We start from the raw sequence: 144,179 nt of genomic DNA on the forward strand, positions 1-144,179 counted from the left end.
GGAGAGGAGGTAGTCCCAGTCAGGATGGCCAGAAGCAGAAAAGAGAAGACTCTTGTCATTCCATTTCCACTTGGCTATTTGGGAGAGCCTGAGAGCTACAGGCTGAATAGGGCCTGCTGCAATCCACAGCAGCTAATCTTGAGACTAAAGTACTGCCATGGGTGTCATTAGGAAAGAATGCAGAGGTGGCAGAAGAAGGGGGAACCTCTGAGCTGGGGAGGGCATTTCTCCTCAACTCCAGGCAGACAGGCCCTGCAAAGTAAAACCAGACCTCCATGGAGTCTGTGCTGTAGACAGACTCAGAGGGAGGGGCTCTGTTTCTGCCACAGAAGTGCAGCCTCATCAAGGAACAGGAATCCCTAAACCAGAAACTCACTCTGGGCTTCCTCAGATCCCCCAGAGAAAGGCCACGCCCCTGGAGACGGTTGTCATGGCAGCAGCTGCCAGGGGCTGACTGCCTTCCCCCTGGCTTGCATGGCTGCCCTGCTTGCCTTCTGATACCTTCAAATCCTGCTACCTGAAAAGGCCTGTACTGTCCACTTTTTGTGAGCAGCTTTCACCAAGGGAATACCCCTACATATTCTGAAAAACTCTGGAAGGTGAGATGTGGGGAAAAGTCCCTCCTGAATTATATAGGCTAGCCAAGGAATCTAGTAACAATAGCTGGGATTCCACAGACATGCATTCCAGGGCCAATCTTTTTCCTGGCTTGCTAGATGAATTTAGAAACATATTTAATCTTTTTCTGTCTCTATTTTCTCATATATAAATGAGGTCAAAAGCCAATTTATTAAATTGTATCCTTATAGCATTTACAAATTTATATTTCTAAATTTTTAGTCTAGTCTGAATTCAGAGATGTGCAAGAATGATGATTTGGATTTGGTGCCAAGTGGTGTGACACTGGTTACTACTAAAGTAACAAATATACAATGCAAAGTATATAAAAGAAGTGACAGTGCTTGTGAATGAATGCAGCAACCCATTCTTTTTTTTTAACTGTTTATTTATTTTGAGAGAGAGAGAGCTTGTGAGAGTGCCAGGGAGGGGCAGAGATAGAGGGAGAGAGAATCCCAAACAGACTCCCCACTGTCAGCACAGAGCCTGACACGTGCTCAAACTCGTGGGGCTTGAACTCGTGGGGCTCGAACTCAGGAACCATGAGATCATAACTTGAGTTGAATTCAAGAGTTGACACTTAACCTACTGAGCCACCCAGGCATCCCTGTAGCAACCCATTCTGTGCCTTGTGGTGGTCGTGGCAGCTTGGTGGTCTTGGCAGACCCTATAACCTGAAATAGTCACCAAGTCAGAGGAGCACAGACCTGTGGGTGCACTACTTTTTAAACTCCCAGTCTAGTCAGCTCTCAGAACGAATTTTGGACTAACCTACAAAGCAACATTATCTGCTACACAGTGAGCCACTTCACCAAGGCCTAATGTCCAGGCTGTAAGCGTTAACATTCTTTCTATGATCACACTGGGAATTCCTCTCTTCTGTGTTTGCTCTTCAGAGAAGGAGTTTTCAATGCAGTCAGCTTAAGGGCTTTTTTGTGTGTGTGAGCAAGATTGATTAAGATCTACTTCATTGGGAGGAGAATATTTCCACCTATGCTCCATTTGGCTGAAGAAGAGTTCTAGAATGTTTATTCAAAGAGTGCATGGAATAAATTGAGGAACTTGTAGCAAAAGTGGAGGCATGAGAATGAATGGAAGAAAGGATCAAAAGTGTTCAAAGTGAAAAGATCATGTACATACCATGATAAGTAATGAAATCAGACATAGACTACAAACTAAGCAATGGATCTATAGTGCTCTGAAAGAATCCCTTTTTCTCTAGGTTGAGATAAACTATCTCGTTCTCTCCAGAAGCAATGGTGCCGTGAAGACTTTGCTGTCATAGGGCTGGCTTCTCATGGCTCTCCTGAAACATCCCAAGGAACAATTGTTTTACACGATGTACTTTCTTTTATATTATCTATTTCTACTCCTTTCTTTTCAGGAATTACTCATTCTAGGAGAATGGCACAGCAAGTGCACAGAGTGGGTAAGTATAAAGCATGTTTGGGTCACACTAATTAGGGGTCTCTTTTGGCTGAAGCAGAGGAAAAATGGTTGACAAAGCCGAGAATCTGTGACTCAGGTTGTCTTAAATGTCAAGATAGAGAATCTAAGATTATTCAATGGATTGTGGGGTTACCATACAGTGTTTGAAGAGAACAGCAAGGTAAAATCAGGAAATAAAGTAGATTAATTTGGTCATTTGCTTCTCCTTTGAATTTTTCTCTAGTAACTCCAATCTGCACTGGACATTATTCTCTCCAAATTCCTATGGACTGACTAATAATCCCTACCTCACAGACTGCTGAGAGAGCATGTGTGGAATAGCCCACTCCCCTATGCAAGCAACCATCCCCATGTGGGCCACATAGCAGGCTAAGTAATGATAAGGTTCCCAAATGTCTCTAAAGGACAAGGACCATTTCCTTGTGGTTTGCCTTTGTGTCTCCCCCAACCTATCCAGCTTCAATCCAAAATACTCTAGTGGATATACAAGAAATCATGACTACCTTTCATTGCATGCCCAAGATGTAAGGTTCTATCATCCCCAATATAGGTAAATGCAAAACCAGTGTTGGTCATTCAGCTTGTAACTTCTGTTAGAACTGTAAGCAGGAACTATTTCATGATTATGTACGGTTGAGGTTTAGGGGTCCCTTTAGCAGAATGCAGTTGTATAGGTAAAGTGAAAAACTCAGAATGAGTGGAGGTAATGCAGAGGTGAATTCACCTTGAAACTAATGAAGCTTACATTTCATGGTCCCTGGATTTGTATGGGCACCATATTAGGCCTCTGGGAAGGGTAATAGTTGGCAAAGTTCTAAGATGATCCCCTCAATGACCTTCACACTTTCCTGATTCCCTCCTTTTGATTATAGATGGAACCTGTGAATATAAGATAACCTATGATTATGTTGCATTACATGGCAAAAGAGATTTTTCTGATGCAGAGTCTCAAATCATTGAGTCAATCAAAGGACAATCACTAAGTGGGCCCAACCTAATTGGATGGAGTCCTTAAAGAGATAGCTCTTCCTTGTGTCAGAGAGATTTGAAGCATGAAAGGAAAGAGATTCAACAGGACTGAGATTTTCCACTTTTGGCTTTGAAGATAGAGGAGCCATGTGGCAAGGAATGTGGATGATCTCTAAGCTGAGAATGGTTCCAGCTACTGGCTAGGAGCAAAGTATGATCTCAGTCCTACAACCACAAGGAACTGAATTCTGCCACAGTCATGTAGGCTTGAAAAAGGGTTCTAAGCTCCAGATGAGAATGCAGGCTGTCTGACACCTTAAGAGATCCTGAGCAGAGAACCATCATAACACATCTGGACTTCTGGCTTACCAAACTGTGATCCAAATAAATGGGTGTTAATTTAAATAGCTAAGTTTCATATCTTGTTATATGGCAATAGAAAAGTAATATAAAGGCCATGCTATGTCTCTTATATTTTTGTAAAGTTCATTAAAGCAAGAATATTGACTGCAATTTAAGACTACTGTCTTCTGCCACTCCTACTTCCTATCATATTTTTGGTGGTGAGATGGATGTGGGCATGTTTTGGATCAAGCTAACAGGAAGTTGATTTGGGATCATTTTTAGTTTGGGTTTAATTAGATAATTTATTCATGTGTTTATCAGTGCCTTCTGTGTATAATTAAGTAATTACTAGAAAGTCTTCATAAGGTGGTGAGTAGAAGCTCTAGGATTCAAACTAGGGTTGTGTGAGTCTAAGGCTAATGAGCCTAATGCTGCATTCTTAATAACTTTCATATGCTTTGCTTAACACCAGCAACTTGACAGCATTTGACATTATTTCCTACTTCATTCCCTGATCCCAAGGTATTTTTTTTCATCTGGACTTCCATTGCTGTCCTATATGTACAGTATGAGTTATCAAAAATGGATTCTTGCCTTTGCTACACAAACCATGCTTGTGGCTTTGCCCGATCACATCTACACAGGTTCATATTAATTTCTTGGTGATTTGGCATGAAATATTGACATTGACTAAGATACCATTGTAGAGGCCAAGGGCAAGATGCCCAAAATGTGGCACTTTGGCATATGATTACTTTATGTATGTATGTATGTGTTTCCTTAAAAAAATAAACTCTATTCCCAACATAAAGCTCAAACTCAAGACCCTGAGATCAAGAGTCACGTACTGTACCAACTGAGCCAGCCAGGAGCCCCTGGAATATTATTATTTTTAAAAGTTACTTTATTTGTAAGAAGGACACTCAGACCCTCCTCTATCCTGACAAAAGGAAATAAATCTCCCATGTGAAAAGCACCCTCCCTGTATCCTGTCTTATCACCAGAGACAGGGAATTCAGGGCTGAGAAAACTGTATTAACAATCCTTGTTACTTTCTATTAATTTACTACCCCAGCCTGAATTCTGTTTAGAATGCATTACTAACTGGGGCACCTGGGTGGCTCAGTTGGTTAGGTGTCAACTTGGGCTCAGGCCATCATCTCACAGTTTGTAAGTGCGAGCCCCACGTTGGGCTCTGTGCAGACAGCTCAGAGCCTGGAGCCTGCTTCAGATTCTGTGTCTCCCCTCTCTCTACCCCACCCATGCTCATGCTCTGTCTCTCAATAATAAATAAACGTTAAAAAATTAAAAAAAAGAATTCATTACTAATTGAAGCTCCCAAAGTTAAGTTTTCTTTGTCCTGTCAATTCCTCACAGATTTATTTAGTCTCTGTCTAAAAAGTATAAAAACTAGCTGCTTTGGTCATTTCTTTAGGTCTCAATTTCATTACAGGGCCTCTGTGTGCACATAATAAAGGTTTTTTTTTTTTCCCTATTAATCTGTCTCATGTAAATCTAATTCTTAGTCCAGCTGGATAATCTTGAAGGGTACGGGAAGAAAAATAATTTTCCCTTTATCCTTCTAGATTCTTGGCTGAGACCAGCCACCCACTGTAATAAAAGATTAACAGGAGAAAAACTAGTTTAATAACATATTTATCTCCTATATATGTGGGAGAAACCCAGGAAAACTGAGTAACTCCCCAAAATGGCCCAAGTCACCACTTTAAATACCAACTTTAGCTAAAAACAAAAAATGTTGGGAGTGGGAGAGTCAGTTAAGGGAGGTTACTAGGCAAAGCTTAGTAAACAAGGGTAAGGTTGTTATGTAGATTTAGGTCTTTGCCTTTCCCATTGATAGGAGTTTCTAGAGATTTTTTCTTTAGTAATCTCTACATCCTACATGGGACTTGAACTCAGGACCCCAAGATCAAAACTCATGCTCCACTGACTGAGCCAGCCAGGCAAAGCAAGAATTTCTAGAGATTTAGTCACCCTTTTTTTCTTGGTACACAGAGAGAGACACCCTTACAAATGAATATTTCCCTTTATAAATGTAAATGCCTCTTTCAAAAGGATAACTTCTACTTAGTTTTCAGAGCTTTTCCTGTGGATGCTGGTGGGTTTTTGTTTTTGTTTTTGTTTTTTAAAGAAAACCTAAAATAATCCTTGTGCCAAATATGCCAAAGAGACACATTTGGGGGTGGCAAATTCTACTCCCCTTCAGGACACTGACATGACACTGTGACTGTAATCATTAAGAATATTTAAGATAAGAGGCACCTGAGTGGCTCAGTGGGTTAAGCACCTGACTCTTGATGGGCTCAGGTCATGATCCCATGGTTCGTGGGTTTAAGCCCCAAGTTGGGATCTGCACTGGCAGTGTGGATCCTGCTTGGGATTCTCTGTCTCCCTCTCTCTCTGCCCCTCTCCTGCTCACTCTCTATCTGTCTCTCTCAAAATAAATAAATAGACATAGAAAAAAAAGAATATTAAAAAAAATTTTAATGTTAATTTTTGAGAGAGAGAGAGTCAAAGTGTGAGCAGGGGAGGGGCAGAGAGAAAGAGAGAGAAAGAGAGACAGAATACGAAGCAGGCTCCAGACTCTGAGCTGTCAGCATAGAACCAGATGTGGGGCTTGAACCCAAGGACTGCTAGATCATGACCTGAGCTGAAGTCAGGTGCTTAACCAACTGAGACACCCAGGCACCCCAAAAGAATATTTAAGATAAGAATTTGCACAAGAAAATTTAAAATAAAATCTTAAACCCACATAAGGAAGAAACTTGATAGAGTTTGACAGCTGTTTACTCAAATTGGACAACACTAAAAATTTGCCCATCACCAATAATGAGTAGTAAAGCTGAAAGTTTTATCAATAATCATAATAAATTGATTAACTATGCAAAGGAAAGATTGAATTATCTTAACATTTTCTCTAGGAAAAAATGATATTACAAAGCTGTCATGTGAAGAGAGGACCCAAGAGTTTGTAGCCAAAAAATTGTCGGGGAAAAAATTAGAGGTGTGCCAGGCAGTTAATTAATAAAAATGTTATTTGGGATGAGAGAAAAACTCTCTAAAGGCCTGATAAACAAGGGAAGTCATTCTAGATTTCTTTCTAAGTCACCATGACTGTATATAAACTTTGTTCAAACCAAAATCCTGGTTTATGGCCCACCACACATGCCATACATACATTGTACACCTGCTTTGTGAATGAGTAGCCTAAAGAAAAACCATCTTGACCTTGAGATATGGATAATTGCTCTTACTGCCTGCATTCCTTTACAGTAAAACTCCCGATTCCTGCCTATATGCTAACCTATAGTATTTTGAGCTTTTACAAGGTGTGAAAATTATATAGCCCTGTAAAGACTATTCATTCTCCAGAACACTTTTCTTTCCTGTGAAGTGTTCTCCAGAACACTTTCTTTTCCAGTGAAAGATTTCTTTCCCAGGCAGCTATCCTAACTTGGGCTCAAATAAAACTCTTTTGTACTTTCAGAGATTCTAAAAGGTTTGTTCATGTTGTGTCAAGATTTCTACGGAAATGGGGATGTTTCACATATGTCAGTTGTCCAAATTTTGTAATATTTTTCTCATTATATATAAATATTAGCTTTGGTACCTAAGTGCCTGCATCATGTACACACATACCTTTTTAATGCTTCTTTTTTTAAATTCTATTAGTCTGGTTTTTTAAAGTGTATTTATTTTGATGGGGAGAGAGATTGAGTGGAGAAGGGGCAGAGAGAGAGACAGAGGGGAGAGAGAGAGAGAGAGAGAGAGAGAGAGAGAGAGAGAGAGAGAGAGAGAATCCCAAGCAGGCTCTGCACAGGTAGTGTGGAGCCCCACATGTGGCTTGAACTCACAAACTGTGAAATCAAGACCTGTGGCAAAATCAATAGTCGGACGATTAACCGACTGAGCCACCCAGGTGCCCCAAATTCTAGTTAGTTGACATACAGTGCAATATCGATTTCAGAAGTAGAATTCAGCGATTCTTCACTTACATACAATACCCAGAGCTCATCAGAAGTGTCCTCCTTAATATCCATCACCCCTCTAGCCCATCTCCCACGCACCTCCCTCTATCAATCCTTAGTTTGTTCTCTATTGTTAAGAGTATCTTTTTTTTAAGTTTACTGATTTATTTTGAGAGAGAGCATAAGCAGGGAAGGGGCAGAGAGAGACGGAGAGAGAGAGAATCCTTGCTTTTCTTCCTGGATTTCTATGAAGACCTCTCACATGAAGCATTTATGCAACTAACATAATTTATCAAAGTTTGAGTAGATGAAGGGTCATATGTTATAGCAGTATAAACAATCAAAAAATGATTACTAAACACTCCTGCATTTAGAAGTTCTTGGCTGCATTACTATTTGGGAGTTCTCTGCAAACCATTCTCCTGTCATAGATCCACTCTTGCTTCTTTCTCCCTTCTCCCATTTCCTTTTTTTCCTTCTTTGTCCCACCCCAAATTCATGTTTGTTTCTTATGAAGGGCAGTTTAGCTACATATGTGTTATCTTCCAGTCCTTTCCATCAGAACTTCTCCTTCTTCCCTGCAATTGCCATATCGGAGTATTCTCCTTAAAAGAGACTGTCTTTTTTTGAACAGAAACCTTGGTGTCAACTAAGGAAAGAATCATTTTATCACCCCACTCCTCATGCAAAAACATAATCTTTGTTAGTTGCACAAGACATGAAGTAGGGTTTGTTATACCCATTTTTACACACGAGTAAACTGAGGCTTCTGAAGCCCACAGCTAGCACTGAAAGGGTTAGGATTGAAACCCAGTTTTTCTCAGTCTGAGTCTAGTCTTCTTCCCACTACCCAGTACACTACAATTAGAGAACAAGTATGTCCAGGATGAGGGTTGCAGAAATTGCTCTCAGGTGAAGGGTTCCCTAACTGGGGGAGAAGGGTATACTGCAGGCTACAAGCCTCTCACTGAGGCCAACTCCAGGGCCAGTAGAGCAGTGCCCACTATCTGCAGAAAAATCACAGGCACCCAGATTCACTAGGCCACTGGATTCCTGAGCTAGTCTAGGTGCCAGTTGAGACACAACCTGCACACTTACGTTTTTTTAAACAAATTTTCCTTGTAGGTCTTATAGCAGCTGAAAGAAGTGAATACTGTTACTATGTACAATTTACAGATAAGCAAATTGAATATCAGAGAACTTAAGTGACTTGACTGAGGTCACACAGTTACTAAATGGCAGAAGCAAAAATGTAGACTCTCGGACATCATACACTGTCAATGCCCTTCAGCCAAACACCACCAGGACATGCCTGCGGTTGATTCAAGCTGGGATTATTGTTCATTGCAACAAAGAGAGACACCTCAACATCCCCACTTTCCACCTTGTGTTGGCCTTCCTGGCAACAAGCAATAAGCTCAACTTGTTCAACCCCAGGTGTGCTCTTTGTGGTCTTTGGCTGGAGGGCATTGACAGAAATGGAGGTTCACTGAGATTCAGTTAAAACACTCACTTCCTTGGACCCAGCTCTTCCACTTAGTAATAGTGACCATAGATAGCTTAGACTTCTTGTGTCTACTTGTTTGAGATACCAATCTGCCCATATCTGGGAAGTAAAATCATGCTGAGCTGAGCTCTGATATTTCATTGAATTTCTTCAGCTTTGGGTTTATTTTGTTTTTGTTTTTTTTTTAAAAAATGTTTATTTATTTTGAGAGAGAGAGATAGAGAGCGAGCAGGGAGAGAGGCAGAGAGAGAGGGAAACAGAGAATCCAAGCCGGCTCCACAACTGTCAGCACAGAGCCCGTCGAAGGGCTCGAACCTACGAACCACAAGATGATGATCTGAGCATGAAACCAAGAGTCAAAATCTTAACCGACTCAGCCACCCAGGAGCCCCTTGTTAAGAGTCTTTTGTTGTTTGTTTCTTTCTTCTCTCTACCCACACCCCCATTTCCCCTATGTTCATCCATTTTTGTTGTTGTTGTTGTTGTTAAATTCCACATATGAGTGAAATAATATGGTATTTGTCTTCCTCTGATTGACTTAATATGCTTAGCAAATGCTTCTTTTCTTGGGGTGCCTGGGTGCCTCAATCAGTTCAGTGTCTGAGTCTTGATTTCATTTCTTGTCATGATCTCAGGTTTTGTGAGTTTGAGCCCTGCATTGCACTCCTCACAGTGTGGAGCCTGATTGAGATTCTCTCTCTCCCTCTCTCTCTCTCTGCCTGCCACTGTTTGGGCTGTCTCTCTCTCTCAAAATAAATAAATGAACTTTAAAAAATGCTTCTTTTTTTAAAGACAGTCCCCAAAGTTTAAGTTTTAGGCCCTGCAACCTAGCTCTTATCTCTGGAGTGGTAAGTAGTATGAAAATTTTGTTTGCAGTTGGAAAGCGTTAATAAGAATATGAACGTGGTATGGAAGTGGGAAATAGATCAACTGTAGAAGTTGAATTAATAATAATTTTGAAGACCAGAACATTGTGACCAGTTTTTTTTAATGTTTATTTTTCAGGGAGAGGCAGAGCGTGAGCGTGGAGGGACAGAGAGAGAAGGAGACACAGAAGCTGAAGCAGGCTCCAGGTCCTGAGCTTTCACCACAGAACCTGACCCGGGGCTCATACTCACCAGCCATGAGATCATGACCTGAGCCAAAGTCGGATGCTTATCTGACTGAGCCACCAGGCATCCCAATGTGACCAGCTTTCAAAATCTGAAATTCCAAGTTGTCCTTAGTACTATGAGATTATATGACCTCAGAGACTGACTTTGTGGAAAACCATCCTACCCCCCTCACAAGGGTAGCCCCCAGCTGCTGTGTACATTTCAAACTTTCAAAAAAGTGGCTGCCTAAAGGATCTATATTTGTGTTGTTACTGAGCAGAAAAAAAAGGTGGCTGGATTATTTGTTTACCCACACACACTTGAATCTACCTCCTGCTTCCCAAATGGCAACAAACAGCTCTTTTCTCTTGTCTAATGAAAAACTGGATGTAGGTGGATATTAGTATTAGTAATAATAACCGTATGGAACAGAACTGACAAATATTTTTTTAAAAAAAACTCATAAAAATCTCTCTCATTTGGGGCCTCATATCCTTAACCCCATTTCAGTGCCTGGACAGGATTGCAAAGGGTATGGTAGAGATCTGGGTCTTGAGGGAGAGGGGAGGTGGGCAGTCTAGGGAGCAGGAGAGAAAAAAAAGGAGACACGGGTTGATCCTCCCTGATAATCTGAGAAAGGCAAGTAGAAATTCCAGGAAGATGACACACTTTTCATGTTTCTGGGAAAGACTGAAAAGACTAACAGAGTCAAGTTGGCTGGGGGGAGGAGACGGGGTAGGGAGGGACAACCTAATTCCTGCTGCTGTGTTGTAGGAAGGGTTATCTGTGCTCACTGATAACGCGGGGTTCACTGGTTAAAACGCAGGCGTGAATTTAAGTCACTGTACTCTGAGTCCTCTTTCCTGCCCCAGCACCATCTCCCTATTACCTTGCAGGCAGGCGGGTGAGCTTCTGGACCCCAAACATTAGAGGAGGAGACTACTGCCTGCCCCGGATCTCAGGAAGTTTGAAAGAGCAGAGGGTATCTGGAGGCTAAGGGTATCCGAAGGCGAGGGCGAACACCAAAGCGAGTCTAGGACTGCACTGCCTATACCCTTTTCCTGCCCTTGATCGGGTCCGTTTGGGAGCAAAACTTGTGGGCTAGGGTGAGGGATCTGGGGAGGAGACGGGCGGTCAGATTTGGGTATCAGCTCCCTATTGCATTGAAAACAGGCTGGTCACCGGCCCAGGTAAAGAGGAAGAAGAAAATGCCCAGGTTCCCTGCAAGACAGTGTGAATGTGGGAGCCACCTGCCAATCACTGGAAGAGAAAAGAGGGTAAGAGGACTCCCAGCAGGTCTTGTAAAGCACTTCTCACACCACAGGGCCACCCTCCATTCATTTAGATTCAGAAAATGGTGGGCAATGGGGAATGCTGGGGAGGTGGGCGGGAACCTGCCTTGGTGCCAGCTTCCTATTGCGGGGGATGTGGGCGGGTCGAGCGAAAAATGGAGAAAGCGAGGTAAGCACCCTGGATACCAGCAGATGGGCACGAGCTTGGCTGATACCGGTAGCCCCCAGTGGTGGGGCAGGCGGACAATCCTTTCTGGGATTTCATTCTCTATACTCCCACCTTAAGGTGTACACTCCCACACGTGCGCATGTATGTGTACGACCGGGTGACTGTGTGTGTGTGTGTGTGTGTGTGTGTGTGTGTGTGCGCGCGCGCGCGCGCGCATGGACGCGCGTGCGGCATTTAGACTTGACAGAGCTCTCTCGAAAGAAGTACAATGGATTCTTTTTTTCCATTCCTATCCTGGTCTTTTTTTCACAAGAAATTTCCTGACATGATAACACCCGAAGATTAGCAATAAATCTGTATGGCAGAATTCTGGACTTTTATGTTAATTTTTGCTTTTTTCTTGTGTCTTTTGTTTTTCCAAAGAGTGTATCTATTACCTGGGTACCATATACTACTATAAGGTTCAAAATGAAAATGTATGCAATTTTGAACGATGTATTAAATCAGCTAAGAGAGTAATCACACTAATCCATAGATATGCCCTCAGTATATTTTTGTGACACAATAGGCATTTTAACAAGTTTCACAGGTGACTGTTGGACTCTAAATTTTGAGAGTCATTGCTGTGTTTGTCAAGTTAAGCTAAGCTTATGCTGGGGTAAAAACCCCCCAAGCCTCTGTGGCTTAATGGGCAAATGCTTATTCCTAGCACACAATAAATGCCCAACATATATTGGTGAAGGTCATGAGTGAGAGGGCTCTGCTTCCCATAGTCTGTCAGAGACTCCAGGTGACAAAGTCTCCACCACCTGGAACATTGCTGGTCACTGGCAAGTGAAGTGTCATGGAGATCTCTCACTCACTCTTCTAAAGTGATAATCTAGAAGTAATAGAAATCACTGCTGTGCAGAGCTGACTGGCCCAAACTAGTCGTGCGGCCTTACCCAACAGCAAGAGGCTGGGGGTGCTATGGGAACAGGAAGTATGATTTTCTCTGTTCCCAAAGGGAATGTAAACTATAAAATGAAAAAAAGAAACAAAAGAAAATATTCATAAGAATTCACGGGGGAATGCTTTTCTAAAGCACTGAAACAAAAAATTACAAATTGTAAAGAAAAATTGACCTGTGTAATATATGAAAATTTTCTTTGAAGCAGAGCAATAATGAATGTGCCTTTGGCTTTTGGTTTTCACTATGATGTCATTTTGGGAGATCTTCACATTTCCAGACCATTCTTCAAGGTCGTGGAAGCCTGATGGATGCTAGTTGGGCTAGATTCCAGTTGGGGTAAGTTTCCAGGGGCTCACTGTGCCAGTTTGACAAGACAGGGAGAATGCAACTCTCTGGCTCTCAGAGGGGTGGCATTCAGGCAGAATGTGGAAGGGTTCACCCAAGTCACACTCCTCTGCAGGGTGCATCTGATTTTGGTTTCTCTGCTCCAGGCTGCAGCAGGCACCAGACCCTCTGAGGCTGATGGCCAGATTGTCCTGGACATACTTACCTGGGGGGCAAAAACTGTCCCCATTGCAAGTCAGAACACTTTGCCTTTCCTTCCTTTTCCCTTTTTCTTTTGGGGAACTTTTTTTAGGGGAAGAGATAAAGTCCCAAGGATTCATAACTGGAAACATTGGTTGGGATAGTCTTTGAGTAGGCAGATTTCTGACCTGGGTCTGACCAGGTAACTTGGGGCTGAAGCAGAAGGAGCTGGCCCTCAGAGTCCAGTGAAGTAGCCCCCACAAATGGAGTTAGGCATTAGACAAAACCTCACCCACCCCTCTTGTACCTGCCTTATGTAGACTCCCCAAAGGGCCTCAGATGTGCCCCAACCTGTTTTGGTAGTCTTGTGGTGACTTTTGCTATGTGTGCCTGGTGTAGTGATTCTGATGTCTGTGTCATCCTAGGCCCATAGGCAGAGGTGAGCCCAAGTAAAGGGAACTTGCAAAGGCATGAGGTTGAATGACGTAGGAGAAAACGGGTTTCACCTGTGTGAACATCCGCATGACTTGAGGGGCCAGGGCCATCAAGTTGTAAATTGGTGTGAAGAAGCTTTTGAAGGCATTAACGGTAGATGGTCAGCAACATCCAGAGCCTGGTTCTCTGGGGTTCTCACCACTTTCCTGCTCACACAGAAGGCTGGTATCCCCATTACATGTACAAGAAGTGACTTGCCTAGCCAACTCCAGAGCAGAAAGCATTGAGGGTCTCAGACCCTGGATAGAACCCTTTGCTAACCAGGATACTCAGGCTTTTAGGTGACAGTGCTTGAAAGTGGGAGCTTCTCTGGTGACTTAGTATAGAATGAATCAGCTTCTGGTTCCTTGCAAAAATTCAGTCTCTAATCAGAGAAGGTATGTGGATGACTGTGAGAAAAAGTCATTAGGCCTGTGGTAGCCATGGAGTCACACAGCTATTTCCTCAAAAGAACATTTGGATCTTGCCTGATGTTTATGCTAAAACTACACTTTCCTTAGACTGCTCCCACACTATAACTGAGCACAGTTGTACAGCTAGAGCCGGGCCATTTCTGCTCATTGGAGGACCTTTTGTAATGTTTTGTTTGTACTCCCTGTTGGCCTGGTGCAGACTTTCTCATTATTGTACTGCAGTCTGGGATTCTCCCTGCCTAATCCTCCCTCCGAACCTCTCCTTTCACAGGTGTAACACGTGCATCACAGTCTGAAGTCCCTCCCCATCTTCTGCTTCTTCCCCTTTTATCTTTCATAGGTGTTTCCCTAATAAATCTCTTGTATGTCTACTCTTGTCTTAGCATTTGCTTCTAGGAGGGTCTGAACTGGTAACAGGGTCAGGGTACTTTCACAGATGAGATCTCAAGTTTCATATTTCTCAATAGTTGTACTATTTTTCCAAGAGGCAGGCTAGTATAATAAAGAGCTTAACTGACCGTGTTCAAGTCCTAGATCTACCACTTTTAGCTCTCTATTCTTGGCTTCTGTACCCCTTTTCTTAAAAGAGGATAATCACATTACTTCCTCTTAGGGTTGTTGTGAGGTTTATGTGAATTATTATACAGACCACTTAGTTTCTCACACATATTAAATAGCATCAGCTGTTTTACCATCTTTGATAGATGAAGTCAGAATAGGGGAAGGATAAAAAAAAAAAAAAGAAGAGGGGAAGGATATTACCAGGTCCTGTAGCTATTGAGGAGTTTGGTGCTGGAACTCTCAATCTAAAGTTCTGGAGCTCTTAAGTATGTATGCTTTATTGATTTTTAACCTAGAAGTTAAAATTCAGGTTCAGGAAAACACATGAAACAGTTCCATGGCATGACGATTGTGTCTCCTACCTTCAACTCCATTGGATGGAGAATGGTATGATATCATCCCTTTTCCTATAGTGTATTCATTAGACAACTTATTCTGGAATATAGAAAAGGCACTGAAGTGCATACCTGTGTCTCCCCTTATTATGTTTACAAATGCTCTTTATGGTAGAGAGTGTCAAAGGCATGTTTTTCAAGGAAGGAAAAGGCAAGGTAGGAAGGGACCTAACATTTGCTTGAGTGCCCACTAAGGGCCAGATGCAGTGTTTGGTGTTTTGGTTTGATTCTCTTAAAACACTGTAAGAACACTGTAAGGCAGGTATTTCCTTACATGAAGAAGAAACAACTCAGAGAGTGTGAGTGTATTTTCCAAGGCCCTAAATATAGTATGTTGTGGAGCCAGTATTTTGACCTAGGTTCATAACACTCCAAAACCCATACTCCTACCTTTTACATTTTTTTGAACTTTAGATGGTGACCTTCCAGGACTGGAGATCTGGTTGGTTTAAATTTCCATGAGGGCTGTTAAACTGGAAGTTTCCTCTTTTGCATGAAGATGAAAATAGAAATTAAATTCCAAAGCCAGGTTTTCAAAGAAAATGACCAAGCAACTCTAAAACTTATGAGGGTTAAAAGGGTTAAGAGAGAGGAGATACAGAGAAGGAATTTTTGTGAGGAGGATTTCTTTGGAGTGGGCTTCCAAGGGGGAAGAGTTGGGGTGCTTCTCCTTCATCCTAAGGCTTCAACTGGACCCCATGAAGCTTGACAGGTTCTCCTAGAGTTTGGAAGCATAGTGAAATGGGATCTGAATCCACCATGAGAAATCTTATGGGCTAGAGAATGTGGCTGTGACGATGGTGTGAGCAAAGGAGAGATAACTGTATTGGGATATCTACACTCCCATTGTGTTGGGGGCAAAAGATATATGGGAGTTTTTTCATGTACCAAAAGTGGGCTGTGCAGGAGAACAATCTGGTATTGAGGGGCCTGATGAAGAGAACTGTTTGGGGTTGCTATGGATTCCATCAGAGAAACTGTGGAATGGACAGCTGAGAAACTGTGGAATGGACAGCTGAAAAACTGAGAGATTAAGAGGAAACAGCAATAGAATGTTTTGCTTCTGACACAAGAGTTGAAGTGGGAGAACCTCAGATGAGAATCTGCTTTTAAATGTCGGCTAGATCTAGAAAGCATGAAGCCAACTTACTACACAACCATAAAGAGCATTCTGTTTACTCCCTCCCTTCAACCCCAGACAGTCCTCAAGTCAAAATTATCAAGCTAAGGAGGATGGAGAAAGAAAAGAAACCCAGCACATCACTTACTCCCAAAGTGAGAAGTCCACCTGAATTTGGTGCTAGCTGAGGGAGGAGAGGTTTAACTCTAAATTGAGTTCAGAGGGTTCTTTATTATTAGGAACTGGGGGTTCTGGTCACTGAAATGAGGGTTGATTTAGGATTTTTTTTTAAAAAGCCATTATCTTTATTTTTTATTTACAACTTTTTTATTACAATAAAATGAAATATATTGTGTATAAAATATACATTTAACCATTTTTTTTATTTTTAATTATTTTTTTTATTTTTTAATTTGCATCCAAGTTAATTAGCAGGTAGTGCAATGATTTCAAAAGTAGATTCTAGTGATTCATCCCCAATGTATAAAACCCAGTGCTTATCCTCAAAAGTGTTCTCCTTAATGCCCCTCACCCATTTAGCCCATCCCCCACTCCCACTCCTCCAACAGTTTGTTCTCCATTTTTAAGAGTCTCTGTTTTGTCCCCCTCCCTGTTTTTATATTATTTTTGCTTCCCTCCCCTATGTTCATCTCTTCTGTACCTTAAATTCCACATATGAAGGATTTAAAGTGACTGTAGGGCTCTTTGGGGTGAGCAACAAAGCCACAGGGCCTGGGCAAAGCTTAATTAATTAATTTATTTATTTATTTTTGGTATTCTTTATTTTATTTTATTTTATTTATTTTTAATATGAAATTTATTGCCAATTTGGTTTCCATATAACACCCAGTGCTCATCCCAACAGGTGCCCTCCTCAATGCCCATCACCCACTTTCCCCTCTCTCCAACCCCCCATCAACTCTGAGTTTATTCTCAGTTTTTAAGAGTCTCTTATGGTTTGCCTCCCTCCCTCTCTAACTTTTTTTTCCCTTCCCCTCCCCCATGGTCTTCTGTTAAGTTTCTCAGGATCCACATAAGAGTGAAAACATATGGTATCTGTCTTTCTCTCTCTGACTTATTTCACTTAGCATAACACTCTCCAGTTCCATCCACGTTGCTACAAAAGGCCATATTTCATTCTTTCTCATTGCCAAGTAGTATTCCATTGTATATATAAACCATAATTTCTTTATCCATTCATCAGATGATGTACATTTAGGCTCCTTCCATAGTTTGGCTGTTGTTGAAAGTGCTGCTGTAAACATTGGGGTACAAGTACCCCTATGCATCAGCACTCCTGTATCACTTGGGTAAATTCCTAGCAGTGCTATTGCTGGGTCATAGGGTAGATCTATTTTTAATTTTTTGAGGAACTTCCACACTGTTTTCCAGAGAGGCTGCAGGAAAAAACCTCTCTGACCTCAGCCACAGCAATTTCTTACTTGATACATCTCCAAAGGCAAGGGAATTAAAAGCAAAAATGAACTATTGGAACCTCATCAAGATAAAAAGCTTCTGCACTGCAAAGGAAACAATCAACAAAACTAAAAGGCAACTGACGGAATAGGAAAAGATATTTGCAAATGACAAATCGGACAAAGGGCTAGTATCCAAAATCTATAAAGAACTCACCAAACTGCACACCCATAAAACAAATAATCCAGTGAAGAAATGGGCAAAAGACATGAATAGACACTTCACTAAAGAATACATCCAGATGGCCAACAGGCCCATGAAAAGATGCTCAATGTCACTCCTCATCAGGGAAATACAAATCAAAACCACACTGAGATACCACCTCACGCCAGTCAGAGTGGCTAAAATGAACAAATCAGGAGACTATAGATGTTGGCGAGGATGTGGAGAAACGGGAACCCTCTTGCACTGTTGGTGGGAATTCAAACTGGTGCAGCCACTCTGGAAAACAGTGTGGAGGTTCCTCAAAACTTAATTTTAAAGGAATAGTATTAGACAAAAATAAACTTGCATTTTGCAACTGTTGTTCTTGCTCAGTAGATTGACTGCCTCTGCTTGGTATGATGTTTGTGATGTGCCATGCTGTATTTTTGCATTAATTTTGCTACACCAGCTTTCTTTTGCTTAGTATTTACCTGATACATATTTTTCCATCCTTTTATTTTGGACTTTTCTGGATAATTTTAAGAGCACCTTTGAGAAAAAGCATGAAACTGAATTCTGTGCCTTGAAAAAAATCCAATCTGAGGTTTTCTTTTACTATGAGTTTAATCTATGTACATTCATCATTATTGACATGGATATATTTCTTCCTTTCTATTTTGTTTTTTATCATGTGTTTTCTTTGCATCCTTCCCTTCCTCTCCTTTCTTGCCTTCTGTTGGACGAAGGGAATTTTCTTTGGAAATTTGGAGTTTACACATTCTATTTTTATTTAATTTTTTAAATTTGATAAACACATTCTATTTTTAATCTTTTAGTGCTTATATTAAGATTTTTTCTAAATTGTTTATCAAACTGTATTTTTAAACAAAATATAGACTATCTCTAACTTCTCTTCCTTACACACTTTTCTATTTTGAAATTAAAAAAATGCACAATTTCTGATAACTAGAATTTCTGTACACAAGCTGTTAACCATTATTACAGTTCACAGTTCACAATGCGTGTTTAAATATATCATCTCATTTGATTCTAGAAAAAGCTCAGCTAAGTGTTACTTCCATAATGAATTAATGAATGAGGCAAAAAAGAGAAAATTGAGCAAAGAGCTCTTCAATTCTTCATGGTAATCTTTAAAGTACCTTAAAATTCTGGGGACCTCAGGTTGAGAACCACAGATATTAGGAATATAGTCTTCACCCTTTCCTTTTGGGAAGGGAGAGAGGAGAGAATTATTTTTGAACATTTATTCTGTGCCAGAAACTTGTCTTAGGCAAAACAAGCCTCTATTTAATGGTTACTTTCTTTACTTTCTAGTTGTTTTATGGGTGTCATGAGAGTTATTTCACAACATGCTTCTGTACCAATCCATATACATTCTCCATGATGGAAAACAGGCTTATTTATGTTGATGATACTGATGAAAATAATAAATAGCAATTATAGTTACTATTTATTATGGAACCACAACATTAGCAAGGCACTTAATCTCATGGGGTAAATAAACTCTCAGATCCACTCTTCAGTTTTAGAAGGGAAGCCATTTAGTCATCAAGATGGCTAGATGAAACTACATCACCTGTGTAGTTTCAGAATAGAGACATTTCCTAAATCAGCAGAGATTCTGGTAATAGTTTGCATATACTTATTATAATTGCCCTCTTTTTCGTCAATAGGATGGCCTAGTTTAGGTCCTAATAAAGTACTTTAGGTCTCTCCTGAACATTCCTAATGTGATATCTTTAAAAAAATAAAGCAATTAACAAGATTAAATCAGATAAAGTAAAAAGAAACCACATATGAACTGTAAATTACTGACTTATCAGTCACTGGGATATTAAATATGTATTGTGTTCTTAAATTTTTCTCTTTTCCCATTTCCTACAGAGATCCAGGAGAAGGAGATTTGTGGCACAGCTGTAAGTAGAATCTGCTTGAAGCTGGTGGCTTTTGTCTTGAAAAGGATTATATTACTTGATGACATCAAGTCAGATGTCCTTGGATGGGAACGGAGGACATTTGAAGGCAGTGAGAGCTCAGGGTTTGTGGGTCCTTCCAGCAGTGGAGACATGAGTATTTCTCTTTATCAGCACCTAAGGAAGACTATGGTGGGCTCAGGAAAGCTCAGCACCTAATCTTGCCAAAGATTCCCCTATCCAGAGGGTTGGATAGAAGCAGCAGGAACAAGGGATCTGAAGAAATTGTGCCAATTCAGTAAATGAACATCTGATCCCTAACCAGTGTGGACAAACATGATGATGGGGAATCTCAAGTTTGGTGCTAGATGAGACCATAGGATATTTGTACATCTCATGAAGATAGGGAATCCTTAATAACTGAATTGGATATCCCACTGACATGCTACAGTTAAACATCAGGGTCTTATTTATGTTCACTTAAAGGCAATTTTGAAATGTGATATTCCCAATATGTTTTAAGTGTGTGAGCTAAGATCCATCTGTTTGCTATGCCTCCTATTCAAAGTTTCAATAACAAAGGAAGCAATCTCTTACAGTGTTTTGTGAATGTATGAACTGTTATACAAATTGTCCTCTGAATGTGTAAGAGTCCTTGAGAACTCTTCTAGTTAGCCAGGCTCTAGGTCCCTCAAAGGACATAATTGTAAGACCATGTGGCAAAGTATGAACTATAGTTGTTTCAGGTACGAGTGTGCTAGAAATCTTAGTTGTCCCCGTATTTCCCCCCTGCTCTGTGTCCCCCAGGCTTACCAATATGCATTACATCAAAAGTCTTCCTTGCCCTTTGGTTTCCAGTTTGGTTAAAGGGTAATACCCAGAAGAGTGAATTCAGGTATTGTTTTTTGTGCCATCCTGGATTCTTTGAGGTCTCTATGAGCTAACTGCATCCTGAAGATCACAGCTGCTGTCAGGTGGCTCTTTCCACACAGCTGTCTTACCATCCAGTAACCACTCCCACCCCATTCCTCCCCTCCCCCTGTTCCTCTCCCACCCCTCCTCTACACCCCCACCTTCCACTCCCTCCCCTCCTACTCTACTCTTTGCCTACAACACCATATTGGAGGCTGAATTCTGTCACCTCTAAATTCATATTGTGAATTCTTAACCCCCCAGCACCTCAGAATGGGACTGCATTTGGAGATGGAATCTTTATAGAGGTAGTTAAATTAAAACGGGGTCATTAGGCCTCTCCAGAAGAGATTAGGACATAGGTACAGAGGAAATCACAGGAAGGTACCCTTCTACAAGCCCAGGAGAGGCCTCAGAAGAAACCAACCTTGATCTTAGACTTCTGGACTCCAAAACTATAAGAAAATAAATTTGTGTTGTTTAAGCCATCTAGTTTGTGGTACTTTGATGTGGCAGCCCTGGCAAACTAACATGCACCACGAGTTTACTCCTTTGCTGACAACTTGGGAAAAAATTCTCTATTAAACTTCTCAAATCATTTGAGTCCCATTTATTTCCTGCTGGGACCCTGACTGATCCAGTTGGATTACACAGGATTTACTTCCAGATTTGTTCTTACTGTATTTTCTAAAATTTCTGCAGTAACCACGGAATACATTTTTTTCTCTAAAGTAAAAAATACTGTCGGGGTACTTGGGTGGCTGGTTAAGCATCCAACTCTTGATTTCAGCTCAGGTCATGATCTCCTGGTTTGTGAGTTTAAGCCCAGCATGGCACTCTGCACTGATGCTGTGGACCCTGCTTGGGATTTTGTCTCCCTCTCTCTCTGCCCCTCCCCTGCTCGTGCTCTCTCTCAAAATAAATAAACACTTGAAGGAAAACATAAACACTAATTCATGAAACAAAACCTGGTTTGGGAAATCTCCATATACACTAGATTTATTTTTGAGAGAGACAGTGTGAGTGGGGGAGGGAGAGAGAAAGAGGGAGACACAGAATCTGAAGCAGGTTCCAGGCTGTCAGCAGAGCCCGACACCGGGCTTGAACCCAAGAGCCCTGAGATCATGACCTGAGCTGAAGTCACACTCTCAGCTGAAGTTGGACGCTCAACCGACTGAGCCACCCAGGGGACCCTAGAATAAATTTATAATCACAGGCATCCAACATCAATCCTCCTTGGTAAATCCCCTATTCTATAGATTCCCACTGTTATGTCTAAGGGATTATAAAAACAGGGACTATAACCCCAATGCTGGAACTAGGGAAAGCTGCCATCCTTGGTCCAAAATCTACAAGTATTTCTGATCATATATGAAGGTGGCTGCCCATGTTTCCTTTTGTGGGAAAGAAAAGCTCTGCATTAAGGTAAGGGACTGTTATAGTACCCACTAAATATCCTGTTATACCAGCCCAACTCATAGGGACAAGCAGCATCAGGAACAAAACTGGCTCTTACAAGCAGCACTGAAAGCAATCACACTCTGAGAAGCCACACTGAGGGAAGGGGAGGGGAACTGGCATGACAGCATATTCCTGGCTGCCACACCCAAGAAAAAGGAATTCTTTCACCAGGAGTCAGAACTCTCCTTTGATATCATCTAGAGCTTTCCTGGGCTCGCTGACTTGTTGTTCTCAGTAATATTAAAGGCACACTGCAAGGGGCACCTGGGTGGCTCAGTCGGTTAAGCGTCCGACTTCAGTTCAGGTCACGATCTCGCGGTATGTGAGTTCGAGCCCCGCGTCGGGCTCTGGGCTGATGGCTCAGAGCCTGGAGCCTGCTTCCGATTCTGTGTCTCCCTCTCTCTGCCCCTCCCCCGTTCATGCTCTGTCTCTCTCTGTCCCAAACATAAATAAACGTTAAAAAAATTAAAAAAAAAAAGGCACACTGCAAAATACTTGCTTTGAAATTTAGAAACAAATTTTATTTAAGATCTGAAATACAATTCCTAAAATATCAACTTCTCCAGAAAACCGTGGCTACACAATAATGCATTGCCTCTATCATGTTAGAACGTGCATTAGACTCAAATACAAAAACCATGAAACAAACCACCATCCTTCAACAATTTGAGCAGAGAGAGAATGCCTAAGGAACAACATAGATGGACTTGCAGAGGATGGGCTGTTTTACTTCAAGCACCATTAAAAAAAAAAAAAAAGAGCACAAATGCATGGGTTTTCGGGTATATACATTAAGTTGAACCTTTGGCACTAGGAATCAGGGCATTTTGTCATGGAGCATTAACGCATATTAGAAAATTGTGTAGTGTCAAAGGGATAGAACCACCAGCATTCAAGCAATGTTGTCAACTAGGCAATAAAATATTCTATTGAATGTTTCTTCTTTGTCTAATTACTGCGTACACTGGTAGCAACTTTGAAATGAGAAAAGGAGCTTGCACTCCTTTCATTTTCTGTTTAAAACAAAACAGAAAACAAAATTGAAACATAAGCCCTGTTATACATTAACAATTTTAAAGAACATCAATTATACAAGAAAAAGACTAAGAACAAAAAGAGTGTTTACAGATACCAGACGTAACAGTGAGTGGTCACTAGACCCTCACAGGGCTTTGCGGTGGTACTCAGCCGAAGCCACTTTGTAATCACTGGCAGTAAACAGAGACGCAGCATTCTTTGCCAGATATTTTAGAAAATCATGCAAATAGCCCAACAATAATGCAAGGCTCTTCTCATCAAGGGGCGTATACGCCAACATTGCTCCGATTCTTACAAATAATCTCAGTAGATGTGGGGCTCCATAAACCTGGGACATTGGCGCATCAGGGTGAGCCAAGAGGATTTCGGCATACTGGGGCCTCTCAAATTTGTAGAGCAGCTGAGTGCCCAACATCACATTGAAATATTCTTTTATTCCTGCCACAACTTCATTAACTGCATATTCCTTATTATCAACATTTCCCTGCGACTTCTTACAATTTGCGTACTCCTCCAGAATAGCATCTACATTTTTCTTAGCAGGGAGTTGAAACAGCTGCTTCTGCCTGGTAACTAAGTCCCAGTCCTCAACAAGCCATGGTTTTAATTCTTCAGGAATCTTCACTTTAACTTCCATTCTATTCTTAAATGCCTCCTCACTTTCGACAGTGGGGTCTGCCCGGGCCCTTTTCTTCCGAGGTGGCTGAGGTGCTTCGCTGGTACTGCCACCATCTCCATTTCCAGGAGTCTTCTGTTTGTTCTTTCTTGTCTTCCTCACTGATCCTGAAGGGGGGTTCTCTGCAGAGCGACCCCCCCATCTGCCTGGGAGAGCTGGTTCCACATTCTTCTGCTGTGAACCAGCAGTCTTCTTTCCTGAAGAGGCCCCTCTCATCTTACTTCTCTGCATATTGCTTCTACTTGGTTTTTTGAAGTTGTCTTCTTCTGCAGATTGTTGTCCACGAGTTTGAGAACCCTGCTTTCTGGAACTCATTCAACCCTGTTTTTATTCCAACCACTGTAATACATAAAGCATTTTGCTTGTTTGTTTTCTATAGTGACCTTTAACACACTGTGCTTAGTACAACACAAGTTATTCTCTTGGAATTTGGATCTCAAATCCTAATTCGGGATCATGTATAAGTGACTTACTACCTCCACCCTCTTTTTCTGATCTTCACTACTAACCACTACTCTTACCCATCCAATCACTCATCAGACTTGCCCAAAAGTTAGTTTTTTGGTGCCACCGAAAAGACAGGATTATAATTTTAAACAAATGATGAATTAAAATGGAAAACTACACAAGGCAGTGGAGGTCAAATTCAACACTCTGAACAGGAAAAAGGACAAGATGAACTTTAGTTGACTAAAGGCAAAATGAGTAACAGTAAAGGTTTCTGTAGGAGTCCAGGTAGGCCTGAACTAGAGTGATGACAGAGTCCAGACAAACTGAATACAAAACTTGGTAAATGAAGGAGAGGGAGGAGTCAAAGGTAGCTGTGTAATTTTAAGCCTGGGTAATTAATGGATTAATAAAAACATTGATTTTAATGATGAGTTTAGAAACAGCCATAAAATAATAGGAAATAAGTAATCCATCCATTGAATTAGCTATCATACATTATTGCACATCTGCTTTGGGACAGCTACTATGCTAGGTGTTAAGGATTCAAGTATCTAAAGTGGCAATTAAAAAACAATGAGGTTAGTACAATGATAGTAATAGGCACATAGTATTTAGTAGTAAACAAGAAATGGTACATGACACAACTTTCAGTATTAGCTGAAATCACTTGGAGGAAGTGATATATCAGTGAGGGAGAAGTCAGTGATGACTCCCAGGTTTTGATAATGAATGATTAGGTCATTAGCATTATCACATGAAATTGCATCTAGAGGAGGAAATGGATTAGAGAGGAAAGAAGTTCAGTACTGGATCTATTAAGTGTGAGGTGTACAGTTATATATTTAACTTTAAAACGCAGCTAAAGGTCAGAGCCAGAAATGGAGATCTGAGAGTAATCATATAGCTGTTACTCGAAGCTATGAAAGCCATCAAAATCATTCATGAAGAGGAAAAAAAACTGAACCAAAGTATGGAATACTGGAAAAACCTAAAAGACTGACGTATAAGGGGTGAGCAGAGAGACCAAAAACAAAACAAAAATGGTCAGAGCAGCAACAGAAGAATTAAAAGAATGTTCTTTTGGAAGCCAAAGAAGTTGAGAGTTTCAAGAAGGAATTGGGATAAAATGCAGCAGAAAGGGCTAATAAGGTAAAGCTGAAAAAAACAGTGTTCTATGATTCTTACAGTGTGACAGATGAAGTAATTTCTTTGACTTACATAATCCTCTTCCTTCTTTCCTTTCCAAGAACTCCTAGTGTTTTCCTAGACGGAACCTCCTAGATCTCCTGGGATAGTCTGGAAGAAGGTGGGAGACACAAACTAGAAAGGAAAACAGATACCTGTCAAGATGAACTTTTGTGAAAGAATACAGAAAAAAGTAATCTTATTTTATGACTGTGGTTTACGACTGTAATATCAGAGAAAATATATGAGCTCCACTGTTAGACATACTTCTACTTCAATTAGGCCCTGCCATTTATCAGTTGTGAGGACTTAGGTAAGATATGTAAGCTCACTTGGCCTCTTTTTCTCATCTATGGAATGAAGCAAATTACCCCCTAGCCTTCACAGGTTCTTGTTAAGAACTTCTTGTATACAACGTGGCTAAACAACAGCTACAGGAATACATGTGATCATGGATACAAAGATATTCACTGCGGTGGCATTTTTAATACTGAAAAACTGGAACACCTAAATTTTCTTCTAACATAAATTACGTATGCACACTATGGAAGAACATTCAAATGAGTTAAGAGAACCATGTACCAACATGGTTCTGATGTTCAATTCTGTACTATTAGGTAAACAGGCATAATGCATAGTATGTACAATAGGATCCTTAAGAGATAAGATAGCACAGGCTGAAAAATAACTATCAGTCTCACACAGTTCTTATGAACAGTGAGTGTGATCAAATTCCTGTTTTAAACTGATACGCATAAATGCATAGGAAAGTATCTAGATGAATAAATACCAGATTAAAATCAGGGTAATCTCTGAGAAAAAATGAGGGATGAGGGTGGATCAGCCTTAAACCAGATTTCTCTGGTAACTGTGGCCTTTCACCCACAGAAAAAGCCCCTCAACCAATCCCTAGACCTCAACAATGTTGAGCAGATATCAGGGAAACCCTGAGGGGGGAAAGAAGAGGTAAGAAATGCTAGACAACCAGAGGTTTGAATCAAGGAAACCAGTTATTAGGAAGACAGACCTGGGTGCTAGAGCTTTCATTAAGCAAATGATATCCTCTAACTAAAAGGGCACAAAGCTCTGAGCAGAAAGGACAAAGGTGGCTCTCAGAGAGCATCAAAACCTGTAAATACAGTTACTGACCCTGTGGGAATCAGAAACCTTCTGGCTGAGAGGGATATACAGACACATTCTGTGAAGGATCAGAAAACAGCTAGTGTGTCATGGCATACATTGCAAGCTATCACGCTTACAAAAATATTTTTCTAAAAAAACAGTCATTGTGACCAGGACAGAAGGGACACAGTATCTGACGTTTTAAGAGAATTTAGTTAATATAGGTGAAATCCAGAAAATCCACCTCAGAACTGCTATATTGCAGAGCTTTCACAAAACAAGGGGACAGTTAAAATACCAACTAAAGAAAGCAAGATGGCCCAGTACCAGCCAGCCAGACTGTGTAAAACAGAAGTAAGGCCAGGCTGGACAGGAAGTATTTTGGAAGTCTCACTGGTACTAGCAAATCCTTACTGAGGAACTTGAAAATGATAGCTGAACCTACCATACATCCTTGGCATTAATCACATATATTCATTCATAGGAAAACTACCAAAAGGAATTCTACCTGTTTGATTAACTGGGTGAGTTGTCATTCTCCACAAATTCTTATATTACTCATATGAAGTCTCAATGAAATATCTGCCATTATACAGAAAAACACATGTACCACAAGTCAAGGTTTGTGACCAGAGTGAATAAAGCCAGGGAAACAGCCTTTCTAGGAATTGTCTCAGTACCTTTATTTTCATTTGAATATCCTACAGATCAAATTACTACTACCTGGAAGTCAGAAACCAGACATCAAAGGAAGGGAATACCTGTCCTTTAGATGTCTGCTCCTACTTGTAGTACAAGTTTGTGGATAGCTTTGCACTTTGTACCACTCTTACCAGTTTAACACTTCTCCATGATCAAGGATAGATGTGCTGTGCACACCCATTTAAAAAGTTTGCACTGTAGATTTGCCAGTTTGTCTTGAGTTTCAGGCTTTATTAACATTGTTTATTGACTTAGCATGCCTACTCTTTGCTCCCATCATGCTCCCTCATCTCCTTCATCTAAATACCACAGAAATCCTATCTCTTCCTTAAATCTCCAATTCTAGCCCGTTTCTCTCCCATCTCCAGTATGATATGAAGCTGATGCTAATTTTACTTATAGAACTACACCATTAATCCCTATTTGTCACAGGCCTTGTGTTATACTTATCTCACATATTATGGAGCAGCACTTAGGTCCCTGGTGGGTATACAACAGTGAATCAAAGCAAGTGATTCAACACATGAAGAAAATGGAGGCAAATCAGGGACAAATCATCAAATATTTTTTCACTTGTTCTCTACAGGTCAGCTCTAGGGTAGGCCAGACTTTGAGAAAACACATTTGTAGGTTTGCCCTAGGTTTCTATTTTTAATTTCTGTGTAAATATTTAAACAGATATAAGCTAATACTGGTATCAAATCCTAGATCTTCCCTTTAAAAAAGTTTGTAACTACAACTCATTTTTCCCATACAATGTTATAATACGCAAGGATCTTGAGAGCTGTGTATTTTATTAAATGGCCATACCTTAAACCACCCCCTTAAGGGAAAAGTGATTCCCCCTCAGTTTACCCTGTAGTAACTATTAAAACATTTTTGTCCTCATTTCCTATTAACATTTCCAGATGCAGATGTAGTAGGTCAAGAGGGAATAACAGGTTATCAAATTACTCCCCCATGCTATACCAATTTCCAACTTTACAAGTAGTGCGTAAAACTATCACACCCATACTCTCGTCAGCGGTGGCTAGTCTCATTTACAAAATTCATAAAATTTGATAAAATGTTTAGCTGTTCAGCTTCTTAGTGATGCTTCAACATTTAAGGTGTCTATTGGCCTTACATATATGGCTCTTGTTCCCTGCCCAGTTGATTCTTATAGTGATTTTAACATTTATAGGAGCTCTTTATCAAGAGTTGTCATTCTGGGGCAAATATTTCCCCTAGTGTGCTTTTATAGTGTCTGATGTTATGATTTTAAAGTTTTATATAATGACATGTTAGTTTTTCCTTCCACTGTTAAAACAGGTCATCTTAATGGATGTTTTATATTTTAATCCTTAATACACCCAGAATTTACTTTGTAAGTTATGAACTGAAAAGCCTGTATTTTCTCCAAATAGTTAATTTTGTGGCACTATTTTGGGGTAATATTTCTTTTACATGTGTGTAAATACCAACACACATAATGATGTTGGAATTCTCCCTTTACTTCCCTTCCCCAATCCCAGGAGTGTGCAGGACTTCAAATTTTATATACATATTCACACAAAACATACCTTTAAAACTAAATGTGTATTTTATATTTGACTTGGCAAAGTGAGACCTACTGCCCCATACCTTTTCCTACTTTAACATGGGCATCTGTCATTCTTTTTAATATCCACATTACTGTATAATCTCCGTGCCAGAATTTAACCAGTTCCTTATTAATGAACATTTAGGGTGTTTCTGATACTTCATTATTACAGAAATGCTATAATAGATGTAAGTAAGTGGACAGATATATTAGAGAATTAGGGACTTCAGGATTATTCTCAGAAGTGGAACTGTTCTGACGAGATAGAGGCAAATTCAACTTGTAAAGAACTGCTTGAATTTGTACTCCCAGCAAAAACCTTAAAGTTCATTCATCTACACCTTCAGCAACACTGGATAAACATCTTTTGGAAAAAAACTTTGTTCTGCTTATCCAGTATACAGTAATATTTTATTTTAATATGTGGGATATTGAGCATCTTTAATACATTCATGTGATGTTTTTCTTATGTGAATGTTTGCTTTCTTTATTGATTTCTAATAATTAAATCCTAAGTTTTCTTGGGTATGTTGGAAATATTTTTTCCAAAGTCATTTTCCTTCTAAGTGGGTCTCTGTGTGCATGTGTGTGTGTATACACACACAAATATGTCAACCTTTTCCTTTGTGAACGTTGGCATTTATGTTATGTCTAGGTAAAATGCTTCCAAATCAATATTCTAAAAACGATTTCCTATATTTCTTGGTATTTTTATAGTTTCTTCCAAATATATAACTTTTCTTAATATTAATTATTAAAGAGGCCATCCTTTCCCCGCTGATTTAAAATGCTATTATAGAACATTCTAAATTTTTAGATGAACATGGGTCTCTTAAGGTACTCTCTTCCCAATGATTTTTGATTATTCAATTTTTAAAGGTTATCATTGTTTCTAGGTCACCTGGTCTGTCATAGAGACCTCTGTTTTCACATCAGTATCACATTGGTTTAATTATCATAAAGATATAAATGTTACCCTAGAATAACACTTGTAAATGGTTTCCAGTTATGTTTGATTATTGGAAGTATTATTTGAAGTAGCAAAAACACTGGAATCAACCTAGAGGACTATCACTAGTAATTTAGAAAGATAAAATGTGCTTTACCCATGAGATGGATTAACATGCTAGTTAAAAGAATGCCACTGTGAAAGGAATTAAATAGAACTCTAAGAATGGACATGAAGACAGCCAAGACAATTAGCTAAATAAAGATAGTAAGTTGCAAAACGATACCTAGAGCATACCAAGTCTATGTAAAAGAAAACACAGAACAGTATTTTATATATGGATATCCATATGTTTTTAAACAGATACATAATTTAGAGATCTAGAAGGACTGGTAATAGTGGTTAACTCTGGAGAAAGTTAAGAGAATCAGGGGTGGTGAAGAAATGGAAACTCGAACCTACTCTGTAACATTTAAACTTTTTCATTTTAAGGATAATATATTCACATGTCAATTACATGACTAAAAATTTATATTAAAATATAGATTTAAAATTCATAATCATATTCTGATCTATTTTTATCCTTGGATCTCACACATAGCTGAACTTTTCAGTGAATTATCACTGTGTATCATACATTTTGTAGGCACACCATTCAGACTGGTTTCCTTCCCCCCACTTCTAGGTTCTACCCATCCTTGGAGGCATAGGTCAAGGTTCTTTTCCTCTTTGAGGCTTTCATTTCAGGATACTCTGGACCTTGCCTTCTCTGAGCTCCTATTGGCCTAAGAGCCCACCTCCCTTCCTTTTGCCCTTAATCATTCTCCAAAAGGCCTTCTGTATAGGTGTTTTTTCTGTGGGTGTGCATACCCATCTACTGCATCTTTTCCACCAGGGCAGCACCCTCCTATGCAGCCTCGATTTCAGAAGGGAAAAAAAATAAGGAAAATATAGTGACTCCATGGGAAAATGAAGCTTTCAAGTGACTGGAAAAACCTTCCTTCATCTTCTCATGCAAGTAATGGGCCATTTAGGAATGCAGACTCCAAAGGCTAACATTTTTGGTATGGGTGTGTCACAAATGAGTGTAAACATCTATGGTTTGTTGAAATAAACCTTTAAAAGCACATATACCATTACAGTTAATTTATATCCATTCTCTTCTGGATCTTGGAACACTTCCTTTATGTTTAACATTATTGTTTGAGTCTGAGACAAAGGAGGAATGACAGAAAAGCAGTTAGCAGACTGAATATGTTTATGACTTCCTAGTTAAAATTACAGCTCCTGGAAATTCCCTTATAAATAAATAAGATCAATATACTCAATATCTTTCTAGATTGTTAGGATAAGCCAGAAGTCATAATTTCAGATTTCAGTTCTAGTGTTAACTGCTGCTTCTGGAAAATCAGGAAAGAAACCAACAGTATTAATTTTGTTTTATATTTCCAAAAAGAATTATTCACTGCTTTTAGAAGTGTAAGAGTGTATGTGTGTGTAAACCAGGATGTACCAGAAGGACTAACAAAGCCATAATTATTATTAAAGCAAACACTTGTATGTGCCAAGCACTGTCCTGGTACTTTACATGTAATCCCTTCAAAAATCCTATGACATAGGAATAATTATCTTTATGTTACACATGAAGAAATTTAGGGACAAAGTGAGTTAAGTATCTTGCCCAGGATCACACAGTAAGTGGCAGAGACAAAATTCAAATTAAAGCAGTTAGTCTTTACCCTTAACCACTAAATTATGCTGTACATGGGAGGAAACAAAATTAAAATAATAATAATAATAATAATAATAATAATAATATTGTAGTATTTCTTATCAAAGAATGTAACATTATACAGCCTTCTGTTGTTTAGGCACTTACTATACTGGAAGCACTACTGGACTTAGCCTCATCCTTCCCTTCTTAGAATTTAGAGTGTTTTTGCAAAAAAGTGCTTATTAATCTTAAAAATATTCCTGGGCAGTGAGGAAGGTTATGTGGAACTATCTTGTTTGAGAATTGAGGCCAAGAGAAGAGAGGCACTCACCCAGATTCTGTAATCAGGGATGATTCTGCAACCAGGATCAGATCTTCTGATCCTTATTATACAGCAAACTTAGCTTTTCTGATGATGGCCTGGAAGGTCAAAGAAAGGGACAGAAAAGGACATAAAATAAAAAGATATGAGAACCTTTTTTTCTTTATCAACCAGTGCATTTTATCACACACTAAGGATACCATAGCTGATAAATAATGTGCAAATGTTTCTTTTTCCCTTCTTGTAGTTGTATTTTCAAATTTACTTTACTGTACATTTATCCTGATTTTCAGTAAAGTAACTGTCTTTTTTATACTTTTTATTAAGGATAATTTCAAATAAATAAAAATGTAGAAGGAAGAGTATTATAAACCTACAACAATCACCCAGCTTCAACAATTACCAACTGAAGGCCATCTTGTTTCATCTATAACCCCACCCACTGCTCCCCCCCCACTCCGATTTTTTTAAGCAAACCGAATAGCTGATTTTCTGTATTTTATTATGGAAAATGTCAAACATATACCAAGGAAGACAATAATATGAGGAACCCCATATGCCCTATCACTTAACTCAAACAATTAACTTAGGGCCAATTTTGTTTCATCTATACACCCCTCCCCAATTCCCCCTACCGCTGAGATTCTGAAGCAAATACCAGTCATCTACGTATTTGAAGTCATTCCCAGACATTTTATTAATTAATCCGCAAATATTTTCCTATATATCTCTACAAGATAGACAATTTGAAAACAACCATTACTGCCATTATAACGTCTAAAAATAGGCATCAATTCCTTTAAAAAAAACCCATCAAACCTGTCTTCACATTTTCCCGATGCATCTTAAACCGTTTTTTTTTTTTTTTTAACAGTTGGTATGTTCAAATCAGGATCCAAACAAGGCCTACTCATCGCATGTGGTTCATCTCCTGATCGCTCTCGTTCTCCATCTCCCCTCACCGCCCCCCCCCGCCTTTTAAACTTTTAAATATGGAAAATTCCAATCCCCGCTATTTTGAGCTAATTCTCAAATAGTAAATTATTTCAGCGGTAAAAATTGATATGTCTTTTTTATAACTCGAATTTCTCCTAGGGAAGAAGTTAATGGGCAGGAAAAGCAATATAATGAACGAATTTACATAATTTATATTGTTTCTCATTCTGTTACGCGGTTTTTCACTCCACAATAATAGCGAATATTTTTCTGAGCCAGCATTGGTATTGTCTTATACGCAGTAACACACAGTACAAGCCTCTGAGGTAAACGTCTCTGAGGTAGATACTATTATTATCACCATTTTACAAACATGGAAACCAAGACACGGAAAGAACAGGAGCCAGCCCAAGCAGGGCGTTGGCGAGTAGGAATTTGAATGAGGCTCTGCTCAGTTGTAAAGCAATATGATAATCTTGTCTATATACGCGGCAATAAAAAGAAATCATCAACCCTTTCACCCCACCCCCACCCCGAAACCTGAAACGAGAATCCAGTTCTTTCCAGCAGCCGACGTGTGACCACTGCCGTCCCTCCAACCGCCATAGTAAAGCCAGGTTTCTCTGGCAACTGATATCCATAGGCAGACACGTCACCCTGGAGGCGGGCTTATGCTCTCCAGCCAATCACAATCGTCTTGTCTAAGTTTTAGAATGTTCCATAACCAAATGATTGGACGAGGCCTACCACGTCAGCGATGACACTTCGCCGCAGTAAAGGCGGGTGCTAGCAACCTGCTTCTTCACGGTTAAGGCTGGAAGCAAACCAATCATCTTTCTCCTTTAGTGCGCGCTCTGGCCAATGACGCTCGCCCTCTTAGGCTCTTAGCCCGCCCACCAAAAGCGCGACAGCCGTTGGGTCATAAGTCTATAGGGCAGGGTGTTCACGTGGCCTATTTTCACGACCCAGAGTTCCTCTGACCAGAGTTGTTTTTTTTTTCTTCTTTTCTTTTCTTTCTTTTTTTTTTTTTTTTTTCCTGCAGGGAGGCATTATGGGTTTTTTTTTTTTTCCACTGGGAAAGGAAGTGTCTACGTGGCCTGCGGAAACAGGATGGGCGGAAATGAGCTAAGATTCCCGCGAGTGGGGAAGCGCGAGGTCAATCCTGGGGCCACGCCCCCCAACCTCTTGGACAACTCTCGGAGTGAAAAAAAAAGCAGAGCGGGGTTTTTAATGTGTGTGAGGGGTGTGGGGGTGTGGTATTGGGGCCGTTGTGTTTGTGCCCGGGGGAGCTCCCGTAGCTCTGGGGTTAGGGTGTGCGCGCGCGCGGCAGTCCTCGTGGTGTTGGAGGTGGTGGGTGTGCTCAGGGGTGCGCCCCTAGCGTTGGGACTTAGTGTTGGGGCCGGTGTGTGTCCCAAAGCGGGGGCGCGCGCGCGTGTGTGTGTGCGCGCGCGCTCATGCACGCGCGCGCTCATGCTCGCACGTTGTGTATGGAATGTTCTCTACTTTTATATGAGTTTGAAAATTGTTCTAATGAAAAGGAAAATAAGTCAAGGCGACCATAACCAATAAGGAACCTTTACCAGAAATATTTTGGTCTCTCCTATCGATTTAATTTCAGACCCTAAAAATACACTTTCCTCCCACGTTTTTCTTTGTTGCCAAAATTCTGTTCTAAACCATAGTTCTTCAGTTAAGAGCCAAACCCTCCCAATCCCGTATTAGCAATTCCAAGGAGCAGCTTCTTTACCGTTCTCTAGTATCCCCTCCCATCCCCCACCTACAAAGTTGGGTGCAGTTCTCTTGGCACAAACACAATTTTCTGCCAGCAATATCTGTATGTAACAGCCTTCTTCAGTCTCTCACTCTCGCGCTCTATCCATCTATCTATCTATACAGACTCCGAATTTCTGTAGGGGCTGAGGCTCTCTTACCTTTTTGTCCTGATCTCCAAGCACAGTGCCCTTCAGGCAATTATGCACTCAGTTAATTTTCCAGAAAGTTCTCTGGGTGAGGTTTATACCTCTTGAGTCAGCCGCTAGATGCCACCAAATCCCAGCAAAGGATGGGCTGTTTAGTGCCTGGAATTATGGGATTTTGTTCCCCCTCTTTCTGATTTGTTGAATTCCACAATCTATAGGGATCATATATATCATTCATTGCTAGGGAAAAAATTAACTTCTGTAAATAGTCCAGCCAGGCAGAAGACTATGGCCCTAGATCTAGATGTTTTTCCTTGTTTCCCTTTTTTAAAAAGATTCCCCCTCCTGCCCTCTCTTATTTCCTCCTTGCCTTTTTTGGGGGGTCAGAATTGATGAATGACCCCAGGCCCTGATGATGAAGATAGAATTCTTTCTGTGCACCTTCTTTTCAAAACTGATCTTTTTCTCTTGACATTTTTATTAAATATGGGTGTTTGCACCCTATTTTTTGTAATGGTACTGCTACACTTTGTTAATGTCTTTGGAGTTAGAGACTAATTTTATTTTACTTTTATTTTTTAAGGTTTGTTTACATAGAAAGCATGAACAGGAGAGGGGCAGAGAGAAAGGGAGAGAGAGAATCTTGAGCTGGCTGGGTGCTGTCACCACAGAACCAACATGGGGTTTGATCTCACAAACAGTGAGATCATGACCTGAGCTGAAATCAAGAGTCGGACCCTCAACCGAGTGAGCAACCCAGGTGCCTGGAGACCTAATTTTAATTCCCTACTTCCTAGCTCTGAGACCTTGGGCAAATAATTTATGTTCTGTGACCCTCAGCTTTTTGCATGCTTTCTGTAGTTTAGATGCTGTGTCATATCCTTTACATGGATATTCTTCTCTCAGAAAATCCTTATTAGATGGGTATGAATCAATAAAGCTCAAAAAAACAAAAATTAATGTATCTATTTTTATTATTTTTTTAATGTTTATTTATTTTTGGGAGACAGAGTGCAAGCAGGGGAGGGGCAGAGAGAGAGGGAGACACAGAATCTGAAGCAGGCTCCAGGCTCTGAGCTATCAGCACAGAGGCCGTCTGGGGGCTCGAACCCACGAAGCATGGGATCATGACCTGGGACAGAGCCCATAGGGGGGCTCGAACCCACGAATCTTGGGATCATGACCTGGGCTGAAGTCAGATGCTTAACCGAGTGAGCCACCCAGGCGCCCCTAAAAATTAATATATCTTTCAATGTCAATCATACATGTGTGTGCACGCACATGCACACATGTGCACACACACACACAAAGGGGAGAGAGCAAGATTTAGAGCTGTGGTTCTTCAAGTGTGTTTTCCAGACACACCAAGTAGCATTGCATTATTACTTTGGGGAAATTGTCAGAAATTCAGATGCTCAGGCCCCACCTCAAACCTAATGAATCAGAAATCTTAGGGGTAGGGTTTGGTGATCTGTGATATAACAGAGTGTTCTGCTGATTCCTGTGTACACTGAAGTTAAAACCACTGCTTTGGAAGACTGAAATGCAATGCTTATTTTTGTACACTCCACTAGAGGGTGCTACAGAATGTAAAGCAAAACAGTAAATGATCTGTTTATTGAGACACCCTGTATATTTTTTCAAAAATGCTTGTCCTTTTTTATTGAAGTATAGTTGACATACAATATTGTATTAGTTTCAGGTGTACAACACCCTGTAAATTAGCAGTCCCATTTTAAGATTAAAAACTAATGTATAGAGGTGTTCAATTGTTTTCTCAGTGCATACAAGTGGAGGAGTCAGGATTGAAACTGCCTGCTTCTCGAGCCCAAGCCCTTGACAGTACTCTGTTGTTCAGCTATAATAGCTTGTCTTTCTGGGCCTCAAAATACATTATACCTACCTTGTTCCCTGCTTTGCCTAACATTGACTAGAGCACCAAGTAGAGGGCAGAAAAGCAAACCAAATAAATGGAAATATTTTGATGATTTCATACCCTCCCTCATCTCTTTTCTATAATAAGATATCACATAAAAGCTCATAAGTGTTTCCCTTCTTGCTTTTCTATTCCGCAAATGTTCTATCCTACACTTAATCTGTTTTAGTTTATGTCTGAACCTCTTCTATGTGTGGGGGAGGAACCAGGATAGTGAGGAATCATGGTTGTTGAAAGCCTATTGTGGGCCACACCATATAGCTCTATACACATTAATCCCAACAATAGGTCTGCTAATTAGGTGGTAATTATCATTTTATAGGTGGTGAAAGTAGTTCTAGAGACTATATTTATTTTTCTTTGCTCATATGACTTGTAAGTAGTGGAGTCTGGGTAATTCCTGGTATATCTCACAGTACCAGCCTGCTAAAGTTTTTACTGCTCAGTTTTGAATCCGGTTTAGGTACTTACTGTTTATGTAACTTTTAACAAGTTCTTTAAATTTTCTGAGCCTCAGTTTTACCATACATTAAATGGGAACAAATATTCCTGCTTCATAATGTTAGAGCTGCAGTATCTAAAGCAGTAGCCACTAGACATGCGGGTATTTAACTTTGAATTAAAGTTAAGTAAAATTAAAAATTCAGATCCTCAGTTGTACTAACCACATTTCAAGGGCTCAGTAGCTACTTATGGCTAGTATTAGTACCAAACTGAACATCAACAGATACATGATATTTCTACCATCCCAGAAAGCTGTATGTACAGTGCTGATTTAGAGTTATAAAGCATGAAAAAGAACCTAGTATAGTATATAATTCATGGCAGGTGCCAAAGTGATTCCATCTGTTCTTTCCTTTCAGTATCAGAGCTAGGTATGTTCTCCTGTTTTATTGACAGTCAGGAGAGGGGAGTAACTTACCCAATGCACTATAATGGAGGATACGTCTGGCATTGGGACCTACATCTCCTGACTTTCACTCCAATATTCTTTCTAGTAGAACCCATCCTGTTCTACTCTGTTGAGTGAGATCTCAAGGCCAAGGATGTGAATAATGTGAATTAGCTTTCGAGTCAGGGTAGTAGCAGAAAAAGTCATAGGAACTGAATGCCTTCTATGTACCAGGCAGCACTGTGCTCAGTTCTTTACATACGTTATCTTAGTGAATCTTCCGCTGAAGACCAGAGAAGCTAAGTACTCACTTAAAGTTGCCAACTAACAAATGGCAGAGCAAATATTTAGATTTATTTCTGACTCCAAAGCCCAAGTTTTTTTCTTCATTATGCCATGCTATCCTATTCAATGTAAATACCCTCCTGCCCCTTCCACTTACTAAGTAGGATAAACCTTCCATAGATTCCTGACTTAGTGGGTCCTCAGAAAATGTGAGTTACTCTTCCTCCTTCTTACATTTATAACTGAGTCATTGTCTTCACAATTTGTTTCAACTGGAAGGGAAAGATAGCTTAGGTCACTTTTTGATTGGCTTCAAGACCCAAGTCCAGACAGAGACTGTTTATGGTACCGGCCTTCAGAGAGAACACCAGGTGGCTCCAAGATCTCTGTTATTTTCAAGGCCATCATTTCCTCATAAAATGCCTTTGTGCTAATTAGGAACACGAGCCACCTGAGAGCAGACAAATTGTAGAGAAGTGTCCACTCCAGTGAAACAATGAGAAAAATATTTTTCTTTCTCACGGCTGTTGGAGCTCCACCAGGGCAGTCGAAGAATGAGTTTCCTCTAGTTGGGTACACTTGTGCAGGGACAATCTGCTCTGCCTAATAGTAACTGTATCGGTTGCCCTTGCCTTGTGACTAAGAGCCTTCCTAAGTCTGGAAGGTAGTGGTCAGTCTTTTCTGGAGAGTGGAGAGGGACACCAGTGTCCTCTCATGGCTTCTGGATAGTAGGTGAAATTGTTGCATTCTAAGGTTATTTTGGATTTTTTTTTCATTTGGTTCTGACCAGCTTATTGGATGATATTTAAAATAATGGTTAATTTAAAAGTGAAAAAAACTTAATATTTCAAGGCTAAGCAAAATAGTATTTTTAAAAATAATAATGTTTTCTGGGAATGCAAATTGGTGTGGCCACTCTGGAAAACAGTATGGATGTTCCTCAAAAAACTAAAAAATAGAAATACCCTATGACCCAGCAATTGCACTACTGGGCATTTATCCACAGGATACAGGTGTGCTGTTTCGAAAGGACACATGCACCCCCGTGTTTATAGCAGCACTATCAACAATAGCCAAAGTATGGAAAGAGCCCAAATGTCCATCGATGGATGAATGGATAAAGAAAATGTGGATGGAGTATTACTCGGCAATCAAAAAGAATGAAATCTTGCCATTTGCAACTACGTGGTTGGAACTGGAGGGTATTATGCTAAGTGAAATTAGTCAGAGAAAGACAAAAATCATATGACTTCACTCATATGAGGACTTTAAGAAACACAACAGATGAATATAAGGGAAGGGAAACAAAAATAATATAAAAACAGGGAGGGGGACAAAACAGAAGAGACTCACAAATATGGAGAACAAACTGAGGGTTATTGGAGGGATTGTGGGAGGGGGGATGGGCTAAATGGGTAAGGGGCATTGAGGAATCTACTCCTGAAATCATTGTTTCACTATATGCTAACTAATTTGGATGTAAACTTCAAAAAATAAAAAATAAAATTAAAAAAATAATAATGTTTTCTATTTATACCTGCCTCATTCCATAGGGATTTTACAAAAACAGTTCAACAAATTAGTCTACAGAAGTCTAGTTTGCTAGCCTATGACAGACAGGGCAAAGGATGGAAATAGTCATGGAAGTTTTATCCTTTTATGGTGTTTGTTCTCTTTTAGCTCCTTTCTCCTGTAATCAACCCTCCTCTGCTTCAACTGGCCCATCCATTTAGCAGAAAGAGGTTACTTCAAATGACTGAAACATAAATCTAATCAATGTGGTCTTTGGTGACCTTGGAATGCCAAACTTGCACATAATGCTTTGGTTCCCACTTCCTGAGTCAGTAGTTTAGGATGCAATATACCGAAGTTTGTGGTTTTGTGAACCACAGGATTTACTTGGAATCATGTCAAGTTATTCATGTTACACATCAACCAACAGAGGTAAGGACTGATTTTCACCAGTGTATTCTGACTCCTACAATCTGATCATCGTCTCAAAGAGGTTGCCTTGAGCCAGTTTTCCAGAGATAATTTGTTGATGCTTATAAGCTGCACCCACAGTCCACATTTTACTGGGAATGATAAAAGCTATGTCTTTCATAAACTTCAGATGTCATATTATTAAAGAGGACAAACCAGTAGTATTTAAAGTGCTGCATCTTTAAATTGTTGAAGCTTTATGAACCCCATGGGTACATGGCAGTTTGTTATACTATTCTTTCTACGTTTGTGTATTTTTAAAAGTCTTCCATAATAAAATAATTAAAAATGACCAAAAAAAGTGCTTCATTAGTCGTGAGGAAGAGAACACTCATAAAGTTTCTCTTTAGAAGAGTTCTAATTAACTTAGGGGTGGGGTGGAATGTACACCTCTTTAGTAGTTATGTACCATGTAAAAATCCAGGGAGGGGTATTTTAGATTGATAAGGCTTCTGCATTAGAAATTCTGATAAGGTCTTCTGTAAGGAGAATCTCCTCTGGCCTGCAGTTCCCCTCCACCAGACCCCTGAAGAAACCGCTGTAATGAGCCACTATTAGTGAAAGAAGTGTATTGTATCCATTGGACATTTGGGATTGGGAGGAGGGAGTTTGAAAACCACAGAAATGGGTGTCAACTAATTAATTAAAGCTATGTTAGCCAGCAGTAAGAGAATCACAGACAAAGTGAACCTGGGGACAAGAGACTGCTAGTAGTATAAAAAGGCTTCATTCCCATCCCAGGTGAGTGCTGGAGAGAGCAAAGCTATTAAGGAAGGAGGGGACCAGGAGCGCCTGGGTGGCTCAGTTGGTTGAGCATCCTACTTCAGCTCAGGTCATGATCTCACAGTTTGTGAGTTCGAGCCCCGCGTCGGGCTCTGTGCTGACAGCTCAGAGCCTAGAGCCTGCTTCAGATTCTGTGTCCCCATCTCTCTCCACCCCACCCCTGCTTGTGCTCTGTCTCTTTCAAAAATGAATAAACATAAAAAAATTTTAAAAAAGGAAGGAGGGGACCAGGGAGCATAATATGTGGCAAAGAGGCCCTCACTTGGAATGTCAAAAGATATTCTTTGAAGACTCCAGGCCCTATCTGATTTGTACTTTTTAAAACAGTTGGGAAAGCCATCTGAAGGCAAAGAGTTCACACAGACAACATATGCACACACAAACATACATGCACTCATGCCTGAGGACCTGGAACCTGTCTTCTCAGTTTGTAAAGGTAGTCTCCATAAAGTGCACATTGAAAACTATGTGGTTTGGTTCTTTTTGTTGTATTTTTACTGTGCCACGGAGCAAAGAAGGGTATTGGTACATTGCTGGAAGTGAGATATGGTTGGAGAGGTGGGGCATTGTTTAGAGTGTGGGGACGTAGGAGGACATGTTCTTTCAAGGCCTTGAAGTTTGAGGTAACACGATTAGAAACTGGGGACAGAGAAGATAGCAAGGGCAGTTATTAAAAAGGTACAAAGCTGAGATTCACCCAGCTGCTCCTAGGCCAGAGTTGTTGGTGGGACATCAGTGAGACCCAGGCGGGTGCCGCCAGCTTTCAATAGAGCTGGTCTGTGAAACTTGGCCGGGAGGACAGAGGAAGATTGATGTTTGCTCCAGAGTGGGGCTGTCAGCTGTGCTCACCACCGCACCATGGTCCCAGCTGTAAACAAAAGTCCTGGCCCTTCATGGCACTGCAGAGCCGTCCAGGCTGGCGTAAGTCTCTGAGGACAGCTAGACCATTTTCTCATCCTGGCTGACAACCAGAAGACAGAAGAAACAATAGAAGGTGGTGGTGGTGGTGAGGGGTGGAGGCAGGATTGGAAGGGGGTGAGAAGCAGTGTCTAGTGGGAAAGAGCTGTCGATTTCAAATCTTAGGTCTTTGGATGCAAGTAACAAATCTTTTAAAGAAAGCAGACCCCTTTTCTTGTCAGCTTCACAGATAATAGTGAGTTACTAAAGGAGGGCTGCAGGGACTATATAGTGCCTCATTCACTCATTCATTTATTTCATGAGAGTAATTTAATGTGCCCATCACTGGGCTAGGTATCCTGGATGATGCCAAAGTAATATAAGACAGTTCATAAATTCAAAGAGCTTGCAGGGAGTTTGGGGATATGTGTACAGCTAAGTAACAATGCTAAATAGTGTATCTTTAAGTGCTAAGTGACAAACATTGGAGTTTAGAAGCAAGAGAAGCCATATCTGGGCATGATCAGAGAAGGTGGGATTTGAGAAGGCCTTAGAAAGATAGACATGATTTGGCTAGAAGGAAAAGGTAGTTGGGATTCCAGGTTGGGACCAAAGCATTACAAAAACGAAGACTGCTTTAGCTAAAGCAGAAGGTTATTGTGTCAGAGACTTCCTTCAACTGTTCACCCCCACCAAAATCCTCACCATAGCTAACCCAGACTTCAGGTCTCACTTGACATGTTACATCTTCAGAGAAGACTTCTTTGATCTCCAGGTTAAGTACCCTTGCTTTATATTCCCCTAGCATGCACTACTTGCCCCTTTTTAAGCTAGGATTATTTTCAACTAATAACCTACTCTTGTCTCCCTAGAATTTTTTCTCCACGCTACATTCAGAATGTTCTTTGCAAAATGCAGATCTGTTACATCACTTCCTTCTTTAAAACTCTCCTACCCCAACCCCTTCATTCTCTTTTGCCTCCCTTTATGTCCTTCCTGCTTCCTTCCCTCTTCTTTTTCCTTCAGGTTATATCTTAAATGCCTCTGTCTCGGGGAAGCCTTCAGGACATCCCTTCCCCCAATTTTAACCTCAACTAGGTCAAGTCCCCCTCTTAAATATTTCCATGATACTTCCACATATTCTCCATTTTACTATTCTCTAATAACTTAGTACAAGTTTGTCTCCCCCACCAGAATATAAACCCTCTGAGGGCAGGGGCTATGTTTCTTCTTCAGTGTTGCCCATATATTTAGTACAGTGCCTGGCATATTGTGGTAGGTGCTCCACAAAAATTTGAATGAACCCAAGGGAGATGAGGCAATATTGGTAGGTGAAAGCCAGCCTGAGGAGACTGTTCTTATATCTAGGGGCAAAGGGAAAGCTTTAAAAGTGTTTGGCTCTAGAATGAGGAAATCATTAGACAACACTGACTATTGAAAAAACAAACAAAAATCTATTCAAACAAACTAAACCCAAAGAGCTCAAACATCAGCTTACCCCAAACCCTAGCCTTCCAATTATCTTGTGGACTCATATTCTCTCATACCTGTTCCTGCCACCACTTGCTCCTCCAAAAACAAAAGAAAACTTACTCATTGATTTTTCCAACCAGAGAGATTTGGCATTAGAGCCAAAAGCACTTACTTTAACACTTGTATTTGTTCATTCAGTTGGTATTTATTGCCCACGTCCACTGTTTTAAGCACTTGTGATCTTAGCTACAGATGAAGAAGATATTCTTACCTTAATGGAGTTCACAACTGAGTGCACTCTTCAGGATGATCACTCACTTGAGTGATCACTCACTTGATAGCTCCAAATTTCTAGTAAAGGATTTTGCCTTACCTGGATTCATTTAGGGACTTTTCAGGGCACCAAGAGCCTGAATCTCAGGGTTAGGTCCTCTGTAAAACTGGGGAGTCAAACTCAGAGAATGGATGCTTATGCTAACCCACACTAGACTTTTATCCTTCCATGAGGAGGCTAAATGGCACAGTGGAGAATGTCTTCAAGGGCATTCAGGGAATATCCATTCCTTAACCATATGAGTCTGGGCATAATAAGGCAAACAGGTCTCTAGGGTATATCCCTTGAATGGAGGAACTCAAGGAAGGACAGGAAAAAGAATTAGATTTTCCAATAAAAATTGAAGAGTTTTCCTGTACCCTGAGGGGAGCTGAAACAAAAGTGTGGCTCTAAGAAATCTTCCAAAAATAATCAGAAAATACTCACCCTCACCCTAGGGTAGACGTTAATGCCAGGGGATGGTTTCTTTTCATTTTAGGTTCAGTCCCCAAGTGGTTAGTAAGATAGTAAATGGGGATGTCAGAAAGGCAGTGTGCCTCTGCCTTGCTCCCAGGAAAATTAAGGGGAAGAAATTCATACTGTTTTGTAGTTGTAGTCTTTCCTAACTGGTTATCTCTTGGTTGAGGGATACCATCAAACATGGTGTCAGTGATATTTTGAAGATACATTTATTAGTTTTGACCCTCTCTCTCTCTCAAATCCTTTACCCTGAACAAGAATCCACAACCAGGATATCAGGAGAGAGAATATATATAATTAGCAGATAGACATGAATTAGATAAATGTCCATAATTCATTGCTCTACTCTGTTAGGTGGCCTTGAGTGCAGAGGGTTCATACACTTGGAATTTGAAATCCTAAGAGACAAGCAGGAAGAAACCAGTGGAGTATATTTCGTAGAAGGATAACAATGTACTGAGAAACCATATTGTATCCTTCCTTAAAGGATCAACTTGAAGCTTAAGCCTAAGGGATTCACAAATAAATTCACAAGAGAAACCTGGAGAACACCTGAGTTTGTAGAATTTGGAGCTTGGCATGACCATTTTTTTTAAGATTTTTAAGTAATCTCTATACCCAACATAACATGGGGCTCAAACTTACAACCTTAAGATCAAGAGTTGCCTGCTTCACCAACTGAACTAGCCAGGTGCCCCTTGGCATGACCACTTTATACCTGTAATTTTCTAACTGGTGCCAAGATTTTTGCTATCCTCTTTTTATGAGGACTGTGGATATCTAATATGGATATCAGCCAATGTTTAACATGGCAGAGATTGGGGACTGAATGGTCATCACAAAGACAGTTTCGTCAGCTGCAGATTACCTTTGGCCTTTAATCTTCTTCAGTCTGTCACAGCAGTCTCAGAAATGAGCCTCTGAAGTTAACATATTATGACAGCCTTTGGTCTTTCACTTTCTTTTCCATTCTTTCCCTTCATAGCTTCAACTAAGTTGAAAAAAAGGGGAATTACATCTGGGCCTGGGCTTTGCCCAATCAGGCCTCAGTATCCCATGTTGTCTAATGAGTAGACCAGACTAAATGATCTGGGAAGGCCCTTCCATCTCTGTTGTGCCAGGTTCTAGAATTCCAAGACATTGTGATCCATTGACCCAGATGCCTTATGGGAAATCCCATGAGAGATTAGTTTTCTAAAAGAGCCAATTGTTTGTTTCTCTGTGTGGGAATAGTGGTAAATACAGTCAATATAGCAAATGTGCTGCTATGACCATAGTCCCAAGCATTCTAGCCCTTCTGATGGTCAGGGCTATCTTTATAACAATGATACTCACTGCCTGAAGTAGGTAAGGATTCATGCAAATTGAGGACTGATAAGACTGTGATCAGTCAGAAAAGCATTGTCAGTAAGTGAAAGGGGAGGGAAGTTAATAAAGATTCAGGACTTCTGTGGGTTGATAACTTGAAGGGGAGCTTAGAGTCAAAAAGATGTCCAATTGCTAGATTATTTTGTCATGACTGCCTTTCATTTTGGACTATACTCAAAAACCAAGCTCTTTTTATATACTATTATCCAAATAATACAGTTGTAACACCCCTTGACCTGTTAAATGAATTACCTCTTAAAGTTTTAGATGATGTAGTTTTGTTTTTCAAATTTTCATTTTTTAATTTTTTTTTAATGTTTATTCATTTTTGAGAGACAGAGAGAGAAAGAGCATGAGTGGGGAAGGGGCAAAGAGAGAGAGGGAGACACAGAATATGAAGCAGGCTCCAGGCTCTGAGCTGTCAGCACAGAGCCCGGTGCAGGGCTCGAACTCACAGACTGTGAGATCATGACCTGAGCCGAAGTCGGATGCTCAACCGACTGAGCCACCCAGGCGCCCCTGTTTTTCAAATTTTTAAAAGGAGTAACTTATCTTCTTGCTTCCCCTATCCCTACCCCAAACAAAATATGGTGAAGTAAATATATCAGTCAAAACTAAAGTTAGTCTAACTGAAATATGTGTGTATAATTGTGTGATGGGGGAGGGACTGCCTTTTCTAGGGTTTCTTGAAGGTGACTTTGAAAATCTTTTGCCAAGTAAATAGGGCATTGAACTGAGATATGAAAAATCTGGGTTTTGGTTTTGCCACTGTTACTAACATCGTGAGACTTGGGTGAGTCACTTGGCCTCTGTGAGCCTCATTTCCTCATTTCCTCATATATGGTTATTTTACCTTAAAGGTTTACTCTGAGAATGTCATGCCACCTAACTGCTTTGAAAAGAAAAAGGCTACAAGCCTGCTTGTTACCTTGATAGTATAGTCCCTCATGATACACCCCTTGCAAAGTAAGTATAGTTGGTGAGAACTGATGTTGCAATTGGATGCTTGAAAAAAATTTTTTTGAAGAACTACAGTGCTCACTAAAAAGAAATTATCTAGCAAACACTAATTAATTTCATGCTGTAAGCTCAGTGTGGGAAATTCAATGATAAATACATGAAAATCCTTGACCTCAACTCATATATATGTATGAGGGAAACAGATAAAAAGAACCCTATATAATCTTACAAGTATAAATATAGAGCTATGTACAGAATGTTATTGGAGAACCAAAATTTGTCTGAGTGTTGGGGCAACAGGTGTTTGAGACAGCTTCACAGAAAATGTGATATCTGGTTAGAATTTTGACAAATGAGTAGGGATACCTCAGGTGGAAGAGTTCATAGGAGGGCATTTAAAAGCCCAGGGAACAACAAAGGCACAGAGCATTAAACTGGTTGAACTATTGGGTTCAGGGTTCTGTGAGTGTTTCAACATGGCCAAATACAGGGTGCATTTAGGAGACTGAGGGGACTGGTGACAGAAGAGGCTGGAGGAACTGGCAGGGTCCAGAGCAGAAAATCTCTTAGAGGTCAATTTCAGAAATGTGGAATTTTTCCATGGGGCGCCTGGATGGCTCAGTCAGTTGAGTGTCCAACTTGAACTCAGGTCATGATCTCTCAGTTCATGGGTTTGAGCCCATGCTGGGCTCTGTGCTGACAGCTCAGAGCCTGGAACCTGCTTCGTATTCTGTGTCTCCCTCTCTCCCTTCCATCCCCTGCTCATGCTCTGTCTCTCTCTCAAAAATAAATAAACATTAAAAAAATTTTAAAGTTAAAAAAAAGGAATGTGGACTTTTTCTTGAAGACAATAGGGAGCTATTGATGGATTCAGAGCAAGAAAGTGTCATAAATAGATTTGTGTTTTAGAAAGGCCAAGTTAGCAATAGTGTGGAGGATACAAAATGATACTGGAATTAAAAGTTGAACCAAGGGGTGCCTGGGGTGTCTCAGTTTGTTAAGCTTGTTAAGCTTCCGACTCTTGATTTCAGCCCAGGTCATGATCTCACTGTCTGTGGGTTCAAGCCCTGCAGTGGGCTCAGTGCTAACAGTGCAGAGTCTGCTTGGGATTCTCTCTTTCCCTCTCTTTCTGCCCCTTACCCCCTCGCTTTCTCAAAATAAATAAATAAACTTAAAAAAGAAACTACCAAAATGAGGTCAGGGAGAATAGAGAAGGGGTGGGGACAGATTTCAGAAATATTTGAAAGGTAGGGGTGCCTGGGTGGCTCAGTCTGTTAAGCGTTCGATTTCAGCTCAGGTCATGACCCCACAGTTCCTGAGTTTGAGCCCTGCATTGGGCTCTGCACTGACATCTCACAGCCTGAAGCCTGCTTTGGATTCTGTGTCTCCCTCTCTCTCTCTGCCCCTCCTCCACTTGTGCTGTCTCTCTCTCTCAAAAATAAATAAATGAACATTAAAAAAAGAAATATTTGAAAGGTAGACTCAGCAGGACTTGGTGATTGATTTGATCTGAGGGCTATGAAAGAAGGAGTTGTAAAGGATGACTCCCAGGTTTCTGGCTTAGGTCATTGGGTAGGTGGAAGTCCCACTGACCAAGATTGGGAAGATTGGTGGAGGGAGTGGGAGAGGAAGTTTGAAGGAAATTGTGAGTTGTTTGGCTATAGGCATGTTGAATTTGAGGTATTTGAGGGATGTCCAGTGGAAAGGTTCAACAGAGAATTGGAAAATAGGACTAGAGTGGTGGAGAGTCTGAACTGAAGGTAGAAATTCAAGAACCATCTGCATACAGTTTATCACAGCCATGAAAATAGTTAAGAACAGCCAAGCAATAAGTATGCAACAAAGGGAGGTAAAATCCAAAGATGAAATCCTGGAGAATAAGGAAAACCAAGAAGCAATGGCCCAGAGGAGCAAGTGAAGACACTGAAGAATGAAAGCTGAGGAAGAAGAGAATTTCAAAGAAACTGTGATAGCTCTGACAAATGTTACATGAAGTCATGAGACATTAGGACAGAAAAGTATTGACTTGATATAGCAATTAAAAAGGAAGTGTGAGGAACATGGGAAAAGCATTTTCATGAGGAAGATAAGGGGAGGAAGCAGAGGATAGGTTACAGTCTGTTAAAGAGTAAATGGTAGTCGTGAGCATGTGGAAATATCTAATAAGAAAAGACCTTTTAAGAAAGTTGGTGATGAATGAAAAGAGAACAATAGATCAATACCTGGAGGGAAATTCAGGATCAAATGAAGGGTGGTTTTGATTTTATTTTTCATTTTTTAAAAGATTTTATTATTTTTTTTAATTTTTCAATGTTTATTATTTTTAAAGGAGGGAGGGAGGGAGAGAGAGAGAGAGAGAGGGAGAAAACACAAGTGGGGGAGGGGCAGAGAGAGAGGGAGACACAGGATCCAAAGCAGTATCCAGGCTCTGAGCTGTTAGCACAGAGCCCAGTGCAGGGCTTGAACTCACGGACTGCAAGATCATGACCTGAGCTGAAGTCAATGCGCAACTGACTGAGCCACCCAGGCACCCCTTAAGATTTTATTTTTAAGTAATCTCTACACCCAATGTGGAGCTTGAATCCATAACCCTTAGATCAAAATCCTGATGCTCCACTGACCAAACCAGCCAAGTACCCCTATTTTGCATTTTGAATGAGAGAGATTTTCCCTTTCTTTCCTCTCCCTCCCCTCCTCTCCCTCCCCTTTCCTCTCATCCCTACTTTTCTCCTTCCTTCACTCTTCCTCCTTCTCTATCTCCTATTCCTTCTCCCCCTCCTCCTCCTACTCTCTCTTTCTCTCTCTCTTTTAAAAAGCTGAGATTCAGAAAGAGATTAAGCAATTTGCCACGGTTATGTAATTTGTAAGCATGTTATATACATCAGCAGGAAGAACCCAGTAAGAGTGGAAAGATTGAAAAACTAAAAAAGTCCATGTGCTAGAAATTTGATATGTGTATGATTATGTGGTCTGGTCATGTAATAGCTAATCTTTACTGAGCACTTACTATGTGCCAAGCACTGAATTAAGCCCTTTGCCAAAGTTATCCCATTTTATTCCCACAATAACCCTATGAGGTTGATACTGTTATCACCTTCTTTTAACAGATGTGAACATTGAATCACAGGTTCAATGATTTGCTCAAGGCCACATAGTTATTGTGTGCTAGATCTTTCAGAGCCTTCAAATGACCCTTTAGAAGAGGAAACTGAGGCTGAGGGAGGTGAAGTCATTTGCCTAAGAGCCCATATCTAGTGAGGATTGGACCTGTAATGCAAACCTAGGCTCTGTTTGGTACCATAACCATGCCCTTAATCACTACACTGTCATGAATGGAAGCTATTACAATAGAGTATATGTGCATATTTTTCTAGATCCAGCTCTGTAAGACAAAAATGTTCCCCTTGAATTTAGTTGATAGTACTAATTGCCCTTATTCCATAGAATTGATAGTGAGAGTATGTACTTCCTTGTAATGAACCACACAGTATAATGCAACCTGGGTATTTGTACATAGTCCCATGGTGAAAGCAGAGACTAAAAAAACAGAGCTAGTCAGGCGAGTAGCAACAGTTGAGTTCTCATGTGACTTTTTCAGGTGGCTTTTTCAGCAGCTATGCTTCATCCCTCCATGCAGAGAATACTCTGAATGAGAAAGCTCCTGGCTCAGGTGTCCTTCCTCCTTCCAGCCTCAGATTTGCTAACAAGCTGTTCTGATGCCACTAGTCCAAGTCTGTAGAATGTAAATGTTATCCTAGATGTGAAGTATAATAGAGCAAGCAGTATAGGGCTGGGGAGAACAGCCGAATTGCTATCCTTTCAGGAATGACTGGCTCTCCAGTGGGAACAGCACGTGGATCAGGGAGAAGTGTATTATTGTAATGCCAAAATCCCCATTTCTGTACTCGCTTGTCACTGCCAGAGTTTTCATTTGGTGATTGTTTTTTGAAATATAGTTTGATATTTATTAGTCTTCATATTTGGAATAGTATTAATGTTTAATCAGATCATTATCATTCTTTATTCAACAATGCAATTTACCAAGTTTTGATGTTTTCTTAACTTTGGTTCTATTATACCCAAGGACCAGCTTGGGTGTGTGTGTGTGTGTGTGTGTGCATGCACATGTGTGTGTGAATTCTATCTGATTTGATAAGTCCCCTTCTAGGTCTATTTTTCTGTGATCAATAGGTTAATGGAGAGGGAATGAATAAAAATGTGCTATATAATAAACCATGTGAGAAGGCATACTTTCATTCTATATATACCTACTGAGTATTGCTATGTATCAGGAGCTGCATGAACTAAAAAGCTGTGTAAGATGCAGTCCCTGCCATCAAAGAGCTTATTCTACATTTCTTCCATTCAACAAGTGATAATACTACCTGAGTTCCTAATCCCTTGATAGTTCCCATGCTTGGCTGATTTGTCTTTTATTAGCAGTGCAGTCTAGGAAGATCTTTAATCTCAACAGAGTGTATTTAAATTTAAGATTTTGACAGCCAGAAATAAGATAATAATAATTACAATCTTGAGAATAGTAAATTGAGAAGGGAGAGAGGCAAGTGGGGACACAGATTTCCAGGAGGTGATAGGTTCTGGACAAAGTTGGGACATTTGCATGGCTCAGTGAAAAGGGAATATAACTTCAAGAGTAAACTTAATATTTCAACTATAAGTGTCAGTTCTTTGGTGATAGGTGGGGAGAAAGGCTTATGGGAGAACCTAAAAGGAATAGATTGTATTCACTACCTTTCTTCCACATCAAAAGTTCTTTTTGATTTGACTATGAATTCTGGGAGAGCAAGAGGTCCTGCTGGTGGATTGAGGGGAAAGAGGAAGACAGAATCCTGGTTTTCCAAAGAGCAGAGCAAACTGAAGGGAAAATGGAAAATCAGAAAGCCTTAACAACAACTGCATGACATTAACTCCCTTTTCTCTGGAAAAATATATGCATAAAATATTCAACTGACATTAAAGATTAACGATGAATTAATGAAAACACGCAAAGCACTTTATTTACGTGGGAAGTTTTTTTCCCCTTTAGAAAATATGCCGTTTTGGAGTGCCTGGCTAGTTCAGTTGGTGGAGCATGTGACTCTTGATCTCAGGGTCATGAGTTCAGCCCCCACATTGGGAATGGAGCCTACTTAAAAAAAAGAAAAAAGAAAAAATGCTGTTTTTTTTTTAATTTTTTTTTAACGTTTATTTATTTTTGAGACAGAGAGAGACAGAGTATGAACAGGGGAGGGGCAGAGAGAGAGGGAGACACAGAATCTGAAATGGGCTCCAGGCTCTGAGCTGTCAGCACAGAGCCCGACGCAGGGCTCGAACTCACGGACCGTGAGATCATGACCTGAGCCAAAGTCGGACGCTTAACCGACTGAGCCACCCAGGTGTCCCAAAAATGCTGTTTTAAAACAGAAAGTAGTGTAGGTCTCAGGAGGGATGAGTACTATGAGGATAAATGGAAGTGACTTTCAAGTGAGTCTCTCTTCTGTCACCTCCTGCCAACTCACTGTGGTGAAAAGCGTCCACATTCAAGAATTTCATGATTGAATGGATTGGTAGGTGTCAGATACTTCCAGTGGGATCCAGCTTTCCCATCACCCCTCCTCCATACATGTGTGGTAAGGATGAGGAAAACGAAAGTCATTTCCACCTGATTCTGACACCATGTGTCTCCCTTCTCCACTTGGGGGCTCTGATGGGGAAAGACAGTACCTTCCACCTGGCATTGCCTCTCAGTATCTTTGTGAACTCCCTTGGGCTATTATGTTGGTTGGTACTTTGGCTTCTTTGGCTCCCAGCACCAGCTGATGCATTGAATTGAGTCCCAGTTGGGCAGGCTCTATTGCTCAGTGCTGTAGCTGTCTCTAGGGCATTGTTCTTGAGACTTCCAACAGGGCAGATTTGTGCAGTTGGCACATCTGGACAAGATCTATAACAAGTAGAGCTCTGTGCAGTAAGCTCATCTCCATAGTCCACCCCCCACTACCCCCGCCTTCGGGCTGCAGCAGCCTGACACTCCAGCCCTGCCATGGAGAGTATCAAAGAGATACTCTCTGCTCCTTTCAAAGGGGTATTGCTTGTGGCCTCTCATTGATTGGCACTACCTAGGAAGAAATGGGAAAATAGGGACTCTCTGCCCTCTTAATCTCCTCCCTTAAGCCAGTCCTTTAGTTTTGCATCCAGTTGGCACCAGAGTTATAATTAATATCATCAGTAAGATTAACTTCTGGTCCAGCTGCCCTGGTCAGCCCAAATTATCTCCTCAAAACCAAGAGACAGACGAGAGGAGTATCTCAGTGAACAGAAAAGAGCAGATGAGCTCAATAGGAAAAAGAGTGAAAGAAAGAGGTGAGCTCTTGCTTTGACTATAGGATTTGCTTTGGTCATTGGATTTATTGACTTTCAATTTGGAACACCATTTTGAGGAAGAGAGGGAGGGAGGGGATGGGAGGAATGAAACAGAGAGAGAGAGAGAGAGAGAGAGAGAGAGAGAGAGAGAGAGATTAGATGCACATAGGTACTTATTCTAGGTGCAGAGAAATGGGCAAGATATTTAAGAGATCATTGTATCACCCATCTTCCAGCTGTTAGCCCTATACTTTAATCTTCCCTTTTTCAGTTCTTTATAGTTGTGTCATTTCAAAGGATTCGGCATACCAGACCCATGCTTCCCATGTCCCATTGGTATTTCAGACCTGAAATGGGCTCTTTCACATCCTCTCTATTCTGACATTTCTGGTAGCTTCAACTGACTGCCACCCTTACTCACTGTGGAAGGAAAAGGAAAACAAGAGAAGGGTTAAGAAATAACTGCAACTTATGGGGCTTTAACTTCTACAACTACTACTCTGATGTTGGCCAAGTCAATGTTTGTCCAGGATCGGGGTCTTCTATATGCCTAGTTCCTTTCCAGGAAGCTTGAAGCCCACGTTATCCTGGACAAAGTTGAATGGCACTTTTATTTGCTCACTAAAAGAAGGTTAAGGAGCAAGTTGAAAATGAGGGATCCTGGGAAATAAAAAGACTTCAGAGAAAAAGAAACAAATGATAGCCCAGCCAACAAAAGATACTCTTAGGATATTTTCTATATTTTACTCCTTCCAGGTCCTACTACCTTGGATTTCACTTTTTTTTGAAGGTTTTCTAACATCACTAAGTTTCTTAAAGAGTAAGAATTTTTCTCTTTTTACACTCCTGAGCAGCCAAACATACCCTGCCACCATACTAGTTAGGGAATAAAACAAATATTTCTGAGACCTGGAAGTTCAGATGAATCTGGAAGGGTGGATTTTCTGAGAGTCCAAGATTCCTGACCACATTTCTGACAGTGTTGAACATCCTAGGAGATTTGAAGACCTCTCTGTTGAGTAATATAGCAATACCCTACCTCAGTGCAGCCCATGACTGTTCCCACCTTGCTGAGAGGTAGGGAACCTGTCACCCTGCCTTCTTCCCATAGTCAAGTACAAATGACTGGGTCACAAAAGTCAACATTTGTGGATGAAAAAGACTCCCTATTTGAGACTGTGGCAGGAGGGACAGAGGACAGAGCAAAGGCCAGGCTCTGGGTGGGAGGTAACAGCATGAAGAATGGTGCAGGTTAAGATAACAAATACCAGAATATAGTAGCAATGATCTGAAAATTCTCCACTGGAGAATTGGAAAACAGACAGGCTCTAGCAAGGGAAAAAGGTCATCCTGGACTCAGAAATATGGCCAAACCTTACTCTCATGAGAAATGGGATAGCATGGAGAATAACCGGATTCGAGCAGATAAGCCATCTTTCTAAGTACAGCCACCACTGGCACCATGCAGTGTAGACATGCATGGCTTTGGGATTGGCTGTTGAGGTTCCAGAAATGAACTCTCCAAGCTCCTGATGGAATCTAATGGAGGGGGAATCTCACACAGGAAGAAGCAGGAAGACAACAGCTGGACTTTCAAGCCCTTAGCCATACCCTATTCACAGTGCCTGGTGGATATCTTCTGACCGTAGGACTTTATAGACAACCCAGTAGAAGATGTTGAAGATGAGGAAAGTGAAAGGGAAGACAGCCCGGGAGATGGTGTCAATCCTCTTGGCTTGCTCCACGTAAAGTTTCTGCATGGTTTCTCCCTCCCTTAGAAGAGGGGCTGGAGGTTGGGGGGTATAAATGTCAGAACTTTCCTTTGGACCTCCATCCCTTGCCTGCAGGCAGTGGCCTAGGCCATAGCCACGGAAATAGAAGCGACATTCTTGGATGATATCTTCCTCCTGAAATTACATGGCAGAAAAGACAGAATTTGAGGTTATAGCTCTAAGGCAGAGGAATAGAGACCAGGCCACACACAAATATCTCATAGGTGATGCTATGCAGACAGGTAACTTGGTACACAGGACCACTGCATGCTTTTTATGGCCACAAAACTCATGAGATAGATGTATGCTCAGCAACTATTCATGGTACATACGGTATATTTTATGATTCCGTTTGCAGATAAACCCCAAGATGCCTTTTTAAAATGCATAACGTCATTTAGAGCCATCTAAAACCCAGCGAAGTGCCAACCCACTGTGAGAAAGATATCTCAATGCCAAGTTATCTCTGACTGGTGATCAACAGAATAAACAGAACAATAAAACCTTTAGAATGCACAGTTAAGATATTTAGACTTGGTGAACTTGACTTTAATGACTTTCAAAAGCTGCAGGATTAATTCTCCTTCTATGTAGTATCTTTTAAAAAATTGTTTATCTCCATTCAAAGCTGAAAATTCCAAAAGTTTTAAATAACCTCGTTGGTCATCCAAGTTACGGTAAAGCTGATTACTCTATTTCAGATACATGTGCTTCTCTACAACTCAGCAGATTTTGACAAAGGGGTCAGTACATCTAGGGTAACATTTATTACCCAATACATATTCCATTTATTTAGAATATATGCATTATGATGAACACATTAGCATTGGGGAAATAAATTTTATATCAGCATTAAATAATGTAGCAGCTACACAAAGTTCATTTATCCAATAGTCAGCGGATAACCTTAAGTAGCTATAATAGTTGGAAAGTGAGGTAAGGACAGAAAGAGAGATAGAGGGAAAGATAGAGATAGAGGAATAAGGAGAGGGAGAGATATAAAGAAGGAGACATAGAAATAAAAAGAGAAAGGACCAAAGCCCCTGAGCTATCAATAGAGAGAGCTTTACTCATATGAGAGCCCTACAGGCCCCTACTCACAGCCTATTTACTCTTAGCTTATATACAACCCAGACACACCTAATTTTGTCTACTTCTAAAGCACACACTGCCATTATAAATGGTGGTTCACCGTCTGGAAAATAGAGGACAGCTAAGTACACACTAGAACCTAAAAATACTTCATTCAAAGATGGTTACAATTTTTGCAAGTGTTGATGTTTACAGGAGTAAAAGCTTCAGCTATCTAGGAAATCACCTAAAGTGAAATGCCCCCTTGTGGGATGATACCAACTACCTTCTTGGTTTGCCTAGGACTTGGGGCTTCCTGAGACTCGGGACATTTAGTGCTAAAACAGAATAGTGTATATGTATACTGAATTGATATGCCATATATCTGTATATATATATATATATATATATATATATATATACATGTATATATGTGTATATTTATATATGTATATATATATACATGTATATATGTGTATATATATATGTATATATATAATGTGGATAAAGTAGGTTTTAAACACATTGTAGAGTTAGAAGGACATCATAGGGTCTTTATAATGGGACCTTTGCAGCTATGGTAACACACTGAAAAGTGGCTTCATAGGTGAGATATTGGTGTGGTGGGTCCTAGTAGCCCTTGATTATTACTTCACTAGAAGGCTGAGTCTGTCGCTGGGCATCAGGAACGGGAAAGTTCAGGCCAGATATTTACCAACAGATTCCATCTCTTTCTCTGTTTCCTTTGGGCTCATAGGACAGACCTTGGGAAGGACATTGGTCTTGTTCACTGCCGTGTACCCAGCATGGTGCCTGGTATCCAGTAGGTACCCAGTAGATATCAGTTGAATGAATGAATGGACTGATGAGACATATGCTTCAGAATATAAGACAGGGAATGGCTTTGTTCTCATGAAGCTGGCATCCTCTTAGCGTCTCAAACTGAAGAGTCTACTCAGAAGAGAGTCTTACTCAGTTACAAAGTGCTTGGCAGAAAAAATGATTATTCCTTGTCCCTCCCATGCACAATGGCCTGATGCCCTTCATCCTCTAAAAAAAAATGGCACTTTTGGCATAGGGAAGAATATAAGTCTGCCAACCAGAGAGCTTTGCCACCCAATCTCTGATTTTGCCAGTCTCTGTGAAGAGAGTTGTATATGTGTAGGCCAGAGGCAATTCACTACTGTGGCTTTGCTTTGACCCTGAGTGGCAGTAGGGCAGCCTTAGCAGTCTGCTCAAAATTACTTCCATAACCTTTCACCAAAGGCCGTGTCTCACCTCACCTGTATTTTCTAGTTCATTTTTATACTTTTTCTACATAGCATTTGTGTTGGACCCATTTTGGAAATGAAGAACCAGAGGTAAACAAAATATCTTTCAAGTAATTGAAACATGAGGGAGGAAAAAAAATTTCCTCTTTTGCTTTCCATTTCAGGGTCCCTCACACCCCTAGTTCCCCACTGCTCATTCTTATCTCCTCAGCCTCTCAGCTCCTCAGCTAGAGGATAAAAGTATTGAATATATTTGTTTGCCAAAGACTCTGAAAAAGAAAGTTGAATCCACCTGCCGTTTTCTGTTTCTATGGATTCATTTACTTCTTTTCTCCAATCATAGTAAATCATAGTAAATCTAAAGGGAATTATTTGGAAAAAAATTACCAGGCTGAAAAAAAGCTATCCCTCATGGGACAAAATATATGACCTCTAGAGTAAGCTGCCCTTGACTCTTTTTGATTTTAACATATTGTACCACTTGCAGTTGGTGACAAAGATAAGTGGTCTGAAATCCAAGGGTTGGGATCTTGGATAGGAGTATTATCTATTTAAGCCCAATTCTGAGGTGTGTTTGGGGAGGGGGGAGGGACAATGGAGACTTAAACACCACTTAGTGGCTTCCATGGCTATTGAAATAGAATATTTTTGTTGCAGGTATCTATAGGGGAGGACAGCTGGGCGCTAGAGAGTAAAGATATTCCAAAACCAAGTTGGGGAAGGAATGAACAATGTGAGAGGTAAGGTGTGGATATGGGAAAGAGTGATAGGTATTTAGTAATATGTATTGAAGTGAATGAAAAGAAGAGATTGGAGAGTGGGGGGAAGTGCTGGCAGAAGGAGAGAGACAAGCAGGGTTCTGGGACCAAGCCCCTGAGAGGACTTGGCAGTATTTTGAAATTTCTTCCATTTCTCAAGTTATTCTGCTGATAATGGCAAGGCCTCCTCTCTGTTTAGCTTGAAATACTGCCCTCTCCAATGAGCCTGCAAAGGTTGGTAGAATAGGTAACATGGTTGCTGTGTCCAGAGCCTAGTGCTAAGGCCTGCTGAGGTTATAAAAAAAGAGAGTCAGACCCTTCCCTGTGAAGCTCATAGCCTAACTGGGAAGACAAAGCAGAAATGTAGGGAAAAGAAATTAAACTATTTTAGACAGTGACATGAAAAGAGACCACCATGCAGTGGAGATGGGTGGTTGAGGAGAGATTAGAGAACATGACTAAGCCTGGAGCTGGATGAACAGCTGGCTGGCTCCTAAAATACTCCTAACTTCCTCTTGGCTAAGGGCTCCCTGAAAATCATATGGTTGCTCTCCCCTCCCCTAAGAGGCTCCTCTCAGACCAAAGACTCCTGCTTTTCTAGCTGGAACAGCACAGCCCAGAGAGAGGTTCTAGAAATAGATTAACTCTGCATAAACTTTTTCTGCCAGCTCAGTGGCCTCCAGGATTCCTGCTACAGTTCCACTGCAATGGTAATGGCTTTAGGAAACCCGAAAAGGGACATGGGCTAATGGCACAGGTTTTGATTTTCAGGTTTTATTTATATTAGTAATAAGCCCAGCCCACTTTTTGGCAGGATTCAGGAGCCTAAGTGGGGCCCAGGCCGTAGTTATAACTTTGTAATAATTGAGCACTGGTTATGACAGATTCCATTATGATGTCAGGATCAACATATATATGACCAGGAAGGGATAGGCTGTGGGCAGTTGGGGGCTGGAGAGGTGCAGGGAAGGAGGTGGGACTAGTGTCAATCTGGGGTAGCTCTACAGTAATTGCAGCAGTACTCTGTTGCTAGGACACTCACAAAGGCAATTTAGCTGGCAAAAGGACACTGGAAATGTTTGGCAGCAGGTAGGCATTGAGAAGGCATCAAGATTAAAACCCCTATAAAGATAAGATTTTGGTAGCTGAAGGCAGGTTTGACACAGATAAAGAGGGGGTAGTGACAGTTACCTTAGAAAAGGGAGCATTCTCTTTTCTTTCCCTTCTGTCAAGTCTATAAATTATTTTTCTAACACTCAGCATGCGATAGAAAAGGTTTTAAGCCTCCTGAAGGAGTCCTACTCAAGGAGATGCAGTTGTGGATCAATCCACTAGAGGGCATGTTTCTCAGTGCCTGACTAAAGTCCAGGCAAGAACTGATGAATTCTGACAAACCAATAGATGCAACAGGAGCCCTGCTTTCAGCAGAAAGGGATCTTAGCTAGGGACATCAGATCCAGGAGTTGGTTTTTAAACATATTTTTAGTGTGTACATATGGTTGGGCACTCCAGAAGCAACTGAGGTGGGAGGTGGGGTATTTGGAAGAGAGAAAATCTTAGTGCTGGAGTTGCCCCAATAGGCTACAACCAGTAGGATCAGATCATTTTCTCTCCCCTAAGAGGTCATATGTGTATATTCTCTGGCTTTAAAGCCTCCAAATTGGGCAGAAAACAAGGAGTCAGAGCTCAAGATAGACCAGAACTCTGATGATTAGGCCGACAGTATGTAGCTCAGCAAAGGCTTTTGACTTTGCACATAATTGGGCACTTGCTTCTGTGAAAGTGGCCCAGGAACCTCTGTTGTCATGACAACATACCTAGCACCCATTGTCTGGGCAATGGGGAGGGGCAAACTGCCTCTGTTGTCAGGGTCACAAGATCTCTATTTCCCCTGGGTGATCATTCTGCTGTAGAAGAAATGGGGTTAACAAACAAGAGTGAGGGAGAACAACACCTCACACCCAACAACTCTGATACACCCAACAACTCTGATGCACCCAATGAAGATCAAGGTGAAGAAATCCAACAGCCAAAAGAGGCAAGTAGTGGTTTTCAATTCCAGCTTAGCTATGGGGACCCTCTTATAATGCTTCTCTAGAAAGGCCCCAATGCCGGACTCTTGAATTCTTAACCACCAATCAATGTATGGCAACCTGGGGTACCTTCCTCCTGGGTGAGGGGAGAGCCAGGGAAAACCATTACTAATTCTTAAAGTAATCTCATATTGACTAAATTGACAAGGTTCTAATACTAGCTAACATTTTTTTTCAGTGTTTACTATGTGCCAGGCACTGTTTCATGCTCTTTTTTTTTAATTTATTTATCCCGTGATAAATTATTTCAGTAGTTTCCCAAGGAGACAATATCTCTGTGTCTCTCATTTACCTCGATAGCTTTTTTAAAAAAATTTATTTTTAAGTGATCCTTATACCCAATGTGAGGCTTGAACTCATGATCCTGATAGCAAGAGTCACATGCTCTTTTTTTTAAAAGAGAGAGAGACAGTGAGAGCAGGGGAGGGGCAGAGAGAGGGAGAGAGAATCCCAAGTAGGCTCTGCACTGTCAGCACAGAGCCCACGAACTGCGAGGTCATGACCTGAGCCAAAACCAAGAGTCAGAAGCTTAACTGATTGAGCCACCCAGGTGCCCCGAGAGTCACATGCTTTTCTGACTGAGCCAGCCAGGCACCCCTGTATGTCCATGCTCTTAATCACTCTACTAGACTGCTCTTACAGGGATTAACGTCTCATTGGACAGATAAAAAAATGGAATCAAAGAGGTTAAAATACTTAGCTTATCTGTGACCAGCCTAGGACTAGAATCCAGGGTTCCTGACTGCCTGTCTAGACCTTATAGCACTATGTTGGGTCTTGGTTTGTGGGAGGAGTAGTAAGGAGGAAGGAGTTCAAAGGAGAAAGGAAGTGGGCCCCTCTCTAGTTATATTTACCATACATTGGCGCCTCTGCCTTCTTCGAAGTCGCATGAATTCCTTATGCTGACGGGAGACAAAATTGACAGCAGCATACTCCAGCAGGGCAGCGAACACGAAGAGCAGGCACACAGCCATCCAGATGTCGTTTGCCTTCACGTAGGACACCTGCAACATCCACCAACAGAACAGTCAACCTTCTTGGAGCCCTTCCATGGTCTATCCAGTGGTTTGCCAGCCCATATCAACTGCCTGCTATTCTTCAGTTTTATCCTGAATTTCTCCTGGTTTTTAAAGAAGCTTTCCACGATATGTCCCATTGCCTGAAGGCCCTTGTGAAAGAGATCGGGCTACCCATCATCCTTTACTTCTCTGCACTCTCCACCCTCCACTTCCATCTCCCTTTCCTCCCTACACTTCTTTTCCTTTCTTTTATTCCTTTGTCACTTCTGCTTCTGTTCCTGTTTATTATTCTTTTCATTATTATCTTCTTCTGATTCTCTTCTTTCAATAAACAGCAATGAACATGAGCACTGCTTTCGTTTGCCCTCTGTTAATCTCCTAGGGATCTCACAGCTCTGATGGAAATTGGGCACGGTTTGTTATTCCCATGTGAGATGTGTGAGGACACTTGAGGCCTAAAGAGGAAAAGTCTTAGCCAAGATTACCCAGTGAGAAGTTGGCACTAGGATTTGGGGGTTCTGGGCTTTCAGTTCAGCGTCACTGCTATTCATCGAGGCTACAGTCTCAATATCAGACTAGGAATTCCTTCCTTTCCCTCCTCTACCCCCATTATTCTCTTAACCCTGTGTTTTTTTTCTTCTGCTCTTTATGAGAGGACCTGCTACACCTGTTGGGATGAGCACTGGGTGTTGTATGGAAACCAATTTGACAATAAATTATATTTAATATAAAAAATAATAATAAAAAAAGAGAGGCCCTCCTAAAGAATTGAGCTCGGTGGCCCAAGGGAATGCCACTCAACCCCCAGCTATATACACTTCTTTAATTTCAAGGTGCTGTTGGCATTTACCTATCTGGTTCTTGGTGCTCTCCTCTCACTACCTGCCTTGGAAGCCTTTAAGTACTTTTCTCTTCCATTTCCCTTGTGAAGATTGAACGCTTACCTCTCCTGGAATGGGGTTATGGCTGAGTGGGGTCAGGAGAGGTACAGAACTTAGGTTTATGAAGTCCTTTCACCTCCTCAACCAGATGGACCCCCTACATAGTTTTGAGCTGCTGAGCCCACCTCATGGGAGTCCCCAGATGGAGTAGGATACATGACAGACAACCTCTTTTACCAGCTATTTTGGGCAGTGAGGGTGCTACAGGCTCCAGGTAAGGAGCAGGTCTCACTGGATAAACCTTCTACCGTAGCGGTTCTTGTGATGCCACCCCCCCACCCCTGCCTCTTCTTCACCTGAGTCGAATTTGGCAATGTTTAGAGATATTTTTAGTTGCACAATTTGGGGAAGGGTTGCTACTGGCATCTAGTGGGTAGAGGCCAGGGATGCTGCTAAACATACTATAATGCACAGGACTCCTCCCCCGCCCCCACACATAGACATATATATACACAACAATTATAAGGACAATAGTGCTAAGGTTGAGAAAACCTGCTCTCTTTTAAGACAATTCCACCAAGGCAACCCTGATTAAGCATCCCTTGGTGTTTCCACTTTGCTGCCTATTAAGAGGGCATCCTATTTCATTCACCATCTCCCAGTCCCACTGTGTCCCCAGGGATGTCAAGTAAGTGCTATGAAAACCCATGATAAGGTAATGACAAGGGAGGTCCATGAAGGGCTTTGGACCATCAAAAGAAAGGACACCTCAAGCCACAGGAATGAAGTCTTATTAACAATAGTGTGTCAATAATACACCTTAAATATCTGTGGAATCCATCCACTCACTATCCTAGCTCATCTGAATGACTCCACACTTTCTTAAATGGTCTCCCTGCATCTATGCTTGCCACCTACAATCTGTTTTCCAGACAGCAGCTAGAGTTTTGTTTTCAAAATGTAAACCTAATTATATCATTCCTCTGTTTACAACCTTCATGGCTCTCCATTATTTTTACAATACAGTTTATGCTCCCCTTAGCATGACATTTAGCCCCTTGCCTACTTCTTCAGCCTCATCTTGTCTCTTGTAATCTGTGACTCTCCCATGATAAATTTTTTCAGTAGTTTCCCAAGGAGACAATCTCTCTGTGTTTCTCATTTACCTATTGATTTAAAAAAAAAAAACTTTGTTTTTAAGTAATCTCTATACCCAACATGGGGCTTGAACTCACAACCCTGAGATCAAGAGTCACATGCTCCACCAACTGAGCCAACCAGGTACCCCAACCTCGATAACTTTTAAATGTTCACTTTATATATGACATCCTCTGGTAAGCCTTCCATAATCATCTCAGTATGGTTTGGTTGCCCCTGCTATATGTGCCCAGGTTACCTACACATTCTTAGCATCCATCAAATATACCTGGCCATTTCCTTCAATAGATTGTGAGTTCTCTGATGGCAGAGACTGTTTCTACTATGTTCATTATTCTATCCTCAGGGCCTAGCTGAGTGCCTGGAACATAGCAATTATTTTGTAAATGAATGGATGGATGGGTGGATGGTTTAGCAGTGTATTTGTCTCTGCTGGCTTCTGTTTGCTTTCTTGGCCCTCTTCACTAAAACCTGCCCCAGAAGTAGCGGGCCATTTAGATCACAGTTTCTCAAGAAAATTGGGTCCCTCCTCCCTGCTGCAACTTTAGGTCAATTCTGTCAGTCTCTGGCAGAAACTTCCATTTAGCCCTCTGTCCTGGTCTGAGCCACCCAGAGCTATGTAGACTGAGAGCAGGCAAAGAGACTGTGATCAGTGCCTTTGGGAGCCCCCATAAAGGCAAAGAAAGTGTGGTTTCCTGGGAGTATGAGGAATGGCCATGCCAGCTGAATTCCATACAAGTGAGCTTCTGCTTCTCTCATCCTGGACACTAGAGTTGTATTGGGAGTGAAATTACTGACCTTTCCAGAAGCCCCTGACTTTATCCCACCTCCTTCCTTAGGGTTCTCCCCAAATCTAACATTGCACAAACTCAAGAGTGAACAGAAGCTCCCTGACTTAGTCCCTTACTTTGTGGGCTGGCCAATGAGTCTATTTACTTTGGGGGTGAATGCCTACATATTTTGCTTACTGGTCAATGAGACCACAAAAAGGTCATCAAAATATGATGAGAAGGCACAAAATACTGCAAACAAACAGCCCTCTAACAAAGTCCATTTTTTTTTCCAAATGAGGAAACTAAGTGATTCCTAGGAGCAGGCAGATTGTGCTTGCTCACAGGAGGGGACTAGAAAAGGAAGTTATCTTGGCAAGAATAAGGCGCTAATTGCAACCTCCCTGCAGGTCAGAGAAGAATCTCCTTGCATGGCAGCTGCAATAAACCAGGGCAGGTTTCTAAGGTCTGAACTACTTTTCTGTCTCTGGTTTTCCTACAAGTCTACTACCACAACACAGCCATCACAGCCCCACCTGGCCCTTTCGTCCTTGCCTAAACCCCGTCTGTCTCTCAGAGCCTTTTCAATATCCCTGTTCATTTAGGAAATACATTTATAGGAAATACTTTCTGACAACTTCCCCTGAAACACTTGATCCTAATCTGAACTTTGTCACCGTTTATCACTAGAGGACTTTGGTTACCTCAAAGGTTTTCCAGCAACTCAAAGATAATTGGGAGCATCACCAGCTGCTTTAGCCCCAGGTCCACCACTCCATTCTTTCCACTTAACACCTAACAATTTTAACAATAACAAACATTTATTGAGTGGTTACTAGGTGCCAAACACTGTTGTCTGTGTTAATACATTATCTTATTTATTTCTTTCAATAACCTTATGGAAGAGGTAATATTCTTATTCCTGTGTCCCAGGTAAAGAGACTGAGAGGTTAAGGAATTTACCTAAGAATACCATTGGTAAATGATGAGGGTGGAACTTAAACCCAAATCTTCCTGCCTCCAATCTCCTACCCTTAACCACTACACCATCCCCATGGCAAGTTTGTAAATTCACCATGGATGCTGAGATTACACCCTGTTTAAGTTCCCTGTAAATGTCTTCTTAGGAATAAGCACTGGGAGATGGGAGATCACAGGGCCTGGTTCCCATCAAATCAAAATGAGAGGGACTATGTTCACAGTAAGTTCCATAAGTAACTGTGTTGCTTTTGCTTCCCATATTTTTCCATGGCCTAGAACAGTGCCAATAAATATTTACTGAATGAATGAATCAGTTTGTTCCCTGATTTCTCAGAATCTTGCTGACTGTAAGGACATTGAGGTAACCTCTTAATTCCCTACATGAAGACATAAGGCAGGAAGAACCTGGGCCCAGTTTCATGAGCACAAATCTCTTTGTGTAATCAAAGCATCACCAGGCCACAAATGCTCAGAGTCCACTGACTTTAACTGCCATTTGCTACCTCAAAATGTTCTCACCCCAAAAGAATGGACGTTGTCTCTAGAGGTCTTTATAATAGTGTCCAACTTCTGACATAGTAAGAGACAGATGTTGGTTTAAAATCCTTATGTATTTTTTTTGTTTCTTATGGGACATGATGTTGAGAAGGTTTATTCTATCTCGCTGGGCTTTATTCATCTCATCTGTACTATGAGGGAGTGGGACTTTCTACTTGCTAAAGGTCTTTTGATTTTGGACATGCTAGTATTTCCAGATAAGAGTCAGAGTAAGTCAGGCACTGTCTGCTTAGTCCCTACCCAGACAACACCCACAACCTCATCTTCCACATCTTTAGCAATATCATTAGCAGTATGTTGTAGGGGAAGAGAAAACTCCGGCCACTTGCTCTTGTTCAATGGCTCTCCTCTACCTTAAATCCAAGGCAAATAGGGATCAGAAGGGAACAGAACTATGAATGGGACTATGGCAAGCAAGTTCTCTTGCATGTCTCTTCACCTTAGGCAAAGATGCCCGGGAGCCAGAGCTCTGAGTTGTCATGGTGAGCACAGTGGTGATGCCTAGGCCCACGCGAGCAGGGGTGGCATCCATGTTGATCCAGAAGGAGACCCAGGACAGGATAACGATGAGTAGGCTGGGGATGTACATCTGAATCAGATAGTAGCCCATCTGCCTTTCCAGGTGAAACTTTACCTCGATGCAGGTGAATTTCCCTGTAAGGAAAGAGGTGAGGTATCAGGCCTCAGGTTCCCAGCCTGCAGCTGAGCCTGAGAGGCAGGACTAGGGCATCCTTATCTCTATAGGTCAGCCTCTGGGAGCCTCAGCTGGGCAAATAAATGAGACTTTCAAAATAGTCCCAAGGAGCACCAGAAGTTTGTTCTAAGGAAGCTGTCAGAGCAGCCACCAAAGACTTGGCCTCTTGGTCCAAGCACTAGTTTCCAGAAGAGGGCCTTCCCTGTGACCACACAGCAAGAGGATTAAGCACAGAAGGATTCCAGAGCCAGACTGCCTTGGTTTGAATTCTGAACCTTCCACATACTGTGTGACCTCAGGCAAAGCACCCAAGCTAATTTACCTTCAGTTTCCTCGCCTATAAAACAGAGTAACAACAATATCAACTCCATCATTGTAGGAATTAAATTAGATAATGTATTTGGGGCGTTGAGCACATAGGTAGTTGGTACTATCGTCATTATTAACAAAGCAATGAGCTTAGACTCTGCTCAAATCTCAGCAGCCTTGCTTGAGCTTGCTGGTACCCCAGATGCTCTCTAGCAACAACAATTCACTGAAATAAACACTGTCTGTATCTTAAGCAAGTGGGAAGAGCTGGATAGGAAATATCTGGAAACAGTGTCCAATAGAGATCAGCTCTGGATAGCAGGCAGCAGGTGCCCAGAGAGCATCAGGCAGCAGCATTCTATCCCACCAATAAAAAGTGTATTAGTCCAAAGCACATGTACCAATGCTCTGCCTCCTCTGCCAGCCATCTTCACTTTACCCTGCTTCCCATGCCCTGAGGCTACGAAAACACTAGCTCAGAGCTTCTCCCAGCAGCCGAGGCTTAGGATAACCAAAGCAAAAAGCAGGGGATGTGTATATTGCTATTTCATTCTGGACTAGGTTTGCTCTTATCAGGCCTGATTCCTCAAGGCTAGTAACTTCATCAATGACTTATTATGGCTATGTGATGCTGTGACCTCCTATTTTTCCCTGAGTCCACCCCACCCCAGACTTTTTGCTATGACATGTCTTTGTTATGTATCCATATTTTCTTTCCTTCCTTCATTTTTTCTATCTATCTATCTATCTATCTATCCATCTATTTATCTAGTTTTGGTAATGGTAGTTTTATTTTTAATTAAAAAATTGATACTTATTTAGTATAGGAAAGAAGTGAGAAGTAGAGAAAAATAATAATATTTATAAGCTCACATTTATCAAGCCCCTACTAAGTGCCCTGATTTTATATAGTTTATCTCATTAAAATTTCATAGCAACTCTTTGGGGCAGGTAAAATTATTATTTCCAGTTTTACATATAGGGATACTGAGGCTTAAAGAGATTAAGTTATGTTTTCTTGAAGGCACCCAATAGTAAATGGTAGAATCAGAATTCCAACTCAGCTCTATCTTACTCCAAAGTTGTTGCTTTTATCTACTGTATCACATTACTTTAGAAATATTTAGTGATATTTCCTTCCAGGATTTTTAAACACATGCTTTTGGTTTGTTTCTTTTACCACAATATAATGATTCTGTGTATACAACTTTGAATCTTAGCCTTTTCCACTTGTACTTTCCATGTTGATATAAGAATCTTGCAAGCATCCTTTTAAACATCTGGATAATATTCCACCAAACAGATGCACTGTGTAATTTACTTAACCTCTGTCATGTTGGTGGATATTTAGAACAGTCCTAATTTCTTTGCTGTATAAGCAGTGACCCAGGAACCTTCTTGGGGTCTAAAGTCAATGTGGTATTTTGGAATATTTCCTTCTAATAAATTCCAAGAAGTGGGATTCCTAGATCAACATATAGGGAAAAAAATAACTTTTAAAGTTTCTCAAAGTATGCCTCTCAAAGTATGCATCAGAAGCCTCAGGATTCTTGTTCAAATGCAGATTTCTGGGGCGCCTGGGTGGCTCAGTCGGTTGAGCGACCGACTTTGGCTCAGGTTATGATCTCACAGTTTGTGAGTTCGAGCCCCACATAGGGCTTTGTGCTGACAGCTCAGAGCCTGGAACCTGCTTCTGATTCTGTGTCTCCCTCTCTCTCTGCCCCTCCCCCACTCATGCTCTGTCTCTTTGTCTCAGAAATAAACATAATTTTTTTAAATGCAGATTTCGGGGCATCACTCCAAGTGCATATAATCAGAATCTCTGATAGGCAGAGCTCAGGAATCAACATTTTAACAGGCTCCGTAGAGAAATATAATGCAGACTGAAGTTTGAAAACCACTATATACAAATTGCCAGTTTTCTCCCCAATACAAGTTCTACTGATTTCCACTCCCATGAGCATTTTCTAAATTCAATGGTTTGTTCCTATCTCCACTTCCCACACCCCTACATACACAAACACACATATCCATAAGGTGGCACCCAAAGCGTGTCAGTACACCATAGGAGGATCTACCTCCATTTTTTAAGATAAAATTTATTTATTTTGAAAGAGGCGGGGAGAGTGTGAACAGGGGAAGGGCAGAGAAGGAAAATCCCAAGTAGGCCTCTGCGCTGTCAGCACAGAGCCCAATGTGGGGCTCAAACTCATGAAACTGTGAGATCATGACCTGAGCTGAAATCAAGAGCTTGATGCTCAACTGACTGAGCCACCAAGGTGCCCCAAGGATTTCCCTTCTTTAGCCTCTAGCCTCTACCTCAGGTTCATAGCACTTTGTAGCCAAATTTCCAGGGCAACTGAGGAACAAGTAGTTCTTAGGGAAGCTGCAGGGAGCAGATGCTCAAGCTGGAAAAGCAACCTTTCTCCACTTCCTGGCCCACATTTCACATCTGGGAAAACAAGCCAGTTCAAGAGTTGGGTGACGGTGGCTGTGGTATGAGGCGTGGATGTTAAGCCTGCCAGTGCCCTGAAGCCTATTACTTCCTGGTTCAGCAGAGCCATTGGCTACTCTCAGATGTAGATTCCCCACTTTCTATATAATGTTGGCCCCAGGACAGGTGGGACACTACTGTCACTCACTGGCACAGGCCCATCTACTCTGCAGCATGCGATAGGGACAAAAATATGGGCTTTGGAGTTAGATCTGGATTTGAACTCTAAATCAGCCATTTTCTAGGTATATGACTTGGAAAGTTGATTTAACTTCTTAGAATCTTAGTCTTCCCTTTCTGAAAAAATGGGGCTCAAAATTCCTACCATAATGAGATAAGGCATATGAAGCACTTAGCACATTTGGCACAGAGTGGACTTTCAATAAAAGCTGGCTTCCTTGTCCCCTTTCCTCCCTCTGGAGGCCCTTCTGTGGCTTACAGGCAGTAAAGATCCTGGTTTTTACCTGTGTTGTAATGCTTGGTACAGTAGCCTAGATCCTTCTCATCCCGCAAGATAAACTGGGGCAGAGTCAGCCCCTCAGCCACTTGGACAGCAGGAGCATCTTCCAGCCACTCAAACACGAGGTCATTCATGGTGTAGCCAACTAAAAGTGACAGAGATGGCAGAGGGCTGCAGAGTGTGGTTCTGGGTGGGGTAGGGAGAGGGTTAGAACCAGCAGGAAAGAACAGATGAGGAGGTAAGGCCTGGGTTTTAGGAGCTTCATGCTCATCTTAGAAAGGGAAACCTTTCTGAAGAGGGAACGTGGTCAATTGTCTTATGGGCCTAACCTAAGTAGGTAAAGAAAAAAGATTTCAGATTCCTCTTCTATCTAGTTCTCAAGCTTTAGAAAGTCCCAGAGAGAAATTATTCTGGCAGACCTATAAAGCAGGTCAAAAGGGTTGGAAAGATGTCAAGGAACCCAGCTAGGAACCTCCTGACATGTCTCAAATCCAGTGGAGTAAGGACGTGTACTGACCACATGTCTTGAACAGAACCAGCCTCAGAGCTAGGCCTTCTGCCACTTCACCCCAGGGAGGAAAGACTATTTGTACCCTGCAAGTCATGCATGGGACAATGTGCATACCACAGACTCCTAGCCAGGGCCCTGAACTGGGGCAGATATTGAGAGTTAACATCTGAACATGCCAAGTTGCTCACAGCTAGCAGTTTGTAAAGGCTCCTGCCATATATTTGACTGTATTCACACATGTCAGGTAGAATTGGAAGAAGAAACACTGAGGCCCACAGATGTCCAATGTAGAGCCTTGACTCAGAGTAGCCGTGTGACTTTGGACAAGTCATTTCCCCTTTGGTAAAATGCTCCACCTACTTTTCACAGTTGTGAGGGGGCAATAAGAACCAGGATGTGAAAGTGGTTTGAACTCGAAAGAGCTGACCACATTCTACCCATCACTGTTATTATATGCTGGAAACAGCCTGAGAAGCCTTCTTCTCTGAGAATTGAATGCATGTGTATTGATCTCACAGGAGATGGCCAAGGACTGCATATAGGTGATGGTCCAATCTTGTCATCCTTTGACTTCTCTGCAATTGGGGCAGCCCCTAAAAGCTGGCACCCCTGCCACAGACTAGCCCTTGGCTCACCTTGACACCCTGGGCACTGTCCTATGCCTAGAATTGTCCTCTTCTGGTTCTCTACAAGTTATCTTTGTTTATGAGCAATCAGGGTTCAGTACCCCCTCTACCGTCTCTGGCATTTTTATAGGCATCTTGAATGTCTTAACTCAGGGCGAGTAAAGGTAGAATTACTCCAGGCACAGTGAGAGGGAATATATTTTGTCAGAGAAAGTATCTTTAAAATAACCCCCCACAACCAACACAAGCACATTTGTATGTAAAGCTGGTACCTTCCCATTCCCCAGCCCTGTGGAATAGCCAAACCAGTAAACAGTGTGAGGATGGAAAAACACATTGGGTTGGGTGTTAGTGGGTCCCGGCTCCTAGTCTCATCTGTGCCAACAACTGATTGTGTGTAAGGGTAAGTCCCCATTCTGGGTTGCCCTTTTCTTGTCTAGAATATCATGGGATGGGGTTAACTACCTGATATTCCAGGCCTTGCTCTGTGACTCTCTAGAGACACTTACAGCTCTCCAGCTGCATCGTACAGGTCTGGATATCCATGGGGAAGTTCTTGAGGTCCATTGGGCAGGACAAAATGAGGGTCAGCCTGGTAGGGACAGTAAAAAAGAAGTGACATCAGCTTACTGTGGCCAAGTACAACACAGGGAACCCTCTTCCCATCCCTCAGCCTCCATCTGGTTTCTTCCTCTTGACCCAAACTTTCCTGGGCATCCATCAGGTGCACCTGATGCTGTAGAGCACATTCCCATTCTTGAAGATGCGCAGTAACTTGTTGTCTGTGGTCACCTCATGGAAACTGGCCCCTTTCTCATTGGCAAAGAACAGGTCTGGCTTCCAGATAGAGTCTAGCATGGAGGGATCAAGATCCAAAGAGTCATCAGGATATTCTCCATAGGCTAGGCGTGGGTCATTCCACTGTTGCCGCAAGAAGACATTCACCCGGTAGTCCTGGGAGGGTGCACAGATGGGCCCATCAGAGGCAGTGTTATTCCAGGGACCCAGCAAGCCTACATGGGCAGGAGGGTCATGAGGAGGAAATGCTGGGAGCATATCTCAGGGGCAGTGGACATTTTCCACTGGATAAGGATCCTGCTTTGGCCTGATATGGCAAAGATGAGAAGGGAAAAGACATTTATTAAGCACTTACTATATGCCGGGCTCTCTGCTAAGTGCTTTATTTATATGCATCATCTTATTTAAATATTACACCAACACTGTGAGGAGGGTACTGTTATGATCCCCATTTTACAGATGAGGAAACTGAAATGAGAGATTTAAGTAACCTGTCACACAGCTATTAGATGGTAGAGTCAGGATTTGAACATGGGTTTTGTCTGATTCCAAAGACTGTGCTCTGTACCAAGCTACCTCCCATGATTGGCCATCTGCTCCTTAGGCTAGTCTGCCTTTAGCCACTGAACCCCAGGCTAGAGAAATATATCTCCCAGTGACCAACTTCAGACATCCCATGGCTTTAGCCATGATCATGAAACAGGGAGAGGAAGGCAGAGGGAGGAAAGGTTCGGTATCTGATGGGTTTCTTCCATTCACACTAGAATGGAAGCAGGGAACAAAGAAACTCCTTACCATAGTAGTCTCAGCGACAGAGCCAAAACTGTTGATGAAGATGTTGCAAGTCACATTCACAGGTGGGCCTAAAGGTGGCAAAACACAGCCATATTGGCAGGGCATTCCAGGAGTCTGGAAGCATGTTCTAGGACTCCCTCCCTGAGCTTAAGGCCAAGGCACTTCTGGGAGAAGGCAGTGCCAGCTACACAGACCTATGGGCACTAGGGAGGGGAAGCTCCTTCTGAACTGTAAGAGCTAGCCCTGTGCCCCCAGCCTCCTCTTCTTGGGGCAGACAATAGGGGTGGCATGGCAGTACGCTCCCAAGAAGAGTGGGGAAGAAAGGGTTTTTGTAGGATGAATGCTTCTTACCTTTAAAATTGGGTCGAATTCTGGCATCATATCCTGATGTTCGTCCCATAAGTTTGTCCAGGAAATCAGAGGGGGACATAGGTTGGGGCCCTTTGGTCCCAGAATTGACTTCCTCTTTTGCCAAGGCCACTCTGGACAGGATAGATAAAGAAGTCTGAGGCCAGTTGTATTCTACATTTATCACAGACCCTCTACTTTCCTGTCCCTACACACCTCTGGCTGGTCTCTCCATCAGGCAGCAGGATAGGAGAAGATGGGTCTCTGGGTACCCATTTGCAAAATGAGGAGAACAGAAACAGCCATAAACCAACACTGCAGCTCAATAGTCCTAAAAAAGTGCTTTCACATATATGAGATCTTTTTACCCTCACAATTCTCAGTATAGTGAGGGTGAAGACAGATGAGAAAAGTGACTTTTGGGATTGGAACAGCCACTATAGAAAATATTATGGAGATTCCTCAAAAAAGTAAAACTAGAATGACAATATAATCCAGAAATTACATTTCTGGGAATATATCCAAAGAAAATTAAAACACTAATTCAAAAAGATATATGTACCCTTGTGTTTATTATAGCACTATTTATAATAGCCAAGATATGGAAACAATCTAAGTGTCCATCAACAAATAAATGGATAAATGGTATACACACACACACACACACACACACACACACATATATATGTACACACACACACACACACACACAACAGAATATTATTCAGCTGTAAAAAGAAGGAAGTTCTGCCATTTGTAACAACATGGATCTTGAGGGCATTATGCTAAGTGAAAAAAAGTCAGACAAAGACAGACAAATACCGTGTGATCTCATTTATATATGGAATCTAATAAAGACATAAACAAACCAAAAGAGGAGTGGCCTACCCTAAAGTCTCAAAGTTGGTGAGTGACAGGATCAGGGCTCAAACCCAAGGGGTTGAGACCTAATCTAGTATTCTCTTTCCGAAGGTGTTTTGAAGAGTGACAACTCACTGGAAATAACATGTTTGCTGCAATGTTTTGGCTAAGCCAAGGATGGGAAGGACTCAGGGACAATTTGCATCACTGAGAGTTGGTTTTAGTTGCTTAGCCTTCATGCTAAGCCACTCAGGATCTAGGGACCTAGCTTCTAGAGAGAGAGAGACTTGGCTTCTGGTGTTTAGTCCAGCAGGAAGCTATGTTTTGAGCTGGATTTCAATTAATGCTTGGGGAAGCTTCAGGCATATAAACTCTCTCTGGCAACAAAACAGGTGAGGTAGCAGGTCTCTAGAAGCATGAGAAGGGCTCCCAGAAGGATGGCTATGCCAAAAAGGTCAGTTTCCATCTTTTCCCCCTAACAGCTTGATTTTGAGGAAGGGACCAGTGTGCTTTGGCCTAACCTAGAGGCTGGGCCCCTTCTCCCCTGACAAGTTTCCTTCTAAGAGCAGCAAAACTCCTTCCATATGCCTTCTTGTCTGCTTACCAGCCAACAGCTAGCCTAGGGACCAGGAGCTCAGCCTTGAGGGCCGAGGTAGGGCTCAGGGACAAACTCAGGTTGGACTCCTGGCTGGGCCTAGCCTTCCTGCTCCATCCTGCCATCATCATTGTGCTAGCCACTAGAGTTAGCTCTCTCACAGCCACTACTATTGCCACACTCTGTGGTTGGGAGGCAGGGTGACTACTGTCCTTCTGGGTCTAATTCTCTTTGAGCCAACAGACCCTGTTACATCTGTGCGCCATGCTAGGCCATATAGATCATATGCACTGTGATCAGTAAAATAAGAAAAATAGCTAAGGCATCATGCTACATGCTTTACTCACCTTATCTAGTTTAGTTCTCATATCAGTGCTCTCAGATAAAGGTTATTATTATCCCCCTTGTATATATGAAGAAACTGAGGATCAGCAAGATAAAGTGACTTATTCATGATCATACAGCTAGTAAATGGTAAAGCCAAGATTCTAACCCAGAGCTATTGACTTCAAAACTAAGTCCATATACCACAATGCAATGATGCAAGCAGCCCAGGGTGGGCTTCCAAGGAACCAGAGTGGGTGGAAGATCTGGGAACAGAGACCACTGAGGCCACAAACAGGGGCTGCCAGAGCAGGTGGCTTAAGCATGCTCTGAAAATCCAAGGAGGCTGGCGGTGGTGCTGGAGCAAGCAGAAATCTGTGGCTTCACTACAGGGTGTCCATGCTGGCCACATGCTGCTGCTGGCCACCTGCCACCTGCCTGCTGGGAGGCTACATTGTACTGTACATGGAGCAGCCAGACCCTCACCAGCATCTTCGGCCCCATTTTCAGGTCACCTGTCCCAATAGTTCCAGAGCTAAATTTTTTTCTCATGCAAGCCTCTGGGGTGGGGTAGGGGAAGAACTCTGATTCTGCTACTGGGTGGTGCCTGAGTGACCTTGGACAGGTCACTCCCCTCTCTAGGACTCAAGTTTCTATATGTACAATGAAATGCTTAGACTCAAGACTTCCTAAGGTCTTGCCTTGCTCTAATTGTCCAAGTGGGAATGCTGCCACTAAAGCTTGGGCCTTGAGGCAGCCTCCCCTCCAGGAGGGCCAATGAGCTCCACCATGTGCCCCCTTCTGCCTGCATCCTCCTACCAACTGCAGCTGAGCTGCCATTCTACTCTGGGCTATTTTTCACTCTTAGGAAGTTTGTCATCCCACACATATCACATCCCTGCCTGCCTGCCAGCCAATGTATCTGTAAGCAGTGAGGCAGGAGGCTCCTCAGAGACAAGCAGTCCTGGTGTGTTCTTTGAATTAAGAGGAGGAGGAGGTTATTACCATGGCACCTGGCCCTCCTCACCTCAGGAGGCACCCTTCTTATGACCAGTTCAGCCCAAGCCACAGCCATCTTTCCTCCTCAACTCACCCTGTCCACCTAGACTGGCTCCTGGTCTCATGAGAAAGTGGGAATGGGTAGGGGTACATTTACAGGAAGCTGAAAGCATGTCTTGCCCTCAAGCCCAGAAAATGATTTCCACTTAGTGCCCCTTCAGGGACAGCAAGCAGCCACATGTGCACAGGCAGGGTGACTGCAGAGGGACAAGGTTTGCTCAGCCCAGCTTCATTCTGATATGGTTTAGAGCAAATCCCTGCTACTTTGAAGCCTATTTGGTGGGCAGCTTACAGATGTTGGTGTCATTTTTAAGAATTTGAGCAGTGTGTGGCCATACTGGTCGGGAGACAGGAAAGGATGGTAGGACAGATGACCTCTGTTCTGGGGCTCATCTACCCAGCCCATACCCAGGCCCAGAAAGATCTCACCCATGCAGAAGCCTTCCCACCAGCTCTGGGGCCTTGGCATTCCTCATAAAAGCCTCCCAAGTCCTGGTTGGGGGGAGAGTGTCTTTCCCTGGAGCCCTCCAGACTGTAAGCATTTTTTGTAAACTTAGAGGAAACTGTGCCAGAAGCCCCTGCTGCCCCCAGCCAGTGTTTGCATGCACCTTCTTCTCACTCCGACTCAGCTCACCTGAGGAGGACTTGCCCTGGCAGGGTCCAGAGGAGAAGGAAGGAGAGGGTTGCAGGAACAAGAGTTGTCATTCCGCAGGGAACCTGGAGTTCTTTCTCAGCCTGGCTGCCAAGGTAAGTGTGATATCCCAGCAAGGAGAATGCTGCAGAAAGTAGAGAGCCTTTCTCCAACTTGGTCTGCTCACATGGAGTCTCTGGGGCCAGGCTAGGAGTTGTGCACTCTCCCTCCTCTTCTGCTCTCTTCTCTGCCCTGCCGTTACCAGTCAGGGGCCAGAACTATTCCCCCTGGAAATGATCCTGATTTGGATAACCCTACCAGCTCCTGCTCTGGCTTGCCCGGGGGCTCCGGAGGGCCTCAGCCTGCCTGCCTGCCTGCCTGCCAGGGAGCCAAAGGAGATTCTCTTTGGGCAGCACTCACCAAACCCTGGAGTGTCTTGGAGGGAAGGAAGGAGGGTGACTGGTAGGAAGATGTTGCCCTCCCTCCCACCTCCCCCTAGATGCACCCTCCTAAAGCTTTAAAGGCACAGTCGCCTGGCAGCTGGAGTGTAGTTCAGAGAGTGTTGTGTGTTGGGGAGGACCTTGGGCTGCTTCTGCTGCTGCTTGGAGAGGGCTGGAGGTGTTCTGTCCAGCTTCTAACTCTCTAGCTGGAGGAGTGCATGCAGGCTGCCCTGCTCTCAGCTCCCCAGCTGGGGAGCTTATAGCCTGGAGCTAAGCTGGGGCTGAGCTGTAACATCCTAATGATTTTTGTAAGGGGGAAAAAGACCTGAGAGGGTTTAGGCAGAGGCATTGGGTTTTCTCAAGCTGACAGCTTCGGGTTTGAGAGCAGGCGAGAGGGAGGCCAAAGGCAGGGTTGGCTTTTCCTCAACCCTCTGGATGGAAGCACAGGGCATGGATGATACAGAGGAACCTTGGAATCTTCCTCATATTGTTCTGCCTGCCTGTCTGTCCATCTGTCTGTCTGTCCCATCTCCTTCATCCTTGCAGTTTCATATCCTTTTCCCTGACTGCTTTCTTCCCTCAGGTTGTCTCTGGTGAGCTTGGCCAGCCCTCCATAACTCTTGGAAACTCTCTTTACCTGATACCTTTCCCCCAGCCCAGCTTGGCTGTGGGAAGAGATAGGTGTCCTGGCAGGGCCAGAGCAGGCCTGGCAAACAGTAAGTTTGCAAGCTTCAGAGGAGGCAAAGCAGCCGAGAGCAATGATCTGGTAACCCAGCCCTGAATGGGAAAGAGAGGCAGGGAGAGTGGGCCTATCTACTCCCTGGCCTCTGCCCATTTGCTTGCAGCATCCAGGTACTTTAGCAGCAACACATCTCTTGCCAGACCCTTCCCCCAACTTTCCTGAGCAGCAGCTCAATTGCACTGAGACTTCCTCCAGTGTGTTTCCCTCTCTCTTTTCCTCTACTCTCTTCCTCCTTTTCCCTGATGTTTTCCTCCATCTAGCCTCTCTTTATCTCCACCTCCCTCCTGGTTTCTTCTCTGTGTCTCACCTTTTGAGTCTGTCTTCTCCCTCTTCTTTGGCCCTCACTTTCTCTCCATTCCCTGTTTCTCTCTCAACCTCCCTGCTATCTCCATTCTCTTACTCTCTTCTAAATCACAACAGCGAGAAGCCAAGTGTTTTCATCTTCTTCAATGGAAACTCTCATACCAGTTCTGCTGAGTTCTGAGTGCATACAGGGGGACGGTCAGTGCCACTTTACAGGGATCCCAGAGCTGACTGCAGCAACCCCCCCAGCATCACCAGAAAGGGGTTTTGGGGATTGCAAGCTCTTCTAAGGGCCCGTTGGGTTGTTAGAGGAAGTTATGATGACAAGGTAATAATGCATAGAACTTGCACTGCATCTCCCTTTGGCTGTGTTATTATTCACAGGAGGAATTTTTTAATCACAAATTACATGGAAAGAAGATTATTTTAAACAGTACACACTGAAATGTTGATGGAGAGGATTGGGCTTTTGGAATTGGGACTAGAGACATTACAAGCTGCAACTAACACTTATATGGTCAGTAAGTAAAACAAACAAAGTATTAATTTTCCTAAAAACATTTTTAGCAGTCCTTTCACCTGCTCACCCTCCCTCCTCATTTCTGGTAAGTATCACAGTGCCCACTCTGCAGGCACAAGCGCAGGTGGGAAGAAAATCTTTCAGAACCTCTCCTGGCAGAGCTCCTGATTAAGCAGCTAAGGGCAAGTGTGGGTGTGGAGAGGCACTTGCCTCCTCTGTGTAATGCACTCCTTGTGCCAAACCTAATCATGTCATTTCCCCTGCCTCAACTGTTCCCTATTGATCTCAGGCTGAAGTTCAAGGTTCTGCATGATCTGGTCATTCTGCTTGACCCACTGATGTGTCTAGGGTCACCATCTCTCCAGCTTCCAGGTATTTTCACATGTTCTCTCTACCAAAGCACTCTTCCTGCCTCTCTTACTTATTCCTGTAAACTAAGTTTTATTGTCACTTTCTCAAGAAAGACTTCTTTTTTAATTTTTAATTTTTTAAATAAAAACATTTTTTGGTAATGTTTGTTTATTTTTGAGAGAGAGAGAGAGAGCATGAGTTGGGGGGCAGAGAGAGAAGGAGACACAGAATCTGAAGCAGGCTCCAGGCTCTCAGCTCTCAGCTCAGAGCCTGACCCAGGGCTCGAACTCACAAACTGTGAGGTCATAACCTGAGCCAAAGTCGGATGTTTAACTAACTGAGCCACCCAGGCACCCCTAGTTTTTTTTTTTTATTTCAGAGAGAGAGAGAGAGACAGAGACAGAGAGAGAGAGAGACAGAGCAGGGGAGAGGGGAGAAAGGGAGAGAGAGAGAGAGAGAGAGAGAGAGAGAGAGAGAGAATCTTAAGCAGGCTCTATGCTCAGTGAGGAGCTGAAGGCTCAGTCCCACAATCCTGTGATCATCACCTAAGTCAATATCAAGAGTCAGATGCTCAACCGACTGAGCCACACAGGCACGCCAAGAAAGACTTCTTGAAGTGCCACCACGCCCTTCAAGTCTGGGTTTGAAGACCCTCCAATGTGTTCCCATAGGACCTTGGCCTTCCCCCTTCACAGCACCCATCATACTTCATTATAGTTGTCTGCTTACTAACCTCTCTCCCCTGCTGTACTGTGAGCTCCCTGAGGGCAAAGACATATTATCCACCAACTCCCTGGAGCCCAGTCCAGAGCATGGCACATTATAGGCAAATCTTTTAACATTTGTTAAAAGATGCATCCTGGGCACTCAGAGATGCTTCCCTGAACCCAGTGCCTGTGCATCTTTGTCGGGCAAGAATAAGTTTGACACTCAGAGAGAGGGCCAGCATGAGGTAATGGTAATAAGGAGAAATGAGGAAGTGGTTTTTATTCCCTTGCCCCTTAGGCCTGTGGCCTCATACTCAGTCATTTGGAATTCTTGGCTAATGGAAGTCATAAGCCCCTTGGGGCTGGTGCACTGTCTTGATCTCACCTTCTGTGGGCCCTGTGGGATCCTTGAGTGGTGACAGCATAGTAGGGTCAGCTTGTTGGGAGGAAAGATCCTTTCTTTTTTTTTTTTTTAAATTTTTTTTTTTTAATGTTTTATTTATTTTTGAGACGGAGAGACAGAGCATGAACGGGGGAGGGTCAGAGAGAGGGAGACACAGAATCTGAAACAGGCTCCAGGCTCTGAGCTGTCAGCACAGAGCCCGACGCGGGGCTCGAACTCACGGACCGCGAGATCATGACCTGAGCCGAAGTCGGCCGCCCAACCGACTGAGCCACCCAGGTGCCCCGGAAAGATCCTTTCTTATGAGAGGCTGCAGCGATGACCAAATGTCTGGCTGGCATGATGAAGGAGTACAGCTTTCCTAAGGTTCTGGAAGCAAAGTTTTTGGGAGGAGAAGGGATGGAAAGGTGGCAAAGAACTGGGTAATTTCTCCTAGGAATTGACAAGAGGCAGAGGAGATGCCTATTTAAGAGTTCCTGTGCCAACAGGAAGCCACACTCTGTGCAGATGACCTCAGCAATTTCTGGCCTGGGAAGGGTACAAAATTGTGTTCAGCTTTGCTGTATATCCCCTTTCTCTTCTTATTATCAAACTATGATGGATATGATTCTCTATGTTCCAAAATGTATCACACCGTTTTCCTGTTTTGCAATTGATGGCCACATTGGCCCCAATGTTGGGGTTGTGTAGAGGCTACAATAGGCAAAGTGTTTTTCAGGATGAAAGATATTATTTCATCATGACAAAATTACTGAGCTGCTAAAAATTGATTAAGCACATTTTCATAAATGTTTCATTCCAAGAAAGAGTCTGTCACATTTCAGCCCTATGCAAAGAAAATGGCAATTGCCCCCTCCTGACAAGCAGACTTCCTGAAACCTTATTCTGGAGGACAGCATATTATTTGGTTAACTCAGTGATTTCTAAGACTTACTTTTGGGAGAGAGCTGGAGAATCACTTTGCATACCTTCCTGGACCCGATCTCTCATACTGCCTGTCCAACCTATTGAAGTACAAACTGGTCTGGGGTATACCTCAAAAGGCAAGATCTTTCCCCTGTCTGATGAAATTTGCAGAGAATTAGGTACTTCTCAGAAGCATTGAGGTAAGATTTTTTTTTGGTGGTGGGGGGGGTGAAATAAAAGACAAACACCTTTTTAAAAATCTGCTAACAAGTACCAGGACAACTGCTAACAAGTACCAGTTGGATCTCCAAGGAGCAAGGCTGCATCTTCTTGATGTGTGTTTTTCTTTTCAGGGTCATTTTCAACCTCCATGTATGTGACAGTTTACTCGAAAGTGGAGGCTCAACTTCTGGTGCTGAGGGAGCACTACGAGCAGAGGTGGGAAGCCCCTTGGCCCTCAGAGTCAAGGAGACATGCATACTGTATGCAGGTAGTAGCAGTGCTGGGATTTTCACAGTCCTCAATTCATCCAGAGGAAGGAAGAAGAACAAAATGGCAGACGTGTCAGACACATTCTGTGCTCTCCTAAGACTTTTGGAGACTGCCTGGTTTAAGTCCGATGTTTCAAATATTAGCCTTTCTTCTTTTTATGGAATATTTCAAGCATGGGTTTTACAGACAAAGCCTGAAGCATCTGAACTTGACCCACAGAGAGGTTTACTGAGCTCCTCCCAGTCCTCAAAGACAAACCAGGTATCACCACCAAGATAGCACCAGTGAACAATGGTACTGCCTCTGTTAGGCTTTCTGTTTAGTGTCCAGGGGACAACAGAGATGTAGGGTTTTAACCAGGGAAGGTGTATTGACTAGCACCCAAGTATGCACCATTTATCTCCTGTTGGACCCTCAGAATCATTCCTTGTCCAATCAGCCACTTGAGAGCAATTCACTAGGCATGCAGGAGCGTTTCATTAAGGTTTCCACAGAGTTTGCATTGACTTTCCTAGTCTCTTGGCTCTCATAACTCTGAAACATTCTGTTTTGGAGACAATAGGACCATGCCATGCCTCTCCTCAAAAGTAAATTGGTTTTTGCTTGTGTTCATGCTCATGAATATCTTATTTCACTCCTTTGGGAATTGTGATCATCCATGCCATGTAAGGTGTGAAGCCCTTACATAACATTAAAGCAACAGAATTTGGAAAGATGAATAAGTATTTACTGTTTGTAATGGATTGCATTCCAACCAACTCATACATGCACTCAGCAAATATTTATTGAGTGCAAATCATATGCCAGATGTTCTAGGTGCTGGACATACAGCAGTGAACAAAGCAGATGAAGTCCATGCCCTTATGTAGCTTATATTCTAGTGGGATAGTAATAAAGTTCTTTCCCAAAGAAGGATCTGCATGGGTCATCAGCAGTGCCCCAGAGCTTGAGTACCTCTCATAACATTTGAGTGGGGCACTTATTCCATATCCTGACAAAAAGAGAGACTACTTTTCAGCAGGGAGGAATGAGATTAATTTCCATCCATCCCAGAATCTGTCTGCTAGTAACATCACACAGGTCATCACCTGCTAGACACCCTTCCAAGAAGCTTATCCCCCAATAATCCAACCCTAAACAGAATACACATGTCCAAGTCCCATGAGTATCTCTAATGGTGCATACATATCTGTCTGTAACTGCTAATAAGCGCACTCCTCACTAGGAGTGTTGGGATTAACAGCACATTTAACTCTCTTGCTGTGGTGCTTCTCTAAGTGGCCTCCAATTATTTACAATTCTCTCTCTCCCCTGCCTCTCTTCTTTTCCTTTCCTTTCTTTCTTTCAGCCTGTTTTTTTTTTCTGTCTTCCTGTCTTTTCTTTTCTCTTTATTTTTTGGTTTTACCATGAATAAATTCAATGTCTGCTACAATAGGACATTGGTCACTGAAGTAAGGAAAAGTTTAATTGATGACTACATGGAACTAGGCAGAAAGCTGAATTTGCACTAATGGTATCAATAATATAGTTATAGTTAAGTTAGGAAATTTTACATGGCAAGACTTAGAAATTTAACATTAGAAAAATACCATAGCTTAATCTTTCACTCTTGTCTGAACATATACACATGTGTGCATGCAAACACACATACACACAGAGCTCTTCTTGATAATCTGAAGATGCCCTTGCAGCCAGCAATTATCCAAGGGTGTGACTGTGAGGTGTGATGAAGTTGGGGTGTGATAAGTAGTCCTTTTCATCCTGAGTGCAGGTGGATCTTGTTCTTTGGTTTGTGGCTGTGGCTTCTAAATGTACTGTACTAATGAAACCCTTTTAGCCACAGTTACTTATGCAGAATAATTGGAATCCCTAGGTAAGGTGCCAAATTGAACTACTTGTCTTTGTACAGGGTAGGTTAATTTATTTTGCAAAATTTATGCTGCATATGGCCCAAAGCGACAGATTATAATCAGTGACTCACTCCCAAAGAGTCACCAGAGATGTTAATCAGACAAAAGTCTACTCTAAATCTCAACAGGTCACATACATCAGCTTTTGCTATCAACCACTCCTGCACTGTCAGCAACATTATCGTCTGACACCGAGAGCATTGCTTTGAGAACTCTGACTTCTCTTTCCTGCCCATTGTCAGTTTCTTTCTGTAACCTTCACATTGCTTTTCTACCATGCATTACATCTCACATGTTCTATAATCCCCTCTTTCCACAGCAGTATGTCCACTGCTGAGTCAAAGGCAGGTGATGTTTGACAACTGCACACCCAGTGCAACCAGCCTCAATTATGGTCCAGTTTCTGGAGAGACAAATAGGATGCTGAGGTCTTGACATTTTAAGGCAAGCAGTGGCACAGGGCCAGGGAAGTCAGCTCAGTTACATCACTTTAAGCAAAAGCACTTGAGAGACCAAATTATTTTCCATGTTCAGAGTTAGGTCTATGAAATGGTAGAATGGAATAGAAGAGGACCATTTAGAAGGTTCATTGAATAAGGATTAACATTTTTGTGCTTTAGAGAAGCATCCAGGAGGAAACTGGAAGCATGGGCAGGGGAACTCGGCTCATGCTGAGCTACTGAAGGGAGAGAATTTGAAATGACTCTTTTTTGGTGGCTCAGATTCTGGGAAAAAGTTTGCTGAGATTCCATTTGAGATCAAGTAATAACCAGCATCAGTTAGAAGATTCCTAGAGAAAGTTAAAGATATATGCCTCAGACCAGAGGCCATATCCTGGAGAAGCTGTTAATCAGTGCTACAAAGTCCAGTGCATCAGGAGTCTTAGCTCAAATTAATTACATCCATTGAATCCTAGGGTAGAAGTGAGTTCACCATAAACTCTAATGACGCCAAAGGGCCCTCCTCACCTCCTTACTATGAGAGGGTTCGTCTGTTCTCATTACTGTGGGAGGGAAGTTTCTGGCATTCAAGTGCTTCCAGCTGGTCAGAGGTAAAGAAGATTCTTTGTTCTAAGTTGGTGGGATTCATAACTATAATTAGGTACATTTCAGTGTCTTTAGCTGTTAACTGATTAATTTCAATCTATCTGCTATTATTGGTCTTCCCTAGATCCATTTCACAGATGGGAAAACTGAGACCCACAATACTGTTCATCTCTGTCTTCTCTGCCTGACATTCTGCACCTGTACTCTTATTCTGCCTCTACTTTGCCAACATAACTATACTATGTTTACTAAGTTTGTAAAAGCCAAGCCAACCAATAAGACTGACTGAAGCAGAGATAACACTGGGCTTCTTCTTGTAGTTGGTAGCCAGGAAATGCTTAGATGCCTTTCTCATGTCTAATTCTATATTCCGTCTCTGGCCTCTCCGGTGCTCTGCACCTACTCAAACCTCTACTCACCTGCACATTCAGAGTGTCATCTTCTAGAGATTAAATGAAATCTATTGATGCCCAATGAGGATCAAGGTAGGCCTCTTCATTTGAAGAAGAAGGGAATAGGAAGTACAGTAATTAATTCATCATAGGACTTGATTCTGCCATTCAGATCCCCCTTGTCTCAGGAGGTGAGTAGAGAATGGTGAAAGGACAAGTGTCTTGCTTTCCTAGGAATCAAAGGATACTCTGGAGACTTTTGTAGGAAAAAACTGCACTTTTTCCAGCCTGCCTTGGTCATGGGATAGGCTTCTTTTCTCAAAGGTCAAACAGATTGGCCACGAGGCCAGGAGACAAAGCCAGGTGGGCCTGTCCCGCAACTGACTGCCTTAGTCAAATGAGAGCAAACTGGATACTTAAAACATTAAGGGACAGTGGACAATCAATCCATAATCAATACTTCCTTCCAAATCAAACTTTGCTGTGGTTAGTGATGAAATTATCTCAAAGTGATAAGTGAATCTTTTCAACCACCAAAAGAATCATGGATGAAATTAACACAGAAACTATTTTTTTCTAAAGGGCTTGATTCTTTTCTGATCTACTCTACAGCCTCCTGTGCCATACCATATATCCTCTTCAATCCTGCACTGTGCCTGAGTTGAGTAGAAGGAAAATGCCGTTGATTCCCAAGTTCCTTCTAATGTCTTTATGCAGAAGCTTGGCCCAGCCAGCTATGAGTAGAGATGGTAGCAACCTTGAATGTCTTCTCAGGTGGTTTAGAAGTGCCTTGTGGCTTCCATTTGGTGCTTGAAGCATATTAATGTGGTGAGGAATGGGGGGAAGGGAGACTAAAATTCAACAAGAGAGACTTACCTGCATGGGACAAATGAAGAAGAGGGGCTGGAATTTTCCTCAATATCTCATGCACAACCACCAAGTCATAGAATGTTAGAAATGGCTAGGATATTAGAGACCAAATCCAATCCCATCTTTCTGAAAACCAAAAAAGGTGAAATGATAGATGATCTAGCTATTTGGTGCGGAGCTGAGAGGAGACCTCAGAAACTTTGGTTCCCAAGGCAACTGCTCCCTATGACATTGCTGCCTTCTACACAAAGCTCAAACTATCTTCTGTGTTGTGCTCTGTGACATTTTCCCTATGCCTCTCTCTGCAAGGCATGCATGTGCACATCTACATTCTGCACTGCACGTGGTAACCACGAACTCTTCCCAGCAAAGCACAGGCCTGGGTGATCTGGCCTTCCCAAGTTGCTAGCTTGCAGTAAAGGGTCAGCAGTAGGGCCAAGGGAGGCCCTTTGTATTAACCCACAAGTCAGCTAAATTATGCACACACATGCTGCTTCCATAACTGTTTACTCAATAACTCATTCTCTTTCCCCACCCCCAAAAAGAGCTGAGGAGAGACATGAGAGAAGAGAAGAGAGAAGAGAGCAAGAAAGAGAAACAGAAATGAGTAGGTTCCCATAGAATATCTTGCTACCCACCCCAGATTTACTCAATTTGTTTAATCCCTGTTCTGTGGGGCCAACTTCCCTTGCAACCCTGGACACACATTGTCCCATTACGATTATGATAATGATAAAAAAAAATGTTGCCTCAGCAGTGTCTTTCTTTATCCAGAGACCTCATCAGCATAGAAGATTGGGGTCAGAACCAAATGTTGTGCTCCACAGATGGCTGAATCTCTTCTTCAACCACAAGAAATAAGCAATTTGGAAAGAGGAAGCTGCATGCTACAAGAAGCAAGTTGGTATATGCCATGAGAGCCCACTCTTGCTCTTGCTGTGAGAAAGCCCGCTCCTGAGACAGTTGGTAGGCAGTCCAGCACTCCCAGACCCATTCCATCTCTGGAAGAATTCAGCACCAATCCCCTTGTTTCAGGTGGAACTTTCCCATGTAGCAGTGATCTATCTCTACAAAGATGCCCTGTCTTATATCAGGCATCATGTCAGGTACTTCCTTAGCCATGATTTCCATCAGCTAGCAAATATTTTTTAATGTTTATTTATTTATTTTTGAGAGAGATAGAGAGCATGAGCAGGGGAGGGACAGAGAGAGAGGGAAACAGGATCCAAAGTAGGCTCCACGCTGTCAGTAGCAGAGGATCTGAAGCAGTTTCTACACTGTAAGCACAGAGCCAGATTCAGGGCTCAAACTCACAGACTGTGAGTTCATGACCTGAGCTGAAGTCAGATGCTCAATTGACTGAGCCACTCAGGTGCCCCCTCACAAGTATTTTGTCCCCAGAATCAAGCTCATACACGGCAAGTGGAGAGCTAAGCCTCATAAAAAGGACTCCTAGCACCCAATAGTCTTTCACAACAACACAGGTGTCTATGGATAGGAGAAGCAGAGCCTGGCTCATGGGAAATACTTGCTAAATGTGTGTTGCATGGATGAAAGAATGAGTAAATGCATGAACTGAGTGTCTGAAGAGAGAAGAGGTTCAGAGTGAGGACTTCTCAACCCCTTTGCTCTTTTTTCTCCTCCACTGCTCCCATGTATCTAAGCAGAAAGACATGTATTTCTTGTCTAAGACCTTTTTGTTTTTTGACAAGACCCCTTCTAAAAAATGCTGATTAAAGGGTTTTCCTGGACCCCTTTTCCATTCAATGAGTCAGTATGGGAGCTTTCTCCCTAAACCTCTTCTGAAAGTAGTCATGAAAGGAGCAGACTTTGGTGCTAGACTACCTGGTTTAAATCCTTACTACCACTTCCTCTACCACTTACTAGTTGTGTGACCTTTTACAAGAGATGTGACCAGTCTAAGCCTCAGTTTATCCATTTGCTAAAGTGAGATAATAAATAGGACCTCTATCATTGTGTTGTCAGGAAGATTACATGTGATAATAGGGCCTGTCACAGTCAGCACAAGATAAACTTTGATTATTCTTGATCCTGGCACTCTTCTTTCCCTTCGTCTGCTCTTTGAGCTGAAGTGGTTTTACTGCACTGTATCCCCCCAGCTGGAGGATACAAGAACTGAAATATGGGCTTTGGAGGAAGTGCCATATAATTCTTACCCAGAAAGCAAAGACCAAAGTTTACTCGGTTGTCAGAACTGGAGCTGATAAAACATCTTGGATGAGGGCTTACCTCTGGGAGAAGAGATGGTTAGAAATATTGTTCACAAGGACAGAGACAGAAAGCTGTGGGGACAGGCAGAATCAACAGAGGAGATAGAAGGGAAAGGAAAGATAGGGAAACAGAAGAAAAGGTTTGGGAGAAACAGGGAGGGGGTGGAGAGCAAGGAAAGGCTGAATTGCTACTGGAACATTAAGCACAAATGAGGGGAAATAAAATTAACATATTTATTGAAAAGAAAAACAAGGAAGTGAGAAACATCCATGTTTGGGGAAATCTTGTGTGGAAAGGAGCAGGTGCTGAGGGCTTCTGGAGGCTGGTTGCCATGGTGATGCTATATGTCTTCTTTTCCACTACCCTGTGAATCTGGCAGCTGATCCTTCCTTTCAGCTCTAGTTTCAAGTCCAGGGCTTAGACCTCAGTGAACCCTTGGTGTTTCCATTTCTAGCACCTTGCTTATGCTGTGGGACTTGCTGGCATGTTGTCATGGTTCATTCTTGATATGATACCTGTTCAGAAAGAAAAGAGAAGGCACATGCTGGGAAGCTCCAGGGAGAAGGACTCTGTGCAGCTCTTTCCAAATTGATGAAAGGCAAGTTTAGGAGGTAGGGAGCACTTTGACCAGAAGGATATCAAGGCACTTACAGTGACTCCTCGATTTACAAGGTAAATCTAGGTGGAAACTTTTCTAAGAAACTAAGGTGACTAATCATCCTGTTTTGACAATACTGAGGGGCTTCTTGGGACATGGAACTTTCACTTATGTAATGAGGAGAATCCCCAATAAGCTGGGACAAATGGTAACCCTACGAATAGATCCACTCATAAAGTCCAAGATGAATGGAACCCACACTCTTCAGAGCCTGATGTTAAACAATCACATGCAGGGACCACAGAAGGCTCTTGAGAGAAAGCCACTATTTAACCCAGGTTCATAAACATGGGCAATAATAACATAGCTTGGCTTTTGCCACCAAACCAACTTCCCCGTTCTATACACCCATAGTATTTAAAGAGACTTTTCAAGTTCCGGTAACATCAGAACCACTAGGAGACCTTATTAAAAATGCAAATTCTCAGGCTCCACCCAACCTGCTAAATCCAGATCTCTGGGGGACAGTACAGCCCAGGCATCTATATTTTACTGTTTTCTAGTCAGCTGTGATGTACATGGTCTTAGGGTTGGTGTTGAAAAGATTCAACAGCAGCAGTCAGAGTCTGTTTGACAAGTGAAAGCCAACAAGCCTGATTCTCTGAAAGCCTGACTCCTCCAAGGCAAAGGGCTTGGAAATGCCCTGGGCCCAAGGCAGGGACATACCTCAGCCCTCCTGCACACATCTTCCCTGCACTGTTTGCCTGGCTGGTGCCTTCTCTGTCTCAGGGTCAAGCCTACACACCACCTCCTCAAGAGTCCTTTCCTGGCCTAATACTTGATTGTGTGGGCATGCACAACATCCTGATCTTTATTTTCTTCTGTTTATTACAAGTTGTAATCTCACATCCATGTGTGTGGTTCTTCATAAATTCTCTCTGCCCTCCTCACTAGACTTTAAGCTCCATGAAGTCCAGGCCCGTACCTATTTTTCTCATTGCTGAGCACCCACAGCACCTAGTGCAGGGCCAAGCACAGGAAAATGGCAGCTACATACTTTGGAATGAATGCATGAATGAATAAATGAAGGCACGGATGAGGAGGCAGTGGTGACAGCCCCACCCTGGAGGACAATGCCGAGTAGCAATCCGCTGTGGGGCCAGTCCTAGCTTCTCTGTTGGCAAGGTTGCTTGCGATACCATTAATGGGGTTGAAAGGTGGCAAAACAGGGCCTGGTCCCCCTTCCTCCTAAGTTCCAGCCTCTTGGAAGAATCCTAGGTCACTCTGAAAATGTAAATCAAACAGAGAAGTCAAGGCAGCCAAGTCTGAGGCAACAGGCCAGGGCAAGTGCCACATTTCCAGCTACTTGGCTGGGTACCTGGAGGCCAGGGAACTTGCTGCCCTCTTTCCCTGGTCCTGGCCTGCCCAGCCCCCTGGCTCCTGGAGGGTAGGTACTGAAGGGAAGCAGAATTTGCCACCCCAAAACATGCCCTTTGGCACAAGGATTATTTTAGGCTGATTACTTTTAAGAAACAGCAGACAGGTAAGAGACATTGACATTTACAAGGGAAATCTCCATTTGTAGAGGTGTCTCCCTCTCTGTACCAGGAAGAAAAGGATGGCTAAATCTCAGAAACTCTTATCGCTGGGGAAGGCAACAACCTCAATCTGCATAGCAACCTTGCCCTTGCTTACTGTGCTTTGCTTGGTAACCTCCCAAAACTGAATCCACTCCACCCCCAACATCTTCCTTTGTCTTTAGCTGAAGATGATATTTGAGGCAGTGGCTTGTGGCATTTGGGGGAGTTACTCAGTTTTCCTGGGTCTGTCCCATGGATGTTGTTCCTGTTTTACAGATGAGGAGACTGAGGCTTTGTCGGGCTAAACAGGTTTTCACAGCCATGCACCTTGGAAGAGGCAGAGTTGGGGTGTGAACCCGGGAAGGCTGTCTCCAGAGCCCACGCTCTGTATCACTAAACTGTATATGTTTCCTCATTTGTACAAGTGAAGATTCAGCCAGAGAAGCCAAGCCATGTGCCTGGAGTCACACAGCCAGATAGTGCCAGAGCTGGAACCAGAAATGAGGTCTCCTCTTCTCCACTCTGGATCTCTTCCCCACATGGCCCCATCTCTCTAGGTACAATAGGGATAACTTGACCTACTTTACCCAGCCAAGCAGAGTTCAACAGCCTAGACAGACACTGAGTTCTCCTCAATCCCATGACTGGATTTTCTTTGACCCCTCAGCACTGCAACGTTCTAAGGCTGGGAAGCATGGTGGGATCAAACCTCTGTTTGTCCAAAGCTTCTGAGAAGGATAACAGCAGATGTGCACTGTTGTTACCCTGCAGTGAAGAGCCTGCATGTGTCCCATCACCCTCAGGGACTCCCTGTCACAGGCTCTCTAGAGAAAGCTCCCACCCTTGTCACTGTACCTCTTCTTCTGCTTGGCTCTCTTTCTGGCTAGCTGTGGGAGCTGGGGCCAGGCAGGTCACTCCCACCCAGGGCTTTTAATGAGAGGTTTTGTCATGCCCAGGCAGCAAAGATGAATAATTTAGTAAAGGAAGCCCAGGAAATTTTGTTTTTTCAGAAATGAGTCCCTTGACAGTGGGAGAGGCAGAAAGGACTGCATCTTATTATGGGTGTAATGGGGGTGGGATGACAGTGTACAGGAGAAGAAGAGGAAGGCCACACATGAGTTCCTAACAGAATTCTTGAAGATCCTTGCCAAAGCCACTTTGCCACTTAGAAGTTAAGCCTACTTAGGCTGCTGCAAATCCCTAGCAATCTGTTGCCTTTTGCCCCATGAAACAGTGATCTCTTAATGACCAATTCCTACTTCCAAGGAGCAGGTTTGTAATCTCTAGAGGTGGTGGCCTGTTTTTTTATTCATCGGACTTTAAAAATTATTAAGGGTGCTCATAAGGGAAAGAAGACAGATGGGTATAAGGAGTGACATGCATTCCTGGTCCTCATTTAGGTTCTAGGAAAAATAAACAAACTCACAGAAGCCCTTGCCAGCTTGCACTGAATCTTATCACATATCCCTCTGTAGTTGAGGGTGGTGGAATGGGGAGGGGACGCTAATTCCCAGACAACACCTTTGCGGAGAAGACATCAAAAGGTTTTCCTGCAAAGTGATGTGTTTCTACTTCTGACAGTGCATGAGAGATGCCAAGTTTCTCCGAGTTGGCAATTTCAGATATAACACCAGGACTCTAGATCATTCTTGTTTGAATAGAAGGCTGCAATCCTTTAGTGGGAATTGACACATGACACAAAACAAGGTTTCCAATGCCTTATATGACAAGGAGGCCAAGTGGCTTATGCTCTGGGGTTTTAGAATCAGAAAAGAGTGAATTTAATTCAAGCTCCACTACTTGGCTGTGTGACCTTAGGCAATTTGTATCACCTCCTTGAGCCTCAGTGTCCTTATCTGTAAAGTGAGTAATAGTAACAGAACTCCCTCTTTTGATTGCTTTGAGGACTGTAGGAGAGATAAGTGAACTGTAAAACTTTGTACCTGTGTGAGGGATATGATTAGTATAAAGGCACATTTAGCAACCTACACTCTCTCACTTAGGCTTCTTCTGAAAAACTGATTTGCCATTGCTGGGAATAAAGTATGTGGTCAAGGAACTATGTCTGTGAAAAGCCAACTGGCATTTGGGGAAGCCAAATAATGACTTAAATCTTAGTAGCACTTCCCTAACACCAGAGGTATAGGGAAGTAGGCTCTGGATTCCAAGAGATGTGGGTTTGGTACCAGGCTTTGTCATTTATTAACCATGTGAATTTGAAAAAGGTTAATTAACATCTTCGAGCCTCATTATTTTAATGTATGGAATGGAATTGGATAATAGTCTCTACTCCTGAGTGTTTTCATAAGGTTTAAATGAGAGTATACTTAGGAAATACTTAACACAGGCCCTGGTACATAGTCATCATTCAATAAAGGAAAACTTTAGATGCTGTTGCTGTTATTTTGAGTGATCAACAAACTTTGGGATCATACACATAGTAGGCATCATTCAAAAAAAAAATTCACTAAATATACACTGTGTGCCAAGCAGGGACTGGAGACACAATGGTGAGCAATATCAAATGTGGCACCTGCCCTCATAGACTTTAGTCAAGTGATTTTCAGTAAATGTTTGGTGAGTGAGTGAGTGAAAGCAAGATTCCACTCTGACTCAGAAATTAATAACTCTAAGTTATTAAGGTCTTACACATTAGGCCGAAGGGGAGATGATCATTTTTCCAAATTCTGGGACTCAGTTGCTCACTAAGGGAATACAAAGTGTGCGCAGATGGTATCAGGTACAGGAAAACATACAGATGAATGAAGATAATGCTTTTAAGGAGGAAGGAGTATCCAGTTCTCTTTGCAATAGGGGAAACCAAACCTACTAAGAACAAATTGAGCAAGTAACACTTCACTAGCTGTGGACCTGAGTAAAACTCCCGAGGCCTCCTATTTGTTGTTCTTACTGCTTCCCTTTCCTTTGTTAAAGCATGCATTTAGGAAAGGATCTAAGAATTTACCTACACTGCTGTTGTGTAGGGCCAGTATGAGCTTCCTGGGGACTAGCCTCAGGTCAGATTTCTGAGGCAAGGCCCAGCTTATTATGTGGGTCAGTAAATCTGCTCTAGCTTCATCCCCAGCTCTAACCTCAGTTTCCTAGGAAAAACAATTGCCAAAGTAGTCACCAGTGAGAATTATAGAGCCTCTGATATGACTTGAAGGACTGCTCACTTTGGCAGTTGGCTGTCTGTCCATGGGGGTCAGAGTCAGTTTTGTGGACAGACCAAAGCAAATAAAGGTTGTGGCAATGGTGCCTTTGTGAGGCCTGGCAAAGCAGAGTTGGCTGTCAGATTAGCTGAGTTTCCAGGAACTATTCCTGAGTGTGCCTCATGTTTCTTGGGGGAGAGTTACACTCTCACCAATGACCAGCTGCCTCTTGGGCAAGGTGAAAGTGGATATCCACTGACTTTTACTTTCTATCTCTTCCTTCTGCTTTTGGCCAAAGAAGGTGCAAATCACTTTGGGTTGCAAAGGGCTGACTGCTCCCCCCCACACCCACCCACCAAAGGATTCTTCAGACTGCAGAGGCTTGTCTGAGGGGAATAGGGAAGACAGTGGGGAGGGCTGGCCTTCATCAGGACCTTTGAGGGTTAATCCAAGTTGGCACTGAAGGCCCTCCTCACCTTCCCAAGAGAGTTTCTGAGAGATGCTGCCTAATGAAAACCTGCCATCCCTCACCTCAGTGTTCCCTTTCCTCCCTGTGCTGCTTCCCCCTCCTTCAACTGCCACATCTCTCCAGGACCAGTTTAATTTGCCCTGTATTGAAATCATCCCAGGCAAAGCAGCCAGCCTCCTCTCTTCACTAACAACTGGATTGAGGATTAAGGAGGTCTGAAGGCTTACTGGTTGCCATGGTGAGGAGTTGGGCCTGAGAGGATTAAGGAGCTGGGAGCTTGAGCATTTTTGTTTGGTGGTTTGATGATTTCTGTTTGCTTTTCTTCCCCACCCCCACTTCCCCTTAATTCCCCTCCCCCCATTCCCTTCAAACTCTCAAACCACTAAAGCAGAAGGAGATTACTAGGAGGAAAATCAGCTCCTGATGCAGGCTACACTAAATACAGGCTGCCCTGCTAAGAATAATTGGTGTGTGTTTGCAATGCAGACTTCTGGGAGGGCCAGGTTTGGGCCACAAGATGTTTCACCTTGGTGGCATGGCACAGCATCCTGAGGCAGAAGGGAACTGGTGGGGGAGGAGGGTTTGCGGAAGCTCTCTAAAGCCTCCATAGTTTTTCCTTTCTGGTCACAGAATATGAAAGGCATAGGCAAACTCAAACCAGGAATTTGGGCTGAGGGAGGCCTCTGGGAACAGGGAGGCAGGTCAGTCCTGGCAGTCAGGGAACTTTTGTCCAGTGTCTACCACACCCCCAAGATAGTTTTTAACTGGATTCTAGGCACCCAGTCCACTACATCTCCCTCCATCTGCTGCCCTCTTGCCACTGGTGACCAAGGTAGAACATATTTGTGGAGAAAATATGGGCTCTTAGAGGGCTACAAAGGTATTATATTGTTTTTGTTCTATAAATAGTTTCCTTCAATTCAGTTCATTGCTCTCAGAAGAAAGACAGCTGATTCAGAGAGATTTTGTGGACTGGGTGCCTGGATTCTAGTCAAAAATGACCTTGTTAAATAGACACTTCTCTAAAGAAGATATCCGGATGGCCAACAGGCACATGAAAAGATGCTCAACGTCGCTCCTCATCAGGGAAATACAAATCAAAACCACACTCAGATACCACCTCACGCCAGTCAGAGTGGCCAAAATGAACAAATCAGGAGACTATAGATGCTGGAGAGGATGTGGAGAAATGGGAACCCTCTTGCACTGTTGGTGGGAATGCAAACTGGTGCAGCCGCTCTGGAAAATAGTGTGGAGGTTCCTCAAAAAATTAAAAATAGACCTACCCTATGACCCAGCAATAGCACTGCTAGGAATTTGCCCAAGGGATACAGGAGTACTGATGCATAGGGGCAGTTGTACCCCAATGTTTATAGCAGCACTCTCAACAATAATCAAATTATGGAAAGAGCCTAAATGTCCATCAACTGATGAATGGATAAAGAATTGTGGTTTATATACATAATTGAATACTATGTGGCAATAAAAAGAATGAAATATGGCCTTTTGTAGCAACGTGGATGGAACTGGAGAGTGTTATGCTAAGTGAAATAAATCATACAGAGAGAAACAGATACCATATGTTTTCACTCTTATGTGAATCCTGAGAAAGTTAACAGAAGACCATGGGGGAGGGGAAGGAAAAAAAAAAAAAGGTTAGAGAGGGAGGGAACCAAGCCATAAGAGACTCTTAAAAACTGAGAAGAAACTGAGGGTTGATGGGGGGTGGGAGGGAAGGGAGGGTGGGTGATGGGTATTGAGGCAGGCACCTGTTGGGATGAGCACTGGGTGTTGTATGGAAACCAATTTGGCAATAAATTTCATATTTAAAAAAATGACCTTGTTTCCTTCTTAGTTGGTACCCTGGGGCTGAGGAGCTACATGAAGGGAGAGCTGGGAAGGAAACCCTGAGTGCACCAGCAAGGCCAGATCATGGCAAATGGTGATGTCTCAGTGGCTCCTGTGTCCTCTTTCATCCTGGGGCAACTACATAAAGCTAGCTTGATTGGATGGACTTCTCAGGGTGAAGGTATTAAATGGCATCCCGACATCCCTAGATCAAGCTGTTTATCCATCCTAACCTGGAAATAGGGACCCTGCTCCCCTTTTAACCCTCCAAACTTGTATTTTCAGCTTCCAAGGTCTATATTTATCCTCTCCTAGGTGTTGTTGGGTGTATACTCTCAAGTTTTTGTGTCCTTGTTTGGTTCTCCCAGACAGATGGCATGCTTTCTACAGGTTGGCTTTATGTCAAAAACTCCACTACACTCCATCTTCAGTGTTTTGTAACACAATAGGATCTTGGTAAATGGGTCTTGACTTACTGCTCAAGAACCAACGGCCACACGAAAGGTCCATGCTATGTGAAACCAGCATAATGTAGCAATAGTGGGAAAATTTGCTTATTATATAGAAAAATAAGATTAAATATGCTTATTTCATGCCATATACAAAATAAACTTTAGAGGTATTGAAGACTTAAACATGACAGGCAAAACTATGCAAGTAACTAAAAAATGTAGAAGAACATCTTTGCAGCATTGGGGTAGAAAGGTTTTCTTAAGGTGGAGAGCACATGCATCATAAAGGCAAAAGTGGATGGATTTGATTAATGTCCATTAAAAGTAAAGATTCATCTTCTATGAGGGACACAATGGGAAAATCAGAGGTGGCAGGTTTGGAGAAAATATTTGTAATGTATATGAGAAAAAAAGGTTAATATCCAGAATATGTAGGGCAAAAAAGAGATAGGAAATCTGATAGAACAACAGATGTACAAATAGGCAACTTACAGAAGGGGAAGTTCAAATAAGTAGATCATAATCCTCTGAAGAAATGTTCAACCTCATAATTGGGGAAGGCAAATTAAGACAGCAGCAAAATGCTCTTTTATACCCATCAGACTGACAAAACATTTAAAAAGAGTAAGCTAATAACAAGTGTTGGTAACAATATAGGGAAACAGGGATCCTCACACATTGCTAGGAATTATGTACATGGATATAGCCATTTTGGAGAGGAATTTGGAAGTGTTTAGAAAATTTAAGTTTGTACATGCCCCGTGGAAGAACAATTCCACTTCTGGGTATATATCCCCCAGCAACTGCTCTCACAGGCACACAGAGTGGCTTATATAAAAATGTTCATTGAAATATTGTAATAGAAGTTGGAAACAATCCAAATGCCCATCAACAGGGGAATGGATACATAAAATGCAAAATACACAAATCATGGAACACTTTGCAGTAATCAAAGTGAACACACTAGATCCATAGATGAAAACCTAATTAGCTCTCCACAACTGTGATACTGCATGAAATAAAGAAGAAGAAAGAGGTGTATAAAACTGTATCATTTATGTAAGGCAAACACACAAGAGTGGGTGTCCATCCAGAAAGGAGATTGAATTGCGAAGGACAATAAAAAGGGAAAGAAATAAAGTAGGATAAATAAAAATAGAAATAAAATTTTAAAAAGTGGGTCGTGCATGAACTAATGATAGTGTGACTCTAACAGAATTTTAATCAATGCCATTCTTTGCATGCAAGGCACAGCTCCCCACCCACCAAAAAGGAAAATAAAATAGAAAGAAATGAGAGAAGGTATAGGAAAAGTACCCAAAGCCATGTCTGGCAACCAATACTTGCTCAGCAAATGTGAGTTTCTTTTTTCCTGATTCATCTCTTTTTTTTTCTTTGAGAGGGAAGGCATGGTGAGTAGAGAGTACTGAGACAAACACCTGGGCATTTGGATCTGTCCATGGCTTCCAATAGGTCCACCTGGAAGAGGTGCCCCTGTTGGAGGACACCAAATGTGAAACAAGGGCGTGTGGTTAGAGACCAGCAAGAGGTCTCCACATCCTGAATGTTTTTCAATGGTATGTGAGTTCTCTCTGTTCCTTATGTCCCCAGTCCTACCATCTTTGTATTGAGAACTTGACCCAAAGTGCCAAATCACTAGGGTAGCCAGGCTGGCAGTACTGGATCCATTCACTTAGTGGTGAGGAGAAGCTTTCCCTCTTCTCCTGACTGAGACAACACTACACCTGCCCAAAGACCTCCTGGCTACTCTGGGAAATGGGCTCCATAGCCAAGACACCTGAGAGCTCATTTAAGGAAACTTCCCTCCCCATATAAGGACACAGGAAATGATCCCAAAGGCAGTGATACTGTTCAAGAGACTTAGTCCACATACTGAGCTAAAAAGTCCCTAGCAGGAAGATGCTCAGAAAACCTGATTTTCACTTGCCTCAGCCTTCATTCCTGCTGGAGGCCAACCTGTTTAGCCCAGCCTGGCTCAGCCTGAACAGGGCCAGTTCTGTAGGCCTTTAGTGGCATGCTGCCAAAGAAGAGAAGTAAGGTAAGGAGTGGGAAAATTCTTGTTCCCAAGGGCAAGGTTTAGGAAGAGCAATCTGTGAGACTTGAGTCGTGACAATAGAGCAACCAGACAGGAATGCTTCAGGTCTCCAGTGTGACTTTGACCTATTTTGTAGCTGAGGGATAAAATTCCCTCATAGAGGTCCCAAGACAGAACCAGGGCAGAGAGAGAGGGAGACACAGAATCTGAAGCAGTTTCCAGGCTCCACGCTGTCCACACAGAGCCCAACCCAGGGCTGGAACTCAGGAACCATGAGATCATGACTTGAGTGGGCTACTTAACTGAATGACCCACCCAGGCACCCCCAGGCCAGTGTTCTAAGAACCAAGAGAATGGTATTGTAGGAAAGGAAAAATCCTTCCTCTACCCTTCAAGATTTCTCAGCTGGACTAAGAATTAAATTGACATGAGGCAGGTTAACAGAAAAAAAAAAAAAAAAACATGAAGTTTTATTACATGTGCATGGAAGCCCAATGATGAAATTGAGACCTGAAGAAATGACCAAGGCAAGCAGCTTCTGTACTTTTTAGACAAAAAGACGATAAATCTGTGAGGAATTGACAGAAAAGAGAAGACTTAACTTTGGGAACTTCAATTAGTAAGGAATTCTAAACAGAATTTGGGTTGAGGTAGTAAATCAGTAAGAAGTAATAAGAGATCTTTATACAGCCTTCTCAGCCCTGAATTTCCTAACTTTGGTGATAAGTATGTCTTTTTACCTCCTGGTACAGGGAGGGTACCTTTCACAAGGGAGATTTATTTCCAGATTTCAGGGAGAAAGAGGAAGGTTTGAGTGTCCTTCTTGCACAGGATGTCTCTTAAGTAACTTTTATTTAAAACAACCAATATGCCAAAGTGGCACATTTTGGGGGCAGTCCCCTGCCTTGGCCCCTATAGGAAAGGAACAGACAAGTATACATGGGGGCATAAAAGGGAAGAGATTTTGGAAAGAGCAGTTATTTATGATTTACTCTCCTTCTCTTCTTAACCAAGCTCCTGCTTGCTGGGATTCTTATTGGGCCAGTGTCAGGACTTGACATTGACCTTAGCTTTGGTGGTGTTAAGGGAGATGGAAGCCTGGTCCTACCAGGCCACAAAGCTGCTTGCCTGTCTGGGGAAAAAGGGACTCAGCCATGTGGTGAGCATCCATATTTATGCCCACTTATCTCCTTGCCTTCATTGTATCTTTACCTCCACCTCCCTCCCCCCACTTCTAAGCTGCAGAGCCCTGAGTCCTCCTGGCTCATTCCTCTACATCTGTTGTCTATCTGTCTGTCTCTTGGCTTTCAAGGTCAGGCATTTGGGATTTGCTGATTTATTCATTTATTTTTTGTTTGTATTTAAAGATTTTGCAGGCTTCCTGCCCGGGAATGCAAATGGCATGGGGAGTGCCAGTCTGCTCTGAGTACTCCTTTGTCCAGTGTCCTTGGCTAGATGAGGGAAAGAGGAGGGGCTGGGGCCAGGTGATAGAGGAACGCTGCTGGCCACATGTTCCAAGGCTCACTTTGTCAGCTTTTTTTTTTTTTTTAATCAACGGCCCCTCCCCCTCCTCCCACTTGGACTCATGAAGGGATAGGCAGTGAGGTTGGGGAGAGAGTGCAAAGAGATAGGAAGAATTAAGAGTTATGGAGCACTTACCATGTGCCTCTGAGGTCAGTACTATTATCATTCCTCAGTTAGTAGTTGAGAAAACTGAGGTCCAGAGAGGATAGATAACTTCCCCAAAGTCTCAAGGGCAGTTATCTGTGGAGATGAGATTTAAAGCCAGGTTTGTCTGACTCCAGCTGTGTAGTCCTTAACCACTTTGCTGTCTATAAGGAGCCCTAGGTTACACTCCTGGCCATGTCACCAATATCTGTGGCTGTTAATGCAAAAACCTCCCTAAGCTTCCATTTCCTCTGGTATAAAATGGGAATGACAGCCTTTGTTCTGCTTAACTCCTGGGGTCACCATGAAGATCAAATGGGCTAGGGGATATGAAAGAATAAAAAACCACATACCCCTGGTGGGAGAATGGAGAATAGAATGAACACGGGTCTGTGAATTGGGCTGCTGGGCTGCTGGGGTTCCAGTCATGGCTGTGACCTTCTCTGGTTCTGTGACCTTGGGTGAATTACATCAGGTTTGGTCCTCAACAGTAAAATGAAGGAGGTAAACTTGAAGGTCCTATTCAGGTCTGTGGCTCTGATAATTTCCCCTCTCTCAAGTCTTAGGCCATCTGTCTGCTGCTAGAGTGAAACTATCCCACTTAGCCTTCTTCCTTCACTGTGTTCACACTGACTGTGAAACGGTTTTGAATGAACACAGAGAACCCAAACAGTTTCCATGTCTCCTACTGCCCCCCTTTCATTCTCTACCACCACAGTGTTAGTCCCTGTTATTACCCTCCCTGCTACTTCCTTGTCATTAATGGAGGGGAAAGACTGCCTTGACCCCATCTCCTTATAGTCCAGCACATCCCTGCTCCCACTTGGTGTCACCTGATTCTGCTTTTGGGGATATGGGAAGATCCTGTTCCCAGACTTAATCTGTGGAGCAGCTCATAGTAAGAGGCTTGACCTAAAATGCTCTTCTCCCAGTCATATCTCAAATTCATGAAGCACAATTTTACTGGGTATTTATTACGTGCAAAACACTCTGCTGAGCACTAGGAATAAAATAATCAGGTAGATGAGAAGTTTAGAGCCTGGTGGGTGAGATGAATGTGTCTCTTAGTACATGGAGCACTTTGTGTGCTTACTAGAGCATTCAGAACTCAATTGCATCAGATTCTCAAAACTTCTAGGAGATATGCAAGGCAGCATCATCTTCATTTTACAGATGAGTAAACTGAGTCATGTGTGTACATGTGAGACCATGTGCCCATAAAATTAGAAGAGTGAAAATAGAAAAGTAGGTGGCAATTTTAGAGGTTTTTGATGATGTAAGGTAGACATGTTATAACAACACAGGGTGGTGAGCCACAGGAAGAGAAGCATTGTGGGAAGGCTTTGTTTTAGGTTTAGTGAGTTTATTTTCAGGGAACTGAGGGGTCAGCCACCAGACTGTATTTTTATGCAGAGGTTTCAAAACTTAGAGAACTCACAGGGCCTGAGCACTGTTCTCAGGTAGCCTATGGGTTGAGAAGATGGAGGGGTACTGCAGAATAACCAGAGCGAAGGGTATGAAGCTTCCTCTGGATAACCTCTGTTGAGTCTTCCTTAGGGAAGTTCCAGAATGGAGCCTTAGGATTTCATTGGGAGTTGAGGAGGCTCTCCACAAAGTTTTGCTCACAGAACCTTTAATAAGCCAGTCTTATAGGACAGCCCAGTGTCTTCTTAGCATCTGCCCTAGCTAGGAGTGCTCTCTGAGCTCCTGGAGCTCTGCATGTTGCCCAGCCCCCAATGCTCTAATCTTTTTCAAAGGTATAGCTGGAGGACACATTTGCCTAGCTTCCTAACTAGCAAGCAATCTCTTCTCTGGCAGCCCTGCTCTGCCCTTCTGATGAAATAGTTAAGCACAGAAGTATATGCATGTGAGTGTATGCATGTGTGTGTGTAAGAAGGGCTGGGGGAGCAGTTGTATTACCTGGAGAGTAAAGGGAATTCTCTTCCACCCTCCACTTTACTAGCTACCTCCTTCTCCAGACTCCTGATTTAGCTGTGCTTCCTCCCTTCTCTTTTTGGGCCTTCTCACATTCCTAGGAGGGTCTCCCTGCTCTATGCCCTAGGCCCACACTGGCCCAGGGTATTACTAAAACAATGATATAGGATTTTTTCTGCCCCCACCCCCAGGCATAGGGAACCAGGTCCTGAGTGGAGAAGGACTAAATCAGGAGGTAGAGGGCAGGAGAGAAGGTTCATCTACACAGTGTGCATAGTGGCTTGAAGCATGGGATTTGGAGGCAGATTGTTTAGGTTCAAACCTTGGTTTTCATCCTACCTGCTGTGTAACATTTCTATGTCTCAGTTGCCTTGCCTCTAAAAGGGGGATAATATGGAGTGCCTGGGTGGCTCAGTCAGTTAAGTGTCTGACTTCAGCTCAGGTCATGATCTTATAGTTCATGAGTTCAAGCCCCACCTTGGCTTTCTGCTGACAGCACAGAGCCTGCTTTGGATCTTCTGTCTCCCCTTTTCTCTGCTTCTGCCTCTCCCCCACTAGCTCTCTCTCTCAAAAATAAACATTAAAAAACTGGACTGAAGGAATTCAAAGTGATTGTAGGGCACCTGGGTGGCTCAGTCGGTTAAGCATCTGACTTTGGCTAAAGTCATGATCTCAGGGTTCGTGAGTTCAAATCCCCATCAGGCTCTCTCTTCTCAGCACGGACACTGCTTCAGATCCTCTGTCTCACACTCTCTCTCTGTTCCTTCCATGGTCTCTCTCTCTCTCAATAATAAACATTTAAAACATTAAAAAGGGGGAATAATAATACCTTCCTTATAAGGATATTTTATGATTCAATGCATTATTGTCTATAAAGCAGTTAGACAGTGTGGTAGCACATACTAAGCACTCAATAACTATTAGCTGTAGTTGTTTTCCCTTCTCCACCCTCCACCCATAGTCAAGGTAGGATGAGGTGTATCATGGACTCTTCCTCGACCAGCCATGCCGTTCCAAGGCTGGAGCTTGTCTGACCTTTGGAAATGTGTTGTCATCTACTCCCCACCCCACCTCAATACAATTGCTATTGATGTTGTTTTAGTTCTTGTGGGGAATAGGCTCAGGAGGATTTGTTCCCAACTCCCAAGCTGCCAGGGATTCTTATTAGATACCTTCACTGATGAGGTGCCCTGGCATTTTCTAAAGATTTCTTTCCAGGGATTCTTGGCTCAGCCTGAGCCCAGTGTAATCAGCTCTGAAGCCCTGAAGACCTCTAACAGTGCTGCCTGGTGAGTTCCAACATTGTCTTTCCTTGAGGTTGTGAAGACCAGTGATCTACCTCATGCAGAGAACAGAATGGTCTAGATTGGGGTTGGCAGTAGGTACCCTAAGCTTCCTAGTCAAGAACAGCAGGAAATGTCAGAGGGAGCTGGGGAGGAGGTCATAGCCAACAGGGGCCAAGGGAAGGCCATCCATGCCCCAAGCAAGGGCATGCTCCTCACTGACACCCACCAGTACAACCCACCAAAGAGGTTATCTCAGGAAGTTGATCAGCCTGAGGGAATAAGAGAATCTCAAATCGGTGAAAATTCCAGCACTGAGGGAAGATGAAAAAGAGTTGAGAGATCCAGACCAACTTTGAAGAAGCAGAGAATTAAAAATAGCTGAGGTTTTCACTTATTTTCTTTTGGTGGGGAGGGATTAGGAGGGTATTGGAACTGGATAGGATGCAAGAAACATTTATTATGCCTGATCTAGGAAGAGGTGAGTGCATGTGAATTCAATTTTCTGGATCAATGCTTGGAGTGGTCACATATTGCCACAGATCAAGGATCCCCTTGGCACTAGAATTCTCTTTGCAGCAGGCACACCTTGCCCCCCTCACCCATCAGCCCTCTGCCCATAGCTGCTGCTATTTCTGTTTTTCCCAGGGCCTGAGTTTGCTCCTATGCAGGATTTGACACTGCATAGTCAAATTGCATGTTGACTGACACTTGAATTCACATTTGCTCCATACACACTGAAGGCAGCTTTAAAGTAGACACTGGGAGTGAGAGTGGCAGCCCTGCCCCCTGCCCCCAGCCATTGAAGTCAACTTAGAGTCTCCAGAGGAAGTTGGAGCTGAGGACTTGAATCTGGAAGAAAAACATGATTCATCCCACAAAGTCCTTTAAAGATGCAGGCCCTCAGTAGCCAGACATTTCACTTGGGGCTTTGGTGCTTGTTTGGGATAGGATCAGGCTGCAGCATGGTTCATCTCCTGAGGGTTAGGTAAAAGAAGGTGCTTCCAAGAAGGCACTGGCTAGGAAGTAGCTGGGAGGGTAGAAATCTAGACAAGGTTCTTACCAAGTCATCCCAGCCCTTAGGCTATGGAGATGTGGAAAGGAATTAAAGAAAGGGAACTACTATTTATTAGGTCCCTATGATTGTGTGTCAGGCAGGGTGCCAGGGCTTTCCCGTAATGATAATAACTACCTTTTAATGAGCCCCTACTATGTGTCATGCACTTACTGTACATGATCTCACTTAATCTTCACAACTACTTTCTGAGTTTGGCATTATTATCTCCACTTTGAAATTAGGTGACAGAAGCTCAGAAAAATTAAGTGGCTTGCCCAAAATTGCATGGCTTGCACAGAACTGAGAATGGAATCTACTTCTGACTGACTTTGAAGCTGGTGCTCATACTACACAGCCATTCCTCAGTGTAAAATCCTCTGAATCTTTGTCCCAGAAAATGTTCTAGAAAAAAAAGAATTTCTTGATTATATTAGTCAGAATAGGGTAGGATAAATATTGTAACACACAACCCCCAAATCTCAGTGGTTTAATGCAATCAACAGATATTTTTTTATCTATGCTGCTTAGAGAGAGTGAGGATGGGCTGGGCTGGCGGGCACTGATGTACACAGTTATTCAGATACTAAAGCTCATTTCCTAGTGTAGCTTGGCCGCCTTTATGTCCCTGAAGCCCTTTACTGGATCCTCTGCATTCTGCCAACAGGTGAGGGAAAAGAGAGGAGGTAGAGGAGGCACACTTAATTACCACTGCTTGGAGGGGACACACATCACTTCTGCTTACATTCCAAAATAAGGATGACCACCTCATTGCAAGGAATCCTGGGAAATGTAACTTGGCGATGGGCCCTGTAAGAAGAGGAAATGGGTTCAGTAAGCATCTGTACGGTCTCTGCCACACTGATCCATACTCTAGTGCAATCCCCTAAAGTATCAGCTTGTGATGGGTTACTTAACCTCTCTGTGCCTCAATTTCCTCATTTACAGAATGAAGAGAACAGTGGTATCTATTATGTGATGAAGATTACATAAGGATTAATACACGTGAAGCACTTCTTTCAGAACCCAACGCATATCAAGTACTTGATAAATGGCTTCTAGCTGCAAACTTCATTCTCTTCATCTTTTAGAGACCATATGCACGTTAGCGTATTGGAGATTCTGAGAAGCTTTGAAGTAGAAACACTTATTATTTTCAACTTTGGCCAACCCAGCCTTTCCCCAACAGAGCCCTGAGGGGCCCCCTTTTTAAATTACACCTTTCAACACCCAATGAAACTAACTGGCATCCTCTGAAACATGTTTTGGGAAACTCCACTCTCCTTCCAGTCAGGGACTCCAGTAAATTTGTCAATGCTCTGAGATGTTTCCATTTGACGTTACAGATACTTTCCTTCCTATTCATTATCTCCACTTTGGTTGGGGGTGAGAGGAGGTTCTTTTTAAAAACTGTTGGCCTGTGTCAGCTGAGCTGCTGGGGACAGGGAAAGAGGCATTGTGTCTTTGTTGGGGCTGGGACTTTCTAAGAGGAGGAGTGGAAAGTCTGCTGGTAGCTTTGGTGGTTGTGGGATAAATAAGATGATGGAAGTCCAGATGGACCTAGTCAGCCCTCCACTCTACCAATCCAGATCAAAGCTTGAAGAATCAAATATCAAGAATGCCATGGATCATGCCAATGATTCTATTTCCTTCTTAAATCTATGACTGCAGAAGGGAAAATGTTGTCTAATTATTTAATAAAGACCAGCCATGAATAAGGCACCATATTAGGCTAGGACTTTGTGGGGAGAAGATATCTGGTCTTAGAGCCCTTACACCTGGTCTATATGTAGCTTACCCTCTGTACTGTCTAGCCACAGTGCCCTTGTGGGAAGGCCCTGAACATGGGCTTCAGCAGCTCATAAGCAACCACTATTCTGGCTGATTCTCAGGAAGGAACCAATGTTTTTGAGATAGTTTGCCTCTGCTGCTCCTTTCTCAAGACTCCAGACCCTCCTCCTTGGTCCCATCTCTCTGGTTTCCTCTGTTGCCTGCTGGCCCAGAGAAGGAGCCCCTCTCATCACACCTAAAACCAAGGGTGTCTGACAGCAGCTTTAGCTCTACTCTTACTGCTACAGACTGCCACCTGCTCACCAAGCCACCCCTAATGAAAGTATAATCCAAATAAAGTGACCTTAGTCAGATACAGCCTCCAGGCAAATTCCCCTGTTCCCTTAACATACAATTTGAGGTCGCTGCCCCTAAACCACTGCTGCATGAAAATGGCTGGAAATTTGTTCCTTGCCTCCCTCCCTTTCTTTATCCTCAATGCCTCTTGAGACATTCCTGACTGGAAATTATCCTAGAGCAGACATGATTAGGTCAATGAATGCTCACACTTCTTCATCTGAGGGTTCTCACAGCTGTGACTCATGCCCACATCAACCAGCACATCTGGTCCCTTCTCCCCAAGAGTACTTCCTTTAGCATCTCAACACATGGCAGCAGATGGGAAGGAGAAAATAGGAGGCAGGAGGTAGTCTCATTGTGGGAAGCTAAGGTAAATTATGTGATGTGGAGTCCATATCTCATACCCTTTCTGAGCATTCTCCTCCACCGCTTGTGCCCAGAACAAGGTGGGCAAGAGGCTGACAACAGTAAGAATTCACTTCATCCTTGCTGAGTGACCGACAGCCAATTCCCCACTGTCAGCACTAGTCAGAAGCTCTGCAGTGGCGGCTCTGGCTCCTCCCTTCATGTTCCCTTGCAACCCCTGTGTTGAGCTAGCAGCCTCACCAGGGTGGTTCCAGCTTCTCAGCTCCCAAGCTCCTCAGTCTGGAAGGGACTGAAGGAAGTGATTTGCTTGGTTTTGTTCTGTGCAGATATGATTGGATGATTCAAGAAACCAGGTGCAGTTTCCAGGACATATCACAGAACACATCAATGTACATCACCACCCACCCACAACACACACATACTCACACGTGCGCACACGCACACACACACACATACACACACACAATTTGATGAGCAACTACTATGTGCAAGCTTAATGAGAGCATTCAAAGTTGCTGGGAATAATCATGGAAGGGATGATATGCCAATATGTGAACTAAGAGTAAGATGCAACCTATTGGCAAATGGATTTTTTAAGAACAATTGCTAGGAATCTAACCCACTCCCCCTTGAAATACTCTTTTAAAAACAGCATGACATGATGCAAAGAACAAGACCTGGTTTCTTGTGTGGGTTTCTCTTCTTACTAACTGGGTAGTCTTGGAAAAGTTATTTAAATTCTCAGAGTCTCAGTTTCATTATCTGCAAAATGATGATCATAATAATTTCTTCTTTGTGGGATAAAAGTAAGATAATGTGTGTTTGTGTGTGTGTGTGTGTGTGTGTGTATTTGCAAACAAGAATGCACACTGTGGGGAAGCATGGGGTCTTTCAGAATTTGGACTTAAGTGATTTGGGAGAGGGTTTAATGAAGTAGGGTTTTATCTGAATTGGATGTTGTCAGGAAGCAGAAGTAATTCTATAATTGGGTATCTCAGAGAAAGTGGAACCCTTTTACACTGTTGGTGGGAATGCAAACTGGTGCAGCCACTCTGAAAAACAGTATGGAGGTTCCTCAAAAAATTAAAAATAGAACTACCTTACAGCCCAGCAATTGCACTAGTAGGTGTTTATCCAAAGGATACACAAATGCTGATTCAAAGAGGCACATGCCTCCCAATGTTTATAGCAGCACTATCAACAATAGCCAAATTATGAAAAGAGCCCAAATGTCCATCAAGTGATGAATGGATAAAGAATATATGTATATGTATGTGTGTGTATATATATATATATATATATATATACATACACACTACTCGGTGGTGAAAAAGAATGAAATCTAGCCATTTGCAACAACGTGGATGGAACCAGAGAGTACTATGCTAAGTGAAATAAGTCAGAGAAAGACAGATATCATACCATTTCACTCATATGTGGAATTTGAGAAATGCAACAGATGAATATAGGACAAGTGAAAGAAAAATAAAAATAAGATAAAAACAGAGAGGGAGGCAAACCATAAGAAACTCGTAAATACAGAGAACAAACTGAGAATTGCTGGAGGGGAGGTTGGTGGGGGGATGGGTTAAATGGGTGGTGGGTATTAAGGAGGCTACTTTTTGGGATGAGCACTGGGTGTCATATGTAAGTAATGAATCACTGGGTTCTACTCCTGAAGCCAAGACTACACTGTATGTTAACTAACTTGAATTTAAATCAAAAAAATCTTATCTAAAAAAAGGGGAGATTAGAGATAAGATAAAGATGTAATTTAAGAAGAAAGAGTCACCCATATTAGCCAGAATTGGGAGAAGTTTGGTCATTTCTATGGTTTAGATAATGTTCATATTTTGTCTGTGTTCAGACAGCAGTGTTTCCACTCTAATCCTCTCCCAATTGAGCTATCTTGCCCCCCACACTGGTCTTTTTGGTCTTGATCCCATCATGGTCACAGAATGGCCTTGTCTGATATTGATTTTCTATGACATTGTTCAGCAGGAGAATAATAAGGCCTAACTGATACTACCAGACCAGGTCCTAGTTGTCAGGGGATGCTTGTTTCTTTTTTAGTGCCTCCTTTATAGCCAAGGGCAGATGAAGTCAGGCTGTAGGACACTAATCAGTGATATCCAGATTCTCACCATTGCCAAGATTTTGCTGATCAGGAAGTTGTTTAGAGAATGTAGTCTGTAATAGGACTAGGGTTAGTGTGTTCTGCTCCTTATGGTGAAGAATGAGTTGTTGAGTCTTGTGATGTCACAATGGTTGTGTAGCAGCATTTGAATTCCTGAACAGGATACATCAGCCAACTGTAATACTAACAATTATCAGAAACAAAATGACAATTAGTCAAGGCAACAAGTGGCTTTCCCTCCTCCCCAGCTGTTTTGTTTATCTTGTATATGGGCATACAAGGAGTATTTGCTATAGCATAAAATTCCCCTTGGTTAGTTAAGAGGAAATCAAAGGTAATGTGATTGTCTATAACAGCCCTGGATACTGAATTTAGACTAGTTTGTTGGGCTTTCTGACTAGAGGTTGTGCTGTTTATGACTTTTTTAGAGTCAGAAATAAATTGTGGACCATCTTTGCCAGTTGTATTATTCCTAATGTGGAAACCACAGTTTGAATAGTATCTATGAAGAGGCAGTCAGTTTATCCCTTCTGGGAATTCTCCAGATTAACTTGTGCTTTATTTGGGAGGTAACTGGGTAATTTGGGGGTAAATTAAAAATTACTTCTAGAGAAACATAATCCTCTAAGGAAGTGTGAGCGGGGGAGGAGCAGAGAGAGAAGGTGACACAGAATCCGAAGCAGGTTCCAGATTCTGAGCTGTCAGCACAGATCCCGAACAGGGGTTCAAACTCACAAAGCACGAGATCATGACCTGAGCCGAAGTCAGACACTTAACCAAATGAGCCACTCAGATGCCCCTTAACAGTTTTTTGAGTCAAGTTGAACAGTTCTTGCAAAGCAGGCCAAAGTGTCTCTGAAGGTCTATGTACAATGTTGAGAATTCCCTAACAGAAGTAAGCAGAAAGTTGTTTCCATCTCCATTCATAGTAAATGAAGAAGCTGAATTGGGTTTCAAGTATCACAGAAACTGACAGTGTGAAAGGGCTTTCAGTATTTCCTAGGAGGTTAGCTGAAAATTGGTGAATGTCTTTTTGTCCATAAAAGAGTTTGCAAAGCACAGGGCTTAGAGGTGATCCAGAACTAAGCTAATTGAAGTTTTTATACGTTTGCTATTATTGTTAATAGCTCTTAGACAAGGTGCTTTGTCTTAGCTACTGGATCTAATGAAGAACTGAAATAATATACCTTTAACCATTCCCATGTAATTAAGTTAGTACCCCAGTGCTTATCTAGAAACTTCCTAAACAAAAATGAAAAGAGAGATTGTGAATCTAAAATCCTGGAAAAATCTTCTGGTAGAGAGGTATCATATCAGTCTTTGTGTTTAAAGAGGGGTATATTTCTTTTAACTTGAAAATTATCAACGTAGAATATCAGTATTTGCATATTTTACTTTTATCTGGAAGATAAACTCTATTTTTAATATGTCACATTACTTTAATACTAAGTTCTTATAACAGTGTGGCTTAAAAGCTGGAGAAATTTAGAGAAAGATAATTATTGTTGTTGTCCTTTCTTTTATGAGGTGAATGGGCAAATCTTTGTGTTACTTAATGACCATTTTAGAAAACTCAAAGATTTTTTAGGCATAAAAAACCTTAATTGTTTTATTATTCTGCAATTGGGAAAGGTAAAATTAAGAATAGTTGTTAGAAGGGGCAAGGTAAATCATAAATATCTAAAGGAAGAAATATTTATCATTAACACTGTAAAATTACCTAATGATAAACAACAATGTCTATTAGGAAATTAGCTTTTTTTTTATAAAAGTAAAGAATTGCTTAAAAAGCAATTTCAGAATATGTCACAAAGTTCTGAGAGTTAACAGAATAATCTGGTGACAAAGGAACATCTACTAATCTGATCATAGACTTAGTCATTCTATATAAAAAAGACCCATATTCTAATTTTACTCCTGTGGAACATTATTCATGTAACAATTTGTAATAAAGGATTTATTAATGTATCTTTATATGTATGTATTTATGCATACACAGATATATAAATATGAAAATAGGCAATAATCTCAGGCTTTTATCTACAGTTTTAGATATAATTAACTTATCAGTACTTAAAATATATGTTATATTAAATAACTATGACAACTTTTTAAATAAGCAAAATGAAAATAATATCCATTATCTTATATACATGTTTCTATTTCTCTGTAATTCTTGTACCAAGTACAACTAACCATTTATATTAATTCTTATTTTTAATCAAAATAGCCAACTTTTCTGTCTTCAGACATAAGAGAAACTAAAGAACAGAAAGTAAAAAATTATTTAGCAATTTTTTTCTCCATGAGAAATTATTTACCATTTTAACAGTTTCAGGAGGCTATATATATATATACATATATATATAATATCTATATATCGTTCAAAAGGGTTTGCATAATTTGTTAGTTGATTGCCACTAAAAAACAAGAATAAATATATTTGTATCTGGTTTATTTTTTTTCTGGAAGTATCCCGACATCCAAACATTATTTGTAATTAACTTAGGTCTAAGATCTTAAAATTATCTAAGAATCTGGAAATTATAATTTATTTTATTTTATTTTTTAACATTTTTTAATTTTTTTAAATTTTATTTAAATCCAAGTTAGTTAAAATGTAGTGTAATAATGGTTTCAGGAGTAAAATTTAGTGATTCATCACTTACATATAACACCCAGTGCTCATCCCAACAAGTGCCTTCGTTAATGCCCATCGCCGATTTATTTATTTATTTATTTATTTATTTTTTAAATGTTTATTTATTTATTTATTTATTTATTTTTATTTTATATATGAAATTTATTGTCAAATTGGTTTCCATACAACACCCAGTGCTCATCCCAAAAGGTGCCCTCTTCAATACCCATCTCCCACCCTCCCCTCCCTCCCACCCCCCATCAACCCTCAGTTTGTTCTCAGTTTTTAACAGTCTCTTATGCTTTGGCTCTCTCCCACTCTAACCTCTTTTTTTTTTGTTCCTTCCCCTCCCCCATGGGTTCCTGTTAAGTTTCTCAGGATCCACATAAGAGTGAAACCATATGGTATCTGTCTTAATGCCCATCGCCGATTTAGCCCATCCCCCACCCAACACCCCTCCAGCAGTCCTCAGTTTGTTCTCTGTATTTAAGAGTGTCTTATGGTTTGCCTGGAGATTGTAATTTAACTAACACTGAATTCTTATGACATACCATTTTAAGAATTCCATAATATTTTGAAAAGATATCCATTATTACTATTCTATTTAGTTGAATACAATTTTCTACACCTATTTCAATTTAGACACTTTTTAGAAACAATGGCAAGTTATTTGGTTCAGAAAGCCAATGTGGGAAATTTAGGAAGTTTCAACTATAAAAAAATTAAATTTAGTCTTGAATAAACCAAAATAGTGTGCTAAAGACCCTGAATCACACTAAAATTCTTCTTTTATCCTGAAAGTAAAGACTCTTCTTATTTTCTAATAGCTATAGTAAGCTATTAGATATTTTCTAATAGCTATTAGGTAAATATACTTTCCAGTGTACACAAAAAGTAACATGGTTCAGTAATTTTTAAAATTTTCTTTTAGATAAATTTGACTTTATTTGGACTACATATCCCTAGGGTATATGCAATATAACTAAATTATTTTTTGAAAAGTTAATATTTCAAGTTTCACAAGAGAGGAAAAAGAGAGAAAGTAGAATAGAACAAAGTAAAAAAGGAAGAGAGACCCAGCTACAGTCAAGTATGTGATTATACTACAGAGGGCTAGTTATGCTTTCTCTGCAAGGTGAAGAAAGTTAACCTGTAGAAGTATAGATTTTGAGGTGTACACACAAAAAAGAGTGGCATATAGCTCGTTTTGATATAATTTTTAACGTTTATTTCTTTTTGAGGGGGCGGAGGGGCAGAAAGAGATGGAGACATAGAATCTGAAGCAGGCTCCAGGCTCTAAGCTGTCAGTACAGAGCCTGATACAGGGCTCAAACTCATGGACCACGAGATCATGACCTGAGTGGAAGTCGGACACTTAACCAACTGAGCCACCCAGGTGCCCCAATGCTGGTTTTGATATAACATTGACCCTTGACAAGTTTATCAAGCTGTATAATTAAAAATATAACATTTATTAATCTCTCAAATATGGAAACCAAGGAGATGATATTTCCTAAGTTAAAAAAAAAAACAAAAAAAACCCTGATCTCTCTTTTAGACAAACAAGATAATCTCTTCATGAGGGTTTCTTTTGATTTCTATTCTAAAATGCCTCTCTTTCATGTCCAAATCCCCTCAAAGGGGACACTGCAATTTAAAATATCCCTGGTGAAGCTGTGCCAATTGGAGGGATAAGAATACAACTTAGCAGCAGGGAGAGAAAACATGGAGGAAGCAGATATGTAGCCCAGAAGAGGTGCATTTTTAGACTGAGAAAACCCTGTGAGAACTCAACAGTCTGTAAAGATGGTGGTGGTGAACTTTGCCCTCAGAGTTTGGTTTAAGGCCAATTACCTCCAATCCAAGGCCAGACAAAAAGCTCTGATTCTGGGTAGGTGCAGCTAAAGAAAGCAGGTCTCAGGGACACAAAGGAAAGATTAAGAAGTCTTCATAAGGTTTTAAAATGATAACCTGAGATAAAGTTTATCCAAAAGACACTGGTCTGAGGAGACCTTCTGAATAGCCCTTGTGCCAGCACAAGGAAAAACTTATCGAATCTATGTCATCCTTTCCCTATAGACTTTTCCTCTTAAAAACAACATTAACAACAGTACACAAGCAGACAGACTATAGGGCATGTGTAAGAAGGCTAGAAAACAATTTCATCAAGGAACAATATAAATCCAATCAGATAACCAAAAATACTCTAAAGGATCTCATTTCAAAAAGTAAAATAAACACAGGGTGCCTGGGTGGCTCAGTTGGTTAAGTGTCTGACTCGGTTTGGCTCGGGTCAGGGGCAGGCTCGTGGTTTGTGGGTTTAAGCCCTGTGTCGGGCTCTGTGCTGACAGTTGTGGAGCCGGCTTGGTATTCTCTGTTTCCCTCTCTCTCTGCCTCTCTCCCTGCTCGCTCTCTATCTCTCTCTCTCAAAATAAACATTAAAAAAAAAACAAAACAAAATAAACCCAAAGCTGAAGAAATTCAATGAAATATCAGAGCTCAGCTCAGCATGATTTTACTTCCCAGATATGGGCAGATTGGTATCTCAAACAAGTAGACACAAGAAGTCTAAGCTATCTATGGTCACTATTACTAAGTGGAAGAGCTGGGTCCAAGGAAGTGAGTGTTTTAACTGAATCTCAGTGAACCTCCATTTCTGTCAATGCCCTCCAGCCAAAGACCACAAAGAGCACACCTGGGGTTGAACAAGTTGAGCTTATTGCTTGTTGCCAGGAAGGCCAACACAAGGTGGAAAGTGGGGATGTTGAGGTGTCTCTCTTTGTTGCAATGAACAATAATCCCAGCTTGAATCAACCGCAGGCATGTCCTGGTGGTGTTTGGCTGAAGGGCATTGACAGTGTATGATGTCCGAGAGTCTACATTTTTGCTTCTGCCATTTAGTAACTGTGTGACCTCAGTCAAGTCACTTAAGTTCTCTGATATTCAATTTGCTTATCTGTAAATTGTACATAGTAACAGTATTCACTTCTTTCAGCTGCTATAAGACCTACAAGGAAAATTTGTTTAAAAAAACGTAAGTGTCCAGGTTGTGTCTCAACTGGCACCTAGACTAGCTCAGGAATCCAGTGGCCTAGTGAATCTGGGTGCCTGTGATTTTTCTGCAGATAGTGGGCACTGCTCTACTGGCCCTGGAGTTGGCCTCAGTGAGAGGCTTGTAGCCTGCAGTATACCCTTCTCCCCCAGTTAGGGAACCCTTCACCTGAGAGCAATTTCTGCAACCCTCATCCTGGACATACTTGTTCTCTAATTGTAGTGTACTGGGTAGTGGGAAGAAGACTAGACTCAGACTGAGAAAAACTGGGTTTCAATCCTAACCCTTTCAGTGCTAGCTGTGGGCTTCAGAAGCCTCAGTTTACTCGTGTGTAAAAATGGGTATAACAAACCCTACTTCATGTCTTGTGCAACTAACAAAGATTATGTTTTTGCATGAGGAGTGGGGTGATAAAATGATTCTTTCCTTAGTTGACACCAAGGTTTCTGTTCAGAAAAAAGACGGTCTCTTTTAAGGAGAATACTCCGATATGGCAATTGCAGGGAAGAAGGAGAAGTTCTGATGGAAAGGACTGGAAGATAACACATATGTAGCTAAACTGCCCTTCATAAGAAACAAACATGAATTTGGGGTGGGACAAAGAAGGAAAAAAAGGAAATGGGAGAAGGGAGAAAGAAGCAAGAGTGGATCTATGACAGGAGAATGGTTTGCAGAGAACTCCCAAATAGTAATGCAGCCAAGAACTTCTAAATGCAGGAGTGTTTAGTAATCATTTTTTGATTGTTTATACTGCTATAACATATGACCCTTCATCTACTCAAACTTTGATAAATTATGTTAGTTGCATAAATGCTTCATGTGAGAGGTCTTCATAGAAATCCAGAAGAAAAAGAGCATTCCCAGTCTGGTGTGACGAAAAATAGTGGGGAGTAGCCATGGAAGATGAATTCCTTGTGAATCTGAAGCTCATTAGGAGCTCCAAATCAGAAAACCACATTAGCCGTGGGATTCTGAGCTCCCTTAGAATTCTCAGGAACCTTGGGGAAGACACTAGGCTTCCTTGACAGGGGGGCTGGAGCCAATTTTATCTGACTGTGAAAGGACAGACTGACCCTCTACTGATATCTGGCTTACATGTGCACTTAAGGCTAGCCAACCACAGGCAGGTGCTCCACGCTGGCTATGTTTGAATCTCCACTTGGTTAATGTCTTTAATATGCTTTCCCTATGTGGTTGTTAGCTCCCTTAGGCTAGAGGTGTGTCTAGAAATCCTCCCATTTTTTTGTGTTCCCCTCAAAGCCTGGCAAAGTACTGGATACAGGAGAAGAGGGGAAGACAGAAGATAAACAGGGAGAAGGTTAGGCTCTAAGTCTTAACAATTGCCACTTATTGTGCTTTGTCCTAGGTTGGGGTGGGACATGAACCCAATTTAGCATGCTACAAAACCCAAACTCCTAACCATTCCGTTATGCAGCCTGCCTCAGGGTTCATTGCGTCTTGCTTTGACTCAAATAATCTTACCTAAAGCTAGGTGTGGCTGCGCTCCCCCCCCCCCCTTCTGGGCTCCAAGGCCCGCAAAATGAAGGTATTAGGGGCCCAAAATGGAGAGTAGAATGTGTGTCTATAGGGAACTGTGATTTCTTGTTTATGGTTTCCCTAGCAACCTTCCCCTTCCACCACCCGGTCTGGCCCCAGGAGCAAACTTGGTTTGCCACAGAAACTGTTCTTGCTGATAGGGTTGCCAGAATTAGCAAATAAAAGTACAGGACGCCCAGTTAAATTTGCCTTTGAGATAAACAATAAACACTTTTGTAGTATAAGTATATCCCATACAGTATTTGTGACATACTCATCCTAAACAATTATTTGTCATTTATCTGAAAGGCAAATTCAATTGGCAATTGTGTATTTTATCTGGCAAGCCTACTCACCTGAACATGGTATTTCAGAGAGTGGAGAAATAGGGGGCTTTTGGAATTTCCTGTTCCCTGGTTTCAGCAAAGAACCTAACACCTGCTGTTTTGGCCAGCCCTTGAGGCAACTGCTTCAAGCATGGTGCTTATAGCCGGCTCCAGTGCTGGGGTAGACTGACCAACTTGTCCTGGTTTTCTTGGGACTCACCCACTTTTAGCACTGAAATTCCCACATCTCAGGAAACTTCTTAGTTCTTGGCAAACCTAGATGGTTTGTTACGCTAATGAGGGACACACCTACAGGAGCTGGAGATGTTGGAAGATAACAAATACATGGCTAAACTGCTAGCTGAGTCTCAAAGAATCTTAATACCTCTTCTAAGCACATTTCCTTAGGTCTGTTTTAAACATGGACAGGTTTTGGGGGGAAGGCTAAGAATCCTAGGTCTGAAAGGTGTTGGTTCTAGAGATCATTTAAGCTCAGCCTCTTCTTTGTTAAGTGTTTACTAAACATTTCCAGAGATACTCTGTCACCTCAACTGGTTATTATTATTGTTATTGTTATTGTTATCATAACTTACCATGGGCACTGTGCTAAATATTTTATGTTATTGTCTTCTGTAACCTTCTCAATAACCCAGTGAGGTTACTGCTGTTATTATACCTTTCTAGGAATAAAAAAATAGAGACCTAGAGGGGTTGAATTGCCCAAAGTCATAGAGCTGCTACTTGACAGAGCTGGTATTCAAGGCCAGGGGTGTCTGACTTCAGAGTCTGTGTTCTTAATCATCATATTCCATTGTTCATAGAAAGCCCTGATCACCTGGAAAGCACATTTAATATCTAGCTAAAATCCTTCCTGCTGCATTCCTAATAACTTCTTTCTTAAATTTTATTTATTTATTTTTAAAATTTATTTTAGAGAGAGAGCACATGAGCACAAGTTGGGGAGAAGGGCCGAGGGAGAGAGAGAATTCTTAAGCAGGCTCCATGTTAAGTGAGGAACCCAATGTGGGGCTTGATCCCATGACCCTGGGATCATGACCTGAGTCCAAATCGAGTCTTCAACCGACCGAGCCACCCAGGCATCCCCCAAATTTCTTTCTTGATTAGTTATCAACAGAGAGAAGATGGTTACTCCTAGGAAACCAAGAACTAGTCATGTTCTCCAAACCAACTTTAATTGGGACAGCCAGTCCCACACCAGCATTCACAAGCCACCTTCATGTCCCTCTTCTTGAGGAAATTTAAGGACAGCTGGGCAGCTCACTTCCAGAATGGAGAACCTATTGGCTCTTTAGGTTTGTAGTTTAGGCTCAGTGTCTCTCTCTAAGGGCCAGCTCCTTGGAGGGGGTCTCAGTAGGCTAAGAGTTGAGTAGATCTTCTGTGGTTGGGTAACAGCGGTATAGTCAGGGGAGAGAGGACATCTCAGTGAGGATTTGCTTCTCTTTCTGAAGGCCCCTGCTATGGGGTGGGAGTAGAGGCTAAGGGGAGTTGCTGCCACTCTACTCTTTGAAACCCTTCCAAGAACTGATGGATCCAGCCTGTGGAAATAATTGCAGTGCTTCAGAAATTTTGAACGGTTTTTCAAGGATAACCCAAGGAGCATGTAAAACCCTCTTTGGAGGGTCCTCTGGGCAAATCATTTCTTAGACTTTATGGTTTGGGACTAATTGTGCTTAAAAAGAGAATTCATTTTCCTTTGGGGCCAAGGTGTCTACTGCCTAGGAAGGGGCAGGCCAGGATGGAGGATTAACCTCTCCTTGCTTTAGGGGATGGGGGAGGTACCAGCTCAATAGTCTGCCTATAGTCTCAGCTCTGGGGCTGTGTCCCTTGTGTCCTCCTGGGCATCACAGAGAAAGTCCCACAGGAATGAAGTTTCCCAAGGTAAGAATAGTTGGAAGGTAGGGGTGCCTTCCCCATCCTACTAGGTGGCAAGAGGAGACCATGCTGGTGGGAGAGTAGCTACCCTGGCCTCTTCCTAGGCTTGGCCAGGGTGGGGGAAAAGGAGAGGGAAAGAAAGCCTCAGAACCCTAAGAGGACAGGGGAGAGCTGACTCCCTGTGTGGGTAATTTGCTTTAAGCTCTGGCACTATGATCTTAGCATCATTTGCTTACCTGGAGTGCCCTGATCATAGCAGGGGAAACTGAGGCCCCCTTTCTTCTCCATCCTGGCTGCTGGCACAATTTCCCAAGGAAGGCACCCCAGCCCTGAGGGTAGACAATCTGCTCCATAGGGGGTGTCATCCATAGCCAAGTGACTTTTACCTGAACAAGCAACCAGAGCTGAAGGACTCTGAAAGGGACAGACCACTTAAAAATGTTTTCTTCTTCTTCTTCTTCTTCTTCTTATTATTATTATTATTATTTTTCTTTAATTTTTATATATTTATATAAAATAATAATTATTATTACTTTAGAGGAGATAGAATCCTATCTCTGAAAAGGCATTCCTAGGCAGAAGTGTTGAAAGAAAGAGGCCTGGGGGCACTTGGGTGGCTCAGTTGGTTAAGCATCTGACTTCAGCTCAGGTCATGATCTTGCAGTTTGTGAGTTCGAGCCCCCACATTAGGCTCTGTGCTGACAGCTCAGAGCCTGGAGCCTGCTTCAGATCCTGTGTATCCCTCTCTCTCTGCCCCTCCCCAGCTCATGCTCTGTCTGTCTCTCTCTCAAAAGTAAATAAAAACATTAAAAATTTAATTAAAAAAAGAAATAAAGAGGCCTGGACAATTGCCTGAGAGGGTCCCTTCAGTGGCAGATGTAGCCTTCATTGTTTGTGGGGTTGCAGAAGAGCAGGGAGGGGCCCTATTTCCTGGGAAGACAGAAGAAGTGGCCTTTTGGGCTGAGGACATTTCTTGCTTTCAAGGGCTTATGTCTTCTCCTCCCATGGGGAGCAGGGCAAGAGCAGCCCCTCCTCCCCATCCAGCTGTGCCTTGGGAGGGGTTCCTGGGAGTCCTTTCCTGTCACTGGGGGCAGCCCTTGTTTGAGAATAGGTCAGTGTTTCAGAGACACAAGCAAAGAAGGGTATGGAGCAGACTCAAGAGGCTTGCAGACTGCTGTCTTTCAATGTGCCTGAAAGATTTTTCAAATGAGATTTCTCAATAGAAAAAGTAAGAAATGCATATAATTACAAATTCCCACCATACTAAAAGACATAGAGTGAAAAGTCTTCCTCCCACTCCAGGCCCCCATCCCTTTCTCCCAAGCGGCCACTCTTACCGGGCTATGTGCATCTTTCCAGAAAGATCAGAGATTTCCCTTGAAAATGTTCTTTTCTCAGACCGAGGTCAAAGAGGTTACTGCCTATTTTCCCCTGTAGGATTTTGATGGTTTCCTGTCTTACATTTAGGGCTTTAATCCATATTGAGTTTATTTTTGTATATGGTGTAAGAAAGTGGTTCAGGTTCATTCTTCTGCATGTTGCTGTCCAGTTTTCCTAGCACTATTTGCTAAAGAGACTGTCTTTTTTTCTATTGGATATTCTTTCCTGCTTTATCAAAGATTAGTTGACCCTATAGTTGTGGGTCCATTTCTGGGTTTTCTATTCTGTTCCATTGATCTATGTGTCTGTTTTTGTGCCAGTACCATATTGTCTTGATTACTAAAGATTTGTAATACAGCTTGAAGTCCGGAATTTTGATGCCTCCAGATTTGGTTTTCTCTTTCCCTTCTGAATTAGCTTGAATCTTAACTTTAATGACTTCTCTTTTCTGACCTCAAGTTTAACCATACACAAAGGAGAGAAAATAGTTTATTGTGACTCCATGTACCTACCAACCAGCTTCAATAATTTTCAACATTTGGACAATGTTATTTCATCTAACCTTTTTTTTATTATAATTTTCTGGAGTAGGAAAAATCCCAGACATCATGACATTTCACCCATAAATATTTCTCTATGCATCTCTAACTGATAAAGACCCTTTAAAAAAACATAACCACCATGTTATTATCACACATAACAAATACAATGAAGCCCTTAGTATCATCTAATCCCCACTGACTGATTTTCAATCCTGCTGATCTACAAACTGCATTCAACTTGCCCTGTCTGGATCTTTAACATGGGCATCTAGTTTAGCCTGAGAAGTACAGAGGGTTGGAGACTTCAGCCACAGCACCCCAAAGTCTGTCCATTCTGCCCCTGGCTGTTCTTGCTCAGGCCAAAAGCTCTCTATTCAAAAATTCATTAGGAATAGAAAAATCTTATGCATAACTTCCAAGCAATGAGAGTCTGGAAAGAGGCATTCTCTAGCAGTGGCTCTGTACTTTACCTGCTGGGTGGCATTGGGAAAGCTGCCCCTGTACACCGTCAGTAAAATTGAGCAAATAACATTAGTCCTCAGAAATTGAGTTTTTGACAGCCAAGGATAGTGGTATTATTTTTGCTGTGCTCAGAGATTATATCAAACATGCAGCCTCTTTGCAGGGACCACTGTGCCAAAGCTGGCTTAGTATTCATGTTGGTGGAGGTGTGTTATGTGGACAATTGATGTCTCTATTTTGCTAGTAGCTATTTGGCACTGCCCAGGTACTCCTGAGCTTATTCATCTGATTATTTTGGTTTCGAGGCTACCTTTCACACTATCCCCAAGTCATGGGTATCTCCACAATCCACAATCCATACCCAACACACCGTCAGCCCCCATTAATTCTTGTATTGTTCCTGAATCTTCAGGAGAGGAAGGAGAGCACCCTTCATTCCCCCCCCACTCCGTGCCAGCCCAAAGTATGTGACATTTCTGGCCCTCGGCCCTCAGTTCTGTTGGCTAGAAAGGCATGGCCAAGCCAATTGGCATGAAGTTGGGTGTGGAAAGTTCTAGTCACAAGTACATAAGACATAATATATTGCCTGCCAACCAGCCAGCCTTTTGTGCCAGGGCTAGAAAAGCTGTAAGAAGAAGCCACTTGCCTTCCTAAATTTTGTCTGGGAGGATATTATCTTGGGGAGGAGAAGCAGAGCCTCAGCTCCAGAAGCCTAAGTGCTAGCAGGTGATCTCGGGCTTTCACTGGAACTATACCTTCTCTGTTCCACTTTACAATCTTCTCTGTGGACATTGTGGAAGATATGGACCACAAGATTGGGCACGATAGCCCTTGTTTAGTTTCCTGAGGAAATTCACTGGACTTTGCTGAGTTTCAGAGTTCAATCTATTCAATGTGCCATAAAGAACCCACTTGCTTAGTGGCCTTCAAGAATCTGCTACTATGGGATCACACCACAGAGAGTGGAAGTAATATCCAAGTGTTTTGGAATTATTTGCAATAAAGCTGCACAACCAAAGCAAGCTATGATTGAAGGGTCCAAATCCTCTGAGGTACTATCAGAATTTCATGAAAGAAACTGTTTACTAGTTTCATACAATCCTGCATTGTTCCCACAAGCACCCAGCACAGGCAGCAGGCTGTCACCAAGAAGGCTGGTAATGCCCTCTTGAGGAATTCCTGGGCACTGCCAGGGACCCAAGTGAACTCTGGAGAACTTTTGCTAAGGGCGTCCAGCAGAACTATTGGAAGCAGTATCATAAAAATAGGTGGGGGTGGGTAGATTAAAACACACACACACACACACACACACACACACACACACAACCCTTGGGGACCTGGAAAGAAACCACCGTGGAGCCTGTGGGGAGGGCTCAGGACAGGAGAGGGGTGGTGAGTGGGTTATGAGGCAGTCAGGACATACAGACTACAACATACTAGATCTTGGGTAGCTGGAACCTTAAGGCACTGGGGAGTGTGAGCATGACCTACCTGAGACCTTTCCCATCCCTGGACATAAAATCAAGGTGGATACAGGAAGACATGATCCATCAAAGAGAGTGGAGAGAGAAAAAGAAAGACAGAGATGGAGAGCAGAAACAGAAAGATTGAGACTTGTGAAGATAGAATGAATGGTAAGGCAATAGAGATGAAGGAAAGGAGAAGAGAAATGTGTATTTGAGGAACATGGTTGAAAAATTGGAACCTGTGAGTTTATTGGGAACACATCTTTTCTTCCAAGTAGCCTAATAGTCCCCAGAGCTGCTGCTGAGAATCTAGGGGTAGATTTGTGAGGAGACTCAGCCTGAGCGATTTCCCCTGCATGCAGAGCTGTCTCATCTATCCGAGCTGTGAAAAACCATCTTTCTCACCTGCTAAATCAGAACCCCCAGAGTTTGGATTCAGTTTCTTCAGCCATCTGAGCTGCTAAGGGCACACATTTGGTGACTTCTTGCTTTTGGTTTTCCCTCTCCTCCAGGGAGATTCAGACAACAATCATCCAGAAGTTAATTGTTGGCACAATCCTACAACCCAGCTTCCTCAGGAGGTAGAATCTATGGCTGGAGAGCAGGGTCAGCAAGGCCAGGGGTCCTGGAAACTTCTGCCATCAGTCTCACGGTCTGCTCTATGAAGCTCCTACACAGCTCTGCAAAAAGGGCAGCATTTCCAGAGATCCTGTCTCTTTGGGGCTGGTATAAGAGCAAAGGATCTAGAGCTATAGGACTCTGGACAAGTCTCAAATACTGTAGGATTGAGGACCTGGGTGAATCCACAGGGACATCTGCAGAAGATTCACCTAACATCAGAGCTCAAGCCAGAATGTGTCCAAGGTCACAGCACAAAGAAAAAACTGTAAGATACAATCTTGCCATTCTCCTCCCCACAGGAAGATTCTAAGCTCTGTTCAGTACCTCTTTCTTCTCCTCTCTATCCCCAAGGCAAAGCTCTAGGAAAAATTTGTTTTTTTGTGTGTGTGGGTCATACCTTCTTTCCTGGAGTCTTCTAATAAGTATTCCTTCAGTTACATGCCAACCAGTTTCTTCATAGGTCATCCATGGGAGAATGTGGGCCTCGAGGTCAACAGAGTGGTGACTCTCTCTGAGGCCCCTGAAGGGAAAGAGAGCACTAACAAGGAGACTAAGTTAAGATCCACCTTTTCTAGAAAACCTTCCCAGACTAATCCCACCTAACAATGGGCCCTCAAATACCTTCACAGTCTTTAGAAATAAGTATTATTGGTAAGGTAGGTTTCATATATTGTTCCCCTGTTTTTGTTGCTTGGCCATTTTTCATATATTGTTCCCCTGTTTTTGTTGCTTGGCCACTTTTTTCTTAGTGTTTTTTCTCTGAGGCAAGGACTATATTTCCTTTCCCCTTCTCTCTACCTTCATTGGCAGCCACTGCTTCACCCCAACTCACCCTTTGCCTCTCACCAGCCTGGCCTTAGCTCTTTGATGACACTACAGTCTCAGGATTGGATATTGACCACCTGATTCCCAGATCATGTTAGTGATTTGTCTCAAAGTCAATTACCCTCCTTGGAAATCACCCATACCCCTAACTCTGACCTTCTCTTTACCTTATTGTGTGAATTTGCATAGGTCTTGTCACCTCTCTGGCTCTCTGTTATCCTTTCTATAAAATCATTACAATTGTAGCTTCCCCCAGCTTGGTCAAAATCTGTTCGTGGAATCAACAGCTTGTGTTTTGTCCTCATTTAGTTGAAACCAAGAAGGATTTGGAAGAAATTATTTTAAAAGACAAAATTTTCTTCTCTATTATGTTTCTTAGAGCTGGGTAGAGGACGGATGCTTATTTGCTAAGGAGTTGGGGGGGAGGGGAAAGGTAGACAGGGCCAAGAGCAGCTAAGAGTGAGGGGTGGAGTTGGGGCAGAGTTGGAAGTACTCTGGGAATAACATCTAGGTTTCTGACCCTGAGCCCCTGGCCATGGTTACAGCTTCTATGGCTTCTGACACTTGAACTGCAACATCCCACACCAAATAGACCCAAGCATCACTTGGAGGTTCCTAGGACCTCTTTTTGTTTCTACCCCCAAACCACATTCCAGACGCTCTGCATCAAAGTGAAATTCCTCACAGACAAGGCTTAGAGAAAAACTGAAAAACAGAAAATGAAACAATTGGTAGTGAAAGGCAGAAAGAGAAGATGGAGTTCTTAGAGAAGGGAGTATCCCTAAGGAGGTGGGGACAAGGGGAGGAGAAGGGGAGGAGGAGAGGAGGAGGAAATCGGGGCCTGTCTCTTTAAGGGGGTTGGCTGTCAATCAGAAAGCCCTTTTCATTGCAGGAGAAGAGGACAAAGATACTCAGAAAAAAGTAAAGGACCGAAGAAGGAGACTGGAGAGACCAGGATCCTTCCAGCTGAACAAAGTCAGCCGCAAAGCAGACTAGCCAGCCGGCTACAATTTGGAGTCAGAGTTCCAAAGACATGGGTGAGTTTCAAAAACTTTAGCATGGAAGATTCAAGCAGGCACAGAAATTTGCAAGACAATTTCCAACTTTAACGTTCGGGATTTCCAGTGGTTTCAATAAGCTGCGTTTTGGCACTTGTTGTCTTTAATTCCTTAGCACTCAATTAGGTTAACTCCTTTTCTGTTGTACTGAGAATGATGCTTTATTGCCCAAGAACTCCAGCAGCACGTGGAGAGTACCACAGGTCCTTGGAGAGAGTGCCCAGAGGGTTGGATATGGTCATGTGTCCTCTTACCCCCTCACTTCCCTCTACCTTCTCTTTTCCCCGGTTCCTAGGCCCTGGTAATGACTGGGTCAGCTGACATCCCTGGTTCTTCTGGTGACAACTGAGTGTTGGCTAGCCTTCAGATGTATAAAATGACTGCTTGCTTGATATGAAATTTGGACCCCGTTTGACATCAGAAGGAAATTGGGGAGTTGAGCAAGATGGAACTCAGGCTTGGCTATGGCTGAGAAGGCCAATCTCGGGTTCAGGAAATGAAAATAAAGGCCTCAATGGATATGGGTAGGGTATGTGTGTGTGTGTGTGTGTGTGTGCACATGTACATATATGGGTGATCATATCTAACTAATATCATAGACTGAGCCTTTCTGAGGGCATAATTCAGACTCTAAATCCCTCCTATGCTCCTATAACAAGAAGGCTGCTGGGACCTTACGGATCTTGCTGACTTGGTTGAGTACTAAGGGCTTCTCCAAGTTCCATGAACAAAGAGAGAAGCTATCTGGTCTTTCATAGTGTCTACTTAGAGCAGGGTGTACAGAGCATGAAGGTCTTTGTCCACACAGGATGTCACAGAGATGTGTAAACATTGCTCACTCACATTTGGCAAAAGAAGAGTAGCAGCTTGAATACATCCTAAATGAAATGAGAATCAATTATTATATGTATTCACCATCAAATATAGTACCCAGAAGACTATAGGAACATCCATAGAAAACGGTTTTCAATTATATTAAGCTGGTGTCAGCCTTTAGGTTGTTTCATCCTGAGAGAGCTTTCTGAAGCATGTATTCAACATGGATAATTAAGAGGGCAGGGCTAGAATCAACCAGGTTTGAATCCCATATCTGCCACTTATGAACTTCATGACCTTGGGTTGGTCACTGTGAATTATCACTTCATATTCTGGAAAATGGGGATAACAATAACTGCTTTGTCTACTTGCAGGGTTGTGAAAATCAAGTACTAATGTTGTGGATATCCTTTGAAAATGGGAAAGCTCTATAACAATTGTAAATAATGATAATACCATTTATTATAAAATAATGCACGTATAAGCTGACTCTTAACTCTTTCCAAAGTGGTTTGGACTTTTTTTGTGTACACTTTGTGCACTTGGGTAAGAATCATTTGACCAACTGAGTGTAGCCAGATGAGAGGTGAATGTTGGAGAAACTCAATTCCCACCCTTGGTAATATCAGGAACGCTACATAATGTCAGGGCAGCTGATTGGGTAGGTTGTGAATTAAAAAATGGAAAGGGAGTAAAGAATGATGCTAAATATTACTTCCTCAGAGGATGAAAGCCCTGAGGAAAAGGCAGGAACAAATGAGGTGACCACAGGGACAGTTCCCTATATCATGGAGGTTGGATGATTTCCTCCAGGGGAAATTGCCACAGATAAGGGCAAAGTTGAGGTTGTGTATTGGATCCCAGATTCGGGGGGTGGGCAATTCTTGGGCCAGGTGCACATAACAGAGTAGCCATTGAGTTTCCAATTATTCAATAACAAAGTATCTCAAGTACTTTATAAATAATAGACCATCTCTGTTTAATCACCTCCAGAAACAGGGAGCTCACTACGTCGACCAGATAGAATCCTATAGGATGGGAAACAAAGAAGAAGACTGAATTCAGTATTCTCTATACAAAAGGCTTATGGGGGAAATGACAGTTCATTAAACCTTTTCCTGACTTGGGAGGGGAATGTTCCAAATGAGTCTTTGGGATAACAATGGAAACAGAAAAGAGCTAAAGAGCAGTAGCTGATTGTTCCCTGCTCAGTAACACAATGCCATTTCTGAACAGCAAAACATTGGCTCCTGCAAGCCTGTTGTCTGAGAACAGTGGCTGTTACCTTGGTAACCAGACTGTGATGCTTCCCTCCAAAGGTGGCTCTTTGCCGAGCAGTAAGTATAGTTTTGGCTGGTGCAGACTAAGTGAGGGTAGCTCAGACAAGAAGTGTGGAAGAAGAGGAGGGGTCCAGTTTTACAGAATTCCTGAGTACAAACTGAATCCCACCAGGATGGCAAGAATGCCACAAGACTGCCAAGAGCTAAAAAGAAACCAGATCCAAAACCGCACAATCTTCCTAGAGACACTGACTAAAATGATCATGGACAGCCTTCCCCACCCCATTTCTCACCTTAGCTTTGCAGAGCCAGAGGAGATCTTGGAGAGTTAGGCAGACTGAAAGGCCTGCTCTGCTTGGAGGAGCCTTTGCCCTGGTTCTGCACTATGAAAGCCAGAAGTTTACTCAACAGCCTGACAACTAGAACTAATCTTTCAAAGCTATGTGAGTAGTAATAAGGCCTAAGAACCCCCTGGGAGATGGATGGGAGACATATAGTGTCTAAACCCATCAAGGCACTGTCACCCAGCCAGTGGCATCTTTTTCCCTGTTGCCTTTTTGTGTATTATCTTGAAACCCTGAAAACCATCCTCAGGGTATAGTTCTTGGTCTTGAAAGAAAGCAACTGTAGACATGCCATCCTTGCCTACAGAACTTCAGATCCAGAGAAGATGAAGTCAGGGCAGTGATATGGTCAGGAATAGCCACATCAGTCTGGAATGCAAACAGAGCAGGTTTCCCTTTCTTTCCCACTGTTAGGGCCTATCCAGTGTCAAACTTACCTCAAAAGTTCAACAAGTACCGATTGATTAATTCCTCCTTGGCTATTTGAAAAAGGTCCTAAGGGTGATATCTCAGATCTGCACTTGCCTCTGAGCTCTCTGCTAGGCAGGGATCTGGAAAAGAGTCAGTGATATCCCAAGTAAGAGAACAACGTTCCCCAGATCAGCTTTACACTGCAACCAAGGAGAGAGGAAAAAAATGGTGAGACACTGACATAAGGAATAAGGTATAGAAAATGTTATCTCCTTAGCTTATTGCCGGGTACTTTTTCACTTCTGCATAAGTGGGCAAAATGAAGAAAATGTATCAGGGACAGAGTTTAACAATCAGGGTTCTATTCCAACCTCCATATGTTTGGGCATAAATTGTCACGTGTGTGTGTGTGTGTGTGTGTGTGTGTTGTGTTTGGGGAGGAGTAGGGAGTATAGGAAACAAGTTGGCTCAAATGCTGTTGTTATGGTAATAATAATATAATTTCTGTCCAAAGAAGAGGCTGAAATTCTTTTTTATTTAACTTTATCCATATAACTCGACTATCCAGCAGGATTGAATTCCCATGCTCCAGTGGCTGCAGGGACCCTTTCAGCACTTGAATGTGGTATAGGTGCTGAGTTCATGTAGGGAAGACGAGATTATAGGCAGGGCTTTGTCTGACCAGGATAAGGCCAGAAGCAAAAGTCTTTGTCTCTGGCACCTCCTGATGATTGTTGTTTTACTCCTAGAACCCACCCACTGATCCTCATCCATCCCCAGTACCAGTCACGGCTGCTCTAGCATCTTGGCCCTGTCAACCACTATAGGCCCCAGTCAAGGAGGCCTCTGTTCATGGAGTGAGGTTAGGGGTGGGTTCTGGGAGGAGGGTAAGAGTGTAGTGCAGATTAGAGACTTAGGGAGATGGGGCCAGTTTTTTGCTCAATGAGCCTGCCTGTTATTTAGCTCTATTGTATAGGGTTCTTCTATCTTTCCCTTTGTCAGCTGGATTCAAGGGACAGGCTGAGAATTGTGCAAGGCACAATTGGTCTCTTTCTACCATCTCTTTCGATGAAAGCCCCTACTCTCTTCCCTTTGATGAGTTCCCAGATTCACACTGAATTTCCATCGTGGAGCTGGTCCTTGAGGCATTCCCAGGGCATAGGAAAGGAGAGAGGGCTTGGGAGCTCTTGGCTCCTGCTTAAAGAGACAGCATCAGGATCAACACAATCCTTTGGATGGACATGGATCTGGATAAGAGTAACAATGGTCCTGATGATCTTTGTTAGATTCCTCTGAAAAGCATTGGTGAGAAGGGTTTGAAGTTCAATTACAGATTGATTGGACTCATTTTGGAAGTTTGCAGATAAATCTAGCCAACGAGTATTTACCTTTTGCTTACATTTTGCCCAGAGCACTTGGTCATATACATTTTAACACTAGGTTATAGGTAGCTTTGGTCTTTGATTCACAGACACAAGTTTGTTCTCCTCAAGATTGAAATGTCATTGAAGAAAGGGACAAGGCTTTATAATTCCCATTGGTTTCTCACAGTGCCTAGCTTACTGCATATATGCTTAATAATTGTACTGAATCCACATCAAAAGAAATGAAAGGAAAACACTGGGAAAGGTATTTATTTTTCTCTATAACTTATCACACCAAAGTCAGGCAGTTTAATCCAATTGAGTTGCACTGGGTAGTGTTATTACTATACGGTTCTTTTATGCCAATTATACCATGTGAAAGTCTGTCTTTAGCCTGGAAACATGAGCATGTCTCTTGAGAGAGCCAAAGAACTTCTCCAGAATCCGTTACAGCCTTCCTAAATTAAACCAATACCTTTCAACAATGAAAGGTACTGAAATGTAGAGCTTGTGGCTTCACACATTCCCAAGGATATTTCTTGGGCTGTAAAAAATCAAAGTGAACCCAGTGGAACTTTCTCAGAACGTTATGATTGTCAACTACTATGATGAAGACACATTTTTTTTTTTTTTGCATGTTCTGAGTTTTTCCCCTTCGGAATCCAAAAGTTGATTTTTTGCTTGGACGGATTGAATGAGATTCTTCCTTTCTGCTGAACTTAAATGGCATCAGAACCAACATTTCATTTTGATTACAAAGAAATTGACATGTAATGTGTATGCTGATATAGTTTAACTATGTAGACCTCCAGAGTGATAGATTTATCTGGGGCCACTTATTTTCAACTCCACATTAAATATTCATTAAAACCTATGTCCCTCTTGACCCTTGCTTTGAATGTCAGAGGAACAGAAAAGGGGTGCTAAGTTATTTGAGGTCTAAGAGAATAGAGGAAAAATGTATGTAAAAAAAAAAAGTGTATCAGTTGATGATCCAGATTTGCTTCCAAGGCTTAGTCCTTTATCATTCAGTAAAGATATTCCATAAGACACTCTGGTTATTTTTGGATGATTATCAAGGGATTTGATTCACTAAAGAGGATTTTTCCTTATCTTTACAACCCTGGTGGGGATATTAACTAAAACTTAGAGTGGATTCCCTGTTTGGCTAGCAAGAGTTCAAATTCTTTCATCCCTAATCACACCTGGATTGTTTAGCTTTTTCCAGGGTGAAAAAGCTGGGTGAGTGAGTGGCACAGGACAGTCACTTGCTAGGGTGGATGGCTGTCCTTACTCTGGGCTAAATAAACAGTTCTGCCATTCTTCCCTGGGTCTGACCCCCTTCCCCACCCCCAGGCCTGCAGGCCCCTGCAGAATACCAATGAGGTTCCTGAGATCTCAGGGAAAAACAAGGCTTCTTTGTCCAAGGGAGCTATGGAGGGCTCTGTCCAAGCCCTGACCCTGTGCTGGGGAGAGAAGGAACAGTGGGGTCACTGACCTTCCCCTCCCCCCATCCTCAGGCTTCAGAGACCTTCTTTACTAGAAGAGTCTAAGAGTTTGGGGGTGGGAAAGAGTTGCATAGACAGAGTAGGAAAGCACTGTTTATTTCCAGGCTCCTTTTATTGACTTACAGGATGCATCTAGTATCTTAACCTGTTGAGAAAGAGGAAGATCAATTTTTCTAACAATGATCAATTTCATCTGCTGTGTCTTTCTTTCTGGTATATACATGTGTGCATGTGCACATTTGCATGCATGCATGCATGCGTGCACATTCACGTACACACACACACACACACACACACACACCATGGGCCAGCTCTGATGAAACACTCTTCCCAAACATTATTGCAAAGTTCATACTAAGTAAACTCTGCCCCCATTTACAGCAGCACAGCTACAAATTGATTGCTTTTCATAGAGGTCAAATTTTCTGAAAGTCATTCTTCAGTTTTTGGAAAAGGATGAAAATTCAGTTCTGCCTCAAATGTTAGCTACTTACTCTGCTTGCTTCTGAAGCTCCTGAGCCTCATCTCTGGTGTCACATACCAGAATCTTTGAGGAAGAGGCTCTTTGAGGACCAAGGAAGGGTTGTCATTTTATGGGATGATGGGTAATAGGACTCACTCATTCTGTGGCTCTGAGAACAGAGATAAATGCCTTTACCTCAACTTTCCCATCAGAGATAATTTGGTCCTTCAAAATCTGTTCACATTGCATCAGCCATGCAAACCAACAGATGTTTAAGCACATAGGGCTAAAAAGAAACTACTAGTATTAACAGGGTTGGGCAGAGGACTCCCCTAGTCCTTGCTACAATGGTATGGACAAGTGAGCTTTGAATAAAAATTCAAAAGTAGAAATTAGCACAATTTGCTTTCTTTTTATAAGGAGTTCCAAAGTACTTTTTCAAAAGCAGCTTCTCAGCACATCAGCTGTATATTTGTATATAATCCATATATATATATATGATATATATATACAAAATAATTCATATATCATATATATTGTATGATATGTGAATAGATGTATAAAACCAGATAGCATATGTATGTGTATCTGTATCTATATCTATATTGATATCGATATCGATATTGATATAGGTATAGATTTGGGATATGGCCAAGTGGCCAGAAGGAGCCATCCTTTCCTCATTTAGTCAGCCATTTACTTGACATTTGTTAAGTTTTGCTCCATGTGGCACTTAGAACATGGGGCTAGTACCTGGGGCACAGCTGTTCTCAGAGCCTATGACTTCTTGTGTGCCTTTCCTCTTTCTCAGCAACATTGTCATGGGGCCTGGGGTAACAGGTCTTGGGATCTCAGGGACTCTTAGCACTTTCAGACACCTGTGTTCCCAGGCTTTGGTGTGTTTTTGTCATGCCAGAAAGATGTTTCATGCTTTTCTGACTTTGTATAGAGTTTTTTTGTAGCTGTTTTGACAGAACTCCAGTGTAGGCCTGAGGGTGCAGACATTGGCCAAGCTGCAATATAGGGGGACAAATCAGTCATGCAAGGTGTTAAAAAATCATTAAGCTTGCATTTTTATTACTGTGAACAATAGTCACCCTCCCATTACTATCCCCTGCTCCCTGCCAATTTCCTCCTTTCCATTGGACTGCTGTCCACACAACATTCTAGATAATGAAGAAGCAAGCATTCCATGCAGCAAATACACACAGTATTCAGGAATATCAAGGAGCATGCAATTTCCAAAGTTTCTCCCACCTGGAATGCTCTCCAAGGCTCAAATCTTGTCTGACAATACCAATATCTCTGGCTTGCACCCATCCCTTCCTGGAACTCTTAGTTACCTTCTGTAACCATTTCCTTGGCTGTCTGAAATTGTTAGTTGAAAATATTAGATCTACCTAGCTCATTATTCCTTAGTAAACAAAAGACTCTCGTATGGCACAGTCTATGTCTTATGTTTTCACATCCCACATAACACCTAGCACAATACTGGGCAAATAGTAAGTACTCCATAAGAGTTGATAAATGACTAAAACAAACAAATCAGAATGATAAGAAAAGAGAGGATGATTGCCTAATCTCCCTAGCATGCTACTTCAATGACTAATTATTATTAAAACATTTTTTAAATGTTTATTTATTTTTGAGAGACAGAGTGCGAGTGGGGGAAGGGAAAAGAGAGAGGGAGACACAGAATTTGAAGCAGGCTTTGGGATCCAAGCTGTCGGCACAGAGCCTAACATGGGGCTTGAACTTGTGAACTGCGGGATCATGACCTGGGCCGAAGTCAGATGCTTAACAGACTGAGCCACCCAGGCGCCCCTTCAATGACTAATTATCAAACAAACAAACAAACACATACATTCTAGGAATTAAAAGTAAGGATTTATTTTCACAAGTAAACTGAGAGTTGCTGGAGGGGTGTTGGGTGGGGGATGGGCCAAATGGGTGATGGGCATTAAGGAGGGCACTTGTGATGAGCACTGGGTTTTTTATGTAAGTGCTGAATCACAAAATTCTACTTCTGAAATCATTATTACACTATATGTTAGCTATCTTGGATTTAAATAAAATTTAAAAATTAAAAAAACAAGTCCAAAAAAAGAGAATACAGCTAAGTAATGGTTTTGGGGTCAATCTCACATTCCAGAAGCCTAAAGCTCAGACTCTTCTGCTTTTGGAATCTGGGGTGACTACTCCATCTGTGCATGTGAGCATGGGCCTTGACTTGTCTGACAAAGAAGTATGAGTGGCACAAGCTACACAGGGAACATACATGACTTTTCCCCTTCTTCTTCCTCAGGCTTGTTGGAGTGCTGTGCAAGATGTCTTGTAGGGGCCCCCTTTGCTTCCTTGGTGGCCACTGGATTGTGTTTCTTTGGGGTGGCACTGTTCTGTGGCTGTGGACATGAAGCACTCACTGGCACAGAAAAGCTAATTGAGACCTATTTCTCCAAAAACTACCAGGACTATGAGTATCTCATCAATGTGTAAGTACCTGTCCTACATGAACCCTTCTCTCTTTCTGTCTCTCCCTGGAGACATATAGGACTCATCAGTACCTTAATGATTAGTAGGAGATTAGTGTGGAGCCAGACAGGATTTCTGAGTCTTCCTTCTGTTTGCAGATTTCACCTATGCCTCATCTAAGGTCCTAAATGGGGGGAAGTGCCAAATTCAGAAATGGGAGGGTTGTCTGCTGGCCAGTCCACTTCTCATTGCCCCTTCACCCCCACCGCACTTGCTTTGTCCCACATGTTCTAACTTCTGCCCATAGGGTTAACATTGACTCAGTTGGAGCCTCTACAGTGATAGGTATGGAGAACTCAGGGAAGGTCCAATGACTGGACAGATTGGGGCTGCTGCTCTTGGTTTGATATACCATTTGATTCTGCTCAGGCCCCCGTACTAAGACTTTCCTGTTCCTAGAGCATATTAGGCCCCTGTTCCTTCATCCATCCTCCTCCTGGTCTAGTTCGTCTCTTCTTTCTCCTACTGAAGGAATATCTCTGAAGGGTCAGGCCAAGGAGAATACAGTCCTAGTTCTTCAGGTCACAGGGTAAGCAAGGGGTGGGTGGAGGAGTATGTGCTATTGGCCACACTCTTTGTCTTTCTTTACTTCAATAAAGATAAGGTGGAGAGGTTGAGGAGGAACCTAGTGATTTTCCTAAAGAATCCCTAGCCTTGTTTAGGTGCCCACTCAAGTGTCCACCTCACTTTTGCAAGAAGGGCCCTAACTGAGTCTTCAATAAGATTTCCTGATATATTTTGTCTATATGTTAATGCAGGATCCATGCCTTCCAGTATGTCATCTATGGAACTGCCTCTTTCTTCTTCCTTTATGGGGCCCTCCTGCTGGCTGAGGGCTTCTACACCACCGGTGCAGTCAGGCAGATCTTTGGCGACTACAAGACCACCATCTGCGGCAAGGGCCTGAGCGCAACGGTAACAGGGGGCCAGAAGGGGAGGGGTTCCAGAGGCCAACATCAAGCTCATTCTTTGGAGCGGGTGTGTCATTGTTTGGGAAAATGGCTAGGACATCCCGACAAGGTGATCATCCTCAGGATTTTGTGGCAATAACAAGGGGTGGGGGACAATTGGGCGTGAGTCTGTGGCCTCATCCCCACCTAAGGCTGAGCCCTCTCTAGGGGCTTGGCTTTTGAGTGAGGAAGTGATGGCTACAGCCGAACGAGAAGGTCAGGAAGAACGTGGTGCCCAGCTGGCTTAGCTTCAACTTTCAAAAGTTCCCTAGAAAATTTCATCCAAAAAAAAAAAAAAAAAAGAAAAAAGAAAGAAAGAAAGAAAAAGCATGAGTTTTGTGGACACTTCATACAATCAGACAATTTCTAAGACATCTGTTGGTATTCCTTTACTCTCCTCTTAGCGGGGACCACAACAAGATTAGATATGACTGCCTAACAGTCTAAGATGCTACTCATGGGATTGAGATACAGGTGCTTGATCTGAGAGAGAGGGTGGATCATGGAAAAAAATAATTGACTCCAAGGAGGAATTCACAATATTCTGGGATTTTACTCTGTTGGAGGTCCCAGAGGGAACTAGCATAGATCTGCATTTTTAATGCTTCATCTTTGTCTGAGGACTATCCATGCTTCTACTGAGATACACATTGGTTTTCCATCTCTAGAGTTAAGATCCTTTGGGGGTTGACTATCTATGGATTATAGTGATGTCTTCTGTGGCCAGCAGTTGGCTTAGAAAGGTTTTTGTATCTGATATTTAAATCTCCTATTGGCTTTGCTCAATGACTAGGGATCAAAAGTCCTATGACGAGGAACATTTTCTAAGCTCAGCCTAAGGTTTGAGAAATGGCACGACTTTCTTTCAGGATCTGTTTTGATTTCTTTACACCTTATCTGCCAAAAAATCTCCTGAAGCCTCTCTAACCCAGGGATCCTCCTCACTCCAACCCCCACCCATTTCCCCCACCCTCCAACACACTTGGGGCCGGTTCTCTAGTAGATACTGCCAATGACAGTTGGCAGAGGTGCCCTGCTTACTAATTTCATTTGGTGGAGATCTCTGGAATCTGCTTTCATATCTGGCACATGCCATTCCAGGATCTCCTAGTTTGTGTTTCAACATCTCCAGGCTGATGCTGATTTCTAACCACCCCATTTCAATTGTTTTAGTTTGTGGGCATCACCTATGCCCTGACCGTTGTGTGGCTCCTGGTGTTTGCCTGCTCTGCTGTGCCTGTGTACATTTACTTCAACACCTGGACCACCTGCCAATCTATTGCCTTCCCCAGCAAGACCTCTGCCAGTATAGGCAGTCTCTGTGCTGATGCCAGAATGTATGGTAAGTTAGGATATGGGTGCTTTGTCTTCCTACCCCCTGTGAAAGCACTATATATTTTGTCCTTTACTTAGAATAATGAGGATGGTAATTATAGGGGAAAATACTATGGATGCCTGGCTCTTAGTTTTTTAATCCTTCTCCACTGAAATTGTAGAGACTTCTTCCCTTGAAAGGGAACTTCTTTTGGAAGTGGTGGGAATTTTCTTGGCTGTTCACACTGCTCTAGCCTGGTTGACTGTTGTTCCCAACCCAGAAGCAGCACATTTCAAAGACAAAGACCAGATTACACAACTGTTCAGTACCACCTTCTTCCTCTTCTCCTCCCTCCCCCCCACCTCCTCCTCCATCTCCTCCCCCTCCTCCTTCACCTTCTTCTTCTTCTTTGGCAAATCTTTACAAAAAAAAAGGGATTGTGATTGTTAGTAGGACCCAACTGTTCAGCCAGAATGATTAAGGATAGAAGAAGGGCCCTGAAAGAAAATCTTCATGGAGCCCCACAACTCCACAACTCACCCTGGTTGCCTTGTGTGTCTTATTCAGGTGTTCTACCATGGAATGCTTTCCCTGGCAAGGTGTGTGGCTCCAACCTTCTGTCCATCTGCAAAACAGCTGAGGTGAGTGGGCCATTTGAGTTATTTTACAATGGAATTGGCTAGTACCATACAAATTTCTACACAAGGCCTTCAATTTTAAAAACCACAACTTCTCTTTGCTGGATTTTGAGTGTAGCTGTTAAAACATCTATTTTCCCTAGAGCTGCATAGAAAGCTTTCCATTCCAAGACTTACTTCCTTAAAGGAGAAATTTGTAGCTTTAGGAAAAGATAGAGCTTACTGACGAAACCCCCAAATGAAAAATTTTATTCTTTTAGTTAAAAACCTTATCAAGAAAATGATTTGTGCATAGAGACACTCATAGGTTTTACAAAACACTTTCATTTGGAATCTTTCCATCTGTAATGAGAAGTAAAAACAAAAAGTACATTTGAAAGGGAAAACACTGTATTGGGAATGGATATCATATACAAATGAGGCAGGGGAATGAAAGTAAATCTTGAGGAAGATGGCAGTAACTTTAAAAGTTAAAAACTTTGTGACTTTAAATTTTGGAATCCTGGATATAACTGTCGGGAACCAGTTGATTAAAATATTTTATGAGTATTCCGTGCTCTGGATGCTATGTGACTAGGTGTTGTGATGTATATTAAAGAACAGGAGACCTGGGACACCTGGGTGGCTCAGTCGGTTGAGTGTCTGACTTCGGCTCAGGTCATGATCTCACAGCTCGTGAGTTCCAGCCCCGCATCGGGCTCTGTGCTGACAGCTCAGAGCCTGAAGCCTGCTTCAGATTCTGTGTCTCCCTCTCTCTCTACCCCTCCCCTGCTCACACTCTGTCTCTGTCTCTCTCTCTCTCAAAAATAAATAAATGTTAAAAATTAAAAAAGAGGGGCGCCTGGGTGGCGCAGTCGGTTAAGCGTCCGACTTCAGCCAGGTCGCGATCTCGCGGTCCGTGAGTTCGAGCCCCGCGTCAGGCTCTGGGCTGATGGCTCAGAGCCTGGAGCCTGTTTCCGATTCTGTGTCTCCCTCTCTCTCTGCCCCTCCCCCGTTCATGCTCTGTCTCTCGCTGTCCCAAAAATAAATAAACGTTGAAAAAAAAAAAAAAAAGAACAGGAGGCCTATACTGAAAGAGGTGGCAATTTAGTTATAGATGCAGAATTAGCACAAAGATGTTAACATATTTAGAAAGCTGCATTCATGATTTACAGAACATATTTTTGCGGTTGCAAGAAACTTTTCTCCCTTTTGCATTTTCTTGCAGTTCCAAATGACCTTCCACCTGTTTATTGCTGCATTTGTGGGAGCTGCAGCCACACTGGTTTCCCTGGTGAGTTGTCTGAATGATCTAAGCAAATAAATGGTCCTGGGATAGCTTGGGTACAGCCATGCTGAAAGGCAAAAAGATAGATTCCTAACCTTGAAATGCTGTAGAGAAGCTCCTGGGAAGAGACAAAAAAAGGTATAGACTATGAACTTCTACTTTGGGTTACCAAAGTGGAAAAACTTCAGAAATTAGACAGGAACAAGCAAAGTGGTGTGAGGAAATAAGGTAAGAGATTAATAGTCAGAAATGATATTTAGCATTTACAGAGCATGTAATATTGCCAAGTACTTTGCAATCATAAATTGCAGTTAATTCTCAACACACCCTGGTCAGATGAGTGACAAGAACATTGATACATTACTAAACATGATTTTCCAAAGCCTGGAATTCAATATGCTGTAAATATGAATCCACCTTGGGCACTCTCCAAAGGATTTAGGTACTCTCCTAAAAATACTGGGAGGACCTTCTAACATTATTAAAACTGTTATTACTATAATGTGATTCTATGCCCCAGGTTCTGCTGATGGTGTTACAGTGCAGTGTCAATGGAGTGCATTCATTGTTCAGATCAAAAACCTAGGGCACTGAAGGGTGAGGAATTTATCTGTAGTCATTAAATGGGTAGTGACTGTTCAAGGATGAGCTTGCAAACCCCCTGGCTTCTACTGCTGAGGCTTTTATACAAACTTGAGTTGTTCCTCATTCTGTAATAGATTAAACAGGGAGGATTGTACTGCATGTTGTGGCTGTGTGTCTGCAGCAAGCAGCCTGTGACTCCAGATCACTCAGACATGTGGATAGCATGATGGCAGAGCCCATGCATTGTTCACTTTATTGAGGAAAATCCAGTGCCAGGCTTAACATAGGTGAAAAAAGTCCTTGTTGAGTTGATTCTCTGGGCCTGAGCCATTAGAAGGAGATGTCTCAGAGAGGACTTCTAGTCAAGTATGTAGGACAAAAGCCTGAGACACGCTGCTTTTCACAGATAAGGGGTTTTTCCTTTATTTAACTGTTTTTATTTCTATCCTTCCTCATTCCCAAAAAGCTTTAGAGGAGGGAGAGCTTTCTTTTCTACTCTCACTTGCATTTTCTCTTCTGTTCCTACAGCTCACCTTCATGATTGCTGCCACTTACAACTTTGCCGTCCTTAAACTCATGGGCCGAGGCACCAAGTTCTGATCTCCTGTAGAAATTTCCCTTTCTCTAATAGCAAGGCTCTAACCACACAGCCTACGATGCTTCATCTCCCATGTTAACTCTTTGCCTTTGCCACTGACTGGCCCTCTTACTTGATGAGTGTAACAAGAAAGGAGAGTCTTGTGGTGATTAATGTCTCTCTATGGACTCTCACCTCTTATGTACCTCTTTTAGTCATTTTGCTTCACAGCTGGTTCCTGCTAGAAATGGGAAATTCTTCAGATGGTGACTCCCCAACTGCAAGTCACAAAGAAATGGAGACTGTAATTCAATTTTCAAGCATCTCCTGAGGACCAGGAAATGTTTTCTTCTCACAGGGCACTTCCACCGATGGAAACAAAGTGGAAAGAAAGATACTCAGGTAGAGAGAAGGGATGTACCTGGTCCCTTTGACACCTATCAGGGCCAAATACATTCTCCTTGGTGTACGAAACAAAGAACCTACTTCTGTCTCCCTCTTACCACTGAAGATAGAAGAAAAAAAAAATGCAGACAAAACAATAGGAGCATTTGCCCAAATCTACCTATTGCAGCTGGGAGAAAAGGGTCAAAGCAAGGATCTTTCACCCATAGAAAGAGAGCACTGACCCTGATGGCGATGGACTATTTAAGCCCTAACTCAGCCAACTTACTTATAGCATAAGGGAGCATAGTGTCTGTGTAGCCCAAGGGGGCACTTGGCCTTACACCTTATTAGAGAAGAGAGGCAAGGTGTTGTCAGCATCTTCTCACTCCCTTCTCCTTGATAACAGCTACCATGACAACCCTCTGGTTTCCAAGGAGCTGAGAACAGAGAGAACCTAGCTCATATGAAATAAAAAGACTGACCGAAGGAGCAGCAGTTGTTAGTGGCTAACGGTGTAAACTGAGCTAGCCCTCTGGTAGACACAGGATAGCTAACTCTTTAGATAGCGTGTCTTTTTTCTGTTGATTAGTTGTATACTCTGGCCTCTGTCATATCTTCACAATGGTGCTCTTTTCATGGGGTATTATCCATTCAGTCATAGAGGATAATTAGAAGATCTTGATTTGTTTCAGAATGATGCATATTTCACATTTTCCAATTTGTTTATCACTTTTTTTGGGTTGTACCAGAAAGGTCTAGGAAATGATTCTTTGATTATGATTCTTTAACAGATGAACATTGAACATTAAACATTGCAAATAATATTTAAAATTGGCTAGTCCCATGCATCTACTAGATTTTCTCCAAATTATTCTGCTCTTGGTTGAAACAGATTTGGTGAATTTGAACCTCAATTTGAATAACTTATTTAATTGTTCTTTTTATGCTAGTGGGGGGTGATTTGATTTAGCAGTGTTACCTTGGTGTGTAAAGAGTCAGGTTTAACATCCAGGTTATTCTCCTAGTATAGATTATATAACCAAATGCCTTAGCCATCAGGCTCCATGGAAATGGAAATATGGAAAGAGTTTGAAACTTGAATATCTCCCAGGTTTCAGGCTTCTCTTTCTGTGTTTGTTAACTTTGGGTTAAAAAAGAAAAGGCTGAGTGGTCTTTATCAAAAGAAAGATTTTATGGATATTACTGTAGATGGCTCTTTTGTTTTAAAGAGCTACTTTGTTTTCCCTCCTCCAAAGTGGTTTCAGCAACGTTTAAGGAGATGTAAGATATTTACAAAAATATACTTAATATTTGTCTTCAGACCAGTATACAAGATAAGCTTCAAGGCTGCATAGAAGGAGGAGATGGAAAAGATTCTGTGAGAAACCAATCAAGATCAAGGAAAGTGAAGTAATCCATATCTTGTGTTTTGTTTTGATTTAATAACATAACAAATAACCAACCCTTCCCTGAAAATCTCCCATGCATACATACACACATATACACACATGAAGAGAGTTAACTGAAAGTGTTTCCTTCATTTCTGATATAGAATTTCAATTTAACACACATAAAGGATAAACTTTTAGGAACTTATCTTACAAAATGTATTTTATAAAATTAAAGAAAAATAAAATTAAGAATGTTCTCAATCAAACATCGTGTCCTTTGAATTAATTATTTTGTTTAACCCCACAATAGAAACTCGAATAATTAGACCTTTATTGTGCTGTGTTCAAGAAGCTCATTTATTTTTCAGGTCACCCAAGTCATTTTCACAACAATTTTCTGAAATATAGAATAGATAAATCACTACTGTTTTTATAGCTTGAAACAGAGTCTAAGTAAACCCAGTAGGCACATATCTGAGCTTGGACTAGAACTCAGGTGGGCTTTTTTGTTTTTTGTTTTTGTTTGTTTGTTTTTGTAGAGTTCAGGTCTTAATGTGTGAGAACTTCTAGTCAAATATATAGAGCAAAAGCCTATATGCTTGGACACACCTGTCTTAAGGTTGTTGTTTTTTTCTTCTAGAAGTGGGGCTTCAGAGTGTTTTGTTCATTCAAGTTGAAATATGGTTACTTCTTTAATATGATAATGGTGCCCCATCCCTGGTGTGTTGAGGATTAAGTTATTCTTTCTCTTTCAATTGTTTGGATGTTCAGTGGTTCATACATGAATAGTGCTTAGTTTTATCTGAAAAGTACTGGATAAAAGGTTTAAGGTAGGGGCAGAGCAGATATGGTAAGGACAATGTAAATTTAAACAGTCTGTGGCAGGGCACTATTAAAGTAAATTAGTGACACCTACTACCTTGAATGGCCAGTCCACTCACTAGCTCAAATAGCATTTAATCCTTTTTACAACCCTAGGCTAGAATATGGCATTCTTGGACAGCACTCTAATGATCAGCCTAAAGAAAGTGGCCTTAAAATGAGCTGCAGATTCATTGTTCCATAGTTGCATCTGGCAATGAGCATGACTGTAGAGAAAGGCGACTTTACCTGGAGGCAACAAGTTAGTCATCAGTTAAGGAGCTCCAATCGAATAGTAGTTTCAATTTAATCTCCTGATTTCTGCTTCACCACAATTAATATTCCACAAGCAAGTCTAGTTGGATGACTTTAAGACAAAAAGCATAAAAATATGACAAAGACTTATTTTTAGACCCTGGCAAAACAAGGACACAGCACCATATTTTGAAGAGTTGATTCAGGGTGCTATAGAGTGAATGTATTTTTGCCTCAGAGCTGCAGAAAGCCAGTTCCCAAGAAAGCCATGTTCTCCATCTGCCCTTATTTGGCTCTGCCCTCTGGGACTGATCTATAGATGGAGTTTCCAGGCTCTCAGAAGCTAAGAGCATCTCCAGTCTATCAATTGAGCCCATTGTTCTTAGCTCTCCCACACACCATAAACCTCCTTTCTCTGAGCTGAAAGAGCTCTCTTTGTGCTTAAATCAGCCAAAGATCAAGATGCAGCTGTATAAACAAGAAACATTTTCTTACAGTGTCAGTTGTATTGCTTGTCCTATCTTCAGGGTGAGTACTGAGTGCAGTTATTCAGGGTTTAGATACTGCAGCTCTGGCCAGAACAACATTTGTTCATTCATTAATTCAGGCTATTAACATTTATTGAGCACCTACTAAGCTTTGTGCTAACTCCTGGGAATGCCACGTTTGGGGGTGGTATGGGTAGAAAAGTGATAAATATAATGATCTTACGTTCAGAGATCTCAGCCTCAATCATAGCAGAGAGGTCTTCCAGGGTGAAATGGAGTGGAGGCAGGGAGTATGCAAGAAGCAATCTGACTGGCTGACTGCAATAGGCATCTGAATTCTCCCCTCAGTATGTGGGTGAGGTGGTGGTTAAGGGCCATGACTTCACGTGGCTCTGGTTTTCTAAGGCCTTGGTAAAACAAAACTTCAATTTAGAGTCCTAACAACTTGTGACTCGCTCTCTCCATGTCACTCTGCTTCTGACCTTACATGTGACAGTATTTATGCATACACTGTCACAATGCATGTGCATGCTTCCACCCACTCAGGCATCTGGGGAGTCAGAGGGCACATGGATCTGGATTTATATAAACACAGGCTATTCAGCATGTCTTTTCCTTTTCATCCAGGCTGAATCTGAGAAGTCACGGAAGAGCAGTATAAGATACAAGGCCCTTCTCTCTGAATTTCCTTACTATGAACACAGATAATGTGTCTATTTTGACATTAACCATTAGCTTGATGAAAATTAAGTAATAAATGGAAGAAATATTTGTTATTACACTTAAACGATTAATGCTTGGCCTTTTTCTACATTGATACACAGGTAAGGAATTCAAGTCAATATAAACTGGGAACATTTTCCTTGTTCACTTTGAAACAATAAACCATGCTTTTCTAAATTTTTGTTGTCCTCTAAAGTTTGGTGTCTGTGTATTCCTGCTGTGGTACTCCTTCAATTGGCCTAATTTATTCCAAAGGAAAGAAAAATAAGATAAAGAAATGAGTATTTTCAAGATTATGAAATAACCAAAATAAATACAATATTAAAATCTTATTCAAAATTTCAACATATATTTATTTAACAAATTCTCTGTGCCAAGTGTTATGCTAGCTGTTGGTAATACAGCAGTGAATAAAATAGGTTGTCTTTGCCCTTATAGAAGTCAACTCAAAGACAAAAAAGGGTTAGAGAGGGAAATAGGATTTGTGGTAAAGAATGAGACGAACATCCTTTAACAGAAAAGGTGGAAAACAGAATCAGGGAGAATCTTGTACAGTCCCCTTATAAACAAAGGGTCAAGTAAAAGAAGGTGTAGGCATGCAAGTCTGTATCTAGAGAAAGAGTGCTGACATGCTATGATATTTAGGGTTGAAAAATGTTAAATGGCCTTGTACTGTTTCGCTGACCAACATGGACAGTAAGCCAGCTCTAGGCTCCAAAGAACTAGCTTCGTGGATACTCCATGTGTTATGTGAAACTCTGCCTTTCAAACATGAAAGGGGAAAACCACAAAGCTGGATTCTGGGGGTTACAATAGTAAAATCAAACAAACCAGCTGATATTTGAAAATGTGTAGATGGCTCTAATTCTATTTGATGACTTGAGATCACATGTAGAGTGGCTTAAAAAAAGAAGGGAAATGGGGGCACCTGGGTGGCTCAGTCAGTTGAATGTCCGACTTTGGCTTAGGTCATGATCTCACGGTATGAGTTCGAGCTGCACGTTGGGCTCTGTGCTGACACCTCGAAGCCTGGAGCCTACTTTGAATTCTGTGTCCCCCTCTCTCTCTGCCCTTCCCCTGCTCGCACTCTCTCTCTCTTAAAAATAAACATTAAAAAAAGAAGGGAGATATAGCTCTTGCAATCAAATCTCCCTTCCATGATCCCAAACATACCAGACATGAATTTGCCAAAGTTTCATTTGATTTAAAATCTTAAATCAGTCCTCATTAACAAAAAATAAATGTGAATGGAAACATAAGCATTCTCCTATATGTACATGATGTTATTACAAGCTAGGAGTGTTTTACTAAACAAATAGCTCAGCTAATTATTGTTAGAAAGAAAGCTTACATTTTTCTTAAAACCAGATTTGCTATTTTCAGTACATGTTTCCAACTTCTTGTTGGTGAATAGTGTAAATAATTCCATAGAGAAAGTACCACAGGATATATTCTGCGACTGGTTTATCTGGGTGGACACACAAATAAATTACATTTCTCAAAGACAGGTGGTTTATGAGTTTTTACTGAGTGTGTGTGTGTGTGTGTGTGTGTGTGTGTGTTTTGCTGTTGTTTGTTTTTAGTAGCTGAGGTGGTTACAGATACTTTAAAATATTTCCAGGTTGAAAAAAAATTTAGATGTCATGCTTTATGACATGGGAGTTTGATGACCTATTTGTCTCAGTGGTGAAGAAGACCCAGAATAACTGAAAAAAAGTCTTGGTCCAGTCCACAAGCAGCCCCACCTCCAATGATAACAGTGATACTTTATTGAGCTTTCCACAAAGTACAGTACTTCAGACATCTTATCTCACTGAATCCTCACACTGAGTCCTCTGAGGCTGAGGCAACTATCATCCCTCAGTTCCAGGCTGGAACACGTGCCATTATTGGTCACATCAGTTTGAATTTGAGGATGTCAATATTATCCCACTTCAACTGGCTGCTAAAGCTGTAGACATGAGTTGCATCCAGGTGTTTGACAGGGAGCAGAACCTAAGTCACTGTAGCGCAGTCCCTACCAGAAAGTCCACTAAGAGAAGCGGTAGTTCCAAAGGATAACCTGAAGGGAGTTTAGTCTATTCCTAGTCATCTCCAAACATCTCTGATGGTGCAACCCTATAGTAAAACATGTTAGAACCCACATGTCTGCCCCATGCTTCTCAAAGTGTAGTCTGAGGACAAGTGACATCAGGATCTCCTGGGAACTCATTAGAAATGCATACCCAGACCCTTCCTAGAATTACTGAATCAGACACTACACTTTATTTTTTTTTTAATTTTTTTTCCAACGTTTATTTATTTTTAAGACAGAGAGAGACAGAGCATGAACGGGGGAGGGGCAGAGAGAGAGGGAGACACAGAATCGGAAGCAGGCTCCAGGCTCTGAGCCATCAGCCCAGAGCCTGACGCGGGGCTCGAACTCACAGACCGCGAGATCGTGACCTGGCTGAAGTCGGACGCTTAACCGACTGCGCCACCCAGGCGCCCCTAGACACTACACTTTAATAATATCTCAGGATGATCTACATGCACATTAAAATTTGAGATGTTTTGTATGTAATTACATATAAATGTATTAAAACGTGTAGTACATTTATATTTAAAAATTAATGTTACATTCATGTACTGCTCTACTAATGTATGCATTATAAATCTTGCAAAATGGAACATTTAAAATTATAAGATGGGATAAACATAATAATATTTTTAAATAAATTTATTTTACTTGATTATGTACAGATTTATCTCTTACTTGAAACATTGTTTTAAATATTTTTGTAACAACATTATGACAGACAATGACTCATTAATTTTGAAATGATGGTTTAACATTTTGAAATACTGAGTTCATTTTAAACCAGTGCTTGTATCTAATGGATGTCATAGCTGAAAATGATACCTCACAAAGATTCATAGATCTAAATGGCTGCAATATGACATTAGCTGTGCTTAGCAAAGCACGCTACTTTCTGGTCTCACTGCAGTTATGCAAAACTTTTTGTTAAGATTTGGCTATCAAATTTCCACCCTCCCTGACAGCAATCAGTGGCTCTTGCCTGCTACAGTATTTTTACACATGAGCCCAAATTATTGGAGTACAATGTTTTAGACAAATTTTAGATGTCCCATTACCTTCTTTTCTTACAACTGGGCAAATGGGTGCCACACGCAGTGCTCAGCAGCAAAATCATAAGA

General features: G+C 42.1%; 3 protein-coding genes across 6 annotated transcripts; 1 reads left to right on the top strand and 2 right to left on the bottom strand.

Moving 5' to 3' along the window:
• Positions 1 to 22,315: 22,315 nt before the first annotated feature.
• MORF4L2 (mortality factor 4 like 2) lies at positions 22,316 to 33,133 on the bottom strand. 3 transcript variants are annotated; one of them, XM_030305475.1, is made up of 4 exons: positions 33,037 to 33,133; positions 31,570 to 31,658; positions 25,203 to 25,280; positions 22,316 to 23,873 (listed from the first exon to the last, which is right to left on the bottom strand). In XM_030305475.1, exon 4 carries the CDS (start codon positions 23,847 to 23,849, stop codon positions 22,983 to 22,985), a length of 867 nt encoding a protein of 288 aa, XP_030161335.1. In that variant the 5' UTR covers positions 23,850 to 23,873; positions 25,203 to 25,280; positions 31,570 to 31,658; positions 33,037 to 33,133; the 3' UTR covers positions 22,316 to 22,982. The 3 variants fall into 3 exon arrangements, with proteins under 3 accessions (XP_030161335.1, XP_030161334.1, XP_030161336.1); XM_030305474.1 differs by having other exon boundaries at positions 25,203 to 25,304; XM_030305476.1 differs by lacking the exon at positions 25,203 to 25,280.
• Positions 33,134 to 53,761: 20,628 nt separating this feature from the next.
• On the bottom strand, positions 53,762 to 75,056 carry GLRA4 (glycine receptor alpha 4). Its single transcript, XM_030305855.1, has 9 exons — positions 74,986 to 75,056; positions 71,516 to 71,646; positions 71,165 to 71,232; positions 70,302 to 70,525; positions 70,081 to 70,163; positions 68,439 to 68,579; positions 64,917 to 65,131; positions 59,965 to 60,114; positions 53,762 to 54,052 (listed from the first exon to the last, which is right to left on the bottom strand). Exons 1-9 carry the CDS (start codon positions 75,054 to 75,056, stop codon positions 53,762 to 53,764), a joined length of 1,374 nt encoding a protein of 457 aa, XP_030161715.1.
• Positions 75,057 to 122,660: 47,604 nt separating this feature from the next.
• PLP1 (proteolipid protein 1) lies at positions 122,661 to 137,994 on the top strand. Of its 2 annotated transcripts, none has more exons than XM_030306090.1 (7): positions 122,661 to 122,805; positions 131,318 to 131,504; positions 132,303 to 132,564; positions 133,668 to 133,836; positions 134,377 to 134,450; positions 135,655 to 135,720; positions 136,828 to 137,994. In XM_030306090.1, the coding sequence occupies exons 1-7, from the start codon at positions 122,802 to 122,804 to the stop codon at positions 136,897 to 136,899; spliced, it is 834 nt and encodes a 277-aa protein (XP_030161950.1). In that variant the 5' UTR covers positions 122,661 to 122,801; the 3' UTR covers positions 136,900 to 137,994. The 2 variants fall into 2 exon arrangements, with proteins under 2 accessions (XP_030161950.1, XP_030161951.1); XM_030306091.1 differs by having other exon boundaries at positions 132,303 to 132,459.
• The last annotated feature ends 6,185 nt before the right edge of the window (positions 137,995 to 144,179 follow it).

Source organism: Lynx canadensis, chromosome X, assembly GCF_007474595.2.
Source record: "Lynx canadensis isolate LIC74 chromosome X, mLynCan4.pri.v2, whole genome shotgun sequence".
NCBI classification, from domain to species: domain Eukaryota; kingdom Metazoa; phylum Chordata; class Mammalia; order Carnivora; family Felidae; genus Lynx; species Lynx canadensis.

Coding starts and splice junctions, on each gene's coding strand:
- MORF4L2 (XM_030305476.1), bottom strand. CDS start 23,849: ATGAGTTCCAGAAAGCAGGGTTCTCAAACTCGTGGACAACAATCTGCA.
- GLRA4 (XM_030305855.1), bottom strand. CDS start 75,056: ATGACAACTCTTGTTCCTGCAACCCTCTCCTTCCTTCTCCTCTGGACC. Junction 68,580..70,080: donor TACGATGCAGCTGGAGAGCT/GTAAGTGTCTCT, acceptor TGTCACTTTTAG/TTGGCTACACCATGAATGAC. Junction 54,053..59,964: donor GGCAGAGGCGCCAATGTATG/GTAAATATAACT, acceptor ATGTAATTTCAG/GAGGAAGATATCATCCAAGA.
- PLP1 (XM_030306090.1), top strand. Junction 134,451..135,654: donor CCATCTGCAAAACAGCTGAG/GTGAGTGGGCCA, acceptor ATTTTCTTGCAG/TTCCAAATGACCTTCCACCT. Junction 135,721..136,827: donor CAGCCACACTGGTTTCCCTG/GTGAGTTGTCTG, acceptor CTGTTCCTACAG/CTCACCTTCATGATTGCTGC.